The following is a 142315-nucleotide window of genomic DNA, read 5'->3' on the forward strand; positions in this document are numbered from 1 at the left end:
CTCACTTTTCCGACTAAGTAAATCCCACTGTTGGGCAGTGTGGAGTGAAAGGTGTCCTCACAAAGGAACAAGGGGAGTTTTTGCCAACAGAGGCATGTGAGGGCTCAAGAAATCATTAGAGAAATAAAGGGGCGATTGCATCTGTGCTGTACGCTGGTGCTGCAGGTACAGCCAGGGAATGAATGGATATAAAACAAGACTCAATACCATCACACGGCATTCCAAAGAAAAAAAAAGTTTTTTGTTTTTTTTTTGTTTTTTTTGTGAAGCGCAAAGGAAATATTGTGGTTATAATTGAAACTCAATTCCTGCAGGAGACATGTCTGCAGACTTAGCCCTTGAAAGAAGCTCATAATCCCCAAAATATACATCACACACTTTTCCAAGGAATAAGCTTCTGCCACGTTTAGATCACTTCTGAATCTGAGTTAGAGAAGTTTGTGAGGGTGTCTGGGTCTAGAGCTAGAGGGGGAGGCCTGGGGAAAGGCGGCCTGGGCCCCACGGGCCGTCAGGAGGCGGTGCTGACCGCCCCTCTCCTCGCGGCGTGGCCGACAGCTCCGGCACCCACGGCGACTTCAGCTGCAGCGAACATCCGCGCCGACCAGCAGGAAATTCTAGGGAGAGATGAGAACACGTCAACACTGGAAGCACACCCCTTGTTTGTGACTGTGGGGCTGCTGGGTTTCTGGAAGGAACTCTGGGAGCCTGCCTGTCGGGAAGGAGAGAGCAGAGGGGGCCTGTCTGCTGCCAGGAAGGCAGGAGTGACTGTGCGGCGCTCGGGGCCCCGCCTCTGGGCTCTGCACGGCTGCCAACCCCCAGAACCTGTCAGCAGCTTCCCTGGCAGCTGTTTCCTCCTCAGCCGTGGAGACCCCCGGCCGCCGTGGAGGCCTCCATTTGTCATCCCGGCCTCATGGCAGCTCCAGGGAGCCCTGCTCCAATCAAGGCTGCAAAACCACTCTCTTTGCTCCTTCGGGCCTTCCCTCAGAATTTTCAGAAATAAAGTTAAATTGTGCCATGGGGTCATGCTTTTTAAAAAGATGAACTTGGTAAAACGTGGGGGACACAGGGGATGTGTTTCCTCTGCTCTCTTGGCTATTTTTCTGCAGTCTCTTAGCCCCACCAGTTCCCTGGTCTGAAGAACTGGAGATTGATTGACGGGACATGGGGGTGAGGGAGAGCGAGGAATCTGGGGGGTGTGGGGTTCCCGTGGGGCCTCGAGGTTGTCGGGAAGGCCACTGTCCGAGGTAAGGAATGCAGCAGCAGGCAATGGCTTCATGGCAGAGATACCAGCTTTGTTGGGACGTACTGGGCTTGGGGGGCTCAGAGTGGGGGCACCGAGGAAGCCAGCAGATGCACAAGTCAGGAGTGTAGAAGAAACTAGAAGTGTGGCTGGGCCACTGGATGGCACAAGGGTGGCCATTAAGCCCTAGGGAGTTGATGAAAGTGACCAGGGAAAGCCAGTCGTGGGGGAAGGGCAGGGGCCTGGGCAGGAACCCCGGAGAACTCCCTCCGGGAAGGAAGGGGAAGGAGGAACCAGCAAAGGAGATGGCAACAGCCCAGTGAGAGGCGGCTGGAAAACCAGGAGAGGGGGTCTCCAAAGCCAGGAGAAGAATGCAATCCGAGGACGGGGTGATAATGTCAGATGCTGTTGGGGGTCAGGCTGGGAGAAAGGAAGGGGAGGCCGTGCATTCTGGTATCTAATCCGCCAGACACTGACCAGCATTAGACCCCACGGGCCAGAAGGATGCTGGATGCAAAGGAAGGCAGGCAACACATATTTGCCAAATACGTAAATGCATCCACTTTATAAAAGAGGCTCAGCGGCCACCAAGTGAGTCTGCTCTTACTGTGTGCAGTGTGGGGACAATGCAGTGGATGGTTAAAAGCAGGGTCTGGCTTTGACCCTGGACTTCATTGACTAGCTGGTGGCTTTCCTGAGTCTTGGTCTTTCTTCTCGGTTGTTACCAGCACCCACCCTCTGGGGTAGAAAGCGCTCAATACCGGGCTCGCCCAGAGGAAGCTTTTCGGTGCAGATTGCTAGTGTTGTGGGGGATTTGGTGAGGAGAGGCCTTCGAGACTCACCTGGTGAGACTGAAGCACCAGGTTGAAGACCTGGAGGTGCTTGAGCAGCGGGAGAGGGAAGCCTTCCTGCAGCCTCTCTGTAACGGAGGTTAAGGTAAGGACCAGGGAGCAGAAGGCGTGGCGGGCCCGAGAGAGCCAGGTGGGCGGCCTCCCTGAGCCGGCGTGCCCAGCTCTGGGCAGGGCCTGGCATGGGCACGCAGGCCTGAAATGAAGGCTGCCCTGAGTCTCCCGCCCTGTTCTCCACCACGCTCCAGGGACCCCGGACCCTCGCACTCCCACCCCGCCAGCCCCATGCCACGCCCAGGGCCTGTGCCGGCCTCTTGCCCACAGTACCGCCCGCGTCACAGGGCGGCCAGGGGCGGCTGCTTGCAGGAGTGTGGACAGCCCGTGGACATGCCAAAGGGGGTATCCAATCGCGAGCGCACGAAGCCCCTCAATGTTTAGGATGAAACCAGAGCGTGGCCAGGGGCTGGGTCCCCGACACCACCACATTCTGAACTGGAACTCTAGAGCTGAACTCTTGAACTCACTTCAAACCTGGTCTCCCAGGTCATTATGATGCAACATGTGTCAACATAGGAGGATGAATCATATTCTCTATAATAATTTGATATCTTAATTTATAATTTCTCACTATTCGAGTCACAGGTTACGTGGGCCCCTCTTTGTCTTCTTGCCCCCGCTCTGCAGAGGTGAGGGGTTTCACCAGGGTGGTGAGCGTAAGCCTTTGGCCGAGCTTGGCCCTTCTTCTCTGGCCCTTCTCTCAGAGTCGGAAAAAGAGGGCTCTGGCTTCAGAGCTGGGATCACACCCCAGCTCCATCTCTCACCTGCTCTGTGACCTGGAATAAGTCACTGAACTTCTCTGATCTTCTGTATCCTCCCATGAAAATTGGAGATATTAATAATCGCCCATCGCATGGGCTGTCATAAGGACTGGATGTAATAATGGATGGGCATGAAGTAGGAACTCAACCCACGTGAGTTCCCTTTTCTGGGTCAGATGCCATTTGAGGTTCGTGTGAGGTGACCAGCCCCCACACCTGGGGCCGGGCATTAGGTGGCTCTACAAATTAACCCTACCACTTCCCCGAGGACTAAAACTCAATTGTTTCTCCAAAGCTCCTTACCGTTGACCTTGGGAAGCACAACAGTGGGTATGGCATAGTTCATGATGTCCTGCAGTAACTCAACCTGAAAATCAGAGAAGGAGGGACCCCCATCAGGACACTGCAGCATCGGCAGTCCTCCGTCCCCCCCTCACACGCAGGGCAACCCCACAGCTGGGAAAACCGCTGAGAGATGGACGGACTCTGCAGCCCGATCAAGGTCACTGAAGTGATCTCTTTTGCTCTAAAGCCTGCAGGTGTAAGGCACATTCTAGACTGTAGGTGCAAGGCAGAGGTAAGGAAGGTCGTCAGAGCGGATTTAAACATGAAAACCTTTGTGTAAGAAAATGCATCTTCTCAGACACTGTGCTCGAGGGCAAATTGGTTCCATCTTTCTGAGGGCTATTCAGCAATGTTCATCAAAAGCCTTAAAAATGTGTGTGCCTGGTGGGCCAGCAAACACACCTGTGAGGCATTTATCCTAAGGAAATGACGTAGGGTGTGGCAGAAATTTAGATGCAAGGATGCTCACCAGAGTGATAAATTTAACCAAAACAATAAATTAAAAGCAACCTACATGTCCAACACTTGGGGAATCATGTGGGGGACATGGAGGCACTGTGATTCCAGGAAATACTATGCAACTGTTAAGAATGATATTGTAGAAATATTGTTATCAACACAGAGATATTCATCATATATTTTTGAATAAGGAAAAGTAGGCTATAGAAACGACGTAATTCCATTTCATTAATAAATATGCATAGCAAGAGGTCAGGAAGGATATACTCCAAATTATTAACTAAGTGGTGAAAATAGCAATGGTTTTTATTTTCTTTGCTCTGCATATCTATAGATTCTGATTCTTCTACAACGTATATGTTTTGCTTTTGGAATAAAAAAAATTTTTCAAAAATAATGTAACACCCTGGGTCGACCCCGTGGCTTAGCAGTTAGGTGCGCACGCTCCGCTGCTGGCGGCCCGGGTGCGGATCCCGGGCGCGCACCAATGCACTGCTTCTCCAGCCATGCCGAGGCCGTGTCCCACATACAGCAACTAGAAGGATGTGCAGCTATGACATACTACTATCTACTGGGGCTTTGGGGGGGAAAATAAATAAATAAATAAAATCTTAAAAAAAAAATTAATGTAACACCCTCAAGATGATTGCCTGTCGTGATGACATTTACAACTTGTAAATATGTACATTTTTGTTTCTGGAACAATTGAGTTTCTTTCCCCGGGCTGTAATTCCCTGAGCTCATCAAATGTAGTGCCCTTCTTCCCACAAATCTGGGAACTTTAAGTTTTTATTTTCTGCAGGAGCAGAAGCTGGTTACTGACTGGGTCGAGCCGCAGTGAGAGCCTTGTCACCCGTAAATCCGTGAAAATACAATGAGGCTGCTTAGCATCCTTCTGTTTGTTGTAATCTAATCAGATGGAAATGGCTGACTGGATTTGCACCAGATTTGGAGGGGACATTGGGACAGTCTGACTTTGGGGCTGGGTGGCTTCCAAGGCACCCACTTTGTGGGGATCTTGGGGGGCATTTCAGAGATCTAAGGAAATGTTCTCCAGGGGTTCCACAAGAGGCCTCCTGGGAGATTCAGGCCACATGTAGTAAGACACTGTAGATAGAATCAGCCCGCTGGGGCTTCTAATGGAAGTCACAGGGGTGATGCTAATTCAGAACGGCTACTGAAGAGCATTTTAGCTGCTACCTACATGGGCAACTCGCCACCAGAGCCCCGGTGGGGGAGGCAGGAGTGAGCGTCCTTAATGATGGGCAGTGATTCAGGGAGTGAAATCATCTACCCGGGCTGGCGAGATACCTGCTCCCCTCCCTCCCACCTGCCCTTCCCCATCTCAGTAAGGGACTCCGCCATCCACCCAGCTGCTCAAGCCAAAAATCTAGGGCATTCTTCATTGCCCTTTTCCTCACCACACACATCAATTCTCTCACCAAGTTCTGTTCAAGTCTACTTCCAAAAATGCCTCCAATCTACCATCTTTCTCCTCCCTGGCCTGGTCCCAGCCTCCATCATCTCTCACATAGACAAATGTTCCAGCCTCCTCACTACTCTATGTGGTCTGACTCTCGTCCCCTGATATCCATTCCCCCCGCCCCAGCCAGGGGCATCTTCGATAGAGGTATAAATCAGATCATGCCACTCCGTGCACAAAATAGTTCACTGGCTTCCCACTGCCCTTGGAACACAGTCTTGCTGGCACAGAAGGCCCTGGTGAGCCGGCCCCTTCTTGCCTCTCCAGCCACGTCTCCTCCTCTGCCCGCTACAGCCTCTGTTCCAGGCCACTGGCTTCCCTCCATTCCCCAAACACGCCAAGGTTCTTCCCACCACAGGGCCTTTGCCCCTGCTATTCCTTCTGCCTGCAACAGATCTTCCCTTGCTAGCTCCTTCAGCCCAAATATCACCTCCTCAAAGAGGCTGTCCCTGATCACACGGTCTGACCTCAACCCTCCCCAGCACTTTCTACCCCAGCTCCATGTTGTTTTTCATTGCACTGATCATGACTGAAAGGATCTTCATTTCTTACTGTCTGTTTCCCCACTATGACGTAAGACTGTAGAAGTGGTTGCTTCCCTGTCTTCTTCAGCATATCCCCACACCTGGAACAGTGCCTGCCACATAGTAGGTGCTCAATAAAGTCATTAACTTGTTCATTCAACAAACATTTGTTGAGCAGACTTTCCGTAGTAGACTGTGCACGTTGAATTCCATTTATATCTCACCGCACTCACTCAGGTAGAAGGATCATCCCTGACTTGAGGGGAAGGTCTGAAGCTCAGAGAGGGGAAGTGACTTGCCCAAAAGGCCCACAGTAGGTAAGCGCAGAGTGGCCATTCCAGCTCAGGTCTCTCCACCCACAAAGCCCTTCCCATAATTAATTCACATGCAAAGTATATGCAAATGAGCCAGTGGCCTCTGGACATGATGCCCTGAGCCCAAGTGGCCCTCAGGACAGTTATCTCAAGATCAGGGGAAGGAAGGAGCCACCAGGGGCCTCAGACTCACCGGGAAGGAGCCAATGCTGGAGTGCTTCAGTTCCAGGAGCAGCCTGTGAGAAACGGAGGGGAGGGCTGAGACCACCATTCACCTGACCCCGAGGAGAGCCCAGTTGCTGGGGAGAAGGGGCCCATTCTGATGGATGCCTCATGGTTCCCCCCCCAGTACCCCTATCCTACATTGTTAGTGCTGGGCTCTGGGGTGGGCTGGCCAAAGGGCAGAGTCCACCTCCTCTGCAACAGGGATTGCTTCAAGGATGGACCTATGGCCCATGCTGGCCCAGTGAGAGGTGGTCCCAGGACTTCTGCTAGAAATATCGGGAATGAGGTGTTCTCTTTTCTCCAGGAAAATTAGGGAGATGCTGGTGGCCCTTTTTGCCACCAGTTGGTGACAGCCTGCTGGGAAATGAAGCCAGCATTAGGGGATGGCAGAGCCAAGAGAAGGAGAAAGCCAGAGTCCTAAGGACATTATTTGAGCACCTGGATTCACCCTTGCCTGAAACCCTTGGACGTTTCGGTTACTTGAGCCAATAAACTATCCTCTCTTTACAGCCTTTATGGCATTTTAACAGTGATCTCACAGAAAGGGGGAAATAAATGGCTGTTTGTTGAACCCCTATCATTCACTGTGATGGGTGCTTTATCCCACTGGATTCCTGTAACATCCTAAGAGGCAAGAACCATCACACTCCCATTTACAGATGAGGAAACAGAGAGGTCAAGCAACCTGCCCAAAGTCACACAGCTAACAATTAGCAAAGCGGAATTTCAAACAGGTCTCCCTGGTGCCAAAGCTCTTGTTGTCTCCAGTGCCCTGCAAAGCTTGAAAACTCGCTCCTGTTCACCCAGAGTTGGGACCCCCAGCACTCTTGCCCCGTGGACTTGCACCACCTCCACCCCTGCATATTTCAGAAAGTCTGTGCTCAGCCACCACCCAGCTGTATCCTCTCTGGAGCCTCTACTTGAGAGGCCCGTGGGTATTTCAAGGAAAATTAAATCCACATGTTTCTGAAGCAGTAACACTTGTCAAAATGATGCCAGGAGAACTGAGCAGTATAGAAACCTTGGGAGCCGATCTCAAGGTGAAGAAGGACGGCTCTGTGCCAGAGAGAAGGGGGAAGTGAGCAGAAATGTGGGTCAGGACTCAGTTTAAACAGCGTGGGGGCCGGCCCGGTGGCGTAGTGGTTAAGTGCACACGTTCCACTTCGCGGCCTGGGGTTCGCAGGTTTGGATCCCACCGACGCACTGCTTGTCAGGCCATGCTGTGGTGGCGTCCCATATAAAGTAGAGGAAGATGGGCACGGATTGTTAGCTCAGGGCTAATCTTCCTCATAAAAAAATAAATAAACAGCGTGAATGTGATTAAGAAGTAGACGCCAGGTCTGAGTGTCGGGGTCACTGCGTCTACTCTCTCCAAGGGTCTCCTCCTCTCTCGCCCTCCTCTTCCCTCCTTTTGTGTCTCTGTCTCTCAGAGTCTCCCTCTTAATGTGTCTCTCCATCTGTCGGGCTGTCTGTCTCTCTTGCTGTCTCTTTTTTTTCTATGTCTCTCCTCTCCCTCCCTTTCTTTGTGTGTGTGTCTCTGTTTGTCTCTCCATCTGTCTCTGTTTCTGTCTCTCCTCTATTTCTGCATTTCTCTTCTTCTGCACATCTCTCTCTTTCCCTCTTGCTTATCAAGTGTCCCAAACTCTTCCACTCATATTAATACCTCATTTAATCCTCACAATGATGCTGTTGGCGAAAAACAATTGTTGGGCTTTTTTGACTGCAGGAAAACGAAGTTTGGAGAGTCTGGTGTTGCCAAGGCGAGCCGTGCTTCAGATGCAGGCAGGCTCCACGTCAGAGCCCACACGCCCAACCACCACTTCCATTGCCGGATTCAAACCCAGTCACGTGGGTTCCAGAGTCTCCCAGCAGAGAGCAGCTGATGGAGTCCCAAGGATGGGGTGTGAAGAGGCTGCAGTGGGTTTTCCAAGTGCCAAGGAAGGCCAGGGATGTGGGGTGGCTGGGGGCTGCCGTGGTTCAGTGTGGAGTGGAGTCATCAGCTGGCCCTGCCCAGCCATCAGTTGGCCCAGGACTAAGGGGTGTCCCGGGACCCAGGAGTTTCAGTGCTAAAACTGGGACACTCTGGGCAAACTGAGCTAGTTGGTCACCGTACAATGTGTGGCCTTGGGCAGGTCCCTTCGTCTCTGAGCATCGGTCTCACTGTCTGCAAAATGGGGACCCTGTGCCCCCGGTGCACTGTTTGAGGCTCAAACATGACGGAGGAACAGGAAAGCAACGAAACAGTGCTTGGCACATGGTAAGGTCATGGCTAGCCCGTGGGTACCAAAACGGACGGGCAGCCCTCTCCTCCCGTCCCCCACAGGCCCACTTACTTGTCCATCTTGATCTCTCCAACAAACCTGTTGGACTTGACGCTGACATTCACGGAAATTTTCGTGTTCTGCAAAGCAGCAACCCAGGAGGTGAAGTCCTGACCCAGGGCCAGGGGCTCTGCGAGGCCTCCAGCACTGGGAGGGCCAGCTTCACAGAGGGTCAGACCCACAGAACCCAAGGAAGAGGGGACTCTTCCTTTGCTTTGTGCTCGTTGATGAGTCCCAGACTGTCAACCAATGACCACTTTCTCCCCTCTGCTTCCGAGACCATTTCCGAGTTCCCAGGCCCCTGCCCTGGACTATGTGAGACACTGCGGGCTGGAGTCCCGGCCAGCCCTATTCTCACAGCCACTCATTCATTTATTCATTCAACAGATATTTACTGAGTTGGAAAACCGAGGTTCCCACCTCAGCCTTCCTGCCCACTGTCTGTGTGACCCGAGGTGACCCCCTCAGAACCCATGGAATCTGCAAAGTGGGGAAAATGGGTCTCCCTTTTCTGGAGACTGGAGACTGGGCAGAGCTGCCCGAGGCCTGTGAGTGCCTTCTGGCAGGGAGAGAGTCCAGCCGTCTCTCCTGGTGGCCGTAGTGGGTGCCACCAAGTGTTCGTGGAGTGACAGAGTGATCAAATGAATGAATGCACAAATCAACAAGGGAATAGCAACTTGAAGGAGGGAAGGATTAAACACCCAAATGAAAAAATAAACAAACATGCGTGGGTGAATAAACGAACAGATGAACAAATATACAAGTGAATGATCAACTAAACAAAGGTATAAGTAGACGAGTAAAGGAATGATGGGATAAGTGAATGCATGTATGAAGCAGAAAAGGTATATTTCAAGTCAGCAATCTAATGAATAAATGAATGAATGAATGAACAAATACACAAATGCGTAATCGAAGGCCCTTAGATAGGAATGAATGAATCAGAAGCAATACACATATTTCAAGCCAACGACGGGATTAATGATTGAATGAATGGATGAATTAGTGCAGTGGCTCCGCTCTCAGGCCCTGGAGCCACAGAGTCCAGGTTTAAATCTGGGTGGGACTCACACTGGGCCCCCTGACTCCAGGGACAGTGCTCTCGGCTCTGTCCAGGGCTCCCCTTCTGCCCACGCCTGGGAACAGCTTACCATCTCCAGCAGGAAGAGTGGGGCCAGAGAGGAGTTGGGGAAGACGGCGTAGGCCTGGGCGTCCACGGAAGGGGTGAGGACAAGGCCAGCAGGGCTCATGGTGAGGTGTGGCGGGGAGGCGGCCCCGATGACGAACTGCACCTTCATGTTGGGGAAACTTTTGGCAACCTGCAGCCCCAAGCAGGGACAACCAACAAAGGGAGCAATTTTATTAAAATGTTTCTAAATCCTATCTTGTCCCGGCCCTGCAGAAGCACCTCCAATGTCTTCCCACTGCTTTTCAAATAAATATTAAAGACTGCACGATCTGGCACCTGGAGCCCTGCCAACCTCACCCCACATCCCTCTACCCCTTACCCTCCAACCCTAGCCACATGGGACTCCTGTTCTTCAAATATGACCTGCTCTCTTCCTGTCTAAAACCCTTTGCACTCTCTGTTCCCTCTCCCTGAATGCCTGTCCCCCTACTCTACCATAGCTTGGCTCTCTCCCTTCCTTCAGGTCTCAGCTCAAATGTTGCCTCCTAAGAGAGCAGTGGTGGCTTCAAGGAGCAACTGAGGAGGGCTTTGGGGCGCCTCACCTCTTCTGTCCTCCAATAATCCCCCAAGTCAACGCATAGTCTGGGTAAAAATAGTGTGATTGTTATGCAAATTAAGCTTCAAGTAATTCCCCTGGCCCCACCACCATTCACACCTCTTCCACACCAGTACCTCTTGTATGGAAATTTCTGAAAGTGTCACCACTGGAGAGGCTGTTAAGGACTGAATGTTTGTACCCTCTCCAATTTCCTAATATGGCAGCCCTAACCCCCAGCGTGGCTGTATTTGGAGACGGGGCCCTAAGGAAGTAATTAAGATGAAATGATGTCATAAGGGTGGGGCCCTGATCCTATGGGATTAGTGTCCTTATAAGAAGAGACACTCATGCTCGCTCTCTCTCTCTGCAGGTGCTCAGAGGAAAGGCCACGTGAGGACACAGTGAGAAGGTGGCTGTACAAGACAGGAAGAAAGCCCTCACCAAGAACAGAATCTGCTGGCACTGTGATCTTGGACTTCCAGCTTCCAGGAGTGTGAGAAATAAATTTCTGTTGTGGCATTTTGTGATGGCGGCCTGAGCTGACCGAGACAGAGACTTTCCTGATGGCCTTGTCTAACGTGACCTCATCAACCTGGTGGCTTCACTTTTCACAGCCTGCATTTTCTTTTTTGGTGTTTTGGGCGCCTGAATAATCATTTTCTCTCTTCCCTGGATTGTAGCTCCGGGAAGGCAGAGATATGATCTGTTTTGCTGGATGCCCAGCACAGGCCCCCGGCATGGCAGGCACTCAATAAGTGTTTGTTGAAGGGGTGGGCCCCCAGAATCTACCTCACACCTGGGCACCCGGGCGCTTGGAGACTTACTCTGCCCTGGGGACAGGCTGCACAAAGCTACTGCCACTCTCTCAGGTTGGGGAGCCTCTAGATCTGGAGACGGGGCTCCCAGGAAGGCACTCAGCAGAACCCGGTCTTCCCCAGCACCTCCTGAGCTGACTAAAGTGGAGCAGGTGCCTTCTTACCTGGGGCAGGAAGCTTCCAAAGAATTTGGTTGTCAGTCGGAAACTGGATTCCTTTGGAATCTGTAGCAAGAGAAGAAGAGAAAAGGATTCTGGGGAGTTGTTACAGATCGGGGGGAGCGGAGCAAATTCCATACGAGGAGTGAGAGACTGAACGTACAAACAGACGATGGCCAGACAGGATACGACAACAGAACCTGACCCCCAACTTCTGCAGCAATTGGCCCAGAAGGGTCAGCACGTGCTCGACCAGTGACTGCCAGCTTCCCTACTTTTTTGCCCCTCAAAATCAAATATTTCAAGTCAAATATGCTCCCCAAACCAATAACATAGGATGCCCGGCTTCTACTAGCCCCCCTCCAGCTTCCCCACGCCAACAGCCTCCGCAAGAGGAAACCTGAGGGCTCCCTTTTCTCTCTGTAAAGCTCTCCCAGCCCCGCCTGCCTTTGAGTCTGCCGGACGCAAGTGATGGCGGCCGACCCTGGTCCTGACGAGTTCTCATGCGGAGGGTCTTTGTTTATTTCCACAGGGGACGTGTGGGGCTCTGCATTCATTTGGGACCACTACGGAGAGGGCAAATCTGGCACCTCTTCCAGGAGCAGCGGAGGAGGAACCCCATGATGTTGGTGACCAGGTTGAGACGAGCTTGACCTAGACTCTGGAGAGGATGGTCATTTCCTCATTTGATAGATGGGTAAACTGAGACCCAGAGAGGGACTTGGCCATGAACAGAGACAATGATGATGACGCTAACGGTGGTGTGATGCTAAGACTGGCTTACAGAGCCTGACACACAGCAGGCACTCAGCCAGTGTTGGCTGTTACTTCTACTCCTCATCCAGTGCTCCCTACACGCCAGGTCTGTGCTGAGAGCTTCTCGTGCAGTCATGTCTTGTTTAATCCTCATTACACCCTTCAGAGGAAGATGCTGGTATTGGTGTTTTATAGATGAGGAAACCGAGGTTCTGAGAGGTTGAATAACTGACAAAGGTCACCCAGCTGAAGAGAGGGGCACTGACATTGGAACTCAGGTCTGGCTGACTCTAGAGTGCAGACCTGGATCTCCCCCAGTGTGGACAAAGACCCAGATCCAAATCCATACACTCTGAGTCCAGTGCACTTCCCACATCCTCCCCAGCCCGGCTTTACCATGTCGTCCTTGAGGGTCATTCTCAGGATTCCTGCCTTGTGGTACACCAGCCCGGCTGTGTTGAAGAAGTAGTCGGAGAGGCCCAGGTACACCATGCGGTCGTGGTCAGCGGGAAAGGCCAGCAGAGGAGGAGCGAAGGGTGGGGGGTCGTGGTGGGCCAGATTGAAAAACTCCCCCTGCGGTGGAGGCGACAGAGTGAGCCCGGGCCTCCTTAGGAGTTATAACTCGACATGTCCGTTCCAGGAGAAAATGGGCTGACGACACCAATCCTACGTTCACAGAGGAGACGCCCGCGGCGGGAAACCGACAAGAGCATCAACGCCTCCTGGGCACTGGGTTCCAGGTGCTTTTCACGCCAACCCTGTGAGGTGGGTGTGGTCACACCCATTTTACACAACAGGACACTGAGGGACAGGGAGGTGACGTGACTTGCCCCAGGTCCCTCGGGGGTACGTGACAGAGCCAGGAACTGACCCCGGCTGTCCAGGGTCCAGCAGCACACCCCCAACCACTCCACCCGCTCCTCCTCAACCTTGCGGATAAGCACAGAAATTCTCCTAAAGGACCAATGAGATTCTGTTTGTTTTCATCTATCAAACTAGCAACATTTTTAGAGAGAGAGGTAAACTGTTTTGAGCGTGTATGTATTTTAAACCCATACTCCCCAGTTTTTGGTGAGAGCATTCATCCGCTGCTGGAGACTATAGGTTTATATGTTTCTGAAGAGCAATTTGGCAACATGCTGCAAAAGCAGATCATTTATTTAGCTAAAAAATAATAACGTTGAGTTATAAAAGAGCCAATTGTAGATGGATACATATGGTAGGATACCATTATGTAAAATTGAAAGGCCTATAAAACATGCTGTAGAAGAAATGTTGACACACACAGATATGTAGTAAAAGTGTGCAAACATCGCCAAGAAGGCCACACAGTGACGTCATCAGCCTGATTACCTCACGGGGTGGGACAGGCAGGTTTGGCGAGGGTGACCAAGGGGGCCTGGGCTATTTATTTTTACAACGTTTCCTTTCAAAAAACCAGAGGCACATGTGACAAAAGGGAACATTTCTTAAATCTGGGTGGTGGGTACGTGAGAGAGCGTAATATTCTCTGTACATTTGAATCGTTTCCTCATTTAAAATTAACAACCGGGCCAGCCCCGTGGCTTAGCGGTTAAGTGCGTGCGCTCTGCTACTGGCGGCCCGGGGTTCGGATCCCAGGCGCGCACCGACGCACTGCTTCTCCGGCCATGCTGAGGCCGCGTCCCACATACAGCAACTAGAAGGATGTGCAACTATGACATACAACTATCTACTGGCGCTTTGGGGGAAAAAAAAAGGAGGAGGATTGGCAATAGATGTTAGCTCAGAGCCGGTCTTCCTCAGCAAAAAGAGGAGGATTGGCATGGATGTTAGCTCAGGGCTGATCTTCCTCACAAATAAATAAATAAATAAATAAATAACACTGTTTAAAAAATAAAATAAAATAAACAACCATGCTACTCATATTATAGATGACCACGAGACTCTAAAAATAATAAGATGGACAAATGCACCAACCAGGACTCACCCCTAATGCATACTGTTAGGTGAGGAGAGCCAGTGGAAGAACCCTGTGTATCCTTGCAGGCAAACAGACTAGCAGGACAATCGCGATGGGCTTTCACATCCGTTATGTGAACGCTTAGAACCAGGGCTGTGGAGGGTTGACGTCCCCCAGGGCTGTCAGTCATTACTCTAGGCAGCAGCCCGGGGTGGGGGGGGGGCTGTAAACAGGACATTCTCATTCCTCATCCACTAGGGATAATTATGTATCATTTAAATCCTTTATTCTGTTGTATCACTTAGACTTTGAAAAAGTATGTTATGTGGACTAGCCATTCCACTGCTAGGAAACACTCAAGATGAGCAGAGATCCAGCTACAAAGATGTTCACGGCGGCTCTGGTTACGTTTGTGGAAAAAATGGAAAGAGCCCAAATGTTCCAGGAGGGGGCACCGTCCACCTACTTCATCACAAGCTGTCCCCTGAACGCCCCAACGCCAGAAAGGGCTACAGGAGGACATTTCACGGAGAGATGTCCATGTTACACTGTTCTGTTTTTTAAAAGTTGTAAAACAGTATGTTGAATACGATCCGTGTAAATATATGCATGTGTATTTATTTCTATGTCTATACATGTGTGTTTTGTATGAATTTGTTTTGGCATCTTTGTGTGTGTGTGTGTGTGTGTGATTTCCTGTGTCTCGGCACAGACAAGGATTGGAGGATTGGAGGCATCTAACTCGGGTGTCAGTAGTGCGTATCTCTGAGTTGTCGCATTTGGGTAATCTCTCTCTCTCTCTTTCTTCTCTTCCCTCCCTCCCCTCCTCCCCTCCCTCCTTCCCTCCATTTATTTACTCCTCTGCTCCTCTGTAGTTTCTAAATTTTCTTTTTTACATCAAATGTGTTTCAGAACAAACAAGCCCATCACCAACCGTGGAGGGACCGGATGAGGAACCTGCGGAGGGAATTCGGGGAGTGGGACCTGCTCCAGCTGAGCTGGTCAGGGAAGGCTGCTCCGGGGGAAGTCAGAGCACAGACCCCCTGGAGGGTAAGAAGAAGCCAGCGGGGTGGAGGGGGGCGTGGGGGGGAAGGGCGTTGAGGCAGAGGGAAGGGACAGGACAGAGGCGATGTATTGAAGAAGGGCGAGGCTAGTGTGTCTGCTGGAGGGGGGAGAGTTGGGGGAAAGTGGCATGAAATGAGATTCCCTCCAGCCAGTAAATGCTTACTGAGCACCTACCACAGGCCAAGCGTGGTTCTCAGTGCTGTGCATGCAGTAAAGAACAAAGCAGTCCCAGCCCTTTCTCCGGCATCACAGTGAGAGAGACAGACTTGCGACAGTGTGTGTGTGCGTGTGTGTGTGTTAGTAATAAGTGCTGCTGAGAAAAATAAAGCAGGCTGTGGAGGAAGAGGAGCGAGCTCTTTCAGTGATAGTGGTCTGGGAAGCATCTCCAGGGAGAGGATATTTGAGCAAAGACTTGAAGGAAGGAAGGGAGAGCTAAGGTGGATATCTAGGGGAGAGCCTCCTGGGCAGGAGGCACAGTAAGTGCAAAGGCCCTGGGGAAGGAGCCGGCACAATACATTTCAGGAATGGCAGGAGGCCGGTGTGGCTGGAGCAGAGAGAAGATGGGAGAGTGGACTGGGAGAGCGGTGAGGATAGAGAGGAAGGGGGTGGAGTCATTGTAAGATTTGTTTCCAAGGATGACGGGGAGCCCCGGGAGGGTCTGAGGCCAAGGTGTGAGGGTACATGATCCTCAGTGTAGGTCTCACCTTCAGCTGCCCATCCAGGCTCTCAGCCGTGGCTTTTGGAGGTGCCACCAGCGAGTAGTCGATCCCAGCCACTTTGTCTATTTTGGCTGTCACTAGAGGGAAAGAAGACGGCCCGTGAGCTGGCCCCCCCCGGCGGCATCTTTGGGGTATGGCACGCAGGGTTAGCATCCTCTAAAGTTGAATCAAGAACTGCAGTGCCGTTTCCATTCCCACCTCCTCCAGGAAGCCCTCCCTGAGTTCCCTTTAAAGGAAAATGAACCCCCACCCCACATTCACAGAGAGCATCTCCCTCTCTTCTTCCAGCAGCCCTGAGATGCAGCTAAAACACAGGGTCAGGGAGCAGAGAGACCTGGGCTTGAATCAAACTCTGTATGACCTTGGACAAGTCCTTTCACTTCTCAGAGCCACCTTCTGTCATTTGTAGGACAGGGCAGTACTAGTGACCTCACAGATGCCCTGTACATGGTAGGGGCTCAAAAACCAGAAGGAGTCCTTATTAGCAGTGATAATATCCTGGGCTGAGCCCAGACGGGCTCGGGTCTGAACGGCTTCTCTGTTCCCCAGCAGTAATCCATGAGGATTAAACAGATATTTACCCCTCCTCAGCCCTTACTTCCTATGTCAGAGGAGAAGAAACAGGCTCAGAATTGGTAACTTGTCCAAGACGGCACAGCCGGTGAGTGGCGGCGCTGGGTCTGAGTCCCAGGGGCAAACCTTGGACGCTGCGACTGCACTGAACATGCCCAGGATGGGCCCTGCCCGGGGTGGGGGGTGTGGGGGCTGGGCGGTGCCCGGAGGAAGGGAATACGTCTTAAATAGGCGTGTACCGTGTGCCGGTCAAGCCGGCCTCTGGGGGAGGCAGCCCAGGCTGCAGTTTGGGGCATGGGTTCTGGAGTAAGAAACCTAGATCTGAATCCTGCCTCTGCTTCTTACTGCCCTTGTGACCTTGGGCAAGTCACGGCTCCTTGCTGAGCCTCAGTGTCCTCGCGGTAACTTTGGGAGAACACAGTGACCTCGGTGAGGTGTCGGGGGTCGAGAGGAGACAGTTCTGCAGGGTGCGTGCTGCGTGGTGAGCACTCGGCCAGAGGGGTCCGCCCCCCCCCACCACAGCTCTTCAGTTTACCGAGCACTCGGGAATAGAGAGAATGGTCCCCATTTTAAAGATATGGAAACTGAGGCCCAGAGAGGAGAAACGACCAGCCTCAGATCTCAGGCCAGTTAGGTGTCTCTGGCTTCAGAGAGCTGGGGGTATTTGGTGGTTTGGCCCCTGCAGGGGAACGAGCAGGGGTGGGCTGCTTTTCCACCCACCTTCTGGACTTGCCACAAGGCCGTGGCCCAATAGTGATGCAATGCCAACCACCCATACCCACCCAAGCCCAGGCCTGCCCGGGAAACTCGCTGGCTCCATCACACTCTCTCTGTCTCCCTCCCCTCTCCCTCTTCTACTCCAGCCTCCTTGACCCAGCCCAGCCCTCACCTGGCAGTGTTTGCAAATAAGGCTGCAGCTTGGAGGACACAGTTCGGGTCACTACCTCACAGATCTGGGGAGAACAAAAGAAGCGATCAGTGAGGGCTTCCCATAGTGGAAAATGTCCTTTGGGAATAATGATCCCGACATGTTTTGCTTGCCTTGAATATTTCCTTGAAAACCATTTAACTAATCAAGTTTCCCTTTACTCTTTGGCCACCAGGAAGCTCAGAGTCCAACATGTAGCCTGGAAATAGTAACTGGATATCACTGCATGACCTGCATATCCACATTTTATTTCCTACTCTGGTGTGGAACTTTCCTGATGGGCATTTACGTTTTCTACTTTTTAACGTGGGACTTTTTTTTATTTGTCTATTTATCTGTTTTTGCTGTCTCAGATCCTTTGTGGAATGAGGTAGTGAAAGAACAAACAGGAGGTGGTCAGCTGTCAGCCTTCTGCTGTCTGTGCTTCTGGGAGCTCAAGTCTGGGTGGGCACCCTCACCTTTGCTGTGTGTGGCCGGAGAAGCCCTCCCTGACCTCCGCCTCCCCTACATGACTCACAGAGGAACAAGCACTGGTCTGAGAAGACCTGGGTCACACGCTGATTCTACCGCTGAGGAATTGCTCCATTTCTCTAGACCTCTGTTTTCTCATCTGTAAAATGGGACGTGGCAGGTTATATTTCCCATTCCACTTGCTCTTCTGGAATGTGGTCCTGCCACACGAGAGGTGGAATCTGCGACCTCTCCCCTAGAATCTGGGTGGATGTGGTGACTCACTTCCAACCAATAGAACATGGGGGAAGCAACGTTGTGTAACTTCAGAGGCCAGATCACAAAGGCTGTGCAGCGTTCACCGTGGTCTCTTGAGATGCTCCCTCTGGGACCCAGTGAGATGCTGTGAGCAGCCCCAGCCCCCTAGAGGGGCCTGAGGTTGTTGTTCCTGTCAACAGCCCCAGCTGAGCCAAGCTGAGCCAAGCTTCCAGTCTTCCCAGCCCAGGCACCACGGACGTGAGAGAAGACCCTTCCAGATGATTCTAGCCCTGAGCTTTGGAGTCTTCCCAGACGAGGCCCAGACATGGCAGGGCAGAGACAAGCTAAGCCGGCCCCGCCGTGCCTGTTGATTTCCTGACCCATGGAATCCACGAGCATCATAAAATGGTGGTTGCCTTGTGACGCGGTATTTGGGGCTGTTTGTTTCAAAGTGGTGAACAGCCGGAATACAGGATTACACGCACAGCCTCCCCTAACTGAAGGCATGGGGCTGGGGGCGGGGTGGTTAGACAAGCCCTACCCCACGATGTGGCTCACCCCAAGTCTCGGATGATCTTCGCCTCGTTAATCCACGGAGTCCCTGCAGTCCTTGCCCTTCTTGACTGCTGGCCGCCCCTGCCATGCGGGACCACTGTCTCCTAGAAGCGCTCCTTCTGGAATCCCGTGACCAGGGCCTGCCACTCTCCCCTGGCCTCCACTCCCTCTGCCCCGGCACCCGTGGGAGCAACTCTTCCCTCGTGCACATGCCGGAGCTCCCGGGGCTTCCTTCTCGGCTCCCTGCTCCCCCAGGGGGCCCTGCTCCCGGTGTGAACACTCCCCATTCGCCCCAGCAACTTGCTCTCCTCCCTGGGCCTTGCTCCGGGGTGCCGAGGAGTCACAGCCTCCAGAAACAGCACCAGCCAAAGAGGGGGGAGAGCTGGTGGATAAATACCCCGGCTTCCTCACCCCCTTGGGGCAGCTCTGAGGCGCGCGCCCCACGCTCCCTCTGAGAATCGCTCGCAGGACTGAGCCCAGGTGCCCACAGCAGCAGCCCCCTCAGTACTGCTCCTGCCCCTGGCTCCCGTCCCCCACCCCGCTGTGCCGCCTGGGGTCCCCCCAATAAACTACGTGCACCCAAATCTCTGTTTCAGCATCTGTCTGGAGGTGGGCGGGACCCAAGCTGTCACCTCTTCCATGCTCCCAACACGTGGCCAACACCCAGACCTGGGTTTGCAGCCCAGACCTCTCCCCTGGGCCTCCTGGACTACTGTCCCTGGGTGTCCCGCAGGCCCCCAGGGCCGGCACATCACAACACACCCCTCAGGTTCTTACTCCTCCTCCGGGCTGGCCCCACTGTCCACCCAGACGGCACCCTCCGCACCTCCCTCCCTCTTTCCCCACTGTCCGTCAGGTTGTGTCAGCTGGGGGAGGGAGGGAGGGGAGGAGAGAAGATCTGGTTTCCTGGAGCGCTTCTATCACATAAGACTCTGGACGTCCAAAGGGACTTAGAATATCCTCCTCTGAGGAGCCTGCACCTCTTCTCCGAGTGGCCCAGAGGCGGGAGGGGCAGCACAGCTGGCGGGGGAGTGGGGCCAGCTGGAGCCCGGGGCTGCCTGCCCCTCAGCCACTGCCCTCCAGTGCCGCTCACCCACCTCACCCATCTGAGGGCCACCAGATGGCTCCAAACCACAGCGAATCACGTCACACCCGGCGCCCGCCCCTGCCGCGGCCCCCTCCGCTCCCCCCACCTCCCCCCCACCACATCCACCCCTCAGACTCGGGCTCTTCCCTCCCTCAGACACCCACCCGTCACTCTGTGTTCCTGGGAGTCAGCCCCGCAGCTCACTCTTCCCCACTGCCGGCCCTTCCCAGCACCACGACAACCTGACACCTCACTCATTCGTCCGTCCGTCCATCCATCCATCCATCCATCCATCCCTCCCTCCCTCCATTCATTCAGGCCAGTCTCTCTTCTAAACAATATCTTGTTATGATTAAGAGCTTTGCCTCTGAGGTGGGGTGGCCTGAGTTTGAACCCCAGCACTAACACATCCTCTGTCTCAGTTTATTCATCTGTAAAAAGGGGAAAATCGTGACATCCTCCCCTCGTGAGGACTTTGTGTGGATTAGATGCTGAGTCTTTGTGAGGAGCTCTTAGCACAGCGCCACGCCCCCTGTGAGCACTCAGAGTATCCCATCCTCCCCATGAGCAGCAGAGACCAGGGAATAATCCGTTTTAGCAGCTCCAAATGTTGAATATCTGCTAACACTGCCCTCACACTATTATTCATTACTAATTACAGAGACAGCTGAGCCATGGGGGCGCCAGCTGGTGGGCCGCGCACGGCCTGTGCTATCTCGGTAACCCTCACCACAGCTGGGGGAAAAAGGTACCCATGTGCCCATTTTACAGATGGTGAAACTGAGGTCTGCAAAGGTCGAGTAATTTGCTCAAGATTACATAGCTGGTTATGTCCTTGAGCCAGAATTAAAACCCAGAGATTCTGACTCTAAAACCCATTCTATAATCCACCGTGTCATGCATTTAGACTACCATGCATTGATTTTTTTTTAACGTTTGACAGAGTGCCTTCAGATAGATGATCTCATTTGACTGACGTCTCCCTGCCCGCATGGTCAGTGCCTTTGACTGGGAAACCAACGTCTGCCATCTGGAAGACTGCACAGGCCTCCTCATGGTCCCTCCAGCCATTCTTATGGCCAGGGAAATTGTTCTAAAGCACAGATCCGGCCAGGTCACCCCCTTGCCTAACACTTTCAATGGCTCCCCATCGCCCTCTGGAGAAAGCCCCAGCTCGCGTGGCTGGTGAGACAGGCTCAGGGGATCCCTGGAGGCTGACGGCTTATTAATAGAGAGCCAGCCCAGCGAAAGGCCTCTCTTCTCAGCGGAAGGAGTTGGCTTGGGGGGGGCGGTGTTGGGGTGAAGGCAGGTTTGGGAAGCACTGGCTGGTGCCTGTCTTTCGTATCACCTCCAGCCTCAGGGAATAGCTCGGCCACACTCCAGTCTAGCAGCTGCGTCAGCTGCCTTTTCTGGGCAGGGAGCCCCACGAAGGGGGTTCGGGCGAGGCAGAGACGGGGAAGGAGGCCCGGGGGCTGTGAGAAGAGAGGGTGGGGGAGAGAGTGGCAGCTTCCCCGCAGGGAGGGATGTTGGGGGCAGAGCAGAGGTGGTCTGTGCGGGCCGGGGGCTCTGCTGTGCGCGTGTGACGGGACCGTCCTTAGCGCCTTGCCGGGCCCCTCAGGAAAATATACACGACAGACTCTCAGAGCTGGACGTGTGGTTTCAGAGGCCGGAAGGACAGCTGAGGAGGTCTGGGGCGACAGCAGAAGCGTCCAGAGAGGCATGAGGCGTGTGGACCCTGTGGGCCCCTCCTGCTCTGACCTACCTTGTTGGTCATGGAGTTGCGGAGCGAAGACTCGATATTTTTGTGGAAGAGTTTGATCAGCCACCTGGAGATTGACATGTGGGGACATGCGTGAGGCTTCCCAGGTGCCCTTGGGCTGCATTCAGGAGGCTGCCTCATCCGGGAAGCCTTCCTCTCTCCTCCAAAGAGGGCTAGGCACCCCCGACCCTAGACTCCAACTGCACATACCTCATTAGACACTTCGCCCTCTGTGTGCGGGGACCCGCCTATGAGGTTGTTCTCACAATAGGTGCACGGCTTGGCCCCTGCCCTGTCTCAACCTCATTCCCTACCACTCCCCTCCCTCTCTGCACTCCAGCCACACTGCTCTGCCATATCCTCTTGTGTCCTCCCACCACAGGGCCTTTGCACGTGCTTAAAACACTCCCTCTGCTTAAAACACTCCCTGTCCCTAACATCTACCTAGTTAACTCCTACTTACTCTTTTCATCTCAATTCAAACGTCATTTCGTCAAGGAAGAACCGGCCAGCCCCCAGACTGGCTCAGATCCTCCTGTTCTATGGGTTTGTAGCACTTTACGCCTCTTTTTCTTAGATCTGATATCCTTTTGTAATTCTTTGTGAGCCATTCATAAATGCAATGATTTGATTAATGTTTGTCTTCCCCACTGGGCTGGAAGCTTCCAGAAAACAGGGACTGTGTGGCTAAGAGTCTGGGGCCAGCTAGTCCTAGGCTGAATCGCTTCTCATTACGCGGTAGGTATGAACACTCAGGTTATTTCCCATCCTCTCTATGCCTTGGTGTTCTCCCTGAAAAGGGGGTAATAATAGATTAACCACGTGGAGTCGCTGTGTGGGTTGAATGAGATCATGCACAGGCTTATAACAGTGCTTGGCACACGGTAGGCCTCAGGCCTCCGACTGCTGTCAGTTATTGCTAAACTGCTGTCGGCCCCTACTGTTGCCTAAGCGTGTGGCACAAGCCCCGCGCACGGCAGATTCTGAGTGGATATTTGCGGATCGGAGGGCTGGATGAACGCCTACGGCTCTGGGGTGAGGACGGTGTAACAGCGCATCAAGGGTTTAGCCCCGAGCCTGCGGTGTAGCAAGCACTCAGGAGAGCCTGCTGCATGAATGCTGAATGCACGAGACTCCTCGAGGTGGGGACGGTGTCTGCCCCATCTGTGGAGCCCTGTCCCCTCCCCTCCGCCTCTGAACGAGGCCTGGCGTGGAGGCGGCACTCAGGCTGTGTTTCCTAGACACAGGGGTGGTTAGGGCAATCCTCCCCGAGGCCCGCCTCCCACCAGGGCCCCAGGAGCTCCTACCCCAGGCTGCTGCCCGACGTGCGCAGGTGGACGCGGTCGATGCGGTTGGTGCAGCTGGAGCTGGAGGCGGTCATGTGGCCCGAGGCGGGATCAAGGCCGAGCTTCAGCCCCACAGAGATGGAGACGCCCTCCACGCTCAGCTCAAAGTTGCCGCTGGTTTTGCTGACGGGAAACAAAGGGAAAGGACTTGGAGCGAGCACTTTCTTTCCCACAGCCTTTCCAACTCCACGCCAACGCCGGAAGGGAATTTTGCTGGTATCCCCCCTCCAAGTGAGGAGGTGGAGTTCAGAGAGGGAGGCAGCTTGCCCCGGGTCACACAGCGGCTGAGTGAAAGAGCCAGGATTCCAACCCGAAGTGTGAACTCACATCCGCCTGGCCGAACCCCACTCTTACCCACTGCCTCAGCCTCTGCCTTGCTGTGTGGCTTTGGGTGTGTTTCTTAACCTCTCTGAGCTTCAGTTTCCTCACCCAGACTCTGGACCAGCAGTGGGACACCAGCTTTACCACTAAAAATCTGGGTGTTTGGGGCCAGGGACATCATTAATTAATACCCTTGTTCATTTAATGGGGTAAATAGCTCCTCCCTCAGGGAGGCCATGTGTTTTCGATAAGACAGTGGACATGAATGTTGTTTGTCGATTCTTCTATGATGAATCATTGTTGGTGAAGCATTGTTATTTTCTTTGGTCATAAATAAGTGAAATGATAGATGCAAAAGAGTCCAGGTGAAGAGCTAAGCAGTTCTGGCTGTGGGAACAGACGGACACAGTGGGCCTTGTGGGGGAGGGCAGAGCCACGCCCCCTCCTCACCAATTTGATTTTCTCCCTGGGTTTCCCACAAAGGAGAAGTTTCTAGAGTGACGGGTCAGCCTGAGCCACTGTCACTATGTGCAGGGTCACTGTGGCGAGAGCCCAATAGTTAGAGTCAGAGCTGTCACTGGATGCCTTGCCCCAGATTGTCACCCCTCCCGGCTTCCGTACCCTCGCCACTGCCTGTCTCGGGGGAAGGCGTGTGGACTTCCACGCTCTTGTAGCTGGGCTCGGCCCGTGACTCGCTTTGGTCAATGGCACAAGAGTAGAAGTGACCGGGGGCCAGTTCTGAGTCTAGGCCTTCCTTCTGGGGACCTGCATGTTTCCAGATGCCCTTTCTGCACCTCTGCCAGCACGAAGAATAGGCTCCAGGCTGCCCACTGGTGCCAGGAGGAGGAGGAGACACGCGAGGAGCAGAGCTGCCACAGCGGAGCCCAGCCCAGATCAGGGAGCCCTGGCCGACAGTAGACAACAAGTGATAAGAAATGACTTGTTTCAAGCCACTGAGTTTAGGACGGTTTGTGACTCAGCAACAGCCAACTGATAAAGCAGTAAATTAAAGGTCCCACTTAGCCTTCCATCCTAAGCCACAGGCACCGACTCAGCCTTGCAGTGTCCTGCGCTGAGACGTGGACAATGCCCAGCTATTAACCCAGGGTTATGTTGAATCTTCTCTCGTGAAAAATCCCCCCAGGAACCCTGTGGGGACAAATGGTGATGGATGAGGCAAAAACCAGGCATTCCTGAGATCCTGGCTCTCATCCTTTCCAAGTCACCAAGAGCTCACCCATCCATCGACAAACCCCGAGCTTGGAAACGCACATGAAACTCTTTCGTGCCTTCCATTTTCCACTGATCTTGGCGTTGGCGTTTCTGATGGAAAGACTAAGGCCCTCATTGGGCAATAGTTTTATCTGGGAAGTGGGAATCTGGAATCCACGGACATCCATGCTACAAAGAAGAAATGTTCAGTTAGCCTCCTGGGAGCCCACACAAGGCCTCAGTTAATGCAGGCTCATCCCTGGACCCCGGGCCTTCACCCCACCCTTTCCAGGAAAACCCAGAAGCTACCAGAGCAGCCTTGGGAACACTGTGGGCATTGGGCAGGGTGCCTAGGCTTTGAAGTCAGACAAATCCGCACCTGAATCTTGCTCTTCAATTTACTACTGTGTGACCCGGTGCATGTAACTTAATCATCCCGAGCTTTAGTTGCCTCGTTTGTAAAATGGGCACAATAATCTCTATCTTACAGGGTGTGTGGCCATCAACGAAGATAACAAATGTTATCCCATTGACGACAAGTTCTGTAGGGGGGTGGAATGTGTCTGTCTTTTCTCACTATTGTAGCAAAGCCTGCTGTGTCAGGCACATAGTAGGTGCTCAAAAATATCTGTTGAATGAATAGGTGCATAAAATTCTGTAGAGGACATTTATGGGCCTTCTGCCCAGCACCCATGCCTCCTTCTGGGGGGGAACCCCTCCCCACATCTATTCATATTGCTCCAAAGAAAGTTGACTTCACCTCCATCTTCAGGAGGTGGAGCTCGTGACTTAGGCTTAAGCTACTTAGTGTAGTCTATCCCCTGACCACAGGGATTGGTTCACGAGTGTGTCCATCACCTAAGATGGACCAATCAGGGTGAGCCTTAGGGTTTTTGGCTGAGTTACAAGGAGAAGGTGCTCTCTCTCCTCAGGACTGGGAGTGCTGGGGAGATGCTGGTGGCCATCTCACCTCTTGGAGGGGACACCCTACCTGAGGATTAGACCTCCCCAAGGGAAGTGATGCTGAGAGGTGGCAAGAGAGAAACGGGGTCCCATGACATTTGAGCCTGCCTCAAGCCGAAACTGAAGCCAGCCTACTCCAGAGACTTTTCAGTCATGTGAGCCAATAAATTCTTGCTTAGGCCATTTTGGATTAGGTTTTCTATCCTTGAACCCTCATCCCCAAAATTCTAATTGATATGTGGGCCTGGCACAAAGTTTTGGGGTTCATGACACATCCCCCCAAGAGTCATGGTGCGTGCCTGAAAGACAGTTTCTGTGCTTCCTCCAGGCTCAGTTTGGGGGACTGTATCCCCTGGGATGGTGTAAACACTAGCTTTGGGATCCTGACCTCTCTGGGTTCAGGAGTTGGCGGCTCTGTGATTCTAGGTCTTGGTGCCCCAGACACTTGGGGACTGAACTCGATAGGCCTTACCTGTAGAAGCTGTAATGCCCTTTCCCCAAAATCTTGATCTTAAAGCTTCCTGATTGATCAGGAATCTGTATCTTCTCCAACTCCTTCTTCAGCACGGCCACGCCCTGCTGGGAGGCTGAGGGGAGAGAGCAGAGGTGATGGTCAGAGGCCCAGCCCTGAGCGGGGCCGGAGGGTCAGGGCGGGCTCCTGGCCCTCGCCCCTGTCCACAGAAGGGACGGTGGGTTTGGAAAGGTCTCAAGCAAGGTTTTCTGTAAGAGGCCGGATAGTAAATATTTTTGGCTCTGTGGGTCAGACTGTCTCTGTCAGCACGACTCAACTCTGCTGGTAGCGCCCAAGAGCAGCCATAGACAGCATGTAAGTGGACGAGCATGGCTGTATGCCAATAAAACTCTAGTTACGGACACTGACATTTGAATTTCATATAATTTTCACATGTTGTGAGATATTCTTCTTTTGATTTTTTTCAACCATTTAAAAATGTAAAAGGCGTTCTTAATTCACGGGCCATACAAAACATGTGGCAGGCTGGAGTTGGCCTGTGGACTATAGTTTGCCAACCCCTGATCTAAAATATCACCCCCAAACACCCAGGCATGCATCCTATGGGTATTTATTGACCACCGCCTCTGTGCCTTGCTCTGTGCTGTGGCCTCACAGATACACATCTCTCTGGCTTTTGGCCTCTGTCTCCACAGGACCTTTGCATGAGCCGTTCCTGCTGACTAGAAGACCCTTCACCTGGTCAACTTCTAGTTAATTCGCTCATCACTTCCTCCAGGAACCTTCTCTGACCCAGCAGACGAGAGCAATCCCCCTTGTAATCATTCCCACAATGTGGTGGCATCTCCTTTGGAGCTCCCACTACTGTTTGTAATTATGCATTTATTCATGTGACTTTTGATGAATCTCTCTCTCCTCTACCAGATGGAAGTCCCCAAGGTCAGTGGCAATATCTGTTTTATTTACTAATGTAAATAAATGTCCCCCACATTTACCACAATGCCTGGCGCTTAATGTTAGAATGCACTTAACATGTTGGATGAATACATGAATGAATGCCCCCATGTCAGGAATTCCACCATCAGTCATTATGTGGCTAACAGCATCAAAGAACCCATTAAAAGGCAGACACGTTACCTAAGAAGGAGTGAGTAGTAAGATAAAGGATCCCAGGATTTGTGTTTTCCAAGAGCCAGTTAGGAAATAATAATAATAATAAGCATTTATCAGGCTCTAACTCTGGCCCAGGCACTGTTCTGCACTCTGCACGTGTATTAAGGTTCTGGAACAATCCTAGGAAGTAGGATTGTTACCGTTACCACCCCTGACTCACAGATGAGGAAGCTGAGATTCAGAAAGGTGGATGCACGGCCAACAAGTGGTAGAGACAGGATTTGAACCCAGGCCTTCTGGTCCCAGAGCCTGTGCCCTGAAATTGGCCACCTGGGGGTTCAAATTAAGCAACACATACATGGTCACTGCCTGGAGGGGAAGGGAAGGCAACATGGCCCGGATCCGTGGGGGTGCAGGGGCCAGGTCTTGAAGGGCCTCAATACTGTGCTGAAGGTCAGGACATCTTCTGGGGCTCGGAACCACTGACTTGTGTAAGTCAGGGCAGCAACACGAGCAGATGGCTGCATTTCAGAAAACCCACTCTGGTTGCCCCATGGGGTGTGAGAAGAAGGGGAAACCGAGGCTACAGAACGGGAAGACTTCTGGGTTTAAGGCTGAGCTCAAGCCTCTGTTCCCAGGATGCGTTCAGGGCCACCCCGCTCTGGGCTTGGAGCAGGGCCATCCTCCTTTCTCCCAGCTCGTATGGAGCCTTCTGTCTGCACCCTTGGAATCAGAGGTGTCCTGCCTGGGCTGGGGTAGGAACTCATGGAGGGGGTACCAGGTCCCCTGAGCCCTGTTCCGATTCCCCCAGTGGTACACCAGCCGAGGAGTTTCTGCCCTCCCCTTGGTCTGATTTCTCCGGGGCTGGCTCTCCCCCACTGTCTTGTAGTTTATCTCTCCGCCACCAGGAGGCAGCATCGAGCAGCCCACGCTGGGGCATCAGGCAAGACCAGAGCCCAATTTCAGGCGGCCCACTTCCAGAGTCCCTTCTCCAAACCTCAGTTTGCTCATCTGTAAATGTTGCTGGTGACAGCATGTCCCACCCAGGGTTGAAATGAAGACGAAAGGAGGTGGAGTGTGCAAAGCTCCCAGCTCAGTGCCTGGCCCAGATCCGAGCAGGTCAGCCGGGGCTGCTTCAGGCCACTTTCTCCGTCTGGGCCTCGATTCGTGGCCCAGGGGACCCTCTCTGGTCACCCAGATGGGCGGTGTGCACAATATGGCTGCTAAGCCCCTGCCCTGGGGGAGACCATTAGGAAGGGCGCCCACCACACTCCCCCGGCCCTGCTCAGCCTCCTCGTGCGCCTGAGTTCTGCCCACGCTGGAGGCTGGAACAGGACCTCGAGGCAAATGGCAGGGCTGAGAACCAGCCTTGTAAGGAAGCAAAGGACCTAGAAGCCCGAGTTGGGAGTTCGGTAGAGGGAGGGAGGAGACTGTGAGGGCCTCAGAGGCCTGAGCACTGGACTTGGAGTCCTCCAGACCAGCTCTCCAGCCCCAGCGCTGCCACTTCCCGGCCCTGTGACCCTGGGCAACTCACCTTGCCCCAGTTTCTTCACATGTAAGGCAGGGTAAGACAGCCTACTTTGAGGAGCTGTGAGCATGCCATCACTGGATTTAAAGGGCTGCACACAGCAGGTGCTCCATAAGTGCCCCTCAGGGGTGGGAGAGGAGGGAAGGAAGGCATCTGATTACCATAGTCCAGGCCCTTCTGGGTGATCCTGGCCACGATGCCAGGGTTGGTGGCCGCTGTCACAGCTATGCCCAGGGCGGCCAGCACCAGCAGGGTTGCCCACTTCAGCGTGTTGTCAGGGCCCCTGGCCATGTCTTCGTCCTCTAGAGCCGCCAGCACCTCGAGGCCTTGGTGGGGAAACAGTGCCCTGTAAAGGAGGCGACTGGGGAAACACAAGTCAGCGGAGTGTGGAAAGGAGGAAGGAACCTGGGCGGGGTGGGAGCGGGGAGGACCATTGCCTGCTCTTCCCGCCATGGTTGGGGCCACAGCCCCAGAGGCAGCCGGAAGTGGAGCCCTGGAGCCGTGTGTGTGTACATGTGGGGTGTGTGTACACGTGTGTGAGTATGTGGTACATGTGTGTACCTGTTTATGGTGTGTATATGTATTGTATGTGCATACATGTGTGAGTGTGTGTACATGTGGTGTGTGTGGCATGTGTAGAGTGTGTGTATATGTGTGTGTGTGAGTGTGTGTACGTGGGGTGTGTGTATGTCAGTATATGTGTGTATGTGTGTGTGAGTGTGTGTGCATGGTGTGTGTATGTGTGTGAGTGTATGTGGTATGTGGTGTAAGTGTACGTGCGTGTGCATGGTGTGTGTGGAGTGTGCGTGTATATGTATGTGTACATGTGTATGTGTATATGTGTGTGGTGTGTGTGTATATGTGTATGTCTGTATGTATATGTGTGTATGGGTGTGTATGTATATGTGTGTATGGGTGTGTATGTCTGTATGTGTGGTGTGTGTATATGTGTGTGTCTGTGTATGTGTGTATGTCTTTATATGTGTGTATGGGTGTGTATGTCTGTATGTGTGTATATGTGTCTGAGTGTGTGTTTGTGTGTGCGTGTGTGTAGGTTGAGACTCCTGGCTCTGGGCATCGTTCCCTTCCCTAAGCACCCCATCCTCCTCTCTGAGCCCCCAGTCAAGTCCCTCCATCTAAGGATTTCCTTGAAGTTGGGTGGTGGGTACATCAGGGTACAATATATTTTTCTTTTCTCTTCTTTTTGTCTGCTCTATTGAGGTATAATTGACAAATAAAATTGCATACATTCAAAGTACACAACATGAAGATTTGATATATGTAAAAAATTGTGAAATGATTGCCACAACCAAGCTAGTTAACACATCCATCCCTTCATGTAGTTACCTTATTTTGTGTGTGAGGAGAACACTTAAAATCTGCTCTCTTAGCAAATTCCAGGTATACAATATCGTCTTCTTAACTATAGTCACCATGCTGTATATCAGATCCCCAGAACTTATTCATTTTATAACCAAAAGTTCTATTTTTCTTTCCACTTTTGATTTTGTTGATATTTTTCGTAGTAAAACATTTAAGAAAACAGAACCTTTAGCATTTTCTTGTCCTGAGAGGCAGTAGTGGCAATAATTAAATGGAGTCCAGGATCTTAGCTGTGGTTTTAAATCTTAGCTCCACTGCTCTCTGGAGGCTTGACCTCTGTGAACCTCAACTTTCTCTTCTGTAAAGTGGGAATAATCAGAGCACCCACCCTCCCTGGATTATTGTGAGGCAGAAAGGGCTTTAAACCAGCTAAAGCACTTAGCACAAAGCCCCTGCGTAATAAGCACACAAATGGTAGCTATCCACGTCACTCTGACTTGAAAAAGTAATCCATGTTCACTGGCCAAAATTCGAGAAAGAACCACGAGAATAAAAATTACCTGCAATCCCTGATTTCAGAGACAAGCAGAAGTGTATTTTAGCGTATTTCCCTCCCCCCTGCCTTTTTTTGGTAAGCGTAGGCAAACTGTGTGTTTTTTTAACAAAGAAAAATGGGATCGCACTGGTCAGTTTTGTCAAGCTCCCTTTTTTCAATAAACGGCACGGAGCGAACGTTCGGCCGGTATTAAATATCCTTCCACACGCCCCATATTTCAGTGCTTCCTCATCCCACAGTTTTCTTCGCCAAGCTTTTGTTTTTCCTCCTTTTTACCCCTCCCTTTGACAGATGTGGAACCTGGGGTTCGAGAGAGAAGCGTTCTTCCCACAGTCACGCGGCCAGCTGCTAGCAGAGCCGGGCTTCAAACGTGGACCGCCAGACGCACCGCACACCAGCCCCAGTCCTTCAGCGCCTTGCGGGCTGGGGACACGTAGACACTCCCCACCCCCACCCCAGCTTTCCAGACGGGGCTCTGTCTGCTCGGCCCCTGCCGCTCCCTTTGCAGCATCCTCAGGCCCTGGGTGGGCGGGACCCCCGCCGGGCAGCCGGCCTGGTCTCCATGGTAATGAGAGGAGGGGCGGGGCTGCGGGGGAGAAGGCCAGCTTCTCTCCCGCTGGGTCCCCATCAGCCCCCTGGCGCCCTGTCTCCCCCACTCTGATTTTATGAAAGTCTAATGACGCCCGCCGAGCCAGGAGGACGTGAGACCGCCCGAGTGTTTTTTTTTTCTTTCTTTCTTCTCTTTGCCTGGTTCTAAAAGGGTCTCCCTTCCTGCCCCATCCACACCATCAAGAATCCTGGCTTGCTTAAGAATGAAAGCCGTGGCCACGTACAGAGCCTCTACTGCATGCCAGACGCTTTACACATACTATCCAAAAACAACCCACCAGGGAGGGGCGGTTATTCTCCATTTTGGAGATGAGGAAACTGAGTCACGGAGCGGTTATGTCCCAGTCAGGGTCACACTGACTTTCATGGACACAAGACTTCTTCCCCCTACCTGGGACATTTGCCAGGAAGACTTGTCACCCTGGGTCCTCACCCCAGTGCTACCTTCCTGGCTCTCTGAGTCAGATGTCTATATCCGCGTAAGGACGGTACCTCTAAGTAGCAGCTGAAACACACAGATCGATGACTTGTTAGCAAATCAGATTTTTGAAAAATTATCTTATACCATTTTGAACACCTACAGCTCTAACTGCCCCAAATTCTTGAGTCCCCTGGACCCAGGCAGATGTTGCGTCTGCAAGGATGTCAGACAGGAAAGGAGCATTAAGATGAAACTCACATGACTATGACGTACATCGTGACAAAATTGGAATCTTAAAACCGAATGGCAAGTTTCTGAATAAACCATCCCTACTGGCTTCCCTTTGATGGCTCATGTCCAGCCAAATCCAGATGAGTCCATCAGTGAGGGTCGGCCTCGTTTTCAGTATTGCCACTGGCTGTAGAGGTGTCCCACTGCTTCAGATCTGACTCTCTACTCTGTATAAGTGGCAATGTCTTCAACCCAAGTAACAGAAATCCCCAATTCACAGTGGCTTTAACAATTAAGCACATCCATTATCTCAGAGAAGTCCAAAGAGACAGCAGGTCTGAGGTTCTGGTTGGTTCAGCAGCTAACAGATATTTACTCTCTCTCCATCTCTCTGCCATCCTAGGGTCTCAGATTTACCCTCACACTGCCTTCTTTCACAGTTGCAAGATGGCTGCAGCAGCTCCAGCCATCGCATCTAAACAGGCTTCTTCCAATGTCTCCTCCTCCTTCTCCTCCTCTTCCGCTGCTTCCTCCTCTTTTTTGGTCTCTTTATTATTATTGTAAAATATTTCAAACATGTAGATAAGAATAGACTACCCACGTTAATAAAATCTTAAGATTATGCCATATTTACCTTTTATAGTCTCTTTTAGTTCTATGAATTTTAATACATGTATAGCTATGTGTAACCAGGACCACAATAAGGATATAGAATAGTTTTTTCATCCCCTTAAATTCTCTTCTGCTACCCCAACTCAACATGGCTTAAATCATAAGGAAAATACATTATCTCAGCAGGAATTCAGAAGTAGGGTGGATGAAGAGTCAGTTAATTCAGAGGCTGATTCTGTCCCTCTGTCTAGGATGGTCCTTAGGATGTTGACTTTTTCCGGAGGAAAGTGTGTTGGGTTTGGAGCTGGCAGACCTGGGTTCACGACCTAGGCAGCCAGGCGACCTACTCTCTGTGTGACTCTGGTCACGTTTTCTGACCCTGAAATTCGGATTCCTTATTTAAAGATCAGGAAGCAATGCCTGTCATGGGGGTTGTTGTGAGGATTAAATGAGACAATAGATGTGAATCGATTTGCACGGAGAAAGTGCTGAGTCATAATTCAGCCTCCATCATTAGCGGGCTGGAGGGCTCTGGAACCCCCAGGAAAACACACTAGGGGCACCACAAACTGAGCCCTGGGTCCTCTGGTCTTTGGGTTTGGGCTGGATACGCGCAGAGAGAGAGGGATCCAAGGCTCCATCGCCTCTGTGAGCTGCCACCCAGCTAGGAGCTGTGAGGAGAGACGGTCACTCCCAGCGCAGCCGGGCAGAGCGCAAGTTGGGGACCTTGCAGACCTGGGCCCAATCCTAGCTTGCCACTTACTCGCTGTGTGAGATTGAGCTTGTGGCTTAACCTTGCTGACCCTCAGCTGCCTCGTTTGTCCCCACGCTCCATCCTCGGGTGCAGGCGCCTCCTCAGGGCCGGGTTTCACCGTGAGGCCCTCCCCGTGGTCAGCTGTGGGCCCATAACCTCTCCCTCCCCCTCAGCCTTGATTCTCCAGCTCTTTCCCTGCTTTATCCACCCATCCCACCTCCTCTGGTTCTAGATTGATCCTGGGATGCAGGAGCAGGAGGGGGCTCTGATGGGTCCTGGGGGTGGAGCGGAGGAGAGCAACAGGCTCTCCTGGAGATCTGGCCTCACGGCGAGCGTCTACAAGGCGGTCAGACACTCTGTACCGTGGAGGTAACCTCCAGAGGAGGCTCCCCTGCCTTGTTACCTGAAAAAGTGCCTTTCTCTTGCTGAGCCTCCAGTCTCAGAACAGGAACCCTTTGGGTTCACTGGTCCTGGAGAGGGGGCAGATCTTTCTCATGGTGTTATGATTATGACTATGATTATGAGCGCAGTCCCAGAGCAGATCACAAGATATATTCAATAGTGAAGAAACGAGAGAAGGATCAGAACCCAGAGCATAATTTCCAGAAAGTAAGTGTGTGGAGCCTGAGAAGGAGAAGCTCAGCCTGACCTGGCAATCCCCCAGGGCTTCCAGGAGGAGGCGAGATTTGGCCTTGGCCCTGGCGTGGCAGCCCACCTCGGTGTGGTGCTGATGGAGGGAGACTGGAGGCTTGGGCTTCGCGGGGCAGAGGAGAGATGTTCCTCTGGCTTCTCCTTTCTCTCGGGAAAGCTGAGGAGCCTCACCTGAGTTACAGGGTTGGCTCTGGTAGGCTGGGCCTCCTCCAGCCCGAGGGAGGGTCACAGGAAGTAAGGCAACAGGCAGTTGCTTTACTTGGCCAAGTGTCCAACGGCCAGACACCCAGAGCCACTTCCCTTAGGCCACGTTAGGAAATAAGTGTGTGCTCAGCCAGGCCCGGGGGCCCAGGACTGGTCCCAGAGGGACTGCGCTGGGAAAGAGCAAGCCTCTCCCTGCCTGGCCCTGCCCAGGGGCGGTAAGAGCACCAGGCAGGGGCCCCAGAGAGGCCCGGACTAGAGGGAGGTCCCTGTGGAACGGCTTGACTTTTGGTTTTGCTTCCACATGGCTGTGCAAACTTGGACGCATCTTTGCTCCTCTCTGGGCTGCAGGGTCCTTGTGCATAAAAGCAGCCCCGCCTTTGGAGGGCTTCAGCCACGCCAGAAACCAAGCCAAGCCATTGCCTAACATTCTCTTTCAGTCCTCACCCGTCCCTGAAAGTAGGTCTCATTGGCTCCATTTCACAGATGAGAATACTGAGGCTCAGAAATGTTAAGGAGCTTGCCCAAGGCCACACAGCTGAGAAGTGGCAAATGGATGGTGAGGGCTTCCAAAGGAGGGGAGGGAGCACTTCCTGTCAGGTTGTGTGATGGAGGTAACTGTGGAATGCCAGGACTCCTGGATAAACGTGTCCCGTGAGCCCGCATTTTCAGACGGGGTACGGGAAGGGCAGGCCAGGTGGAGGGAACAGCTTAAGCAAAGGCACTGAGGGTGAAAATCCCCAGGGGGCTGCGGTGTGGGATTGCAAGGGAGGAGCTGGGCCATGGGATCATGTTGTGGTCTTGTTCCTGGAGGCCAGTGTCCCCCAAGTTTTTCAAGTAGGAAGGTCTTCCCCGCATAATAGTTAGGTTTGCAACCAGTAGGTTGAGAGAAAGCCACTGCAAATTGAGAAACTCTTTGAAGTGAATTTCCATTTTTCTAGCTCCCTGTTTACAGATATTTGAAATGAGGAGCCAGGGGCATGTTTGATGATATTTGATAGTTTGGCTAAGGGACAGCTGAACAGACAAACTTGCCCTGCCGGTTCCCTGCCCCCTGGCCCTCAGGACACCTCGGGAGCTGAACTCAGAGACCATCAGCTCAGAAACAAAGTATTGATTCACGGTTAGCTGGGCTGGTGGCCAATGGCTGAGGGCGGGCAGGAGCACAGGGGCCAGGCCTCTTCCCACTGCTCGCCCTTCCCCTCCTAGCCTTTGGTTGGCCGTGTGGGGGAGAAATTTCAACCAGGACCAGCTTGGGTGGAGGGAGAGGGAGAGACGGGGAGAGATCTTGGGCTTAGCTTACTGGTCACAGCGCACAATCTGAAGAAGAGAGAAAGGACACTTGCGTGTGTGGCCCCTTAGCCACAGAGACTCCTGCCCACTGGGAGACAGGGCCAATCAGCATCCTGGAATCCAGCCAATCAGAGCAGCAATTCCAAATTCCTAGAGGAGGGGAAGGACGGGGAGAGTAGAGAAGCCGGTGGGGTGAGAGTGTTTCTTAGCCCCCTCGGGGATGTGTGCTGGCCTCCAGACAAAGGGTCTGCAGACGCTTTGAAAGGATTCAGGGCCTCCATCCCCACCCCCACCACGAGGACCCGCAACCCGAATCCAGGAGTTCCTCGTGATGGTTGGAGCTACTAAAGGATTTTGAGCAGAGGGGCCACGCGATGAGATTATTCTCATCTCAGATAGCATTCACAGAGCACTAACTCTGTGTAAGGCACGATGCTACCCATGCCTCTCAGTTTTAATGAAGTTCACTCTGCCTTCAGGGTAAAGACCTGAAGAATTTCCTGTGATTCCGTAAGTCAGATTTTTACCCTTTCCATAAACTTCTTTTCTGCTCAAATCAGCCATAGTTGCTTTCTGTGGCTTGCAATTAGGAACCCTGATTACCATACCCGCAAGTGCCTGTGTGTGTGTGTGGTGTACGTGAGCACGCACACGTGGATCTGAGGAACTGAGGTGACCACGGATAAGAACCACACAGGGCAATGTCCTGGGGTCTGTTTCCAGGTGTCTGATAGTCTGAAGGTGGAGGCTTCTTTTCTGAGAGGAAAGGGCAGACAATCATTTACAAAATGCTTCCGGGTACCACATCTCACTTAATCCTCTCCAGCAAGGAAGGGGTTAATCTTTGTATATTTTTATTATTATTTTTTTTTAACAGATAAAGACACTGAAGGTCAGGAAGGTTGCCAAGGCCTCAGAGCTACTAAGGAGTGGAGCTGAGGACAAGTTCAAACCCTGGCCTCCGCCCACTGCACCCACCGCCTGTCTCACGATGCTCATGGAGCTACCTTGAGGATGAAATGGGTGGGAGACTGGCCAGGTGGGGGCTTCAAAAGGAATGGAGCAATGTGACTTCTCTAAGCCCAGAGAAAACCCTGGCTGGGCTGGGGAGCCCCATCCTCTGCCCCAAATGCCTACCCAGCATCTCAGTGGGTTCTGACATGGCCCATCCATGGCCTCTGAAAGAGATCAGTCCATGGGGCGCCCTAGAGGGCTCGCTGGCCACCAAAAGTCTGCTGTGTGCCTTGCCCTGCACTGTACATTCCCCAAAGAGTGAACAACAGTGGGACTCTGTGCCTGGAAGTTGCTGCCAACGCAACTGGGGACGAGATGACCACTGTAAAATGAGGCCACCATTGCCAAGCTCCTGCTGTGTGCCAGGCCAGGGCTGGCACTCTCCATTTATAATGGGACCTGGTTGTTGATGACTGGAGGTGCCCAGTCTCTGCTCGGGCCCTACCTGCTAAAGAGAATCTGGCTTTGCTGACTCAGCCTCTTCCTCTCCCCTGCCCTCTGAGCAGGCGGCTGCAAGGTTTTCTTGGCTCTGGGTGGCAGAATGAGGAAGAAGGGGGGTGGGGAAACGACCAAGGGTCTAGGGCTAGCTCTGGGAGATGATAGGGATTCTTGTCTGTTTTGATCCCTGATCCATGCTAAGTACCTAAACCACTCCTGGCACACAGTAGGGACTCAATAAACACTTGTTGGCTGAATGAAGGGAGTTTGGAGAAAGAGGCGCCCCAAAGAGTTGATAGTGATGGTGGTGAGGGAAGTGGCCCGTTAAAGAGAGGGAAATACTAGGACGTATTTCTGTGCATATTCCCTTCAGGATGCTCTAAATCACAAGTGAAGAACTTGAGTCATTTTAAAATTATTTTGGGATGTCAGGACTGTGACCCTGTGACTGGTACATGCCCTGAGATGGGACCAGTAGGCTTACACATCCATCAGCTGGATTTTCACAAGAATGCTCCTAAACATTTACTGAGCATTTAAATGGTGCCAGGCATCATTAGAAGCTCTTTGTATGTGTGCACATGCACGTACACACACACACAGCATCCTGATGAGGTAGGCACTGTCTTCATCCCCATGTTACAGAGGAGGACTTGGAGGCACAGAGAGGTTGAGTAGCTGTCCCAGGGACACACAGTTGATAAGCGATTTATTGGGAGTTGATCCGAGGGGCACCAGAGCCCCCCCTCTTGACCCTACATCATCTACAAGAGTGCAGGCAGTGGGGAGGGGCGAGCAAGTGGGGGCCACTGCCTCTGAGACGGCCAGGCTACCTTGTGGCAACTGAAGGGGCTTCTGAGTCTGAATTTCTACCCCCTCTCCCAGTCTCCTGCCTTGTCTGCTCAGGGAGGAAAAATAAACATTGACAGGATGGGGCTCAGGGTTCATCTGGGGGCTGCTGTTTTCCCAGCTGTGGAGTGGCCGCCTCCTCCCAGCCTTGGACTCCAGCGGGTTCCAAGGAGCCAGGACAGAGTGTGGTCATCGTGGGAAAATTAGCAAACACAGGAGCAAAAGAAAATAGAGGTCAGCTGTAACCACTCTACTCAGAGAGACTTGTGGACAACAGTTTGGGTATTTATCTAGTGTCCTTCTACTAGCGGGTGTGTGTATGTGTGCATTTGTATACACACACAAGCAGAGGGAAGCCTATTACATAATTGTGTGACATGGGTATTCATTTGACAATATTGGGAATGTTTTTCCACGTCATTACATGTTCTTACACAACACCTTTTTCTCTAGCTTTCACATTGGTTTATTTTAACTTACAAAGGTATTATATGCAGCATCTTTTTATAGTTGGCATTTTTTTTTGTTGAGGTGTAATTTGCATGCAGTAAAAGTCACCCCTTCCATCGTTTATGTCTGAGTTTTGACAAATGCATAGTTGTGTAATCACCACCATGATCAACATGTAGAATAGTTCCTCACCCCAAAAAGTTCCTTTGTTCCCCTTTGTAGTCAACACCTAGCACCACCCCAGCCCCTGGCAACCACTGATGTTTTCTTTTCTTATAAATTAGCCTTTTCCAGAATGTCATATACACAACATCACAGAGTACGTAGCCTTTGAGTCTGGCTTCTTCCACAGCGTGGTGCATTGAGGTTTATCCATCTATTAATAGTGTTTCTTTTTGTTGCTGAGTAACATTTCATTACATGGATGTACCACAGTTTGTCTATCCATTCACCAGTTGAAGGAATCTGCATTGTTTCTAGTTTTTGGTGATTGTGAATGAGTCTGCTATAAACATTCATATACAGGCTTTTGTGTGAACATAAGTTTTTATTCCTCTTAGGTAAATACCTAGGAGTGGGGTTGCTGGATCCTATGGTATGATCCTAAGCGTATGCAACATAATTTATTTTTTAACATGGAAAAAGCTAATTGTGTTTTTTTATATTTGTCTGATATCATTATGAAAAACTCAAACCATACAGATAAACTGCTAGCAGTTTAATATAAATCCTTCCTTCTTTGAAATGCATCTATGAGTATACCTCTAGATTATAGAAAGAGGATTATACTATATATGTGGTTCTACAGTCTGCTTTTTTCAATATCTTTCCATATGTCACCACATTAAAATTTACTACATCTTTTTAGATTGCTACACAGTGTTCCATTGTGTGGACGTAGAAAAATTTATTTAAACAATCCTCTATTGTTGGATATACAAGTAGACTGTTTTTGGTTTTTTGGCTTTTATATACAACATACTTGAGCTAAGCGGATTTTTTTTTGCATTTATAGTTATTTCTTTAGGATAAATTCCTAGACTTGGACTTGTCATTTAAGGCCAATGTGTCCTTATTGATCTTCTGTTTACACCAATCTATCCATTGGTGTAAATGGAGTGTTAAAGTCCCCTACTATTATGGTTACTGTCTATTTCTCTTTTTATGTCTGTTAATAATTGCTTTATATATTTAGGTGCTCCTATGGGTGCATAGATATTTACAAGTGTTATATCCTCTTGTTGGATTGTTCCCTTGATCATTACGTAGTGCTCTTCTTTGTCTCTTGCTCCAGTTTTTGTTTTAAAGTCTATCTTGTCTGATATGATTACTGCTACCCCAGCTTTCTTTTCGTTGTCATTTGCGTGGAGTATCTTTTCCCATCCCTTCACTCTCAGTTTGTGAGTGTCTTTAGGTCTGAAATGCGTCTCTTGTATGCAGCATATATACATGGCTTTTGTTTTCTTAGCCAATCAGCCACCGTATGCCTTTTAATTGGAGCATTTAGTCCATTGACGTTTAAAATAGCTATTGATAAGTATGTACTTAGACGGCCATTTTTTAACTTTTTTTTCTTGGTGTTTTAGTAGTTCTTCTCTGTTCCTTTCTTCTTCTCTTGCTCTCTTCCCTTGTGGTTTAATGGCTTTCTTTAGTATTATGTTTGGGTTCCTTTCTCTTAGTTTTTTGTGTATTTATTATAGCTTCCTGGTTTGTGATTACCATGGGGTCCATATACAGTAACCTACGTATATAGCAATCTGTATTAAGTTGATGGTCTCTTTAGTTTGACCTCTGTCTGAAAGCTCTACTCTTTAACTCCCCTCCTCCCTCATTTTATGTTTTTGATATCATATCTAACCTCTTTTTCTTGCATTTGTATCCGTTACCCTCTTATCATGGAAATAGATAATTTTTCCTATTTGTGGTCTTCTCTTTTCCTGTTAAATCAAGTCCCTTTAGCATGTCTCGTAGTATTGATTTCTTGGTGACAAACTCCTTTAATTTTTGCTTGTCTAAGAAACTTGTTATCTCTCCTTCCATTTTGAATGATAACCTTGCCAGGTAGAGTATTCTTGGCTGTATGTTTTTTCCTTTTAGCACTTTAAATATATCATGCCACTCTCTTCTAGCCTGTAAGGTTTCTGCTGAGAAGTCAGCTGACAGGCTTATGGGGTTTCCTTTGTATGTAACTTGTCTTTCTCTTGCGGCTTTTAGGATTCTCTCTTTATCTTTAATTCTGGACATTTTGATTATGATGTGTCTTGGTGTGGGCCTCTTTTGGTTTATCTTGTTTGGGGCTCTCTGTGCTTCCTGTATCTGGATGTCTGTTTCCTTCCTTAGGTTAGGGAAGTTTTCATCTATTATTTTATCAAATAGATTCTCTGCACCTTTGTCTCGCTCTTCTCCTTCTGGGACACCTTTAACACGGATGTTAGTGGGCTTGATGTTGTCCCAGAGGTCCCTTAGACTGTCCTCACTCTTTTTAATTCTTTTCTCTTTTACCTGTTTGGCTTGGGTAATTTCTTCTAGTCTTTCATCCAGCTCACAGATCCGTTCTTCTGTGTCTTCTACTCTGCTTTTGAGTCCCTCTAGTGAGTTTTTCATTTCCAGTATTGTATTCTTCATTTCTGATTGGTTCTTTTTTATATCTTCCATTTCTTTGTTGACGTTCTCACTGAGTTCATCCATTCTTCTCCCCAGATCAGTGAGCATCCTTAACACTCTTTGTTTGAACTCTCTGTCAGGTAGGTTGCTCATTTCTGTTTCACTTAGTTCCTTTTCTGGGGTTTTGTCCTGTTCCCTTACTTGGAACGTATTCCTTTGCCTCCTCATTCTGTCTCTTTCCCTGTGCTTGTGTCTATGTATTAGGTAGGTCAGCTACGTCTCCTGCTCTTGGATAGGTGACCTTATATAAGTGATGCCCTAGGAGGCCTGCAGTGTGCTTCCCTCAGTTCCGAATGTTCCAGGAGTGACCCCTATGTGGGCTACGTGTGTCCTTCTGTTGTGGCCTGTTTGCTCTCCCTGTAGGTGCCCAGGTAGGCTGAGTTATGCTCCTGGCCAGCTGTTATAATGCTCAGCTGCTTGTAGTTATTGTGGGCCCTTCAGTCTCTTTATTGGGTGTGGGGAGCCCCTGCACAGTTGCTGTAAGTTCTAATAGCACATTCCTGTTGCAATATTTCTATTAAGTGAGTAGGCCCCCAGCGTGGCAGGTTGTTAGGCTCAGGGGCTTACAATTGCTATAAGCCTCCAGCCTTTAGGTCTCTTGTCAGCTCTCTGAGGATTGCAGCTGAGTGGGGCTGGCCTCAGGCACAGGAGCACCCAACTCTTTCAGGCTTTGGAAGGTGGGGCAAACCCCCTATGTGGCTCTTTGAGAACCACAAGTCGTCTGCAGCTGACAAGCCCCACTGCCCACAGGTCCACACACACAGTCAACACAGTCCTGCCCCTTGTGCGTTGCCTGACCTCCTGAAGTGGACCCGGTCTCTCCATGGTGGGAGCCCCACACACTCCACCACCGCCTGACACTCTCCACCCGCTCCTTGTGCACGCCCACTGGAGGTGGACCCGGTCACCAGACTGCAGAGAATCCAGTTACCAATCTATGCAGGCCCACAAGTTGCCTGAGGGCTTGTTGTTGGGTGGGGCCAGTCCCTAGGGTGGGCTGCCCGCCCTGGCTGAGCTGGATTAAATCTGTGCTCTAGTGGGTGGGGCAGACCCTGGGCTAGCAGGCTGCAGGGAGAACTCCAATGGCATCTGCCAGTGTCTGTGTCAGCATGCTCACACCAGGCCACAACAATGGCTGCTGCCAATGTCCCAGTCCCTGGAGAGGTGTCACCTCTCACCGAGATGCACTCAGGGCCTATCAGGTGAGTCTCTTTTCACCAAAGGACTGTGCACCTTTCTTTGTGGTGATTTTATGTTGCTTTCTGAAGTGGGTGAGTTTCTGCATGGGCCCTTTAAAGACCCGGCTTTAATTTCTTTGTGAACCAGCTTTTCTGGGGGTACTCCCCAATGTTTTAGTAGAAGGCAAAGTCAGATATTGTGCCACTCGTCTTGATTGTGCTGGGTCCACAAAATGCCCACAGCGGGAGTGCTCTGGCTCAAGGCCCCACTTCTCACGGGAGGTCTGCGGACCTGTGGGCTGCTCCCGGGTGGCCGTGAAGCTGGCGGCTGGTGACGGTGGTGTTTTTTCTCTCCAGAAGGGAGTTTCTGCCTCTTCCACCTCAATTAGGATTGCCATTTGTTGCAGGAGTTCCTCTTATCCAGTTTTCAGTTCTCTCTCAGGGGTAATTTTTCCAAGAGTATTTGTAAATTGGCTGTGTCCGAGGGACGAAGTGAGTCCAGAGTCCGCCTATGCCACCATCTTGACTTATCTCTCCCTAGACGTGGTCTTGCTGGGACAAAGATCTGCACGTCACTGTATTTCATTTTACTTTTTCCTTAACATTTTTTTTCCTCATGCATACATGAAAAGCTAGTATACAACACAACCTGCATTGCAAATCCAGAAGGAAAGGATAGTCTTTCCAATAAACAGTGCCAGACTAATTGGCTATTCATATGGAAGAAAATGAAAACAATTCCCTACCTCACACCATACATTAAACATCCATTCCAGGGCCAGCCCCGTGGCTTAGCGGTTAAGTGCACGCTCTCCACTGCTGGTGGACCGGGTTCAGATCCCGGGCACACACTGACGCACCGCTTGTCCGGCCAGGCTGACGCCGCGTCCCATGTACAGCAGCTAGAAGGATGTGCAACTATGACATACAACTATCTAGTGGGGCTTTGGGGGAAATAAATAAATAAATAAACAAAATTAAAAAAAAAAAACATCCATTCCAACTGGAACTAAGGATTTAAATGTAAGTGGTAAAACTTACAACTTAAGGATAAAATATAAGAGAGCATCTTTATGGAAATATCTTTTAACCAAATTTAAAGTAAGATACAAAAGGTTTAAACCGTAAAGGAAATATTTGATAAGCTTGACTACATTAAAATTGAGAACTTCCATTCATCAAAAGACCCCATTAAGAGAATGAAAAGACAAGTCACAATCTGCAATATTTGTAACACACATAACTAACCAAAGAGTGGCATCCATAATATATAAAAGTGTCTGTGAATCAATAAGAAAGAGACCAATAAGTAACACAATAGAAAATGAGCAAAAACAGGAACAGAAATTTCATCAAAGAAGCAGAAATGATCCATAAACATAAGAAAAGACACTCCACCTCATGATCAATCCAAGAAGTAGAGATTAAGACCCGATGAGCTATCATTACATACCCACTGGATTGGCAAAATTTTGAAAGTCAGACAGCATCAAAGGATGATGAGGGTCTGGAGGGAGCTGGTGGGCACGTAAACTTTGAAAACCAGCTTTCCATGACCTTCAGAAAAGCTGGAGATGCTGTGCTCTGATGTGAACATATGTGAATATGCATTTCCAGTCCTAGGTTTACCCCAAAGAAGCTCCTGTGTACATCACCAACATATGCAGGAATGCTCATAGAAACATTGTTCACAATAGCACAAAACCTGGAGAGAACTCAAATGCCCATTAACAATAGAAACCAGATACATTGTAATATGCAGTTATACAATATACACTGTAATATGCAGACACTGAAATACTGTCTAGCCAAGAAAGCAAATGAACTTAGGCTGCTCGTGTCCACATGGATGAATCTCAAAAGCAGAATGTCCGGAGGGAAAAGCAAGTCACAGAAGAATATATTCAGTAGGACTCCATTTATTTAAAGTTTAAAAACAGACAAAGCAAAGGAATATTTTGTTTAGGGATTTATATATAAGGAATAAACCTAGAGAGAAGTTACCTCCAGCAGGAGCAGGAGCATGGAGGGAGGGGGTATATTAATCATATTTTTTATTTTCTGTATCTTATGGTGTTTTGACATCTTAAAAATCTTGCTAGCTGAGGAGATGTCCCTCCAGGGCTAGCCAATTCTTAGAGATAGCAAAGGGTTTGGCCAAGAGCAGGCCTTTTATATGCAAACCAACCTACCCAGAGTCTATGCCCACTACTACCCACTTTATCTAACTCTCACACACCAAGCCAATATTTCCCCTGCCCTAAATCGTCCCAGGGCCAGCTACCAGGCCACTAGAGACCACTCCTACAACCCAAAGCCCACTGGAATCATTCAAACTAGCCAATCCTAGACTGTTTCCTCTGCCCTGCCCTGCCTTTCCCGTGGAAACCCCAATAAGGCCGTGGCCTGAGGTCGCCAAGCTCCCGCTTCTGTGTCCTCACCACCCTGATGCCTTTCCCATGTGGACCTGAGTGGCGCGGTGTGCCCCCTTCCCTTGGGAAATGTAAGTCATAAATTCTTCCTTCAATGGTATTAGCCACTCCTAGTCATCACTCAGTCACCTCCATAAATTAAAATCTGTGGGTACAATCATTGAGGCAGGGGGATTTGATCAGGGAGGGGCACACAGAGATCTCCAGGGTAGGGGTAATGTCCTATTTCTTGAATGGACTGGTAGTGAGTTCAAGGGCATATATCATTATTCTTCAAACTGCGCATATATACCTTCGTATCTGTGGTATATTTTGCAATAAAAGTGAAAATCCATAATCATATTTATTTACTATAAAAGTAACGCATCATTGTACCAATGTTAATTTCTTAGTTTTGATAAATGTACCCTGGCTATGTAAGAGGTTAACATTAGGGGAGCCTAGGTGAAGGGTATATTGGAATTCTTTACGCCGTCTTTGCAACTCTTCTGCAAACCTAAAATTATATCAAAATAAAAAATATTTAAAAAGTACTGTGGAAGCCAAATCCTGCAGGACCTCAGAGGCTACTCTAAAATGTTTGGACTCTGTTCTCTGAGCAATGGGGCGTCACTGGACGGTTTTCAAAAGGTGGGGCAGGGTCCAATGGATGTGAAAAGACAAAACACAGCTTCTTAAGAATTTCAAATATTATCATAGATGTGGAGGCAGAACTTCCCTGTGGCCAGATGGAGATCGCCTTGACCGTGGGCCATGTGGTCCCCGTGATGGGAGACACATGGAGGGGGCGCCGGAAAGAACACAGCATCCATTGACCAGAGCGGACAGCAGCGGGGAGGGAGAGCCCCACAGACGCGTCATCAGGGGTCCCGGGGGAGATGGAAAGGAAACAGGAAGGACAGAGGCTGCAGGCAGTGCTGGGGGGTTGGGGGGAGGCCAGTGAACAGAGAGGGCTGGGGAGCCCCCACCCTCAAGCTTCCTGTGTCCCTCAGCCAAGCCCTCAGCCTTCTGCCGCCTCACGCCCTTCCCCCTCCTGCACCTCGACTGTCTGCAGGTCCCCTTCACCTCCTTCCCTCCCCTCCCCTCCCCGGCGGCTCGTGCATAGCCACCACCTCTTCCCTCCGCCCCTTTCAGCTCCCAGAAGAGGCCCAGCCCTCCCCCTGCGGTCTTGCTCTCCTTTTCTGATTTTTTTTTTTTTTTGAGTCTTCTCAGCTCACAAAATTGTCCATCATAAAATCAGATAAAACTTGCCTTTGATCCCAGGCCTCCCTCCAGCCACCACCCTCCATCCCCTCCTCAGCTAAACCTCCTCAAAGCCCCGTTTGTCTCCCTGGTCCAGACTCCCACTTCCTGTCCTCGGGGCGCCCTCCCCGCTGAGCCTCTGGAACCTTCCACCCCGTAGACAAGAGCAACACTTTCCCCTTGTCCTGCTGTCTCCCTCTTCACAATCCTGAGGTATCACATACTTGTTTTGTTATTGTCTGCCTCCCTCACTAGCTTGTAAGGCAGTTCTTATGAGTTGAATTGTGTTCCCCCCAAATTCATAGGTTGAAGTCCCAGCTCCCAGTCCTACAGGGTGTGGCCTTATTTGGAGACCTGGTCTTTACAGAGGTAATCAAGTTAAAATGAGTTCATTAGAGTGGGCCCTCATCCAATATGACCGGTGTCCTTATAAAAAGGGGAAATTTGGACACGCATACACACAGGGAGAACACCTTGTGAACATGTGAAGATGGCCATTCGCAAGCTGAGGAGAGAGGCCTGGAACAGATCCTTCCTCACAGCCCTGGGGAGGAACCAGCCCTGCTGACACCTTGATTTCGGACTTCCAGCCTCCAGAGCTGTGGGAAGATACGTGTCTGTTGTTTGCGTCCCGGGTCTGTGGTACTTTTTGTTACAGCGGCTGAGCGAAAGAGTCCAGAGGATGACACAGGAACTTCTCTGCTCACTTCACTGTTTCCAGGCCAAGAACAATGCCTGGCACAGTAGACACTCGGTGCAAATATCTGTTGTTTGAAGGAACGGAAAAGCTTCTTTCCAAATTCAATGGACGCTCCTTTTGATCACCTGATAATTATTTTTTAAATATGTATGTATTAGAATAAGGAAATGTGTCAAAGATACCAAGAGATAAGCAGTGAAAAGCATATCCTCCCAGAGACCGTCTATGAAACAGGCATCCTGTGGTTATGTAGCTGGCGGCCTTTTAGAGACTTCCACAAATCATGGTGCCCCAAACGTACCGCTGGGCACTTTATGTCCCTCCTTTCTTCACCTTGTGGAAGCCAGCCTCCAAGATGACCCCCAGTGACCCTGCCTCCATGTATAGTCCCCTCCCACACTGAAGAGTTGACTGTGAAAAGATATTGTGAAAATAACTGTGTGACCTCTGAGGTCAGGTCACGAGACACTGTAGCTTCCACGCTCTTTCTTGGATGACTGGCTCTGGGGGAAGTCAGCCGCCATGCGGTGAGGCCACTCAGGCAGCCCTGGGGAGAGGCCCACAGGACAAGGAACTGAGGCCTCCTGCCAACAGCCAGCACCAACTCATCAGCCACATAAGCCAGCCATCGTGGAAGGGGATCTGTCAGCCCCAGCCAAGCCTTCAGATGACTTCAGCCAAGCCTGCCAACATCTTGACTGTAGCCTCACGGGGGGCTCTGAGCCGGAACAGTCCAGCGAAACCATTCCTGAATTCCTGAGTCACAGAAACTGCAAGAAACTGTCGTTTGTTACCCAGCAATAGATAACAAATACAGCCTTGAAGACAGCTCCGCATCAGTCCACGGAGAGAGCATCATCTGTTTAACGCCTGACAAAGACCCCATGGGCATATTTCAGTCCTTGATCGAATGCGTCTCTGAGCAGCATTAACACTGCCTGTCTCTCTCCCTTTGAAGCATCCCTTGGCTTTACCCAAAAGACTCTCCTCACTCTCCGGGGCCGGGACAACTCTTTCTCTGGTTCCCTTGTGGGCTTCTATTCCACCGCTTAAACCCTGGGGCTTCCTGGGGTTCCGTCCTGAACCCCCTTCCCTTCCCTCTCAACAATCATGAGCCATCTCAGATGATCAGTGGGTCAAGCCTCTCCCCAGCCCCCGTTATGTTGCCAACTCCTCAACCCACCTTTCCAGCTCAGATCTCTCTAGAGCCCCAGATCATCATCCCACTGGACAGGGACACCCCACAGGCGCCTCAGGCTCAGGAGGCCAAACTAAATGCCAAACTAAATGTATCTTTTCCCCAGTCCTGCTCGTCCTCGTAGTCCTCCATCTGAGAGACAGCGCTGCCTCCCACCAGGCACCAGGTGTCACCCTGGTCACACCTCCTTCTCCCCCAACAATAGCGACCAATCCAGCCCTGTGCATTTTGCCTGCTGGATAGTTAGTTTAGCATCTCTTCTCTCCTTCTCATCCCCCCATGCCCTCCCACTGCAGTCCAGGCCACCATCTCCTCCCACCTGGACCAGCATAGCAGCCTCCTCACTGGTCTTCCTGCTGCTGTCTGCTCCATTCTCCACAAGGCAGTCAGAAGGAACTTTAAAATGTAAATTTGACCATGCTCCCTACTCTGCTTAAACCTTTGGTTGGCTTCTTATACTTTACAATAGGAAGAAAAAAGAAAATTCCTAGCATGTCACATAAGTGCCCCCTTGAATTGGCTCACCTTTCCAGTCCTGCCTCAGGACCTTTGCACTTGCTGCTCCCTCTTCTGAGAACACACTCCACTCAGGCTCTTTATGACCCACTTCCTTGCTTCCTTTAAGTCTCCACTAATGGCCACTTTCTCTGGGAGGCCTTCCCTGGCTGCCCTTCAGGAAACAGGAACCCCCAGCCCCTTACCCTGCTTTACACTCCTCCTCAGCACTTATCACCTCTTGCTTGTTATGCATTTGTTTGCTTATCAGTTTGTGTCTTTCTCTCCTTCCCACTAGAATGCACGGTTCATGAGGACAAAGCTTTGTCTGCTTTCTTCACTGTTTCCAAACCCAGCGCCTGAGCAGGGTCTGGCGTAAAGTAAGCACTCAACAGATGCAATCAGTGAGTGAACTTCTTGCCTCACATTTTGGGCTCCAGCAACACTACACTGCTTTTGGCTGCCCACACACGCCCTGCTGCTCCCCTCCAAGCCTCCGCTCATGCTGATCCACCTGCCTGGAGGGCCCTTCCTCCTTTGCATACATATTTCCTAAGACTCTTTTAAGATTCTGCTTGGGTTATCACCTCCTCCAGGCAGCCTTCCCTGATCACTGCCCCTTTTCCTGGGTTAAGTACCCTTTCCTGGGCTCCTGCAGTATCTTGGACATCTCAACTGCAGTACTAATCATTGTGCTTTTGAAGGACCTGTTTGTTTGCTTGTTATTGCGAGCATCTTGGGAGCAAACCCCTTCTCTGGTAAATTTTTAGCAGATAGCCTGGTATAGTCAGTGCTGAGTGAATGTTTTTATGAATGAATGAATGAATGAATGGATGAATGAGTCAGCTTGGGTCCAGCCATAAAACTTGCTCTGTGACCCTGAGCAGCAAATCTGTGTCCCTCTCTGGACCCCAGTTTTTCTCAATCCGTGCAACCAGGTGTCTCACCAACCAGCTGTGTTTATTAAAAATACGATTTCTGGTCCTAGCCCTGGGGGTTCTGATCCTGGAGAAGAGGGGGCGCCTGCATTAATGCACCCCTACAGGTCACTCTGATGTGGCAACAGCTGGACATCATGGCCTCCGAGGCCCCTTCTTGCTCTGCAGACCTGAGATTCTGCTTTGACAAGAAACCAGGAGGGAAAAGTGGCGCTTGATGGCCCCTGGAGCACAGTCCTGGAGGACTCCCTGGGGGAGGGGGACACGGGCAGGAAGAAAGCGGCTTCCCTCCCTCCCCCATCAGGGCTGCAGATTGACAGGGGGAGAAAAACAAGCACAGCTGCACGAGACAACTTAGCCTTTCATCAGGAGCTCGGGGCTTGGCCGGCTGGCGGGGAGAGGCCACAGGGTGACCCTGGCCCCCTCCCCGTTGCTGCCGCCACAGCACCATCTGCCCGGTTTTGTCACACTGCCCAGGCCCTTTCACCCCAGGAAGAGGCCCGGGGTGTCCTTGGGTGGCCCCGGAGCCCCAAAGTGGGGCCACAGGAGGGAAGGGGCCGTGCCCGTGAGAAAGGAGGGAGAGGAAGCTGGGGCTCCGGGGAAGGAGACCTCTCGGTGCTGCGCACCCCAGGGGTGGGGTAACCCAGGCTAAGCTACAGCTATCGGGGTGTCTGCCTTGGAGAGCCCCGCTTCCTAGTTTTTTGCAGCTCCGTCACTCCAAGGTGACGCGGGGGAAGTTCCACCAGCCCTCCGAGCCCCTCTTACCTTCTCTGTGAAATGGGTGTCTCCACAGAATCAGCTCTGACGACGCTGTAAAGAGGTCTGTTTGGTGCCAACCATTCCCATCACTCTGTGATTACGGGGTAGATCCTCGGCTAGGGGTCAGGATGGTGGGTTCAAATCCTGACTCGCCATGGACATGCTGTGTGGCCTTAGAGAAGACTGTTGCCCTCTCTGGGCATCTTTGCAAGGCAGGGGGCAGAATGGAGGGTGTCTAAGGCAGCCTGTAACTCAATTACCCTATCCTTGCACAGCATATCGAGAGTATCTACTATTGACAGGACTTATCACTGTTGAGGTTGACCTCGGGCCCCTGGCTGAGATGGCGTTTGTCAGGTTTCTCCACGTAAAGCTACTCTTTTTCCCCCTTGTCATACTGTGCTCTTTAGCAGGAAGTCACTATGCACAGCTCACACTTCAGGAGCAGGGAGTTATGCTCCATCTCCTTAAGGGCAAAGTATCTACACACATTATTTGGAATTCCTCTGCATGGGAAATTTGTCTACTCTCTCCTACTTATTTATTTATATCTGTATAATACTTTACTTTCTTGCTCAAATGTTCCAACTTTGGTCATCAGAAACTCGTACAGTTGGTGCCCGTGTCCCTTTCCATCATTGTGGGTTTTGTTTCTTTGTTTGTTTTTAGCACTTCCTTACTTTCGGGCACTAGAAGAAGCTCTGGGCTCATCTTGTCTATTTCCTGCCCCAGTCCTAGAATCAGCCATTTCTCCAAGGAGCCCTGCTCTCTTCTACTGAAGAATGGTATTAGACACCAAGATGTGGGTGCTAGATGTGCTCATCGCTTCTAAGCCCTCCCAGCTGATGGAACAAGAAAATATACGTGTATAGACTCACTTCTGTATACACACAGATCCATAAATATTTCTACATGCATCTATCAATCTACTTATCTATCTATATCTGTATCTATAGTAAGCTAAGCATGAGCTCACACTATCTCCAGCTCTAATCCATGACCACATGGAACATTCTAGACCCTTGCTTGTCTGTTATCTCTTACTTCAACAGTGAGATACAGGCACCATTCTTTTGATGATCAAAGCCTCTGAACTTTGGCTACCCGAAGCCCCTTTAAATTGGCTCCTTTTGACTTGGCCTCACCCTTCTTTGAGGGCTTCCTTGCTTTCTGACACAAGATATTTTGGGTTCACCTTGCATTTTCCATCCCCAATCCTGGAATCAGCCATTTCTCTAAGGATGGGGGTTCCGTTCACTGAGGAATGGCATTTAGGAACCAAGATCTAGGCACTAGGTGTGCTAATTGCTACGGGGGTGTTGCTGTTCCCTGGCACTTTCAGTGGGCAGAGCTAGGGAATGTGTGTGTGTGTGTGTGTGTGTGTGTGTGTGTTCTAAAGCATGAGCTCATACTGACATCTCCAATTAAAACTCGTAGCCACAGAGCCTTCCATATCCTTAAGTTCCTTTTCCCAAAGTGAGAACGCAGGTTCTCAAATCATCAATATATTTAGTCATTTCTTCCATTGTACAACACACAGATAGTAGTTCCAGAATTATAACACCAGTCCCTCTGCTAATTACTACCAATGAAAGTTCAAGATTTCTTTGTAGTCTCTTTGTCCTTCGACTATACCCCAATAAGAGTCAGGAGTCAGAGCCTGCAGTCAAAGTTACTTGAATTATTTTCTTCGTGTCTTATGTTATTAACTTCACATACAGTTAAGCTCATTTTTTCTCTTTGTTTTCAAGTTTAGGGTTTAGATTTTCGTCTTTTTAATTTTATTTTTGAAAATGTAAAATGTGTACACAGTTCAAAAGTCAAAACTGTATAAAAACGTATTCGGAGAAGTCTCACGCCCATTTCTTTCTTCTCCATTGCATTGCCGCCAACTCCTTATGAGGAACCATTTTCAATAAGTTTCTGATTTACACTTCCTGGGTTTCTTTTGCATAATTAAATAAATAAATAAACGGTTTTTTAAAAAAAATTCTTACACAAAAGGTAGCATACTATATATAGTCCTTTACATTTTGCTTTTCTTTTCTTTTCTTTTTTTGCTAAACAATATATGCTGTAAATCACTCCATCTAGGGTCATACACATTTTCCTCCTCCCTTTTATGGCTGCATAGCTTTCCCTTGTGTGGCACCATAGTTCATTCATCCAGTTACTTACAGATGGACACTTGGGTGTTCCAAATTTTGCTATTACAAATAATGCCTCAGTGAATAACCTTGTGCATAGGTTTTTTCATATTTGTGGAATTATAACTTTAGGATAAATCCTAGGAGTAAAAATCCTGGGTATAGCATATGTCATTCTGTTAGATATTACCGAATTCCCTTCTGTAAGGCTTGTTACTGATTGGCATTCCCACTCACCATGTATGAGAGTGCCTACTTGCTCGAAGCCTCACCAACACGTGCTGTCAAGCTTGTGAGCTTTTGCCAACTTGTTGGATGAGAAATGGCATTTCAGTGCAGTTTGATTTGCATGAAAACTTCCCATATGTGTCGGGCCCATTTGTATACACATTTCCCCAGGACTCGTGGTGGGCCATTTCAAATAACCCCAGTGGCCTGGATCGGGTTGACCTAACCCCCTGGGTGGCTGGTAGCTGAGGCTTCCCATCATGCCTAGGGGCCAGCGGGGTCTCCACAGAGGGTCACAGTTCCTCACTCCCCCTCTTGGGTTTCTGAAGGCCCTGACCCTATGCTGAGCCCCCCACCAGCTGGGGGAACAACCGCTTCCTCCACACAAAGAAGACTCTGAGTGAGGAGGATGACTTGGCCTCTGAGAAATGCCCAAGTCTTGACCTCCTCCACAGCTCAGAGGGCCAGCTGGGGCCGAGGAATGATGGAGCCAGGACCATGGGGTACTGGGTGGGACTGCTGCTTGAGGAAGCTGGATTTGGAGACACAGGGAACCCCATCTCCCCAGGATGATTGACCCAGCCTCTTGTTAACCTCTCAGCCTTCAGGCTCATCACCTCCATCCTCCCCTACCTGACTGTCTGAGTGACCTGCCTACAACTTAGAGATGACCATGACACTCCAGATTACAAACTTCTTCTGGCTCTCCAGGATCACAAACTTAGTTGGGACCTGATTCTCACTCACTTTCCCAGTGGAATCTCCCTCCATACCTAACACACCCTATATCCGTCCATTCATCCGTCTATCCATCTATCCATCCATCCACCCATCCATCCCTCCACCCACCCACCCATCCATCCATCCATCCATCCATCCATCCATATTAGTTATCGATTGATGCATAATAAATTACCTCCACCTCAACAACTAAAACAACAATAAGCATTTCTTGTTTCACATGGTTTCTGTGGGTCAGGTTTTTGGAAGCAGCTTAGCTGGGTGGTTCTCTCTCAGGGTCTTTCATGAGTTTACAGTCAAACTGTCAGCTGGGGCTGCAACCATCCAAAGGCTCGACTGGGCTGGAGGGTCCACTTCCAGGGTGGCTCACTCACGTGCCTGGAAGTTGGTGCTGGCTGTTGGCAGGAAGCCCCAGTTCCTCCCCACGTGGGCATTTCCATAAAACTGCTTGAGTGTCCTAACTACATGGCGGCTGGCTTCTCCCATGGCAAGCAATCCAGGAAACAGCACGGCGGAAGCCACATCTTTCATGATGTGCTCTCAGAAGTCACACACCATCACCTCCTCCACATTTGGTTCTTTACAGGTGAGTTCTTAAAATGCAGCCCACACTGAAGGGGGCTCCACCTTGGAAAGGGAGGAGTGTTAAGAAATCTGTGGACATGTTTTAAAATCATCACACTATCCATTCACCTAGCTGACAAACATTTATTGAGCACCTGCTGTGTGCCTGGCCTGTAAGTAGCTCATAGTCCAGAACCTTGAGGGACATATCATCTAGATCATGGTGCCAACTCAAATGCCTGCAGGAAGTGAACTAGGTGGGGACTCCCATGAGCTGGATGTCACATGCCTGGATGAAGGGAGAGGTTGCTGTCCAGCTCCAAAAGTTTATGTGAAGCTTCTCTATTTTTAGATGTGGACAACTAATTCAGTTTTTGTTTTTGTTTTAAAACCACTCTTTGCCTGGTTTGGCCCATATGCCACCAGTTTGCAAACTCCGATGCAGCCACGCTGAATTTCTCAGTGTTCTCCCCAAACATTTGTTCATTCAAGAAGCATCTATATGCACTGAGCCCCTCTCACACATTACAGAAATGACTTGCAATCACCCCCTGCACATACAGTTTCCTTGGCCTGGAATGCCTTCTCATCCTTCTTCCCACAGTGGATTTCTATGCCTCCTTTACAACCCAAGTGCCAGTGTCCCTTCCTCTGGGAAACCTCCTCTGACCCTGCCTCTGGGGCTGTTACTGGTTCCCTCCTCTAGGCTCCTACTGTATTTGCATCCACAGCTCCATCCATGCACTCCACTGCCTCCCTCACCAGAGGGTGAGCTCCTGAGGGATGAATGAAAAGACAGGCGCTGCTGAGCAGAGGGGAAATGGTCACCTTGGGGACCGGGCAGGGCTTCCCGGAGGAGGTGGTCCTGGGAGGATAAACAGGACTTGCAGAAAGGGGATCCCTGTCTGGCAAGGGGAAGAGGATGAGCAAAATCACAGAGGCAGGAAAGTGTGGGAGGCGTCTGAGGCTGCCAGAGTCCCAGCTCCTTCCTCCTTAGACTTCCCCCCTGCTGGCGGGGCTCCTGGCTGCCTCCCCAGATGGTGAGGGGTGCGATCTGCAGGTCCTGAGGAGCTCGAAGTAGCTGGAGAGGGGGAGACGGCTGGAACAAGAAACCAAGTTCTGGATGAGTCATTGATGGAGTCCATCCCACAATAACAAGGAAGGGCTGGACTGGGAGGAAAAGAGAAACACCAGGGATGCAGGGCTCAGAGGGGCGGGGGCTAAGGGATGGGCTGGGGGGAGCAGGATGGCCCTCAGCACCCTCTGCCTTGGGGCCTCCAGCCCTAAGTCCCCCTGGGGCCTCGGCTCTTGGTTTCTACTGCCCCTGGAGCTAGACCCTTCTCCAGCCTTCCATGGCAGCCCCCTTGCTTGTGGGTCTCCCTGCAGCCCCGGGCACCCTCTCCTGTCTCCTCCATCCAGCGGCTAGAGGAATCTTTTGGAAAAAACCAATCTGATCACATGACTCCTTCCTTAATTCCCTCCCATGGCTTTTCATGGCTCTAAAGAGAAAATTCAAATTCTGTGATGTGCAGAGCCTTGCCCACCTCTCCCACCTCCTCCCACATCCGTGTCCCCCTCACTCTGCCTCTTTTGTGCCTCCCTCAGGGCTTTGCATGCTGTTTGCTCTGACTGGAATGCTCCTCCCTGACTTTCATTAGTTAATTCTTCCTCTCTCTCACATCTCAGCTTCAGCCTCCAGGGCAGCCTGGAGATTCAACTGGGTTCCTTTGTGTTTCTTTTCCCCTTTTAACAACTGTACCACATTTGTAGGAGGCATTTATTATTAAGATCTGATCCCCTACTACACTGTGAGCTCCAGGAGGGCAGGGGGTCTGTTGTGTTCACCCCGATACCCCCAGCACCCAGCACGCTGTCCCTGGCATAGAGTGGGCGATCAGTAGATATAGCTCATGGCTCTATCCCTTGCGGGACGTGACAAATGCTCACGTCTCTTGCCTCACAGCAGGCCGGGGAAGGAGGCAAAGCAGAGGTTAATGGTTCCACTGCACAGCTGAGAAAACCGAGGTTGGGAGAATTTAGGCCAACCCCTGTGATCCCTCGGGGAGTCAGTGGGCAGGCCGGGACTTGAACTCAGGGCCCCTACATATCGATCATGGGCTCCTCTACCATGAGCAATTTTAAGAGCAGACTGAGTAGGACAGGCAGTTGTCCTGGATGGGCAGTGTGACACTGCATGAGTCACCTCTCTCTGGGGGGATCTCCCTGCTGTAGATGGGGACAGTTGAACAAAGTAAGTTTTAAGTCTCAGGGGCTCTGAGAGGTTTTGTTCTCATGGGTTGTTTTCATCTCTGTCCTTGCCGCCAGACTGCGGGCATCCTAGGGGGGTGGGGGAGAGTGTGTGAGGTACCTGTGTGTCCACAGGTCTCCTCCACTCCTCTCCCAAGACCTGGTGTCAGGAAACTCATTTAAACACCTTATTTTCCCCTGCAACAAGAGAAGGTCGTTGAGGGATAAAACCGTGTCTTTTTTCTTCCTAGTGTTTATGAAGTGGGCGAGGATCACCAAAGCTTTTGGTGGCTTACCTGTGTTTCCATCTCCCTCCTTCTGGTTTCTTTGAAGAACTTCTCCTCACTCCATGCAGTCCTGGTAGAGCTACCATCGTGCGCTTCCACCCAGGGGTGGGCACAGAATCTATTCTGGCCAATCAGAATATCCTCCTTACCCTGACCACAGTGATTGGTTCAGGAATAGACATGTGACCCAAGCGAGGCCAACCAGGGTCTTCCCTAGGATTAGTACAGAGATGTGGGAAAAAAATGTTGTTGTTGTCCTAGGATTGCTGAGCTGAGACCACATGGGCCTGGAGCTTCTGGAAGCCATCTCCTCTGGCTGTAGGAAAGAAACCACCAGAAGAATGATGACAGCGCTCTGGCCCCAGTTCTCACTTTTGTGACCCTACAGTTCCTGTTTTACTTAAGCGAGGTTGAGTTGAACTTCTGTCACTTACAATCAAGAGTCCTTGATGGATAAAGCCAATTTCACACAGGGGAGGCTGTGGGTTATGTTACTCTTTGTCCCCAGCCCACTCAGTAATGTCTGTGCCACCCCTTACTCTCACCATCAGAGAAGAGGAGCACACTCCTTTCCAGCCCAGACTTACGTGGCTCAGTGCTGTTAGTTGCATCCTCTGAGAAACAGATGCCAAAGACAGAGTTAGGTGCAAGAGATTCATTGGCGTAATCCCTGTGAGGATAAAGGGGAGAGGGAGCAGGAAACGCAAAGGAGAGCCTTCAGACCATGCTGCAGGTCTGATATCTGATATCAGGAAGAAAGAAGGATTGGGTAAAGAGAACTTCAGACTGTGGTGCAGCACTGAGGAAGTCTAGCCAGCCCATTGGGGAGCTCTGGCACAAAGACTGTTCAGAGAAGAGTCCCACGTCGCGCAGAAATGGTAAACCTCGTGCACACTGTGCTCAGCTGGGGGCTGCCCAGGAAGCATGTGGCCTCAGCTCAAAAGCTGTATCCTGGAGGCATCCGCAGCTCACTGAATTTCCTGCAGCAAGCTCTTTCTTGAAGAGAAATCTGAGCAGCACACTCCATAGCTGACACAGTGCCTCAGCACCTACTCATTATAATAAGGGTCTCCATGGGGTTTTAAGACAAGATCCAAACCCAAGCCTTCTGCCTCCAGAGTCTGTGTCTTCTGCAATGCCAATCTTCCTTATACATTAGGGCCCACAGATGACAACCACTGTCTCCAACGCCAACTCATATTGACTGGCAGCAGCTGCCTGGGTTCTGTGTTGTGGAGGATTCTGAGGCTGCTTCTAAGTTCAGCAAGAAGTTCCACAATTGATTAATGATGTCTGCCATGGGTAGGATAGGGGTGACTGTACATGTGTGTACCAAGTATCTGCTATCCTTATAGTAGGAACAAATCAGTATTTACTGAATGAATGAATTCTGAATCCCATGACCTTCTGTTTAAACTTGGTTACTCTCTTCCCCCAAGCGAGACTGTCCCCTGGTGAGACGTCCTGGCACGTGGCCCTGGGAATCTCAGAACCATAGGTAGAGCCGCCATTCGCTGGGCACCTATTATATGCCAGGCACTGTGTTAAGCCCTGTCAATGCATTATCTCACTGGATTCTCACAAAAGTCTCACTAGGAGAGGATTGTCACCTCCATTTTACGCTGAGGAAGCTGTGGTCTCAAGAGGGGAGGGATCTACACAAGGCTGCCCAGCAAATCAGTAGCAGAGCGCATTTCCACATCGCTTCCCTGTTTTCCACTCCACTGTGTGTAAGACCAGTGATGGGTTTTGTTATTTCCCCAAATCTAGCATAGGCATTGGAGCATGAGTCAGTTATTCATTTACCAAAGAGAGAGGAAATGAATACTTCAACAGTCCTTGGAAAAATCCTCGGAAAGCCCCTGAGAGATGAACCGTGTCCAACCCAGCAGTGAAGCCTGTGCATTTGGAGGCTGATTTCACAACCACTGGCTCCTAACATAAACAACACCGTTTCGTGTGTTGTATACTAATTCTGCTGTGTACCAGCCACAGCGCAAAGCACCTCGCATTGATTAACTTATTTATAACCACAGTCATATGAGGAAGTAAATATTTCTCTCTCTGTCTTACAAAGGATGACTCTGGGGCTCAGAAAGTGAACCTCCTTGAGGTCACACACACTGTGGGGCCAAACCATACAAGGGTGTATGGACGTGTGTGTTCACACCTTTGCTTGCACGTGGAGTTGTACCATGCCGGTAGAGAGTCTTTTTGGAAGAACGTGCCTGAGAATAAAGGAACAAAGGATTTCAAGAGCCCCAAGGGGTGGACTTAATGAGCGCCTATTGTTTACAAGCCATTGCAGATCCATTCCCACCCTTCTTTTGCAATCTGATTTCCTTTTGGGTGACCAATTATTCCTGGTATGTTCAGTGTTAGTAGGACCTCGGGCACATGACCCCATTAGAATCTCTCTTTTAAGTCTTTGAATCTAGCAAGGAGTGACACGAGGTCTTGGGATTCATTCAGTTAGCACAGGAAGATGGTTAATAACATAATTTCTGCAAATGGAGAGCCTTGGCCAATTCTGGACTCCACAGTTTACTAGCTGTCCAACATTGGGCAAGCTGCATGACCTCTCTGTGCCTCAGTTGCTTCATCTGCAAAATAGGGATAATAATAGAATCTACCTCACAACTGTTACACACTTAGAGAAGTACCTAACACGTGGAAAGCTCTACTTTGCTGTGTTTGTCTGTCTTGACGTAATTCCATCAGTCTTCAAGGGTTTACAATTCGTTCCTGCCAATGAGACCTCTGGAGCATCTCCCTTGTCCCTGCACTTTCCAGAGGACGGGCCCCCAGCCTTCTCATTGATTCTGTGAGCACCTGCTAACCTGCTGATCCATTATTTCTCTGCTTAGCTAACTCCGGGTCAGTCTCTGTCCCCTGCAACCCCAGAACACCAGATGTCAATTCTGACTCTCTGCAAAGCTGGAAGTTTAGAATCTCCAAGCTACAATCCCCCCAACTCCCAGGGGAATTCTGCACCTGACATCAACAGGTCTGTTCTCTCCCAAATTCATGTCAGAAGTAGTGATACCAAAACCATCTAGACTGGCTCCCAAAGGTGGGAGAGGGTTTATTTGACTGCTGAATACATAGCACGGAGGATCCTCTGGGCTGTGTGACACGGTGGAATTATTAGTCCCAAAAATCAATGAGCAAACGGAGGTCCAGGGACGTGAAGAGACTTGTTAAAAGTTACGCAGCAAGATGGGATGGCTCCTAGCTCAGGTTCTCTCTGCTAAAAGACTGATTAAGCTGTGTAGGGTGGGAGATGGGCTGTGAATGAGGCTTGGGCTTTGAACTTAAACCCTTACTACCGCACTCTGCTGTTTTCAGTTCTTTGCTTACTCCCAATTTCTTTAAGCTTAATACTACCTCAGGGCCTTTGCACATGCTGTTCCTTCTGCCTGGAACTCTGTTTCTCCCCCCACCCCCTACTCCCATCCTCTACTCTCCACCGAATTCCTTCTCTTCTTTCAGCTCTAGGCTTCTCTGCCCCCTTCCTAGACTACCAGCTTTAAGTTGACCCCCCTACAGTTCCCAATGTCAACAATTGTCTGTTTCCTTTGCAGTTACCACATTTTTTTCTGTTTATCTGTTTCTTGCTTATCCTCTCCACTAGATTGTACATTACCTGAGGGCAGAGACTCAGACTTGTTCTAGCTTGGTGCTTGGCACAATGTTTGATAAATATACGGACGAATTCCAGAGTCATCTAACCAGAGAACATCTAGTTTCTAGTCTCCCTCCAAAGCTGAGGAACAATGGCTTGGCCAAGGTCACAGAGCTAGTCATTATCTGGGAGAAACAGACCAGAACATGCAGACAGCCACCATCATCTCTACGCCTTGAACTGGGCCGTCATGATGGTGGGTGGGGTGGGCTTCCTGGGGGAAGGGCGTGCAACAGACGCTCACTCCTTCCAACAAATCTAGAAGCAGGTATTACCAGTATTATCATCATCAACATCATCATCCCCATTTTACAGACGAGGAAACTGAGGCTTAGGACAGTTCATGACTTGCTGGAGTCCCCCGACTGGAAAGCGGACGAGGAGGAGCCCCCACCCCAGGTCTGAGTCCGCAGTCGGGTCCGCTGAGCCGGCGGCGCGGCCTCGCTCCGCGGGTGTCTAGGCGGGGGGCCGGGGCCGGGGCCGGGGCGGGGCGGGGCGGGGCCGCCTGGTGCTCGTCACGCGCGGCGGGGGCGGGGGCGGGGGCGCCGGCACAAAGGGGCCCCGGGGCAGCCTCCGCCCGCCCCCTGCGGCCGCGGCTGTCGCCGGCTCCGGTGGCCGTGCCGCCCGTGCCCCCGGCACCCCTGTCTCTGCCTCCCCGGCCCCCGGCCTCCCCTCGGAGACGGCGCTGGCCCGGCGCCCCGGGCCCGCCCGCTCCGCTCGCTCCAGCGCCAGGCGGGGCCGGGGCTGCACCCGACAGACCGCCCCGCGGACAGACGGACAGACGGACAGACGCCCCGGACAGGAGCCGCCGCCGCCGCCGCCTGTAGCCCGTCACCATGGTAACGCCTGCCCAGGCCTGGACCACCTCGCTCGGTCCCCTTTCGGCGGGGCACAGCCCTCGAGGGGGTGTCCAGGGCAGACCCCTACCCGTCGCGCTGCGTCAACCTCGGTCCCTCGCCGGGGGTCTGCGCTCAACCGCCCCCACCAGCGGGGGCGGGGCGGGGGTGCAGGAGCCCGTCCCCGGCCGTGTCCCCGCTCCCCTCGGGGCCCGTCTGCCGTGTGTGAAGAGGATGGAGCGGGATGAGAGGACCTGTAAACCGGGATATTGCCCCGTCCGGTAGCGGAGATCAGAGCTGGAATCCCAGCTCTCGGGCCGGGGACAAAACTTGGTGTTACATGTTAGACTTGGGGCTGAGGGTCACACATGCCCACTGTCCCCACAGGGCTTTGGATGGGGATGGGGATTCAAGTTTCCTGCCAGCAGGGGCGGGCAGGGCAGGGCGAGGAGGCTTAAGGGTGCCAGTGGAGAGGATGGAGTCACACCAAACCTTGGGGCGGGTTTCCTACTTGAGCCTCAGAGCAGGAAAGTCAGGTGTGCGCACAGTGCTGCTGAGAGGCCTCCCGTGGAAACCGGGTGAGAGGTGGGCCTGGGGAGGGGCAGAGGGAGGGCAGCTCTCTCATATCGTGGCGTTCTGGGCTGGCGCCTGGGGGAGGTTGAGGTGCTCTGGGAGAAGTGTGCGTGTGTGCGTGTGTGTGTGTGTTTGCACCAGTATCTGGGAACAGAGAATGAATGAAAAGTCTGTTTTCAGAGAATCCCAGCCCAGCTCCAGACAGGCCCAGGAGCCCGGGGCGGATTCACAGGAGTGGGGGGGTGGTCGCGGGGTGGGGGGGGGCGGGGGGGTGCGGTTTGGAGAAGAGCAGGGAAGACAGGCCACGGCTGTAACCCCTTGACTGTGACCGACCGTGTTGGATTTGTGTGGGTTTTCACTATGCGCACGTTTATACGCAGAGTTCTATATAGAGACGTGTTCATACAAACACATGCACAGAGCACGCCAGAGCATGCTCCCCCTGACTCACACAGCTGAACACACGTGCCCTCTCACACACACAAGCGTTGTCCGCCTGCCCTCCCATACTGCAAACTGTGGGCGTACACCTGCGTACACACCACACACGTGTCGCAAAGCCAGGCTCCTAGAGCCGTTCTCCAGCAGGGCAGGCATACACACACGTGCTCTTGGAGCCGTTTCACAGTAACCATCGTAAGCTAACAGTTATTCACTTCTCACGCCAGGCAGGCTCTGTGCTAGGTGATTGACGTGCGGGAGCTCGTGTGACTCACACCAGCTCTGAGAGTAGACCTGCTGGTGTCTCCACCCCACAGATGGAGACATGGGGCTCTGGGAGCTTAAGTAGCTGCCCAAGGTCACCCTACCGGGAAGTAAGAGTTAGGACAGCCTGAGTTCTGAACCTACACTCAGCTGTCATGCACACCCCAGAGCCACAACCTGCACCAAGTGGTGTTTGCCAAATTTTGCCTGGTTTTGGACCTAACCCAGTTATTAGTTTTAGAATCCAGAAACTCCTTGCTGAACCCCAGACTCTCACATCAAGGGTCAGGCATTGGGCACCTCCTCTCAGAGGATAAGCAAGTCTCTTCTGAATAGCAATGATGGGTGGATTTTCCTCCCACCTCTGTCTTTAAATAGTAAAGGTTGTCACCTGCCCATCTCTCTGGCCTCACCTCTGTACTCCAGCTACTCTAACCTGGGTTCAGAGCCTCTTATGTTTCGTGGTCCCTCCTGCCACAGGGCCTTTGCATATGCTGTTCCTGTTGGATGGAACACCTTCCCCTAAGGAATTCCTATTCATCCTGTAAATCTCCACCCAAACGTCACCTCCTCAGGAAAGCTTTTCGTGATTTCCCCAACTCTCACTCTAGCATGCCATATATCACTCCTTCATGGCACCCATCACAATTGTATTTTTCATGGGGTGATTTGATTAATGGCTATCTAGTGTTCTGGGGCAGCCCAGTGTCAGAGCACTTATGACAAAGGGGATTAGGGTTTATCCAGTCCCACATTCCCCAAATTTTAGTATCATCAAAACAATGTTTGCATATCATGGGTAAGTTATTTTAAGGAAATAAGAAAATCTACTACTTATTATTTGCTTAGTATTTTTCTTTAAATCAACTTTCATTTTTTTGTGTGTGGGGAAGATCAGCCCTGTGCTAACATCTGCCAATCCTCCTCTTTTTTTGCTGAGGAAGACTGGTCCTGGGCTAACATCGGTGCCCATCTTCCTCTACTTTATATGGGACGACGCCACAGCATGGCTTGACAAGCGGTGTGTCGATGCGTGCCCGGGATCCGAACCGGCGAACCCCAGGCCGGACGCAGTGGAGCGTGCGCACCTAACCACTTGTGCCACCGGACCGGCCCCTAAGTCAACTTTCTTTATAAACTTAAGAATTTATTTAAATAGGAAATTTCATATCATGACCATGAAGAATCAGTGTCCCTTGTCATAAACAGAAAGTAACTGTGAAAATATATACAACAAAGGCAAATTCGTGTTAGTAAATTCTGGCTGGATGAGATTAGCTGTGGACGATTCCAAACCCTAGAACTGCTTTCTTTTTGTTAAAAGGAGTAGTGACGAGGTGTCGGAGAGGTGTTTAAGATCCACGGGCACTGAACTGAGACTTTCTCTTTGGTGTCATCAGAAGGACTGGAAGAGAGTTGGAGTAACTTCCTTACTGTGGTTTCACGGCCCCATGTCTCCGCAAGTCGTCTTGCGGGTCCCCTGTCATCCCATCCCAGGCTTTGAGAAAAGCTGGTTGTGTCCAGTTCAGTTCATTCAACATCTCCAAAGTACCTACTTCCTGGCGGTCCCCCAAAGCACCTACTGCGTGCCAGGCCCTGTGTAGGGACCTGAGGTAGGGGTGAGTCAGCCCTGGTTCCTGCCTTGGGGGCCTGCAGTGCGTGGGGAAGGCCGTTGCAGTGGGCAGAGGGGAGCCTGGTCTGGTGGTAGGGAGCCCCGGGAAGGGGCTGGTAGTTATGTGTGCGGTTCATATCCCAGCTCTACCATTTACTGGTGGCAGAGCCTTGGGCTCAGTTTTTTAATCTGTAAAATGGGAATAAAAATACCCATCCCATAGAATTGTTGGGAAGATGAAATAAAATAGTGTATGGAAAGTGCTTAGGATAAGGCCTGATACAGAGGGCTTGCTTAGTAAGAAGCAGCTCTGGTTATAATTATCATCATTATGTGGTTTGGGTGGGAGATGGTGAACCCCAAGGCAGAGGCAAAGGGGACAGGGAGAGAAAAGGACAAACACAAATCTAAGGCCCAGAGAGGTGAAGTCACTTGCTCAGGGTCACACAGATGATACATGACAGAGCTGGACTTGAACGTGGGTCTTCTAACACCCACTTGCTTCGCAGTTCACTGCCTCTAAGCTGTTTTTCCCGTTTCTGAAAGGTTTTTTTTATAAGGAGCCAATTCTCACTCATACCTCCACCCACACAAGAATCAAAAGGATTTAAAGCAAAAGAAGTTTTGGTTGGATGTGAGCAACAACTTCTTGGCAGCCAGAGCAACAAAATGCTGCTTTTAGAATCTTCAGCCTGGAGGAGTTCAAGAGGAGTGACCCAGGCAGTTGAGCCTGAGGATCACGACCTGACAGCCACAGGGCTGTGTCTGGCTCACAGAGGTGTTTGGTTTGGCCAGCCTTTAAAAGATTGGGAGGTTCTACTAAAATATCAGTAGATCAGGCAGCGCTGGGCGAAGGCAGCACTCGGCTGGAGCTGATGAGATGGGGCGTGTGCCTCAGGCCCCACTACTCCCTATCGCTTCCCTGACACTGAGGCTGACTGTCGGGGGCCACTCACCAAGGGGCTGGAGGGGTTATTTTCTCACACTCGGCCCACTTCAGGCTTCCATATCACCTGCCAGGCCCCTGCGGTAGGCATTTGCATCTGTGGCTGCGGGTTTAGATTCTCCTTGGGCCTGAGTAGGGAGATGGGTGAAACAGATCTTTTAAAACGTTCTCACCAACTGAGGATTAATGGATCCCATTTGGGAACCACATCCCAGCTCCAAACCTTCCTGAACCTGATTATACCGTGAATGCTAGAATGGCCCCACTGCAAGGGCCCTTGGAGATAGATCAGCCCAGTGCCCCCATTTTACAGATGGAGAAACTGAGGCCAAGATCACCCAGTGAGTCAAGGGCAGAATCTCACCTTCCCTGGGCATTTTTGCCATGGAGGAGAGCAGGGGTTGAAGCTGGCCCCAGGACACTGCCTACCTCAGCTGTTTTCAGTCCTCTCTCTTCCCAAGCCAGGAGGTGCCGATGCTAAGTGACACTAAAATCTTTGCCTGTTGGAGTAAATGGATAAATCTGGACCTTTAAGAAGAGTTTACCCACGTCTCAGAAGGTCCAACTAACAACATCTGGTGAGACCATTTAAAAAGGGAGCCAGCCTTAAAATACACACAATCCCACTTTTATTCCTCCCCCCACCCCCATTATGAAAGCTATACAAGCTGGTTACAGAACGTTTGGAAAATCCAGCAAACTATGAGGAGAATTAAAACTGTGCCTTACAAGGCCTGCCCCTCTCAGCCCTCGGGGGGCACTGCAGTTAGCACTGCATTTCATGGCCTCGTGGCTTACACTCGTTTTTACACAGTGGGGATCACATTGCACAGGAATTTTTCTTTAAAAGACTTCCTATAGTCGAAAGACTATTGTCTGGGAGGGGGCCTCTTTCTGGGCTGGTGGGAATCTTGTGTATTGATCTGGGTAGTGGTTACAGGGGTACGTACACAGGGGAAAATGCATCAACCTGCGCACTTTAAATTGATTTTACTTTATAAAGATAATACTTAAGATCACAATAATAATAGAGGCTCATTGCAAAGACGTAGAAATAGAAGTATTTGTTTCTCCCCCTCCTCCTGGGTCCAGATGGGACCCCCGGGAACAGACACTTTTCTCTGTCCTTTGGCACCATACAGGGTTCCCCGTGTCAGTCCAGAAGGTCCGTGAGCATCGTTTAGATGCAGCCCTGCGGGCCGGGTTCTGCCGGTCCCCTTGGTGGGCTCCTTCTCTGGCCTGGGCTGCAGGGGAGGGGCCGGGGGCTGCAGACTCGCTCGGGCTTGTCTCGCCTTCTTCCTTTCCAGCTCCACGCTGTCTCCCGCCTCGGCTCTTGCCGAGGAACGGTTACAGGCCCCGCCGGGCTGCGCTCACTGGGAAGGAATGGAAACACGTCGATTAGGTTTCACGGAAATCATTTGGAGGGGCCCACGTCTGGCCGACGGTGTTTGGGTTGCTGTGGTCCCGGGCTGGGCTGCCCGGCTGACTGTGAGTGAAGAGTGGCCAGCCTCCCTCCCTGCAGCCGCCTGGGCCCCTTCCCCGTGTGCTTCCCCCAATACTTGGACAGCTTATGAGCCCCTGGGGTTCAGGCCTGTGGCAGGTAACGCGCTGGCCAAGAGCTCGGAGTCCCGTTCACTTGGAACATTCTTCCTTTTTACTGGCTGCTCCTTAAATGGTTACAGTACGCGGCCAGCTGAGCCAATTTGTGAAAGCCGGAGGCGTCCAGTCTGCGAGCCTGAGTCTGTGAGAGGTAAACAGCTTCTTTAGGCCCCAGTTGAAATATCACAGGACAGGCAGCTGGGAGGTCACCCCCAAGGCTGGTGGCGCCTGGTGGCCCCAAGGCAGACGAGGCACCAGGAGACAGGGGCAGAGGGCGGATGCGACCAGCCCAGACCTGGGTTGGATCCCGGCTCTGTCTTTCTCCTCCTCTCTGTGATCTTGGGCAAGGTCAGCCTCAGTTTCCTTACCTGCAAAATGGGGTGTTCCTGCTGTGCCCTTAGGATCGGTGTGTGGCTAAGCAGGAGAATGTGAGTAGAGGGCCTGGTGCCCAGCAGGTGCCTGGAAACTGCTGTTATTCTTGGGCTGAAGGTGGTGGATTCAGGAAGGGACCGGGACGGGGAAGATGTCTTCATGCAGAGGCTGGGCCTTGAGCTTTGTCTGCCAGGATGAGTAAAAATAAATAACAATAATAACAATAACCACAGCAGCAACGCCTTTTACTTCTCCCTACATCCGTTATCTCCTTCTATCTCCAGAACAGTCATCTGAGCGAGACAGGATGGGAACTAGAATCCCTGTTTACAGATGGGGAAACTGAGGCACGTCAAGGACGAGATGGTTTAGCTCCTTGTTTCCCAGAGGTGGGGATGCAGACACAGTTGGGACACAGGCTGTCACAGCCTGGAACTAAATAACATGGAATCATATGGTGAGGGGTTGGGCCCTTTTGAATTCTCCTCTCATCTTCTGAGGACCCAGAGAGAAAGCCTCTGTCTGGTGATGAGGTGTCTTTAATATCTTCCTCGTGCATGGAAGAGAGAAGGCCTCCTGAACCGGTGGGAGGTGACCAGATGTCCCTAGAATGTAGTGGCAATATTTGTTTTCATTGTTTACTTTTTCATTTAGAAAATAGCTTATTGTTGGGGCCGGCCCAGTGGCCTAGTGGTTAAGTTCAGTGTGCTCTGCGTCAGCGGCCCAGGTGTGGTTCCCAGGTGTGGACCCACACCACTTGGCAGGGGCCATGCTGTGGCAGCAACCCACATACAAGATAGAGGAAGACTGGCACGGATGTTAGCTCAGGGCTAATCTTCCTCAGCGGAGAAATGAAAAGCTTATTATTATAGAAATAGAACAGTACAAATAAAGTATATTTTTATAATAAGTGTGTATTATATAGTTATATATTATATTATTTATATAAATATATACTTAGATGTATACTATAGCTATTATAATAATAAATATATATAATAAATATAAATATATTTATATAAATGAAATAATATAAAAACCACCCAATGCATCATTGATTTATTTTTGGAGTTACATTCTGCTTATGCCAGTTGGTACTGATTTTTCCACTTACAGTGGTGATGTAATAATAACTATAATATGACCACAAAAATAGCATCGATGGCTGTTGCTCAATGAGTGTCTGCTACGTGCTCGTCCTGTGCAGAGAGCCTACGTGAATTATGTCGCTTGCTCTCGCTCAGCTCTGTGGGGCAGGTGCGGTTACAGCCTCCAGTTTTACAGACGAGGGCATTGAGGCAGAGAGGGTTGGGTAACTGGCCAGGTCACGTGACCAGTATGTGGCAGAGGCAGAATTGGAACTCAGGTGGTCCGCTGCATTCTCATAACCAATATGGTGACATAGAGTCTCCATTTAAAAGGCAATTATGTAAATTTTTAAAAAGTGAGTGGATTTAAAGAAAAACAGTGCTAATAGTACAGATGGTACTAGGATATGTTAAAATTCATGAAGGTGACAGGGAATGACTAAATTTCCAAAAACAAAACAAAATGAAGCTCCCCCAACTCCGTATGTGCACGAGGAAACAGGCCCAGAGAGGGAAGGCACCTACTCCAGGCAGCACAGGGAAGCAGAATCCAGGGGAGCAAAGGCCCAGGAGAGGCTGGGTGGAGCGGGGAGGGTACGTGGCAGGGGAGGGGTGCTGGCTTAATGGACTTAGTGTGTCTGCGTGTTCACGGATGTCGGATGGGGTCCTCTAACTCTCTGTCCCCGTTCCCACTGCTGTCCTCAGAAGTGCATGGCTGGGGGCGGGGGGGCAGGCAGTAACTATTGCGGTTGGGCCTTGCTTGGAGGGGAGGCGCTGGAAGAGGTTACTAGGCCAGATGAGCCTTTCCCTGTTCTGCCAGTTGAGGACCCCTCCCCCCTCAGTGTGAAAACAGCCCCTCCTGGGCACGTGCACTTTCGACATCAAGTACCTGTGGGACATTGTCCCCTCTGAGCTTACCACCACGACAGTGCCAGGACGCTCTTTCCTTCAGAATGGGGGCTGTAGACATCCATTCATTCATTCTACAAATGGTGATGGCGGGCCTACCCTGTGCCCAGCACCGTGTGGGTGCTGGGGACTCAGCGGTGACACTGGCGTTTGTCTACATGCCCTGGGCTAGCGTCCCCTGCTTTACAGCCTCCTGGCGTTGGAGTCTTGCTGAATCAAGAAGTGCCATCTCCCACCTCCTTGAAGTCTCTATTTTATTTCCCTGTCTCTAGAGTCTTGTTTATAAAAATGATTCTTCTGTCCTAAATAAGCTCCCTTTATGTTGGATTCTTATTTATTCTCATCTTCCTTTACATCTCTAGTGACGCATGGACTCAGAGCTTGCGCCCAGCCTGGGGCACCCAGAATGGCTTCCGTTAGGCTTTTTAAGAGTTGAAGATCGTAACCCATGGATTCTATTACTGTACCTGGCTGCGAACCTTTGGCTTTGTCCGACTTGCTTATTTTACAGATGGAAAAACTGTGGTTCAGAGAGGGACATATTATTCATCCTGACGCAGCAGTCACTGGGTACCTACTTCGTGCCAGGTGCTGAGGACCGTAGGGGACTAGGAGCCAGTGCCTGCTGTTTTTGTTTCTATTGCTGCTGAAACAAATGATCACACATTTAGTAGTTCAAAGCAACATAAATTTATTATCTTGCAGTTCTGTAGATCACAAGTCCAACAGGGTCTCACTGGGCTCAAATCAAGGTGTTGGCAGGCTGGAGACCCTCAGGGAGAATCCGTTTGCTTGCCTTTTCCAGCTTCTAGGAGGCGCCCACATTCCTTGGCTCTTCCTCCATTTTCAAAGCCCGCAGTATCGCATCCCTCTGTCCTTCCTCCATAGTCACATTGCCCTCTGGCTCTCGCCTCTTCTGTGTCCTCTTCCACTTTTGAGGACTCTTGTGATTGGACTGGGTCCAGCTGGATAATCCAGGATAATCTCCCTATTTTGAAGCCAGCCGATTAGCAACCTTCATTCCATCCACAACCTTAATTCCTCTTTGCCATGTAAGGTAACATATTCAGAGGTTCTAGAGCTGAGGACGTGGGCATCTTTGGGGGCCATTATTATGCTTAGCACTCCTGTCCTCAGGGAGCCCGGAGTCCATTGAGGGAGACAGCAATCAGTGCGGATACCGCTATGATGGGCACACCGTAGAAGCCCAGAGAAGGGGACACCTGGTCCAGTTGGGGTGGGGGAGGGAGGTCAGAGAAAATCTCCTGGGAGAGACGAGTGCTGACCTGAATCTTGAAGAATGAGAAGGAGTTAGCCAGATGGAGAGGGAGTGGAAGGGGAAGGAACAGCATGTGCCAAGGCCTAGAGGTGAAAAAGAGAATGCAGGTGTCATCTTGGCGGAAGCATGGAGAGAGGCAGTGAGGCTGGAGGTGAGGCTGGCGAGGTCCCAGGGATCTGAATGCCTGGAGGCCGGATGCTTTAAGGCAATGGGGAGCCTTTGAGGGCTTGAGCTGGAGACTGATGAGGTCAGGTTTGCATTTGAGAAAGGGCACTCTAGGGTCGTGTGGAGAATGGCTGGAGGTAAGGCAGACTAGAGGTTGGAAACCAATGAGGAGGTGATTCACTAGAAGAGATGATGGTGGCCTGCATCCTGGCGGGAACAGAGCAGAGCGAGTAGGTTGGGGAGCTGTTGGAGGGGAGGAGACTATATAGGGCATGGCTGAGGGTGGTTTGTGGGCAGGGAAGGCAGGAAGAGGGGGCAAGATGATGAGCAGATTTCTGACCTAGGAATCTGATGGGATGGTGGGGCCATCACTGAGGTAGGGACGTGGCAGGAGGAGCAGGTTGAAGAGGGTATTCAGTTGGGTTTGATGTGTTGATGGTCTTTGCCTGAGAGACATCTAGGGGAGGCATCCAAGAGGCAGCTGGATATATGAGTCTGAAGCTCACGTGGCAATTATATATCATATAATTATATATCATACATCAGTCAACTTGTATCAATTAGTTATTGCTGTGTCACAAACCACCCCAAAACTCAGTGGTAGAAAACAGTAATCACTTACCACTCATGAACCTGCATGTTGACTGGGGCTTGTCTGATCTAGGCTGGGTTTCACTGAAGGCTCAGCTTCAAACTGCAGGTCTGCAGGTCAGCCAGGTGGTGGGATCTGGGGAGGCCACCCTCCCCTTTCCCTCTCGCCCTGACCTGGATGCCTTCCCGCGTTCCCCCACTCCACCTTGGACCCATGGATGACATTTGAGCAAAGATCTACAGAGGTGAAGGAATGAGGATGTCTTAAGGAAGAGTATTCTAGGCTGAGAGAACAGCCAGCGCAAAGGCCCTGAGGTGGGATTGTGGCTAGTGTGTTTGAAGAACAGGAAAGAAGGCCAATGTGGCTGGAGGGGATATGTGAGGGGGAGGGGGAGGGGAGGAGGTGAGAGAGTTAGCAGGGGCCTTAGTCATATGAGGCCAGGGAGGTCATGGGGAGTGGCCGCTGCCCTTCTTATTACTGCTACTATCACTTTTCATCCTCTCCTCTTGTCCCCACAGGACCCCCCTTCCCTGGACACAGCCATCCAGCACGCCCTGGCGGGCCTCTATCCCCCTTTTGAGGCCACGGCACCAACCGTCCTAGGTCAAGTGTTCCGTCTTCTGGAGTCTGACTTCCAAGGAGATGGACTGAGTTTCCTCCTGGATTTCCTGATCCCTGCCAAGCGCCTGTGTGAGCAAGTGCGCGAAGCAGCCTGTGTAAGTCAGAAGGGACGCAGGGCCAGGGGACAAGCTCTCCCAGAAGGCCATGGGGCTGGAGGTGAGCAGAGAAGGACGTGGGCTGGTGTGTGTCTTGTCTCAGAGCAGGAGCTGAGGGCGTGGGCTGGTTTTCCAGGTATCACTGCTTGCCTAAAGGGAGACTTCAGCCCCTCAAACGGAGCAGGAAGGTCATTTGGCCCTTTCCCCTCTGACATCTAGGAGTCAATCACTTTTGCACTGTCACTAGCAGGGAGGAAGCCCTGGATAAAAGGCATCCTGGTGGGCTCCCTGACCCCTGGGAGTCTGCCCCGGGGCTGGCATTGTGGGCATTGTCAGGCTGCCTTGGCTGAAGTCGGGCAGCTTCAGTGGAAATAGCAGAGAATGTTCCAGACCTTCCCTGGAGCCCTTGAGACCTCAGGACTCTCGCTTTCTTCCCGGGAGACCCCTTCAAACCAGATCTCAGGGAGGACCCTCCTGAGGCAAAGTGGAAAGAAGTGTTTTCGGCAGACTCACTGGCTGCAAATGGCAGATCCTTCCTCAGACCAGGACAGGGTGATCCGGCCTCAGGCCCTAGTTGATCCACCGATCAAACCCCTTGAGGACTCTTTCTGTCTCTTGTCTCTGCTTCTGCTGCTTGCCAGCATCACTCTTACAGGCTAGGTGTTCCCACATGGCTGAAGCCCAGGGCAACCCTGGGATCAAATCCTGCCCTGGAGAGGAAAATGAACTCTTCCCCATCAGCTACAGATGGAAAAATCACAAGGAAGGATCCTGATTGGCCAGGCTTGGGTCCTGTGTCCATCCCTGGACCAACCACTGTGGCCAGAGGAATGGAGTATCAGGATTGGCCAGGCTCGGATCCTGTGTTCCTTCCTAGACCAATCGCTGCAGCCAGAGGAGTGTGGTCCAGGATTGGCCAGGCTTGAGTCATATGACTACCTCTATGGCCAGAGGATAGAGTCTGTTTTAAGAAAAGACAGGAGAGAGGCATGAGGAGACCAACCCTCAGCTGCCCACTGCTGGAACTTTCCCGCATCCTTCACAGGGTTGCCACCTGTGCCCTGCTCTGCTGTTATTTAACGCCCACCCCCTGCCACCCCAGCCTCGAGAATCACGAAGAGGGTCTTAGGCCCCACCGGCCTTTCTTGAGTTGCTCACACCTGTCAGGGACATGTACCTCAAGAGCAAAAAGCAAGGGTGGGGACTATGTGCGTCACTTCCATGGTAGAAAGAAACCGAATGTGGCAGCTCAGAGTTCAGGCTTAGGAGCCGGCATTAGAGATGGTTGGAACTGGAAGGAAACAGACTATTCATTTAACATGCTTAGCACAATGCCTGATGCGTGGAAGTAGCCCTGTACACCTTGGTTGTTATTACAGGAGAAGGAAGACTCTCATGGAAACCTTTGTGGCGGACTTCCACATATCTGCATTGACCTTATTTCATGCACATCCTTCCCCGTCCGTATTTCTCCTCCCTGACAAGCTATACAATTGCCCACTCCCTTTGTTTGGCAACTAAAACTGCATTTGCACTGTCCTCTTCCCCATTTCTCCCAGGGACAAGGGTCACAGCCTTTCTACTTCTTTATTTTTAATTATAGACAACTTTAATTCAGTTGTACTTAGAGGTGAATTCATGTCACCTCAGAGCGGAGGGTGCTAGCGTGGGATTAACAGTGTGGCCTCAGGGCCATGTGAACCCCAGGTTCAAATCCAGGCTCCATCACTGTGAACTCGGGGGGTCCACGTCATGTCTCTGAGCTTTGGCTTCCTTGTGTGGAAAGTAGGAATGTTCACACACAGCACCCACCTCGCAGAGCTGGTGCACACAGCCTAGCACAGGCCTGGCAGGCAGTGAGTGCTCGGTAGAATGTGCCAGCCTCAAAGTCTGCTTATGCAACCTCCGGCACCCAGAGGCAGCGACCCTCAGATGAAGTCTACTGGATATTAAAGACAGTCGCAGCTGACTCCTAATATGAAGGTCTAGACACAAGTCCTGCTTTTGCCGCTTATCAGCTGTGTGACTATAAGCCAATTCTTTGACCTCTCTGAGCCTATTTCTTCCTCTGTAAAGTGAGAATAATAATGCCTGAACTGCCTGCCCCACTGAGTTACTGTGAGTATCAAATAAGATGATCGTAACTGTCATCTCTGTCGTGCTTTGCTGTTTGCAGAATACTACTGGGCTGTTCTGTCTCCTTCAATGAGAAAGTGAGGGAAAGCATGCTGTAAACAGCAGAGGGTTCAGTGAAAGGGGTGGAATAACTCACAGACTCATGGGGTTATGGATACGAAGCTTCTCTGAGGCAGCCAGATCTACAGCGTAAATGATATGCACTAGTTTATCAGCTTGGGGTACAAGTATGGTCATTATTTCCCCAATTAATAATTCCAGGAAACACATGCTTAATTAGCAGGAAGTTAAGTGTCTCCCACATACACATCCAAATTATGTAAGATTATCTGGGGCTTACTCAGTCTACAGGAATCAGACTCTTCCAAAAGCCAGCTAGAGAAAGACCTGTTGTTAGCCCAGTGGAGCTGTTGTTCCTGTGGTTGCCACATGGTGTCACTGTTGAACACTGGTCCCACACAGCCCAGTGGAGAGGCTCAAATAAGAGGGATGGTCGACCTCATGATGACTTGCTGTGTCTGCCTGTATGGAGAATTGCTAGCACTTTCTGTTTAAAAAAAATTTTTTTTAAGTTTTGCCTCACCTGCCATGTTGTTACCATCAATGGGAAATAAATAAATAAATAATAAAGAAACAAACAAGTAAATAATAAACATACAGGCCCAGAATAGTGGAATGACTTTTTCAAGGTCATCCAGCAAGTTAGTGGCAGGGTCAGATTTCCTGACTTCCCACTGAGTGTTGTTTCTACTTTACTCTGTAATCTCTCTACTTAAAAATTAGAGAATGGTATAAAAGCGGTAAATGACCTTTTTATTTTTTAATTGAAAATCCCCACAATTTTTCAAAGAGTAATTGTTGTCAAAGGGAGAGGAAATGAGTATTTATTTTACATCTACCTATTATACACCAGGCATTGTGGTGTTTTTTCTTTTTTCTTCATGTTTATATATATATAGACTCACTTAATCCTCATAGCAACCCAGTAATACCAATATGTGTCATTATTCCTATTTGCAGATAGGGAAATTGAGGCTCAAAGAAATTAAGTAATTTGCACATATTAGTGATTCAGATCTGGGAACCCATGTCTCCCTGGCTTTAAAGTAGAGGACTCAGGCGTGAGCTGGGTTGCGAGAAGTTTTGGATGGACGGGGAGAAGAGAGCAGGAGCAAGCAGGATGAACCTCATGGGGAAGGTGCTCGCTCAGCTAACTCGTGCTCAGAGCCTTTCTCCTGGGCCAGTAGGCTAGCAAATATTTTCAAGGTCAGGGCGGGACTGGGGTGAGACAAGAGGCACTGAAGGCACAGCCTTTAAGGAGGCGCTCGCTCTTGGGGCCATGCGACTCGCAGGACGCTGTGAGTGGGGCCTCCTTAAATGCTGCGTCCTCTCTTGCCTCACCCCAGCCCCCTGTGCAAGGTTCCATCTGGGAGAGGGATGGAGGGGGCACTTTTAGGGAAGAGTCTCTGACGCCCCTCTGTCCGCAGGCCCCCTACTCACACCGCCTCTTCCTGCACGAGGGCTGGCCGCTGTGCCTGCGGGATGCGGTCGTGGTCCACCTGGCACCCCTCAGTCCCCTCTTACTGCGCCAGGGCGACTTCTACCTCCGAGCCGAGCCCCGGGAGGAGCAGTCCGCCTGCATCACCGTCAAGTGCCTCTCCTCGGACCTCCGCACAGTGGACACAAAGCCTGTTCCCGTGTCGTCCTACCCTCTTCTCTTCACCCAGGCGTGGCTGGAGGCCATCAACAGTGACTTCGAGGGCAGTCCCCTACGCAACTGTCTGGTGGCTTCAGAGGATGGGATTGTCCCTGTGCCCTGGACCAAGATAGCCAGTCCAAAGTTTGTGGATGACAGACCCCAAGCAGTGACTGTCCTCTCCCAGGCCTGGGGGTCCCTCCAATTAGAGGCATTGGATTTGAGCAGCTCTCAAGGGCCACACCAGGCCAGGTCCCCAGGCAGCCAGGCGCTGCTTGCCCGGAGCTTGGCCAAGGGTAAGGACGGGACATATGAGAACAAGTACCCGGGACTCATCAAGGTGGAGCAAGCCAGGCCTGGGGAGGTGGCCTTCAGGATGGACGATGCGGCCAGCCAGGACGTGGAGGGAGACTATGTGGCCCTCCTGGACTTTTCCCCAGAGAGCAGAGCAGGGTCTCCCAGTAGGGAGGTGGAGGCATCCCCTGGGTGTCCTTTCGGGGCCCTGGAGGAAGCGTCTGGAAGTAAGGAAATCCCTGTCTCTCAAAGACTGCTGCTGCTCTCAGGGGCCAGTGGGGGACCTTCTTTGGAAAGATGGGCTCGCGCGAAGCCAGCAAGCTCGGAGGAGGAGCCGCGCGTTTTGGGCTTGAGGAGAAAGGTCAACCATAAAGCCCTCACCCACCACTCAGAACGCCAGTCCCAAGAGCCCTATCTCAACGTCCTTTGGGACCCACTGCACTCTGGCCTCGGGACAGATGTCTCAGAAGAGCCAGCTGTCTCCAAGATGCAGGGACCTCTAGGAAACCCAGAGAATGTGGTCCAGCTCAGGCCTGGACCAAAACAAGCATCCTCTCCCCGGCTGAGCCCCGCTTCTCCTCCTGCTGCTTCAGCCCCTGAAACCAAGATGGAACAGGGGGCCAAACAGGGAAACGGGAGACTTCTCAAGCCCGTGACCAGCCCCAGTCGAAACACCTCCTCTTCCCGATCCCCCAGTCCTGGGCTCAAATTCTCATTCTTGAAGGGGCAGAGGCAAGCCCCCGTGCTCCCGGAGAAAGCCTCGCCCCAGCATGATGGGGCTTGGAAGGTCTTGTGTTCGCTCTACTCACCCAAACCCAACAGAGCCAAGGGCTCGGGGAAAGGTAAGGTGCCCCCTCACACAGCTGGACAGGGGCACTGTCGTCTGGATGTGATCAGGTGACAAGGCGACACAGGTTGTCGGGGACAGAGACCCACCTGGGCTGGCTCAGTCTCGGGTGTAGTGCACGGGTTGACATGTCAAGAGGCTTCAAGTCTCCTGGTTCTGGAACTGAGCAAGGGCTGTGACTCTCTTAAGACAGACTAAGTCCATGCCCCAGCTCGCCGTGCACTGGCTGAGTGACCTTGGTCAAGGACTTGACCTCTCTAAGTCCAGGCCTCTCTCTCTATGCAGTGGGGCCCGTACCTGCCTCATAGAGTTATTTTGAGGTTCAAAGAGACACCAGAAGTAAGGAGCTTAGCACAATGCCTGGCACACCATAGGAGATCAATAGGTGTAAGCTGTTATTATTAGTCAGAAGGTGAGAGAGAAGACATTTCCCCTGGGAAAAGCCATCTTCTGCTGCCACACCCTTTTCCTGTTGCTTTTCCCCAGCTGGAACAACTCAGACCGAAGCATCTGGCTCAGCTGCTGACTCGGCCTCACTGACCAGGGAGAAGTCTGCCTTCTCAGAAGCTTCTGCAGGCCCTCCAGAAAGAGGCCCCCCACTGGATGCAGAGCCTGAGCCCGGGATTGGGGCTCTGAATGTGGAGATCTTCCGTTCCGGGATAGTGTGCCTGCCAGGTCCTCGGGGGTTCTGGGGCAGGTGGAGGTGGAGGGGAAGGGGCTGGGGGCAGGGGGCCCCTGAGCATCCTCAGATGCTGGGGGATGTGGGAGAGGCAGGGAAGGTCCTAGAGGCCTGTGTTCTGGACCAAGCTTCCCTGGGACTCAGGTTCCTCGTCTTCCCAATGAAGGAGCTCGAGTATATGAAAAGCAGTTTCTAGGTATCCATTCATCCATCAGTCCATCTGTCCATCCATCCTACTTTTGGTGAGGCAGCCAAGGTGGGTGTCTTAGGTCAGGGTCCCTAGAAAAGAGCCAGAGACAGGGATCCTTGGGAAAGGGATTTATTTTATTGAAGGTTGCTCTCAGGAGAAGGGGAGTGAGGGAAGCCGGGCAGGGGAGGAACTAGGCAAGGATGAGGCTGACCCACGGGGGGCTCTGGAGCATGAATGACACCACAGAGCCATTCCCCTTACATGCAGGGGGCTGGCCTTTTGTACACCCGGGTCTGTCAGTCAACTGCAGGCTGGTCCTGGAAGGGGATGGGGGTGAGCCCGGGATCCAGTGCAGCCCAGGGCGATTCTTCTGAGAAGGGCCGTCTGTGGGCCAATTACAGCCAAGACTTACAGCCCCTGGGGGACGGGTGCCCTGGCCTGATGACGGGGTCTGGGTGGGGCGTTAACAGCATCCAAAACTGAGGGCGTTATCACCCCTGTTTGATATTTATTCATCTTTGCAATGAGTATTTATTGAGCACCTGCTGTGTGCCAGGCCCTGGGCTCAGCCCTGAGGATTCAGGAGGGAACAAGTCTGATGTGTTCTCTGCTCTCAGGAAGTCTATTCTAGTGGTGAAGAAAATCCAACGGGTTATTACAACAGGTTATTACAATCCAGTGTAAAAAAGATGTAACCATGGGGCAGTACAGGTCGCTGTGGGAGGACAGATGAAGTCCCTGGCTCAGGCTTGGGGTAGGGGAGAGGTCAGGGAAGACTTTCTGGAGGAAGTAATATAAAGCTCAGTCCTATAGCAGGAGTAGGCATTATCCATGTGAAGGGGTGGGAACAGTGTTCCAGACAGGGAACAGCATGTGCAAAGGTCTGGGGGCAAGAGAAACCTCTGTGCTTTCTGGGACCTCACTGTCCTCAGATGCTGTTTTGCTTCAGAGACTTCTACATCTCTGCAGGACCGTGGACACTGCTCTGTCTTTTTGCAACTCCTAGAGGCATCGTCCATTGTCTTCCTGGTCATCTTTGCTGAAGCTCGTGCTGTTCGTTCCCATCTTAATTGTACACAAAAGGTCTCACGATCCTTTTAGGGCTGTCATGTTCCAAGAGCTCAGATTTTATCCATAAAAGGGCCCTGTCCTGGGAGGCAGGAGACCTTCATTCTAGTTTCAGTTCTACCCCCAGCTCCCTGTGTGACCTGGGAGGAGTCACGTGCCCTCTCTGGGCCTCAGGCTCCTACCTGTGTAAGAGGAGGAGGATAGGAAGCAGACCGGGCTTGGCTCACCATCACTCTTTACACAATTACTCTCTTGTAATTGTTTTGGCTTGCCACATGACTGATGGGCCCCAAGAGACCTGGAGCAGTGTCTGGCACATGACAGGTGCTCAGAAAGTGTTTGTCGAGTGAATGAACGTTCTCCACGTGGATGCTCCTTCCGTTCCCTTCCTTGACCTCCTCTTCTTCAGTGATCTTGTCCTCGTTCCCCAGCTGTTCCTCCCACGGCCATCGCCCATCACTACCTGCTCCTCCCTCGTTACACTGCCTCGCTTCCCAGCTCGCCCACCACCACAATGGTAGTAACGTTTTTGTCCCCCAGAACCCTCAACCTATTGATCCCACCACCTTTTCACTGTCCCTCCCCACGCTCCCTCATGTTCCCACTTCCTCCTTCCCGGCTTAGATTCCGTGGCTCATCATCATAATCACTTCCTTTCAAACACTCTCAGCTCCCTGCCTTTCTCTTCCACCGCCATCCTCTCCTGGAGAAATCCCAACCTCGGTTCAATCCAGTCACCACCTCCTCCCCACTTGTACCCTCACCGCTGAGCAAAGCCGGAAGGTCTGCCCAACCACGTTGACTGGTCGCACGTTAGACACCAGACCACTGACCTCCAGTGGGTCCCAATGGTGCCTGTGGATTCTGTCGCTTCCAGGGTCCTAAAGGGTCCCCCACTGTCCTGAATGATGATTTCACACCTTCTCTCCCCTGACCTTCAACACCACCTCCCTCAGCCTTACTCTCAGCTGACGACCTTCCTTCTTGTCTCACTGAGCAAATAGGAGCAATCAGAAGGAAAACCTACAAACTCCTGCCACCACATTTACCTGTCTACCTGCATATGTACCCGCACACACAGCATTCTGTTACAGAGGAACCATCCATGACAGTGGAACCGACCCCTCCGCTGGTACACAGCTCCTCCTCACCTGCTCAAAGACATCCCCATGGAGAGATTCTCCTCTCTTCCCTACATGATCCCCTCCCCTCTGTGGAGCCATTCCACCAGCATAAGAGCATGCTGTAATATGGCCCAGCCTGAAATGACTGTTCTAGGCTCACACACCCCCGTTCTTATCTTTCTTTTACTTCAAAACCCCACATAGGAGTTGTCTGTGCTCGCATCTCGGCACCTCCTCTCCTCTCCCTCGCTCTTCAACTCACTCTAATCAGAACTCCTTCCCCACCTTGACACGGGGACCGGTCTTTTCAAGGTGACCCATGACTCCCATGTTTCCAGACCCAGTGGTCAGCTCCCAGTCCTCGTTGTCCTGGAGCCCTCAGCAGCCTTTGACACCAATGACTGCTCCCTGCTGGCTGACGTGCCTTCTTCACTTGCCTGGTTTTCCTGGCAACTCCCACCTGGTTTTCCTCCCCGCTCACCAGCCGCACCTTCTCAGCCTCCTTTCCTGCCTTCTCCTCACCTCTCAACCTGTAGACCTTGGAGGGCCCCCAGAGCTCAGTCCTTGGACCCTTTCTCCTCTCCGTCTACACTTGCTTCCTTAGTGACCTCATCCAGGCTCACGGTTGAATACTTGTTTTATTTTATTATTATTATTTTTTTTTTGGTGAAAAAGATTGGCCCTAAGCTAACATCTGTTGCCAATCTTCCTCTTTTTTGCCGAGGAAGATTAGCCCTGAGCTAGTATCTGTGCCCATCTTCCTCTATTTTGTATATGGGATGCCGCCACAGCACGGCTTGATGAGTGGTGTGTTGGTCCGCACCTGGGATCTGAACCAGCGAACCCTGGGGCCGCCGAAGCAGAGCGCTCGAACTTAACCGCTACGCCACCAGGCCGGCCCCTGAGTACTTGTTTTAAATGCTGTCTCTACACTGACAACCCCCACACTCACTTTTCCAGCCTGGACCCTGCCCATCAACTCCTTAATCATTCATCCAACTGTCTACTTGATGTCTCTATGTGTATGTCTAACTTAATGTCCAAAAGTGGGCTCCTGATTTCACACCCCCCTCCACCCTTCCCAACCTTCTAGTCTTTCTTCATGACAGTAAAAGGTGGCAGCTCTGTCCTTGATTGCTCTCTTCCCTTACAGCCCACATCCAGTTAGATAGCAAATCCTGTCAACTCTTCATCAGATTGCATGCAGAATCTGACGACTTCACACCACCCGCGTCCAAACCAGCATAGTCTCTCGCCTGTTGCAGTCTCCTCGCTGGTCTCTCTGCCTCCCCTGGAGTTCCCTTGTAGCCCAAACAGTCCCCGAAGTCTGTGTTCCAAGCTCGGGCTCTGCTCCCGGCCAGCCCTTGTCTCCCCTGTCAGGATCTCCTCGTCACCTCCTTTCTTCTCCTCAGGTCGTTGAGCTCCAGACTTTCCATAGAGATCTGTTCTCAGGGAAGAGACTCACCAGCGCTAAGCAGTGAATGGCTGCTCCCGAGCTGGGGGCGGGGTTGTGTTTTAATCGGCACTGTGTGAGTTTCCTACTGTGGGCAGAGCAAATACCACAAACTCAGTGGCTTAAAACGACACAAATTTCCTATCTTACAGTTCCGTAGGTTAGAGGTCTGACACAGACCAGACTAAAATCAGGGTGTCGGCAGGCCTGCATTCTTTTCTGGACACTCTAGGGGAGAATCTGTATCTTGTCTTTCCAGCTTCTAGAAGCTGCCTGCATTCCTTGGCTTGTGGCCCCTTCCTCCATCTTCAAAGCCGGCAACATCACGTCTCTCTGACCCTTCTTCTGTCTTGACACCTTTCTCTGATTGACTGAACCCAGGAAAGGTTTTTCTGCTTTTAAGGATCATGTGCTTAGATTGGCCCCACCCAGAAAATCCAGGCTAATCCCCCATTCCCAGGTCCTACCTTAATCACATCTGCAAAGTCCCTTTGCTGGGTCAGCTGACACATCCACAGGCTTGGGATTAGGACGTGGACATCTTTGGAGCCATAACTCTGCCTTCACAGGCACAAGGCCTTAGGAGAGGGTTTCTCAGACTTTACCCTGAAAACCCCAGTGCAGACAAGAGTGAACCAGGTCCCAGGGGAGAGCTCGCCCTGAGCTCTCAGCTGCTTTGTACATATCTTTGAAATCTTTTTTGTCTTTAAATTTCTATAGATTTTGTATCCTACTTAAGCATACATTCATATTTGTTTCAATACAAAAAACGCTCTAAATTGTTTGCCAGTTAAATCACTTACCATTTCCCCCCAAACTGGGAGTGAATAGTGCTGCAGGAAGGAGCGACAGTTTTTTGACGGCTTTGGGTGACTCTTACCCACTCCCCCGGCACCTCCCAACCTGCCATCTCCATGTCCACCTGAGACTCATAGCCCAGTGTGAACAGCCCAGCTTCAGGCCAGGGCTCTGAGGTGCTGATGACGGCATTTCTGGCACCAGTTGTCAGATGAGGGTGGCATCTGGGGCAAAGGGGCCTCCCAGCTGAAGGCAGTCAGGGGGACAGCGGTCCCTTGCTCCGGTGGCCTCAGCCAGCGTCTGCGCGCTCAGCCGGCTCTGGCCGTTTGCAGAGCCCCGTTCCAGGCAGAGCGGAGTGGGGGACCAGACACATGAACCCATCACGGTGTCCCAGTATGGAATGTCCTGAGTGCTGAACTCCTGTGCTACTCAGAGTGTGGTCTGGGGACCAACTACACGGGCCTCACCATGGAGCTAGGGAGAGAGCAGAATCTCAGGCCTGCGGAAGCAGAATCTGCCTTCTAGCAAGATCCCCAGGCACATCGAAGTTTGTCATCCGCTCATTCGTCCGTTAATCACGGACATTGATTATCTGCTGCGGGCCTGTGCTCAGCGCCAGGGTACAGTGAATCTGAGCCAGCAAGCACCGTGAGGAGCCCTCAGCCTGGAGGAATAAGAGGCCTCCGTTTGCTGTGGGAGCCTGGGGTGGGAGCAGGGCTTCTGTAGAGGGCAGGAGGATGTCTTCCTGGAGGAGGTGGCATCTCAGCTGGGCTTTGAAAGATGAGGAGGGTTTCACAGATGGAGATAGGAGGGAAGCGAATCCCTGGCAGAAGGAACAGTGTGAACGGGGGAGGCAGGAAATGGTCAGGCTCATTTAGGCAATGACAGATGGGACCCACTGTGGCTGGGCCATGGTGACAAGGGGAGACACCGGGCATTAGTGTGTTAGGGCCACCATAACAAAGTACCACAGACTGGGGGGCTGAAACGACAGACATTTATTTCTCACGGTTCTGGAGGCTGGGAGGCTGGGTGTCGGCAGTGTTGGTTCTTCTGAGGCCTCTCTCCTTGGCTTGTAGGTGGCCGTCTTCTCCTTATGTCTCCCTCTGTACTGTGTCCAAATTTCCTCTTCTTATAAGGACACCAGTCACATTGGATTAGGACCCACTCTTATCACCTCATTTTATCCAGATCACCTCTTTAAAGACCCTGTCTCTGATACAGTCACATTCTGAGGCCCTAGGGGTTAGGACTTCAACATCTGAATTTGGGCGGGGAGGGAACACAATTCAGCACATAACACAAAGTGTATACAATGAGGCTGGAAGAGTGTGCAGATCCTGGGGAGACTTAAGTGCCAGGTCGAGGAGCTTGCACTTTCTCCTCGAGGCCATGAGGAGCCTTGGAAAGTTTTAGAGCAGGGAGTAGCACCCCTAGAGCTGTCACAGAGCTCCAGCCATCAGGTTTACAGCAGACAAAACTCATCTCTCAGTGTGGCCCAGGGTCAAGGGCTGAATCAGGCATGATCCCCACCCTTGCTGGCAAGTTGGGGACCTGGGTCTGTGGGAGCCTGGGAAGCTGCTTCCCCTCTCCAGGCCTCAGTTTCCTCATCCGTAAAATGGGCCCAAGGACATGATGTAGCATTTCCTGACCTGAGGGACCCATGGCTGTGAGAGGATTTCAGAGGGACATGGACAAACATCTCCAACTTTGCAAGTTATGCAATTTTTCATGGTTTAATTATTTCACTTTTTTTGGACTTTCTATTATGAGCAATTTCACACATACAGAAAAATAGAGATTATAGTATAATGAACACCCTTATACTCATTACTTAGATTTAATGAATCTTAACAATTTGGCATGTTTCACCTTTTTTTTTTTCCTAAAATATTTTAAAGTAAATTACAGAGCTTCATATTTTACACCTAAGTACTTCAGCCTGCGTCTCTTAACTGTAAGGACATTTTCCCCAGTAATCATAATGTCATCAGCACACCTAATAATATTAAAAATAATTCCTAATGCTATTCAATACGCAGCTCGTATTCAAATTTCCCATATTGTCCTCAACAAAATGTTTTTCCTTTTGAGATTTAAAATAAATATTAGGAAAAATCAAACCCATGATATCAAGAGGATACAAAGTTTATATATATGCAAATACAAATATTACTGTGTATATTTGTGTATAAAAATATATATCAATGTAGATTTTTTTAATTTTTAAATTATGTCAGGGCTGGCCCCGTGGATTAGTGGTTAAGTGCGCAGGCTCCGCTGCTGGCGGCCCGGGTTCGGATCCCGGGCGTGCACTGACGCACCGCTTCTCCGGCCACGCTGAGGCCGCGTCCCACATACAGCAACTAGAAGGATGTGCAGCTATGACATACAACTATCTACTGGGGCTTTGGAGGAAAAAATAAATAAATAAAATTATTAAAAAAAAAAATTATGTCAAATTTTCAAACATATGTGAAAGAAAGAATGTTCCAGATGGTTGCCCCCTGTGTGAGGCAGCAATTGTGAAGGCGGTTAAGGTTGTCTGAGGCTTCATGAGCTATAAAGGGTCTTACAAACTTACACACTGTGGAGGGCTGTGCCCACATGGTTAGGTGGGGGTCACTGCAGAGTGGCCCTGAGTGAGGTGACCCTGGAGGGCAGGGCTCTGAGCCCCGGGCGCAGGACAGGACGGGTTTGCAGAGGCCTGGGCCTCTTCCCCCTGCTGTACTCCCCCATCCCCCCAGTGTAGACGGGCTGTGCTGACCCCCTGGGCCTCGGACTCTGAGCCCTGTGGGGAGAGTGGGGCACACAGGCCTGTTTCCTGGATCAGGAAATAGTCTGGGGAACCCATAGCTGACCATCTGCACGGTAGGTAGTGAGCTGGCGGCCAGGCTGCACGCTCACCATGCGGGGGGCTGGAGACAGGGACAGAGATGATGACTGTTGTAACAACTGCTGTTCGTTAAGCTCTTGCCGTGCGGTCAGTGCTTCTCAGGAACTGGTTCATTTAGTCCTCGAAATAACCTAATAAGCTCCATATTTTAGTCTCCCCATTTAACAGATAGGAAACTGAGGTTCAGAGACGCACGGACTTGCCCAAGGACACATAGTGAGTCAGTGCAGAGCTGGGACTTGAACCCCCCTCTCTGTGTCCCCAAGGCTCATTCCATGAGCTTCACTTCCCAGGGAGCACAGAGGAGGGTGAGGCCACCTCTGCATGGAAGAGGGTTTCAGGGACGGTTTTTCTGAGGAAGTGGCTTTTGAGCCGTGTCTTAAAGGATGAATAGGAGTTCGGAGTTCACAGGGGAGCAAAGAAAGGGCATTCTGGGCAGAGAGACCATTATGGGCAAAGGCCTGGAGGCCCCAGGGCGTGCTCCCCCTGTAGAGAGGGCTCCACCAACTTTCTCACTCCTCACGTGCGTCCTCTCTCCTCCAGGCGGTCGGGACAGGGCGGGGCGGCCCTTGCTTCTGATGTCAACCACTGAGGGGACCTGGGAGGCACCATGGTGCACAGCCTCAGAGGTCACCAAACTGCTCTCCTATCTGTGCACTGTCCCCAGGTAAGGGGCTGGGCCAGCTGGCCACTCCATCCCCCTCGACCTCTCGACGCAGAGCCCCGGACCAGGAGAGACACCATAGCCTTCCACCCAGGTGTCTGTTCCCAGAGCCAGTGCCGAGCCAGACGCCGGGGGGGCAAGCGGGACACTCAGTTCCCACCGTCGAGGGGTTCCCAGGCTGTGGGGGAGATGGCCGGTGTGCAAGAAACAGCCCACGGACAAGCAACCCTCAGGAGAGCTAGTGTGGAGAAGGAAACAGAGGGATGCTGTAGATCAGTGGTTCTCAAACTCCAGCGTGCATCAGAATCACCCGGAGGGCTGTCAAAACAGATCACTGAGCCCACCCCCAGAGTTTTGGATTCAGTAGGTCTGGGGTGGGGCCTGAGAATTTGCATTTCTAACAAGTTTCCTGGTGGTACTGATGCTGCTGGGCCAGAGACACATTTTGAGAGCCACTGTTGTACTGAGAAGGGTGGGGGGACTCATTTCAATTGGAAAATCAGGGAAGGCTTCCCTGAGGAGGTGATAACTGAGCTGGCTTCTGAATTATAAGTATTTATTGAACAAATGAAGAAAAGGGTGAACTAGTGAATGAATGAATGAGTGAGAGAGTGAAAGCAAGAATGAGTGAGGGAGTGAGTGAATGATGAGGCTCATTTCTAACACCCTCCTCCCCCCCATTCAGAATTCATGTTGGACTGATGGGGAAGAGGCACCATCCTCTCCTCTGAGCCCCAGCCCCCAGCCAGGGCATGGAGGTGGTTTGGACTGTAGCTTTAGATCCCAATCCAATCTAGAGGTTCTGCCCCCAGGGGAGGGGTGGGAGGGACTGATGGAACCCTTTGGAACCTTCTCCATTTGCTCCACCCCACGGGAGCCATCACTGCCACCTGCTGGCCACTGAGAGTTTTCTCCCTGTTGTCCAAGGGGGAGTGGCTTTTCCGGCCTGAGGGGGAGATGGAAGCCCCTTTTCTGTGCTGGGCAGTGGCCAGCGTGGGGGACAGAACCCTGCAGTCCCACCAACCTGCTGTCTGACCTTGGGCTGGTAACCTGCCCTCTCTGAGGCTCACCTGAGCAAAGGGGGTGACCACGTGGGCTCTGAGGACCACGTGTGGTCACGAGAGGCGGGGCACGGTGTAGTGTAAACTGTGGAGTGTGATGCACAGGGGGTCTTGTCTGATGGGCTTTTGCTTTTCCACTCCTGCGTGAACCAACGTTGCCGGGCACTTGCTCCAGGCCTGGCTTTATGCCGGGCCACGCTAGGGACCCGGACGCTCCTCACGTGGGGCCCTGACCCCTAGGGGCCTCCAGGCTGGTGGCGGAGCAGGTGTGGAAGCAAACCTCTCTCCCAGCCTGGGCACGGCCAGAGGCTGGTGAGGAGCGGGACGTGAAGCCAGAGACCCGGCATCACCTCCGAGAGCCTCCTCTCACTGTCTGCCAGGTCACCGCTCCGTGCCTCAGTTTCCCCGTCTAGGACTGTCATAACAGCAGGCATTCGTATCCCTCCTGCTCTGTGCAGCCACTGAGCGCTTCACGTGGTGAATTCGTCAGTGCTCACCACAGCCCCATCTACAGATGGGAAAGTGACTTCCAGCGGGATGAAGCCACGTCCCCAGGTGACAGATACCGTGGCAGAGCCGCAGCTCCACCCCCACGCCGGCCGCCGCGGGTTTTGTCTATGAACTGGTGGTTGTAAGGATTGAAGGTAGTTGGGGTCATTTTCCCCACCTGCCTGATCATCAGGATCGCTTGGAACTGCACAGATGCTCCGGCCCCACCCCGGCCCTTCTGGCCAGATGTCTGGGGGGATGGGGTGGGGAAGGGGTGAGGAATCGTATTTTAACAAGTCCTGACGATCTGGCCAGTTTGGGAAATCCTAGGGTAATCACTGAAAAGTGCACCGTGAACCAGTGAGGGTGTTTTGGCTGCAAGTAACCAATTCCAATTCAACATGTCTTGTGTGACAAGGAAATTTATCATTCTATGTCTCGGCCTTGAATCTCTCTGTAAGAACTTTTTAAAGGAGAGACTGTCTTTCCCAGAAGTCCCCCAGCAAATTTCCCCTCACATCTTATTGGCCAGAAATGTGTCACATGACCCCTATCTAAATCAATCATTAGCCAGGGGAATTGGGTCCTTGCTGTTGGCCTCAACCAATCATAAACCAGTTCCGGGTCTGGCACCGGGGAGGGGGGCACATAGTTATATGGGGGGAGTTGGATTCTTGAGTAAAATGAGCCTTCTGCCAGCACAAAAGGGGTGAGTGAATGCTGGGTGACTAGCCCACTGCAACTGGGATAGTGGCATATAGTTTATGGTTATCAGGGTGTAAGAGAGGGCCATGTGAGGTACTGTGGGAGCACCGAAGAGGGAGCAATGGACTCTGCCTGGAGGAGAATCAAGGAGGGCTTCCTGGAAGAGGGAGGGCACTGGAACTTTGTCTTACAGGATGAAGAGTTCACCAGTAAATCAAGGCTTCTAGCAGCCAGTTTCCCTCACCTTCCACTAGGTTCTTCCCCAGGGAGAGCCCCGGTTCACCCAGCAAGACTGCCAATTCTGTTTACCACCCACAGGCCTGAAGAGAAAGCCAAGGGGCTGGTGGTCGTGATTGACGCCAGGAAACAGCCCCCGCATCCTGGTCTGGTCAGTGCCCTGCAGGCCACCCAGGTGAGTGGGAGGTGGACAGCCTCAGCCTGGCAAGTCTTGGGAACACCAGGGACCTTGTGACATCCACGGAGCCCAGGACTCTCGGAGCTGGGAGCAGGACCCCAGGCAGGGTCTCTTAGTTGCAGATAACAGAAACCCAGCCGAAGAGGCCTAAAGACAAAGGTCGTTCGTTGGTTCACACGACTCGACAGTCCAGGGGTTAAATCCACCTTCAAGTATGGCTTGATTCAGGGGCTCAAATATTGTCACCAAGATCTGGTTCCTCTCTCTCCGTCCCTGGCCCTTTTCTCCGAGGAGAGTGCCATTCTCAGCCAGGCTCTCTCTCAGTGGCAGTCTGGCTCCCAGGAGCTCTAACTTCAGATGGTCTTTCATTTAAGTCCAGTAGGAAATAGCAAGAGATTCTTTTTCCAGAAGTCCCAGCAAAACTTTCTTTGTGTCTCCTTAGCCCCGATTGTCTCAGGTGTCCATCCATCAACCAATCTCTGTGGCCAGAGGAATTGGACACACGGATTGGCTTAGACTTAGCTCACACGAGCCTCCTGGACTGAGACTGGGGGAGGGAGAGATTCCTAATGAGCCGGCTGGGCAGCAGAGTAAATGCAAGTCTGGCATCTGCTCACCTCGTGGTCTGACCTCCCCCGTCCCTTCTTCCTCCTCCTTCCTTTATAAATGGGGAAACCGAGTCCCAGAGGGGGGAGGGTATCTAGGAAGTTTGCAACACAGCTTGGACTTGCTGCTCTCTTGACTTCCAGTGACTCACCCTCTAAACATACCACATAAGGGTCCCAGCCACGGGGACCCCCACACCCCCATGCCTGGTCCCCGTGGCCCCTTTGCCTGCATCTTAGTGGGGAGGCTCAGTGAAGGCAGAGCAGCCCTGAAATAGTTCTCTCCGACAGGGTCTGGTCCCAGCCTCCATCCGGGCCCTGCTCTTCCTCGGGGAGAAGGAGGCGGCTCTCCAGCTGGAGACGTTACCTGACATCCAGGTGAGGGGGAGGCAGCGTCCCCCAAGGCGGAGAGGACTTGCTGGGCTGGAGCTGAGCTGGGGTGAGGAATTGCAGAGTTCACGAGCTAGGGGAGGGCCTGAAATAATCTAGTGTAGGTCCATCGATACAAGGCCCGGATGCTACATCCCTCCAGCCCTGCCCCAGGGCAGGCGTTGCCAAATCAGCCGCAGAACTATTTCTCTCTGGCAGTCCTGGCAACTGCTGGTGGGCACTGCCACGTGGTTGAGAGCTGCACATGGTATGAAACCTATTTGAAAAGCTTCATCTAGCCAGCCCCCTCCCTCCTCTCTTTTCACATGGGGAAACTGAGGCCCAAGGCCACACAGCAAGCTGGAGGCAGAGGTGCCTTTTCCACACCCTGATCTTCCTGTATTTCTCTCCCTAGTTTCTCTCAGCATCTCCAACTCAGATGCTGAGTTGATTCGGGCCCTCGCAGGAAAGAACCCTGCGGCTCCCTTTAATTAGAGCCGTATACCACAGTCATGAGCGTGGCCTCCCCCACACAGTTCAGGAGATGATTTGAAAGGTCTCCTTCTTCCTCCTGGATAGTAAAGAGGCACATTGTGAGCTAGAGATGTGCTGTTCAGGCTTTTATGTGCTATGAGTCACTTGGGGATCTCGTCCAAGAGCGGGTTCTGATTAAGTAGTTTTGATTCTGCGTTCCTAACATGCTCCTGGGTGATGCTGACGCTGCTGGCCCGGGGACCAGCTGTGAGTACCAGGCGTAACAGATGGGTCCAAAAACCCACAAAATCCACCCAATCCCAAGCCTAGGGATCTGGAGCTGTTCCTGGCTTAAGCCTCAAAGTTCCCTGCGTGGGTGAAGCGGACGCCTAGTCTCTCCTCCATGTCTTGGGAGACACTGTTAGGATATGGTGACCTTTCTCAATAGCCTCAAGGAGGAGACAGCACCTTGGTGGGTCACCAGAGAACAGTACAAGGATTACAAAGAACGTACATGACAGGGGCCAGCTTCAATCAGTTTGTTTGATTTCCTGGAAGGCTGTGCTGGGAAGGAGTCCAGCTCGGAGGGAACAAGTACTGTGATTGATTAGTGATGTCTGCCTGTGGCACGGGCTTGGAGAGTGGCAGGCCGAGCGCTATTTGCCATTCCTTACCCAGGTTCTGGTTCTGAATTTTGATTTGTCAGAGTTTCCAGAGAAGACCTATTGCCCAGAAGAAAGCATCTCTTAAAGCCAGGTCCAGCCTTACCTATGGGAGGCAGAGGGGGCGGGGGCGGGATCTGGGCAGGACCTTCTCAAACACCTCTCCCCAGACTGAGTCCCTGGTGCTCCTAACTCTTCTTTTGTCTGCAGGTGGAGGTGCTGACCTCCCTGAAGGCCCTCAGCCACCACGTGGACCCCAGCCAGCTGCCCACAGCCCTGGAAGGCCCCCTCCCCTACTGCCACAGCGAGTGGGTGCAGTTCTTCCAGGTGCCCCCATCACAGCCTTTACCCTCCAACTCTTATCCTTCTCTTCCTCCCTTCACTGTCCTGTCCCATGGATCCACTGACCCTGTCAGTTTCAAAAATAGTCGTTCAACAAACGTGTATAATGAGGGTGCAGAGTGGAATATGAAGAGCTCAGGCTCTGGGGCTAAACTGCCTGGGTTCCAATCCCAGCTCTGCTGTGTGACCTTGGGGAAGTTAGGTGCCTCCTCTGAGCCCTTTTCCTCATCTGCTTCCTGATAGTACCTCCCTGTGGGGCTGTGGGAGGATTAAGTGAGTTAGTGTGGGTGAAGAGCTTGGGAGAGTGTCTGGCACGTGCTAAGAGCCATGACTGTGTTCACTGAAAATACATGTACAGACGTCTGCTCCGTGGAGCTGCACAACTCGGGGAGCCGGGGCCTGGCGGGAAGGCAGATGCGCTCCCTCCCCTGAGAGGCAGGAAGTAGGGAAAGCGCGGGCGCGGGGCTCCTTTCCCGGGTAACCTCAGCCCCTCCTCGCCACAAGCCTGCGAGGGGCATTTCACACCCGGGCTACCCCGTGAGGACACGCAGGACGGGGGACTTGCACAACAGCGCAGAAGATTACAGCTCAGCTGCACTGAAACCCGTGCCCGCAAACACCACCCGGGGCTGTGCCCAGACAGGGCTGCCAGACCTCAGCGACGCTCAGGTTTGGGGCCGGATGATTCTTGCCTGGGGAGCTGTCTTGTAGCGTGATTAGCACCATCCTTGGCCTCTGCCTGCTCTGACAGTAGCACCCCACAAATTATGTCAACCAAGAATGTCTCCAGACGTTGCCAGTGGCCCCCCTGGGGTGTGGGGGAGTCACACTCTGCTGAGAACCACCCGTCTACACCCGCAGGCTGACATGGGGTTTGCTTATCTGCTTTTGGCCCAGTGCTCTCCTTTTTAAAATCGTGTCTGTTTTTGAATAGGCGGTATGTTCAAAATTCAAAGGGTATAAAGGGTATACACTGAGAAATCTTTCCTCCTGGGCCCCCGGGGCCCCAGTTCTCCTCTCTAGAGGCCTCTGATTAACCCAGTGGCTTTTAAACTACATTTTCACTTTAAAACTTTCCCTTTAAGTGAAATCTTACCTATAAACCTGGAAAATAAAACTGATAATGACGGTGACTAACACTGTGCACTGGGTGCTATTCTAAGTCCTTGCACACATGAACCGCCACACAGCCTGGAAGGCAGGAACTCCTGTGATCCCATTATACAGGGAGGAAGAGGAGGTGCAGAGAGGTTAAGTGACTTGCCCAAGGTCTCACAGCTACTAAGTGGTGAGGCTGGGCTGACATGAGACCCAGCAGAGGGTGTCCCCCTACCTCTACCCTCTCCCCCCCCCGTTTCCCCCAAGGTGTCCCCACTGGCCCGGGGGTAGCTCAGGCCTATCTTCTTTCTTCTCAGTCCCAGCACCAGTGGTTCTCAAACTGTGGTCCCCGGACCAGCAGCATCAGCATCACCAGGGAACTTGTTAGAAATGCAGATTCTCAGGCCCCACCCCAGGGGAACAAGCCAGAAACTCAGGAGTGGGGCTCAGCAGTCTGATTTTCAACTGGCTCTCCATGTCATTCTGATGCAGCTAAAGTTTGAGAAGCATCACCTCCTGCCCCCAACTTTGTCCTCCTGGGTGGGGGAGGTGCCCCCCTCACCGGCACAGACTGACACCCCTGCTCTGGCCTTCCATCCTGCAGAAGTTGGACCCTTTCCTGACTGGCCTCCGCCAGGCCTCCTCCCTGCTGCAGGCCTCCATCAAGGAGTTTGAGAAGGGCGACCCCCCTGGAGGGGTGCAGGTGAGCCAGGAGCACGTGGTGGGGAAGCCACACTACACCCCAGATTCCAGGGACCAAGGGCTCCATGAAGGGGACAGCTAGGGTGGGTGCCGTCATCCCTGCTTTTCATTCATTCGACTAATATCTATTGGGCATCCACTATGTGTCACGCCCTGGAGAGCAAGCCTGGCGCAAACCGACTTGTCCTTGGTCTCACAGGGTTTACGGTGCAGTGGTAGAGGGAGTCATTAGAAAAGTAAACAAAGAAATGGATGTGTAGTTCCAGATTGTGCCAAATGCCACGAAAGTAACAGTGAGAATAATGGGGAAGGAGGGAAGCCTCCTTGAAGAGCTGATATTTAAGTTGAGGCCTGAAGGATGAGAAGGAGGTTGCCATGGGGATAGGAGGGAGACTGAGCTCCAGGCAGAGGGCAGACACGTGCCAAGGCCCTGAGGTGGGATTATGCTTGGTATGTTCAGGAAGCATGGAGGCCAATGTAGAACAGAGTAGGAGGTGGGGAGGAGAAGGAGAGAAGAACTTGAGGAACTTCCACATCCATTGGGGGCTGTATCAGGAGGAGTTGGGTTGGGATTTGGTTCTTTTTTTGTTTTGTTTTGTGAGGAAGATCAGCCCTGAGCTAACATCCGATGCTGATCCTCCTCTTTTTGCTGAGGAAGACTGGCCCTGGGCTAACATCTGTGCCCATCTTCCTCCACTTTATATGGGATACTGCCACAGCATGGCCTGACAAGCGGTGCATCGGTGCACGCCCAGGATCCGAACCCGCGAACCTCGGGCTGCCACAGCCAAACGCACGCACTTAACTGCTTGCGCCACCAGGCCAGCCCTGGGATTTGGTTCTAAGCTGGCAGGGAAGGCACTGGAGAGTTTTAAGCAGGGAGATGATCAGATTGGCGCTTTGAGATCCTTCCAGCTGCTGTGTGGAGAACAGACTGCAGGGGGAGCCAGAGTGCAGCAGGGAGACCAGTGAAGAGGCTGGGATGGGTGTCCCAGCAGGAGATGATGGCGCTGGGACCAGCGAGGTTGCCATGGTGATGAGAGGAAGAGTGGCTTGAGGAGATGTTTTAGAGAGAGAAAGGATAGACTTTCTATAGGACCTTGAATGGCAAACTGGGGGAGTCGAGTGTGATCTGGGTGTGGGGAACCCTGGACGGTTACAGAGGGAGAGTGGGGCTTGGGCCTCAGGCCACCTCCCTACACTGGCAGGAGGCCTCCAGGTGTCTGAGCAAGTCCAAGGAGCTGATGGAGGCTGTGCTGAGGGATCCAGGCCTGCTGGGCCTCCAGCGGGAAGGCGGAGCCACCCTGGCCAGACTGCAGCAGGAGGCCAGCAGGCTGGACTTCAACCCTGACGTCAGGTACAGACACCTCGGCTTTTTCTTCCCCACCCACCCCGTTCCCCGCTGGGGAGCTTGGAGCTGGGGCCACCCCACCCCACTACGTGTGAGGGGACACATAGGGCCCATATCCTGGACTGAGGCCTTGGCAAGTTCCTGGTCTCTTCTCTGCTGCCCCTTTTTCAGCCCCGGCCATCTTCAGCCTGGGGTGGGCATCGGAGGACAGCCTCTGCCTGTTTTGGGTCACCCCCATGGACCGAGCACTTTCTCTGACCCAGACACAGGGCTGAGCCTGGCCGGGAGAACCTCATAGAGTGTCGGGGTCTTGGAGCCACAGAACTAATAATATACATTCTTGGAAAGTACCAATTTTCTTAAATTTAGGGGTGGGGGAGAAATTTTCTTTCCATTAGAACAAACACAATTACAAAATTGCATAAGCTTCTAAGAACAATTTGTTTATTTAACCAACACTTAAGTAGCACTGAGTATGTACACAGCATTGCTCTAAGGGCTTTACAAATATTAACTCACTCAATTGCCACCCATGAGGGAGATCCTAGTGTTATCCTCGTTTTACAGTGGAGGAGCCTGAGGCTCAGAGAGGTTAAGTGACTTGCCCAGGGTCACACAGCTGGGGTGTGGTGGAGCCAGGACTTGAACCCAGGCAGCCTGGCCCAGAATCTTGAACACACCACCCTGAGCTGCACCCACAGACCGATCCACGCTGATGTGAGCGCTGGGCAGCAGTGGGCCCTGGAGCCGGGTGTGGAGTTATCTCCTTGCCCCCCTCTCATGGCCTGGTGGGGCTGGCACTGTCTTTCCCAGCATGTCCCCGCCTCGCTGGCTGGGCCCCCAGCCCGTCTTGTCCAATGTAGGTCCCTCCAGACCATTGGCCACTGGCAGCTCCACCAGGGGGCGCTGTGGTCCCTCGTGAGTCACTACGTGTGCTCTTTCTGCGTGTCGGTCCCTGCCCAGCCATGCCTGCCTGCCTCCCTCCACCAGGGAGGCTGGTATTTTCTATCCTGTGAACACGCCCTGGGCCCTCACTCCTTCTCTGGAAGGGCAGGCACCCGTCGGGAGTGGCGGTCAGATTTCCAGAGCAAGGCTCTCCCCAGGAAGGCAGATTTCCTCCCATCTCCTCTTTCTCCTTTTCCGTCTGAAGTAAGACCCCCAGGGCAGAGGAGGGGGGGATGGGATTTGAGGGGTGATGGAAAGCCTGAGAGTCCTCCCTTCACCCAAGTGTCGCCACGCCTGGAGTCCCATCCACACCCCTTCATTTATGTCTTGTCGGCTTTGACCATTTTTTTAAATTATGCACAGAAAAAGCCGTGGACTAGGTTCCGGTCCAGACTGCCATGCTCGAGTCAGTTTCTCTCTCTGGACCTCCGTTTTCCCGACTGTGAAATGGGGCAGAGTGGGAGGCGTGTTACAGACGCTCACCACCACTGCAGTAGAAATAACAGGCGCTAACAGACACTGTGCCTGGTGCTGTGTTCAGGGTTGTGAATGCGTGGGGGCCGGTTCTCAGCCCTGGCCGCCCCCAGAAACCTGAGGAGCTCTGGGAAGCACTCATGTCCAGGCCACACTAAGAGCCCGACTCAGTCGGCCTGGGGTGGGCCTGGGCATCAAGATTTTTAAAGCTCCCAGGCAGGTTCTCACATGCAGCCAGGGCTGAGAGCCAAGGCATTAGATCATTTAATCCTCAAGATCATTAGATCAGGGCCGGCCCCGTGGCTTAGCGGTTAAGTGCGTGCGCTCCGCTGCCGGCGGCCCGGGTTCGGATCCCGGGTGCGCACCGAGGCACCACTCCTCCAGCCATGCTGAGGCCGCGTCCCACATACAGCAACTAGAAGGATGTGCAGCTATGACAGACAACTATGTACTGGGGCTTTGGGGGAAAAATAAATAAATAAAATCTTTAAAAAAAAAAAGATCATTTAATCATTTAAACCCACTCTGTGAAGTGGGTTCTGTTATCCCACTTTTTACAGATGAAAAAAATGGAGACACAGAAACGTTGAGAAATTTGCACGAGGCCTCATCATTAGAAGATAGCAGGGCTGAGATTTGAACGCAGATCTGTCCAGCTCAGTTAATACACTCCTAGGGAAAGAAGGGTCATTTGGTTTCCTGCTGTGTCCTCTGGTCCTCCAAAAGCCATGGAAGGCCAAGGCTGAGGCCCAGAGAGGTGTAGGGACCTATCCAAAGTCACACAGCAAGTCATCAGCTGGAATACCCAGGCCGGGGCCACAGAGTTGGTGGGAGTTGGGGGGCAGGCCTCTGCTGGGCAGGAGTACTGGGAGGGACACATCTTAGGCCTCCTCTCTCCCTCCTCCACCTCCCAGGAACCATCTGGCTGAAGCCGCCGCTCTGTACAGCCTCATGGACGAGCAGCTGCATGTCCTGGTCACTGCGTCCAACCACCTCCTGGGGAGGCTGGAGCTCCGCGTCCGCCTGGGCCACCTGGAAGCTGCCATCCGCCAGGTGAGAGGAGAGGCCTGCCTGGGGGAGGCGGGGCTTCTGCCTGGCCACCCTCCACAGGAAAGGCCCTGCTCCAGGCCGTGCCCCAGCCAGGCACTTTGCTCTGGTGTCAGGACACGAGGTTGGCAGTTCTCCAAGGGCCAGGCAGGCATCCTTGGGACATGGCACATGACGTGACTCTCAATAAGTGCTTCATGGGTAAAGACCTAACCCCAGGGCCGGCCCCGTGGCGTAGTGGTTAAGTGCGCACACTCCGCTGCTGGCGGCCTGGGTTCGGATCCCGGGTGCACACTGAGGCACCGCTTGTCAAGCCATGCTGTGGCCGCATCCCATATGAAGTGGAGGAAGATAGGCACAGATGTTAGCCCAGGGCCAGTCTTCCTCAGCAAAAAAAGAGAGGAGGATTAGCATGGATGTTAGCTCAGGGCTGATCTTCCTCACAAAAAAAAAAAAAGACCTCACGCAAAGCTGCACTTATTGAATACCAACTGTGTACCGAGGCTGGGCCAGCGCCTTTGCTGAACAGATCTGGGTTCAAATCTCAGATGATGCGTACATCATCGCTTTCCAGCCCTCCCTTACCAGCAATGTGGGGAAGGTGCCAGGATTTCCCCTACTCCCAGATGAGAAAACCAGGGCCGGAGACCTTCATGACGTCACCTGCCAGGGCCGCACACCTGGGGGCCTGATCTTGGAGCCACACCTGGCACCACTTGTCTGATGCCTAGAACAGCGCATCCCTTCCTGTTGGGCCTGTGGAGCACGGTGCGCTCTGGAGCCAAGTGGCCCGGTTCTGGTCTTGGCTCCGGCACTTGCTGGTAGTGTGACCGTAGACAAGTAATTTGACTATTCGGTGCCTCGGTTTCCTCACCTGTTAAATGGGGGATAATATTAGTGCCCGCCACACTGGGCTTTGTGAGGATGAAGTGAGTGAATACACGCTCTGTAAGAGAGAGCCCAGAACAAGAAGGGACTTCTGCTCGTGGGTCAAGAGCTGTTTTGCACCGTCTGTCCCTCACTGAACCCTCACGTCTACCCCATTTTGCCACTGAATGAACTGAGGCCCAGAAAGGGGAAGTGGCTTGCCCAGTTCACGGTGAGTTCATGGCAGGCCCATGCACCTTCCTCTATAGCGGGCAGCTTTTCTCCAACCCTGTTTGCACGCCCCCAGGGACGAAGAGCTCATCACTCCTGAGGCTGCCCCTTTTATGATTGGTGGCACTGAGTGGGTAGAGTGAGCTGAAATTTGCCTCCTGTGACTCATTCAGGCAAGCGTGCACTGAAGGCCTACTGTGTGCGGGGCGCTTGCTGGCCAGGCCAGGTGCCCCCGGGGGTCCACTCGGGGAGCCCTCTCCCGTTTGGATATTTGAAGAACGTGACAGAGCCCTCCCCAGGTTGTCTCTTCTCCCCCAGACCTGGGAGGGTTTCCGTCCAGGCCAATGGCGCAGGCCCAGCCACGGAGTGACTGAGACAAGAAGACCCCAGCCTCCCCGGAAGGCAGGGAGCTGGCCAGGGACGTCTCCCAGCAGCCCCCTCATGTCCAAACCCCTCTCCCCCACCCCAGGTCAGCCACTGGATGGAGCAGGAAGGAGGCCGGTGCCTGCGTGCGCTGACCCCCCAGGACGGAAGCTTGGAGATGGTGGAGAAAGCCCACGCCGAGTTTGAGGACTTCTTCCTGCAGGCTGCAGTGTGTTCCTGAGACTGAGGAGCAGGACTGGAGCAGATGGAGGGGGTGTAGAGGGGGCAGTGGAGAGGGCGGCTGGCTAGGACGGCACTGCAGAGGTGGGAAAGTGCGAGGAAGCTTCCAGAGACAGCGAGGAGACCAGCTTGGATCACAGAGGGTTCAGCTTACATGTGACCTCCTCCAGGAAGCCTTCCTGGACCACCATGTCCAAAGATGACCAATCTCAGAGTCTCTGGAGGGCTTCTTAAAATGCAGATTCCAGGGTCCCACCCTGGACCTGTTAAGTCAGCCTCATGGACCAGGGGCAGGGAATCTGCATCCTTGACATGTTGGGCCCTGGGACACGGTGGTTCAGCTTCCATTTCAGCCCTCAGGGGACTCCCAGGCCAGTGGGGGATGGGGGCGGGGGACAAACAGGGAAACAAGGGGAGAGCTGTGGGGACAGGAAGACTTTGGGGTCAGGGGAGTTTTCAGAAAGAAGTGAAACTAAGCAGAGTCCCAGCTAGAGAAAGTGAACAGCCTGGGCAAAGGCCTGGGTCCCCATTGTAAATGGGGAAACTGAGGCTCAGAAGTCTCATAACTCAGCAGCGGGGCAGCGGGCGGTTCCTGACCTCTGGGGGAGGCCTCGGCTGAGGTGGGAGCTGAGTGGACACCCCCCTCCCCACTCAGGCCCAGTACCGCCGCGGCCTGGAGCTGTCCAAGCAGGCGGCCCAGCTGGGAGCTGCCGCTGGAGGGGCGGGAGAGGCAGCGGGACCAGAGTTCCCGGAGCTGACAGCCTTCGCCGCCACCCAGCGGGCCTTCCAGGCCAAGCTGACCCACTTCTACATGGCGGCCGAGCGGCAGCGCACAGACCTGGAGACGCTGCTGCACCTGCGCCGCTTCTGCAGGAAGGTGAGCCTCGTGGCGCACCTGCACAGACACCCCACCCCCACGGGCTCCGCGGGGCGGGGTGGGGGCAGGGAGCGGCCTGGACACGGCCCTCTGCTCGTTGCATGGTTCATTCCCACAGTCCCGTGAGGGGGAGAAGGCATTACCCGCATTTTCCAGAAGGGAAACAAGGTTTGAGAGGTTAAGTCAGCCTCCTAACCAGGTCCGGCTGACCCCTGACCCCAGCTTGACCAGGCAGCCTCCCAGTGACCCAGATTTCAGCCCTCAATGGACCCTCAGGAATCACCTGCGTCTTAAACTTTGGAGTTAGGGGAAGGAGCCTGGGGATTTCTTAGGATCTGATGAAAGCCGTGGACTTGCTTTCCACACACAGATCTCTGTGGCAACTTCAGGGGTCAAGACCAGGCTAAGAACCTTGATCTCGTCCCGCCCAGCTGTTGCGGGGTTGGGGAAAAAGGATCAGAGAAGGGCTGTCACTTTGACAAGGTCACACAGCAAGCCCATGGCACCATGCGAGTGCTCTTTCCCGTCCTCACCTTGCCCTGCACAGGGTGGGGGAGCTGGGGAAGGAGGGCACAGTGGGCTGAGGGTGGGCCCAGAGGCTGCTCTGAGCACCCTCAGAACAGAGGCCTCACTCTTCGTGGGAACCCAGAGTTTGGCCAGGAGGCAGGAGGAGGGGGTAGCACTACTGTGTGTGTATGTGAGGGGTGAGCGCAGAGTTGGAGGGAGAGGCAGGAGGAACTGCATTACTTTGCATCCTCTGTCTCCCGGCAACCCAGCGTGGCGAGGTTGATCAGCCCTATTCTACAGATGCGGAAACTGAGGCCCAGAGATGGGAAGGACATTGCCCAAGGCCACACAGAGAGCTGGGAGTTGAACACAGATGTGTCCATGCCCCATAACATGCCCTATATTTTTCTCCAGAGGTTAGGGGGGATGGCAGCCAATTCCCATGTCCGAGCAGCATGGGGATGGTGAAGGTTACGTGACTTTTGTGAGGGCAGCCCATGTATCGACTGTGTCCTCCATGGCAGGCCCTCCTATAAGCGCTTCACAAACCTTGCCTGACTTAATTCTCACCATATCTTTGTGAGGGAGGGGTGCCAACATGGTTTCCATTTTACAGATGAGGAAACTGAGGCCCCAAGAGGAAAGTGGTTCGCAGGAGGTTCCCCAGAGAGTCTGTGGTCCTGCAAGATTTCACTGAAGAGCCCCCACCCTTCCTAAACCCATGTGGCTCAAACTCCTCATTTTTCCGATGGGGAAACTGAGGCCTAGAGGGACCAGGGAGCGGCCTATGAGAGCTGTAACCCAGCCGGGGCAAGAACCCACGTCTCTGGCCCTGGCCCAGTGCCCTCAGCTGCCCCTCACACTCGCCACTGAGGAAAGAGCATGGGAAGAGCCTGACCCAGCACACAGGGGACAGAGAACACAGGAGGCTTCAGAGGGCAGCGGGAGGGACCCCGGTCAGCTCACGCCTGGGGCGGTGGAAGGACAAGCCACTTTCTATCTCTCTGGGGTGGCGGGCAAAGGGGACAGATGTGGGCAGTGACAGTGGAGGATCCCCCACTCCCAGTGGTACAGCGGAGAGCGAGGCAGTGGCCAGATGTGAGACTTAGAGTCAAGGGTGACTTGTGCCTGCAGGGGCTGTGTGACCTCAACCACAGTCCTCACTGCTCTGGGCCTCGGCTCCTCATCAATAACAACGATAATGATAATAATAAGAACCAGTGCTTACAGAGCTCTTATTATGCACCGGGCCCTGTTCCAGTCATTTCACATATCATTTTGTCACGTCAACCCTATGAGGCAGGGTTTATTATGCCCATTTTACACACGAGGAAACACAGAGAGGTCAAATAACTCACCCAGGGTCACACAGCCAGGAAGTGGCAGAGCTGAGATTCAAACCCAGATCATCTGGCTCTGTGCAGCCTTGCCAGGTAGGGAGAGAATTAATTTACATGTAAGTAACCCCTGGCTTTGCTCAAATTTGGAATTATTATTATTGACATCCATATCATTATTATCAGTAGTAGTAGTGGGAGTGCTGGTAATGCCTCATGGGCTAAGGGTGACCGGAAGCTTCTCTACCTTGCTTACTAATTGCAGCCCCATTGGGGGCTTTGCACTTGCTGTTCCCTCAACCGGGAACGCTCTTCCCTGCTAGCGGCTGGCTTCTTGTCTGTCTTCAGTGCTCGGCTCGCAGGTCCCCTCCTCCCGGAGCTGACAGCAGTGCCTGCCCCCACTCTCTCTTATCGCCCTGTGTTTATCACTTCCTGGTGCCCTTTGTGATCTGAAACTGTGCTGCTGCTTCATCACTTGCTTGTCCCTTCTCTGTCACCTGTGGGGTGAGCTCCCCGAGGCAGCAGCAGGGGCTGACGGGTCCTGGTCCTGTCCACAGTGCCCGGCACGGGGCCGGCGCCCAGGGAGGCTCAGTAAAGCTGCGGATGACTGGCCCAGTGAAGGGAGGAAGAGGAGGCGTTAGGAGAGGAAGGCAGGCTGGGGTGCGTGTGAGAAGGTGGAGTCTGACCCACACCTAGAAATGGCGCAGGAGGTGGCAGGCCGACCCTGAGGCCCACCGTGGCCATCTCCCGCTGTTTGCCCCAGGCAGGCCCCTTCTCCTCTCCAGCCCGGAATTTTAATCCGCACAGCAGGGGGTTGGGCAAGATGATTTCTGAGGTGCTGTCCATCTCTGTCTAGCTTGGCTTGGAAGATCGAGTCCCAGACACACACACAGACAGGACAGCCCAGCGCTGGGCTCAGCCCCTGGCGGAGGGCACGTGGGCAGCAGCTTTGGCACTAAATAATAATAACACGATTGTGCCGCTCACGGAGATTTATGGAGCCCTTTCCCAGCCATGAGCTCCATGTGCTTCCTCAAATATGAAGCCATTTATCTCAAGACAATTCCCTTAATCCGCGGAAAGATGGTTTCCTCAGAGAAAATGATTCTCCAATCCCACAGCCTAACAGCTCGCTGTCGGCTCCTAAATTAATGGAGAGAAAGATTATGTTTTTTACAAGCTGCTGGGAACGTGTTGACTCCTTTGTAGCCTGCAGACGTTTTGTGGGTGACCTGGGGACAGGCAGAATCCCAAAATGGGGCACAGGGGCTGGAGTGAGGGGCCTCAGGGCCTGGGTGGCTGACTGTCGCTGGTGACTGCAGGAGCACGACCCTGCCTGGGCCAGTTTCTCCTGTGCGAGGAGTTGCTTGAAAGATCCTCTCTCAAAAGTCAGACAGATCTGAGTTCAAGTCCCAGCTCCTCATGGCTCTGAGCCTCAGTTTCCTCCTCTGTAGCCTGGGCTGCAGGTACAGTTTCACGTGATTGTGCATGAGACACACAGAGCCTGGCAAATAAACGTTAGCTGGACCCCTCCCTCGGCACCACCCATAAGGGGTTCGTACAATCCAGAATCCACACTTTCACTGCTCAAAAGGCTTTCCGTGATCATCTAGTGCAACCTCCCGTTTCACAGAAGAAACTGAGCGCCAGAGAGGGGTAAGTCCTTGCTGGCCCCTAGGTCTGTTAGATGGTGCCAGAAGATCCCAGCACCCCAAGGGTGCTGGGGACGGTTTCCTGCTGGCAGATGTGTGCCCCGGGAAGAGAGGGAACCCAATGTCACTGTCAGCGGAGGAAATCACGGCCACGCTGAGGGGCCCCTGACATTGCTTGGGCACTTGTTATTAACTCCATCCAGCAATACTCATTCTCTGAGTCCTCTCTCTGCTCCGAGGCACATCCCTGTCCTCACGGAGCCCCACAGCCCACCCCTGACCTGAGCCCCCACCTCCCTCTCTTCTCGTCTCCCAGATGACCTGGTTCCACATGGACTGTCAGGACCTGATGACCCAGCTCAGGCTGGGCAAGGCTCAGAGGGCCAGCCCTGGGGACCAGCGCCGCCTCCGCCGCTACCTGCAGCGACTGGCGTCCGAGTTCCCTGCTGAGAAGCTCACGGCCATGGGGCTGCAGGTGGCCTCCCTGAGCCAGGAAGGCCTGGGCCGGGACCTGTGGGAGGAGGCCTGGGCGAGACTCGAGATCCAGACCCTCCTGAAGAAGGCATTGGCCCACTGTCCGTGCCCAGCAGGTCCCACTGCCCACTTGGAACTGAGAGGGACAGCTGCCCAGGGCCAGGGTCTGAATGCAGAAGTCACTTCCAAGGGAAGGTGGGACCTGCCCCTCCAGGACTCACTGGGCCTGGACGGTTCACCAAAATCCCATTGGCGTCCTTGGGCCCCCAGAGGGGGGCGGAACAGAAATTTCCAGGTGGGCCCTCTGCCCAGGGAAGCCGGCCAGGCTGTAGAGGCTGATGAAGGCGAAGGCCCCCACGAGCCCCTGGATCCTGCCCCTGAGGGATCTCTTGCCGCCCTCTTGTCCTGGCAGCAGCTCCCCAGGCAGAATCAGACCCCCCGCCCCACTGGGGGCAGCTTCTCCTCAGAGGGGACAGACTCGCAGACGTCTCTGGAGGACTCACCACAGACAAGTCCCCCTGCCTCCCTCTAGCTGGGAGCCCCACCACTGCACCAGGCTCAGGGGATGCTGGGGTGGGGCCCAGCTGCAGAGGGAGCTGGGAGCCCTGGCCCATCCCATCGCAATGTGGCTCCTGAGCACTCAGTGTGTGTTCAGCCTGTGCTGGGGGAACAAGACCCTGGACCTGCTCCTGGCTCCAGGAGACTCGAGGAAGACCCGACTCGCACACACGGAGAGTAGTCAGAGTGAGGTCAGGGCAGGATGCAGTGGAGCACGGGCCGGCTCCACAGGCCCCGGTCTCACTGTGGAAAGAGCTGTTGTTGCAGACCCTCCCAGGGGTCTCAGTCGTAGGCAGGCCAGGTGGCCAGCTGGAGTGCAGGGATACACAGCTTCCCCTTGGTGCACAAGAGGCGTGGTTGCCCTCATCCAGAACCACAGGTGGGGAGGTTCGGCAGTGGCTCCTTGTCTTAGGTCCCATGGAAACAGACCCCGAGACAAGGGTTCAAGGGCATGTTTATTTGGCCGTGATCCCAGGAACCACTGGTGGAGGTGTAGGGAGTGAGTCTGGGGAGGGAATAAAGGGTGTTGATGTCAAGTAAATTACCGCATGCTATTTATTCACTGGCGCCATTGGCCTTGGGTGAAGAGAATCATCTGCTGGAAGCCAGTTGGTGCCCCCGGAAGGGTAGGGGGGACAGCATGTCTGCTGCCCTCTCTACTCTCTCACTGGGCTCCTCCAACCAGCACGGGCCATCAGTCTCAAATTCAAGGAACCCCACAGTCTTGTCCTTGCACTCCAGAGAGAAGCCTCTCGCCCTCCGGTGTTCTCTGTCTTCCTCCCCTCCCTACCACATCTCCTCGGACTCTGCTGTCCGCTCCTCCCACAGGTCCCCACCTCTCTTTAGGCACAGCCTCTGGTGCCCAGCATCAAAGGCTTCTGCTGGTGGTTGGGGTCAAGACGAGGGTAGGGAGCCACGGCCCCATTCAGCAGGTGGTGCGGGGGGACGAGAGGAAGAGGCCTTTACACGTCTGATCTCAGTGTCTAGAAGACCGCCAGCCTCTCACACCACCCTGCTAGTGCCTCCCCTGAATGACATCATGCTGGAAAGTGCGTGCCCCCGTCTCTGCTGTAGGATGCATTACCGAGACGGCCACCTGGCAGCCCAGCCCTGGAATTTTCCCGGCTCTGGGAAGAGGGTGAGGCACACATCCTCCCACAAATGAAGCTGTGGAAGAGAGGGAGGCAGGACTGGAACAGGCTTATAATGACAAACAGGGTTTCTCAGGAGTCAGCAGACAGCCACACAAACCTCAACACCCACAACGGCTTCGAGAACCTTCCAAGACTCAAGATTTCATCAAGTGTGGTCTGGGGCCTGTCTGCCTCAGAACCACGAGCAAAGCTGATCAAAGGCAGCTTTCTAGGGGATCCCACCCCAGATAATTAAAATCAGACTGTTGGGGCCAGGAGTGGCTGGAATCTGCATTTGTACCGAACTGCTCAGGTACTTCCCATTGACTCCGCGAGGTGGGGGTGCTGTTGGGAAACATTTGGGGCTGGGGTCTGAGCTGGCCCCCACCCAAGCCAGCTCTGGTTCTTGCGTTCCACTCCCCCACCTTCCGTCCAGACAGGCCTGAGGATGCAGGCAGTGTTTGATCAGCCCATCTCCATCCATGCCTGTTGCCTCGGAGGGGAGCCGAAGGCTCTTAAAATGCTGTTGCCACAGCAACAGCATCCAGCCAGTGGGGACCACAGACAGGGAGCCAGGGTACCTGGAGTGCAAGGGTGGAAACAGACTTCTGAGAGACTACAGCTACTGCTAGGGATGAGGGGGGCTGACAAGGGGGAGTGGATGATCCAAGAATCCTTGGGAGGAAGGGGTCCCCAAAGCCACCTTGTGCATCCCTCTGTCTCCAGAAAGAATGGAACCCCAATAACTTGTCTACTCACAGCGGCTGCTGGGTAAGAAAGGGATGCAAAAATGAAATATAAATATATAAATATAATGAATAACAATAATATTAATTGCTAACATTTATTCTGCATTTTTGTTGTCCTGGCTTGGTGTTAAGCCCTTTACAAGCTTCCCAGGGCTCATTAAATTTTTCACAGCAATCCTGTGAAGCCAATACTGATTTCCTCTCTTTTTCCTAGGGAGACTCAGGAGGTTTGGTGGTGTCTTGCCCAGTGCCACGCAGTGAGTGGCAGAGCTGGGACTTCATACAACACTGATAGTTCAGACCCACCCTCGGACAAGCCTGGGCTAGTTGCTGGTTCTGCAGTGGCCACGGGCTTGGTCCCCTCAGTGGTCCTGCTGTGCCTGGCCACTGCCGTGTACCCATGGGCCTTGGCTGGGCTGGGCTCGGGCCTTCGGGCAGCACGTACGTCCCATTTCCTATAGCATGCGAAGCAGTGTTGCACAGTGGTCAGTCACGCGGCTCTGGAGTCGGATGGACCAGGTTCCTGCCCAGGCCCCACACCTCACAGGCTGTGAGTCCTTGCCCAAGTTCTGCTACCTCTCTGTGCCTCGGGTTCCTCACCCGTGACATGAGAATAATCAGACTTCAGAGGCTTGCTGTAAGTATTAAGTGATTTAATATATGCAAAGCCCTTGGAAAGCTGCCTGGAACCTAGTAAATACGTTGGCGCCAGCCCGGCCAGCCCCTGCTTTCATTCCTGACAAGTCACGGAAGACATTTCTCCAGAGGCCACCAATAAATTCCCAAAGAGTTTTTGCTCTTTGAATCGTGTGAATTCCCTAATTCGTTTTCTGGATCCCACGTTGTCTCTCGAAGGCCAAAGAGACCTGATTTATTGACTTTTGCCCTAACTTGCCCATGGTGGGGGCGTGCTGTGGCCTCCCTGGAGGTTCCCCACTAGTGACAACAAAGCTTTGCATCAGCAAAGCCTCAGCCCCTAAGAGGCTGCTCTGAGGAGGCAGAAGTACAGTGTCTCTCTGTGGGATTTTATGGGAAGTATGCAGCCTGTTCTGGTGGGAAGAAGATGGGGCTGACAGGGAACCCCAAGTCTGGCACTGACACATCTATGAATGTCCCACTGAGATGGGAGCCCTTTTTTCAAGCTCAAGGGGTTGGTGGGCTAGAGGTGGTAGGAGGAGCATGGCCTGGGGGTCAGGGACCTCATGTGCCACATCTGCCCTGTTGCTGACTGCCTGTGTGACCCCAGGCAGGTTGCTTCCCCTCTCTAGCCCTCAGTTTACCCTCTCTGTCCAATGGGGACCATGGATGGATAAGGATCTTTCTCATTTGGAATCAGAGAGCCCTGCCTTTGCATCCAGGCTTAACAGCCTGGTGACTTTGAGCAGATGGCTGCCTCTCACGTTTCCCCAACTGTCCAGTGGGTTTGTCAAGCCTGCTGAGCCAGGATGATAAGATCTCGGGATCCCTGAGCTCCACACCAGACCTTTTTCCTCTCCAAAGGGGTGGCTGTCTGGTGAAGGAGCAAAGCCCGAGAAATCCCCTGGCTAGAGGCATGAGGCAGAGGTAGGACTGAGCCCAAATAGGAGTTGAGCACGTCACAGTTTACAAAGTGCTCTTCTGTCCCTCCATTTCCTCATCCGATATTCACTACAACCCTGACGGCGCCAAAGTCACACCCTAGGATGTCCCCATTTTATAGATGGGGAGACTGAAGACTGGAGAGGGGAGGGGACTCACCTAAGGTCACACCGCAAGAAAAGGGATGGAGAAGGGGAAACCTCAGAATCTGCACCCGGTTCTGATCAGTGCCAACTCCAGGAGAGCAGATGAGCCTCTATCTTGTCAGCCCTCTGAAGCGGGCGCCCCGCCCCCTCATGCCCTCAAGTTACCGGCACCAGACCCAGATAGGACAGCTGGCCGGGTCAGGGCACAGGCCGCCCTCATAAAACAGAGAGATTTGTCCTCTGGGGGCTGTGAACTGGCGTCCAGCCCAGGACAAAGCCGTCTGGCTCCAAACTCCACCCTCTCCCAGCTGAAAAATAGCTCTTTGAGGTCAGAGTCAGTGGGTCCCCTGGAGACTAAGTGCTCTGGCTGGGCGCCAGGACTCCTGGGGTCTCATTCTCCTCCATCTGGGGCATGATGGGGGGCCCTGGGTGAACCACTGCGCTTCCTCAGGCCTCACTTTCCTTGTTTGTGAAATGGGGGGATTGGACCAGACCAGGCGTGGCACACTGGTGTCATCTTGTGTGTGGAACTCCTGTCTGCCCTCCCAACCCTGCCCCTCTCTGTGCACTGGCCATCCATCAGGCGCCCAGGCTGGAGACCCGCAAGGTGTCCTTGAACTTCCCTGTAGGCCCTAAATCCACCCCCTAATCTCTCTCTAATCTTCCACTTGTCTCTCCCTCCACCTTCCCCACCTCATCGCAGCCCACATCCTCTCCCCTGGACAGCTGAAACAGTATCCTGGATAGTCTTCCTGTAGCCACGTGGGCCCCCTTTCATCTGTCCTCCGCAGAGAAACTAGAGGGACCTTTGCAAAATGTAAATAATGTCAGTTCCCACTTAACACTGCCCAATGGCATCCTGTGGCTCTCCAGGTACCCCACCCCCACCCCCTCGCTGGGATCTACAGAGTCCTGTGTGATCAGGCCTCCACCCACCACTCTAGCCTCACCTTATTCCCCAATCTCCATGTTCCCTGAGTCCTGGCAACGCTGACTTCCTCTTAGTTCCTCAGCCATTCCAGGCTCTTTCTGAGGTCAAGTTCTCCCAGAAGCAGACTTGGAGATGAGGATTCAGGTGCAAGTGATTTGTGGAGGAGGCGATCACGAGAGATGCCAGCAAGGGAAGAGGGAAGCAGGACAGAGAAGGGGAGGAAGCCCAGGTGCAATTTAGACCAAGTCCCAGCCTCTCCCTGGTCATGTGGGGAACTCTGCAGGGTATCTTCCGCCTCCGAGGCCCTTCAGGCTCTCTGCGAAAGCCTGCACAGAGCAGGGTCCACTAGCCTGAGGTGGTCCTTGGAACAGAGCTGCAGGTGTGGGCCCATGGAAGACAACGTTCTGTATTAAGAATATAGAGAAAGCGCTCAACTAAATAATAATTTTTAAAAATTCCAATTTAAAAATAGGCAAAGGATCTGAATAGGCATTTCTCCAAAGAAGACGCAAAAAAATGCCAATAAGCATCAACATCATTAGCCATCGAGGAAATGCAAATTAAAACCACAATGAGATACCACTTCATATTCACCAAGATGGCTAGAATCAAAAAGTCAAATAATAACAAGTGTTGGCAAGGATGTGGAGAAATTAAAACCCTCATACACTGCTGGTGGGAATGTAAAGTGGTGTAGCTTTTTAGGAAAATACTTTGGTAGTTCCTCAAATGGCTAAACATCAAGTTACCATATGACTCAGAAATTCCACTTCTAGGTATATACCCAAGAGAAATGAAAACATATGTCTACACAAAAATTTGTACATGAAGCCTTATAGCAGAATCATACATAATAGCTGAAAGGTAGAAGCAACCCAAATATCGATCAACTAATGAATGAACAAAATCTAGTACATCCATACGATGAGATATTATTCAGCCATAAGAAGGAATGAAGTCACTTCTAACTTATTCTATGAAACAAACATTATCCTGGTACCAAAGCCAGATAAAGGCATCACAATAAAGGAAAATTACAGGCCAATATACCTTATAAACATAGGTGCAAAAAACCTCAACAAAATACTAGCAAACCAAACACAACAGCATATTAAAAGAATTATACAGCGTGACCAAGTGGGATTTACCACAAGGATGCAAGGGTAGTTAAACATAAGAAAAGCAATCAATGTAATATACCACCTTAATAGAATGAAGGGGAAGAATCATGAGCCTCTCAATTAATGCAGAAAAGACATCTGACAAAATCTAACACTCTTTCGTGATTAAAAAAAACACTCAGAAAACTAGAAATAGAAGGGAACTCACACAACATGATGAACAACATTGATGAAAAACCCAGAACAAACATCAAACTCAATGGTGAAAGACTGAAAGATTTCCTACTAAGATCAGGACCAACACAAGGATGCCTGTTTTCATCACTGCTATTCAACATCGTACTGGGAGTTCTAGACAAGAAAATTAGACAAGAAAAAGAAATAAACAACATCCAACTAGACAAAAAAAAGGAGCAATTAGCCAAGAAAAAAAAAGAAAGAAAAGGCATCCAAACTGGAAAGGAAGGAATAAAATTATCTCTATTCACAGATGACATGATCCTATATACCAAAAATACCAGATAACCCACAAGAAAGCTGCGAGAGCTAATAAACAAATTCAGCAAAGTTGCAGGTTACGAGATCAACATACAAAAATCAGTTGTGTTATCACACACCAGCAAAGAACAATTTGAAAAGGAAATTAAGAAAGTAATTCCATTTACACAAGTGTCTAAGGAATAAGATACTTAGGAATAAATTTAACCAAGGTGGTGAAAGACTTATAAACGGAAAACTACAAAAAATTGCTGAGAGAAATTAAGAAAGACCTAAATTAATGGAAAGACATCCGCATTCATGGATAGGAAGACTTAACATTGTTAAAATGTCAATACTACCCAAAGCGATCTACAGATTCAAATATCAAAATTCTAACAGCCTTTTTTGCAGAAATAGAAAGTCCCATCCTCAGATTCACATAGAATTGCAAGAGGTCCCAAATAGCCAAAACAGCTTGAAAAAGAACAAACCTGGAGGACTCAGTTTCCACTTTCAAAACTTACTGCAAACCTACAGTAATCAAAACAGTGTGGTACTGCCATAAGGCTGGTTACACATCTGGACAGATGGAATTGAATTGAGAGTCCAGAAATAAACCCACACATCTTCAGTTTTCCACAAGGGTGCCAAGTCTGTTCAATAGAGAAAGAATAGGCTCTAAAGCAAATGGTGTTGGAACAAGTGGATTTCCACATGTAGAAGAATGAAGTTGGACCTCTATGTCACACCATATACAAAAATTAACTCAAATGGATAAAAAACCAAGATGTAAGAGCTAAAATTTAAAAACTCAGAAGAAAACATTAGGGGTAAATCTTCATTTGGCAATGGAGTCTTGGATATGACACCAAAAGCATGAGCAACAAAAGTAAAAAATTGGTAAATTGGACTTCATCAAAATTAAAAATTTTTTGTACATCAAAGGACATTATCAAGAAACTGAAAAGACAACCTACAGACTGGGAGAAAAATATTCATAAATCATATATATGAAAATGATTTAATATCCAAAATATATAAAGAACTCCTACAACTCAGCAACAGAAAGACAAGCAACCCAATTTAAAAATAGATAAAAGAACTTGAATAGACATTGCTCCAAAGAAGATATACAAATGGCCAACAAGCACATGAAAAGATGCTCAACATAATTAGTCATTAGGGCAATGCAAATTAAAACCACAGTGAGATACCACCTCACACCTACCAGGATGGCTATAATCGAAGCAGCAGAAAATAACAAAAGTTGGTGAGGATGTAGAGAAATTGGAACCCTCCTGCATTGCTAGTGGGAATGTAAAACGGTACAGCCCTTGTAGAAAACATTTTGGTGGTTCCTTAAAAAGGAAAGCATAAAATGACCCAGAAATTCCACTCATAGGTATATACCCAAAAGAATTGAAACAGAGACTGCAACAGATACTTGTATGCCAATGCTCATTGTGGCATTATTCACAGTAGCTAAAAGGGGGAAATCACTCAAGTGTCCATCAAGGGTGGTATACACATACAATGGAGTATCATCCAGCTATAAAAAATAATGAAGCTCTAATACATGTTATAATATGAATGACCTTTGAAAATATTATTCTAAATGAAATAAACCAGACAAAAAGGACAAATATTATATGATTCCATTATGTGAAATATCTAGAATAGACAAATTGATAGTGACATAAAGTAGGTTAGAGGTTAGTAGAAGAAGGGGGAATGGAGAATCGTTGTTTAATCGGTACAGAGTTTCTGTTTGGGGTGATGAAAAGTTTTGGAAATAGGGGCCAGCCCGGTGGCATAGTGGTTAAGTGCACGCGCTCCGCTGTCGGCGGCCCGGGCGCAGATCCGGGCGCACACCGGCGCACCGCTTGTCAGGCTGTGCTGTGGCGGTGTCCCATATAAAGTGAATATAAAGTGGAGGAAGATGGGCACAGATGTTAGCCTAGGGCCAGTCTTCCTCAACAAAAAGAGGAGGATTGGCATGGATGTTAGCTCAGGGCTGATCTTACTCACACAAAAAAAAAATTTTTGGAAATAGTGATGATGGGTGCACATTATGAATGTAATTAATGTCACTGAGTTATACATTTCAAAATAGTTAAAATGGCAAATTTTATGTTATATATGTTTTGCCACAATAAAATTTTTTTTTAATTTTTTGTTTATTGCAGTAACATTGGTTTATAACATTGTATAAATTTCAGGTGTACATCATTATACTTCTATTTCTGCATAGATTACATCATGTTCACCACCCAAATACTAATTACAACCCATCACCACACACATGTGCCGAATTATCCCTTTTGCCCTCCTCCCTCCCCCCTTCCCCTCTGGTAACCACCAATCCAATCTCTGTCTCTATGTGTTTGTTTGTTGTTGTTATTATCTACTACTTAATGAAGGAAATCATATGGTATTTGACCTTCTCCCTCTGATGTATTTCACGTTGCATAATACCCTCAATGTCCATCCATGTTGTCACAAATGGCTGGATTTCATCGTTTCTTATGGCTGAGTAGTATTCCATTGTGTATATATACCACAGCTTCTTTATCCATTCGTCCCTTGATGGGCACTTAGGTTGCTTCCAAGTCTTGGCTATTGGGAATAACGCTGCAATGAACAGGGGTGCATGTATCTTTATGCATTGGTGTTTTCAAGTTCTTTGGATAAATACCCAGCAGTGGAATAGCTGGATCATATGGTAGTTCTATCCTTGATTTTTTGAGGAATCTCCATACTGTTTTCCATAGTGGCTGCACCAGTTTGCACTCCCACCAGCAGTGTATGAGAGTTCCCTTCTCTCCACATCCTCTCCCACACATGTTGTTTCCTGTCTTGTTAATTATAGCCATTCTGACGGGCGTGAGGTGATATCTCATTGTAGTTTTGATTTGCATTTCCCTGATAGTTAATGATTTTGAACATCTTTTCATGGGTCTGTTGGCCATCTGTATATCTTCTTTGGAGAAATGTCTGTTCAGGTCTTTTGCCCATTTTTTAATTGGGTTGGTAGTTATTTTGTAGCTGAGATGCATGAGTTCTTTATATATTTTGGAGATTAAGCCCTTATCAGATGTATGGTTTGCAAATATCTTCTCCCAATTGTTAGGTTGTCTTTTCGTTTTGTTGATGGTTTCCCTTGCTGTGCAGAAGCTTTTCAGTTTGATGTAGTCCCATTTGTTTATTTTTTCTATTGTTTCTCCTGCCCGGTCAGACATGGTGCTTGAAAATATGTTGCTAAAATCGATGTCGAAGAGCGTACTGCCTATGTTTTCTTCTAGAAGTTTCATAGTTTCAGGTCTTACATTCAAGTCTTTAATCCATTTGGAGTTAATTTTTGTGTATGGTGTAAGGTAAGAGTCTACTTTCATTTTTTTGCATGTGGCTATCCAGTTTTCCCAACACCATTTGTTGAAGAGACTTTCTTTTCTCCATTGTATGTTCTTGGCTCCTTTGTCAAAGATTAGCTGTCCATAGATGTGTGGATTTATTTCTGGGCTTTCGATTCTATTCCATTGATCTGTGTGTCTGTTTTTGTGCCAGTACCATGGTGTTTTGGTTACTGTAGCTTTGTAGTATATTTTGAAATCAGGGAGTGTGATACCTCCAGCTTTGTTCTTTTTTCTCAGGATTCCTTTAGCTATTCGGGGTCTTTTCTTGCTCCATATAAATTTTAGGATTCTTTGTTCTATTTCTGTGAAAAATGTTTTTAGAACTTTGATAGGGATTGCATTGAATCTATAGATGGCTTTAGGAAGTATGGACATCTTAACTGTGTTAATTCTTCCAATCCAAGAGCACGGAATATCTTTCCATTTCTTTGTGTCTGCTTCAATTTCTTTCAGCAATGTTTTATAGTTTTCCATGTACAGATATTTCACCTCTTTGGTTAAGTTTATTCCTAGGTATTTTATGCTTTTTGTTGCAATTGTAAATGGGATGGTATTCTTAATTTCTCTTTCTGCTACTTCGTTGTTAGTGTATAGAAATGCAACTGATTTTTGTATGTTGATTTTGTATCCTGCAACTTTACCATATTCGTTTATCACTTCTAAAAGTTTTCTGGTGGATTCTTTAGGGTTTTCTATATATAAAATCATGTCATCTGCAAATAGTGACAGTTTCGCTTCTTCCTTTCCAATTTGGATCCCTTTTATTTCTTTCTCTTGCCTGATTGCTCTGGCTAGGACTTCCAATACTATGTTAAATAGGAGTGGTGACAGTGGGCATCCTTGTGTGGTTCCTGTTCTTAGAGGGATAGCTTTCAGTTTTTCACCATTGAGGATGATATTAGCTGTGGGTTTCTCATATATGGTCTTTATTATGTTGAGGTACTTTCCTTCTATCCCCATTTTATTCAGAGTTTTTATCATAAATGGATGCTGTATCTTGTCAAATGCTTTCTCTGCATCTATTGAGATGATCATGTGATTTTTATTCTTCATTTTATTAATGTGGTGTATCACGTTGATTGATTTGCAAATGTTAAACCATCCCTGCATACCTGGAATAAATCCCACTTGATCATGGTGGATAATATTTTTAACGTATGTTGTATGCGATTTCCTAGTATTTTGTTGAGGATTTTTGCATTGACGTTCATCAGTGATATTGGCCTGTAATTTTCTTTTCTTGTGTTGTCCTTGTCTGGTTTTGGTATCAGGGTAATGTCCGCTTCGTAGAATGAGTTGGGGAGCTTCCCCCCCTCCTCAATTTTTTGGAAGAGTTTGAGAAGGATAGGTATTAAGTCTTCTTTGAATGTTTGGTAGAATTCACCAGGGAAGCCGTCTGGTCCTGGACTTTTATTTTTGGGGAGGTTTTTGATTACTGTTTCGATCTCCATACTGGTGATTGGTCTATTCAAATTCTCTACTTCTTCTTGATCCAGTTTTGGAAGGTTGTATGATTCTAAGAATTTATCCATTTCTTCCAGATTGTCGAATTGGTTGGCATATAGCTTTTCATAGTATTCTCTTATAATCTTTTGTATTTCTGAGGTGTCTGTTGTAATTTCTCCTCTTTCATTTCTGATTTTACTTATTTGTGCCTTCTCTCTTTTTTTCTTGGTGAGTCTAGCTAAAGGTTTGTCAATTTTGTTGATCTTCTCAAAGAACCAGCTCTTGGTTTTATTAATTTTTCTATTGTTTTTGGTCTCTATTTCATTTATTTCTGCTCTGATTTTTATTATTTCCCTTCTACTGATTTGGGGCTTTGTTTGTTCTTCTTTTTCCAGTTCCTTTAGGTGCATTGTTAGATTGTTTATTTGAGATTTTTCTTGCTTGTTGAGATAGGCCTGTATTGCTATAAACTTCCCTCTTAGAACCACTTTTGCTGTATCCCATAAATTCTGGCATGTCGTATTTTCATTTTCATTTGTCTCCAGGTATTTTTTGATTTCTTCTTTGATTTCTTTGTTGACCCAGTCGTTGTTCAGTAGCATTTTGTTTAATCTCCACATATTTGTGGCTTTTCTGATTTTCTTCCTATAGCTGATTTCTAGTTTCATACCGCTGTGGTCAGAAAAGATGCTTGGTATTATTTCAATCTTCTTAAATTTATGGAGACTTGTTTTGTAGCCTAATATGTGATCAATCCTGGAGAATGTTCCATGTGCATTTGAAAAGAACGTGTATTCTTCGGTTTTTGGATGGAATGCTCTGTATATATCTACTAGGTCCATCTGTTCTAGTGTATCATTTAAGGCCAATGTTTCCTTATTGATCTTCTGTTTGGATGATCTATCCGTTGGTGTAAGTGGAGTGTTAAAGTCCCCTACTATTATTGTGTTACTGTCTATTTCTGTTTTTATGTCTGTTAATAGTTGCTTTATATATTTAGGTACACATACATTGGGTGCGTAGATATTTACAAGTGTTATATCCTTTTGTTGGATTGTTCCCTTCATCATTATGTAATGCCCATCTTTGTCTCTTTTTACAGTTTTTGTTTTAAAGTCTATTTTGTCTGATATGATTACTGCTACCCCAGCTTTCTTTTCATTGCCATTTGCGTGGAGTATCTTTTTCCATCCCTTCACTTTCAGTTTGTGAGTGTCTTTAGGTCTGAAGTGTGTCTCTTGTATGCAGCATATATATGGGTCTTGTTTTTTTATCCAGTCAGCCACCCTATGCCTTTTAATTGGGGCATTTAGTCCATTGACATTTAAAGTAGCTATTGATAAGTATGTACTTACTGCCATTTTTTAACTTTTTTTTTCTGAGTGTTTTAGTAGTCCTTCTCTGTTCCTTTCTTCTTCTATACAGAATTGATGGTCTCTTTAGTTTGACCTCTGTCTGAAAGCTCCACTCTTTAACTCCCCTCCTCCCTCCTTTTATGTTTTTGATATCCTATCTAACCTCTTTTTTGTGCATTTGTATGCATTACCCTCTTATCATGGAAATAGATAATTTTTCCTATTTGTGGTCTTCTCTTTTCCCCTTAAATCAGTCCCTTTAACATTTCTTGTAGCACTGGTTTCTTGGTGACAAACTCCTTTAATTTTTGCTTGTCTGGGAAATTTTTGATCTCTCCTTCCATTTGAATGATAACCTTGCTGGGTAGAGTATTCTTGGCTGTAAGTTTTTTCCTTTTAGCACTTTAAATATATCATGCCATTCTCTTCTAGCCTGTAAGGTTTCTGCTGAGAAGTCAGCTGATAGCCTTATGGGGTTTCCTTTGTATGTAACTTGACTTTCTCTTGCGGCTTTTAGGATTCTCTCTTTATCTTTAATTCTGGACATTTTGATTATGATGTGTCTTGGTGTGGGCCCCTTTGGGTTTATCTTGTTTGGGGTTCTCTGTGCTTCCTGTACCTGGATGTCTGTTTCCTTCCTTAGGTTAGGGAAGTTTTCATCTATTATTTCTTGAAATAGATTCTCTGCCCCTTTGTCTTGCTCTTCTCCTTCCGGGACACCTATAACACGGATGTTAGTGCGCTTGATGTTGTCCCAGAGGTCCCTTAGACTCTCCTTACTCTTTTTAATTCTTTTCTCTTTTACCTGTTCAGCTTGGGTAATTTCTTCTAGTCTTTCGTCCAGCTCACAGATCCGTTCTTCTGTATCCTCTACTCTGCTTTTGAGTCCCTCTAGCGAATTTTTCATTTCCAGTATCGTATTCTTCATTTCTGATTGGTTCTTTTTTATATCTTCCATTTCTTTGTTGACATTCTCACTGAGTTCATCTATTCTTCTCCCCAGATCGGTAAGCATCCTTAACACTCTTTGTTTGAACTCTCTGTCAGGTAGGTTACTCATTTCTGTTTCACTTAGTTCCTTTTCTGGGGTTTTGTCCTGCTCCCTTACTTGGAATGTTTTCCTTTGCCTCCTCATTTTGCCTCTTTCCCTGTGCTTGTGTCTATGTATTAGGTAGGTCAGCTACGTTTCCTGCTCTTGGATAGGTGACCTTATGTAAGCGATGGCTTAGGAGGCCTGCAGTGTGCTTCCCTCAGTTCTCAATGTTCCAGGGGTGACCCCTATGTGGGCTACGTGTGTCCTTCTGTTGTGGGCTGTTTGCTCTCCCTGTAGGCACCCAGGGAGGCCAAGTTATGCTCCTGGCCAGCTGTTGTAATGCTCAGCTGCTTGCAGTTGTTGTGGGCCCTTCAGTCTCTTTATCAGGTGTGGGGAGCCCCAGCACAATTGGCTGCAAGTTCTAATACCACATTTGTGTTGCAGTATTTCTTTTAAGTGAGTGCCCCCAGCGTGGCAGGTTGTTAGGCTCAGGGCCTTACAATTGCTATAAGCCTCCAGCCTTTAGGTCTCTTGTCAGCTCTCTGAGGATTGCAGCTGGGTGGGACTGGCCTCAGGCACGGGAGCACCCAGTTGTTTCAGGCTTTGGAAGGTGGGGCAAACCCCCTATGTGGGTCTTTGAGAAGCACAAGTCTTCTGCAGCTGACAAGCCCTGCTGCCCACAGGTCCACACACACAGTCAACACAGTCCTGCCCCGTGTGCAGGCCCCGACCTCCCGAAGCAGACCCAGTCTTTCCACGGCGGGAGCCCCACACAATCCACCACTGCCCCACACTCTCCACCCGCTCCTTATGCATGCCCTGCCCCACTGAAGTTGGCTCAGTTGCCAGGCTGCAGCGAATCCAGTCACCAATCTGTGCAGGCCCACAAGTTGCCTGAGGGCTTATTGTTGGGTGGGGCCAGCCTCTAGGGTGGGCTGCCTGCCCTGGCTGAGCTGGATTAAATCGGTGCTCTAGTGGGTGGGGCAGACCCTGGGCTAGCAGGCCTCAGGGAGAACTCCAATGGCATCTGTGTCAGCACGCTCACACCAGGCCACAACAATGGCCGCCGCCAATGTCCCAGTCCCTGGAGAGGTCTCACCTCTCACCAAGATGCACTCAGTGCCTATCAGGTGAGTCTCTTTTCACCAAAGCACTGTGCACTTTTCTTTCTGGTGATTTTAGGATGCTTTCTGAAATGGGTGAGTTTGCGTGTGGGCCCTTTAAGAGCCGGTTTTAATTTCTTTGTGAACCAGGTTTTCTGGGGGTACTCCCCAATGTTTTAGTAGCAGGCAAAGTTAGATATTATGCCACTCCTCTCAATTGTGCTGGGTCCACAAAATGCCCACAGTGGGGGCGCTCCTGGCTCAGGGCCCCGCGCCTCCAGGGAGGCTGCGAACCTTTGGGCTGCTCCGGGGTGGCCGTGAGGTGCTGTGGCTTGTGAAGCCGGCGTTTTTGCTCTCCAGAAGGGAGTTTCTGCCTCTTCCACCTCAATTAGGATTGTCGTTGTTGCGGGAGTTCCTCTTATCCAGTTTTCAGTTCTGTCTCAGGGGTAATTTTTCCACGAGTAGTTGTAGGTTGGCTGTGTCCGTGGGAGGAGGTGAGTTCAGAGTCTGCCTACGCCACCATCTTGACTTCCTCCCCCTGTCGCCACAATAAAATTTTTTTAAGGAAAGAAGTACTGATATGCTACAATGTGGATGAACCTTGTAAACTTTATGCTAAGTGAAAGAAGCCAGTTATAAGAGACCACATATTGTATGATTCCATTTATATGAAATGTCCAGAACAGGCAAATCTGTAGAGACAGAAAGATTAGTGGTTGCCTAGGGCTGGGGGGCTGGGCGGGGGGAGGGAGGGTATAGATCCCTAAAGACTAAAGAGTTTCTTTTTGAAGTCATGAAAATGCTCCAAAGTTGACTGTGGTGATGGTTGCATGTATCTGTGACTATACGAAAAACTATTGATTTGTATACTTTAAATGGGTGAATTGTACAGTATGTGAACTATATCTCAATAAATCTTTAAAAAAAAAGAAGCCAGAGGAGAGATGCATAGAAACACAAAATGATCATGGGGAATCTGGATGCAGCATTTACAATGTCTGCTTACAAACTCTTTTTAATCTCAAGGCCTGGAATGTTCTTCCCTTCCTTTTAAAATAGTTAAGCCCTCCTTATCCTTCAGATCTCAGCAATAGGGTCAGTATTTCCCAGCCAGCCTGAAGGAGTCAAAATCCCCTTTTATAGAAACCACGTACTTCTCCTTTATAGCACATACCTCCGTTGCCATTTTGCAATATTTTATTAATGCTCATATCCCCTACTAAATTGTGAGTTTCACGAGAACAGGAACTGACTCTGCCTGTTCAGTGTGTCCTTGGCACAGGGAAGAAACTCAAAATTTGCTAGATGAATGGATGAATGAATGAATGAATGCCAACTTTGATCAATTAGTAGGGACTGCCTAGAGCACCTGGTTGGCTCAGTAAGAAGGAATTCTATGATTGATTAATGATGTCTGCCATGGATGCTGGCAGGGTTAGAGATAATAGATGTGTCCCAAATTTGCCATCCCTGAGCTAGCTAGGGCCATGCTTCAGGGTCCTCTATCAGAGGGCACTCTAGAAACAGTCTCATCTCTCCCCCTGCTCCTGGGAGGGGCGTGCAGTTGTCATCCCAGCTGGCCTTGATAATCAATCACGCAGCCATGCCATGCCCGTTAGGATTTGTCGCTGAGCCACATCCAGGTGCACCAGGCAGGAGCAAGCAGGCTCATTTGCATCTCATCTGCATGGAAATTTGCATACGCCTCCACAGCCCTGTCTCCTTGCAATTTTCAAGTTAAAATGTCATTATCGCTCCTGTGAAGCCTGTTATTTCTTGATTTCATTCTCCCTGCTCCTCTACCCTGCTCCCTCCCACGCCTCGGACACGCAGGCCTCGGCTGGGAGAAGGAAATGGGTTTGAGCTCCTGATTCTCTTGTAACTTCCCTCTCTGGGCCACGTCTGTGCCACTGGGCATGGGGGCAGGGGTGTGGCCGCGGGAGCTGCCCTTCAAGCAGCCACAGGAGGGCTGACATAAACCTAGCCACTCAGTGTCCTCCACACAGAGCCTCCAATTCCCTACCTCTAAGCCTTTGCCCATCTGTGCCCTCCTCCTGGAAAAGCCGCCTCCCTTTCCTGCAGAGAGAATGCCCAAGTCCCCACCCGTTAGTTCTCTGCTTATCCTGTGCTACGGGCCTCTTGGTCATAAGCCAGTTGGATGAGGAGATAGACATGTGACCCCAGTTTCCCAGGATTTGGATTTGGGAATCAGAGGTGCTCGGCAGTTTCTGAACTGAGCATGTGTAAACTCAAGAGCCGAGGGCCGCTGTGTCAGCCATGTCCATAGAAAGTAGAAAAGTAGCCCTCTGTGGGGGAGGACCGGAGCTGACAGGCCCAGAGCCAAACTCGAGAGACCAGGAGGCAGCGATGGCCCCGGCTCCGGGCAGCCCCGTCCCCCACCCGAGGTCAGGCTGCCCTGCTCCCACTGGTTCCACCACTCACCACCTCACCCCACCCCTCCCCTTGTCCTGCTTAAGCAAGCTGTAGGGACTTGTGTTCTTGCAACTGGGATGAAACAATAGTGAGATGAAATGTGAGCTCAAGGAGCCCAAAAGAACTTTTGCGGGAAAAGAATTTTATATTTCACATTTCAAAGAGATCATGGAAGTTGTCAGGAAGATAAAAAGCAGAATTTCAGTGAACTTTCTTTTTTGGTACTTACACTGAGAAAAGAGGGCCATATAAGCTCTTTAGAAACAGGAGCTATGATCTTAATCTTCCAAAGAGCTTGGACTATGGCCCTGCCCAGAGGCCACCTCCTCCGGGAAGCCCACCCTGATGCTCCCCCACCCTGAGTCAGAAAGGCCCTCCTACATCTCTGAACCCCGTAGCCCTCGGTCTGTCCTTCATGCCCAGTGCTCACTCCCTTAACCGGGCCTTCATTCCCATGGGTCTGTGTACAACCCGAGGGCAGGGCCCTATCTGAGGCCTCGAGATCTGCCACTCTCAGTACCTGGCATCGTTAATTAATAACAATAAAACTAAAACAAACTAACAACGGCCTCTTATTTACCAAGTATTTAATCTCTGCCGGCATGGTTGTGGATGATTTACCTGCATTGCCTCGTTTCATCCTCACACCAGTCCTGTGGGAGGAGGTTGGTTTTATGAACGATAGACTGAGGGTCAGAGAGGTTAGGTAACAGGCCTGAGCTCACACAGCCCATAAGTGGTGAAAGCAGGATGCAAACCCAGGGAGCCTCATTTCCAAGTGCTCTGAAGTTCTACACATAGATTTGAATCCCCCAAGGGGTGCCCCTGACTTGAGGAGCTCTCAAAAATATGCCTGCCCCAGGACCTTTTGCCCTCACTGTGGCTGGTGCCCCAGTGTCTGACATTCGCACTTTCAATATTTTGAGTTAAGCAACGACCCATCAGGAGGGTGAGCACACGTCCCTGTTTGCCTTGGACAGTCTCCGTTAGTGCCCACTGTCCCCACATAACTATCAATACCTGCCCAGAGTGTTCCGGTTTGGACAATAAATTACATGGTCACCCCACCCATCTGGTGTATTTCATTGGAAAACAATCCTCCCTGGGAATGGGGGTGGGGTGGGCAGGGCTGGTGCCCTCCTTGCTGCTGAGGAACAAGGTTGGGGCGGGGAGGCCGGGGCCAGGGCAGCCACCAGGATGTGGGGATGAGTCACAGGGACTGTGATCAGCTGAAGTCTGCAGGGAGGGACCTGCTGGCTCCTCCCTGTCCCTCCATCTCACCCTGGGGAAGGAGCCCTGGACAGGATGTCAGCCAGGGTCCAGCTGCAGCTTCTGCTCTCCACCCTCAACTCCCCCAGAAAGGGGGTGACCTGGTTTCCTCCCTGGGCCTCAGTTTGCCCATCTGTTCAAATGGGTACAACAATCCTGGCTCTAACTGCCAGGATGCTGGGATAGGATGGCTGAGGGTAGGATGCTGTAGGGCCCACCCGCTTCCACCCGCCCCAGGAACCGCTGTGGACATTGCCGCATCTGGCCGGGGCTCCTGGAAGTTCTAGCTGCCGGTGACATGAGACAGGAACCTCCAGTGTGCCTGAGCAAGGGTTGGGGACGGCCCAGCACGCCCAGCGCTCTCAGGGTGGGCCGCTTCCCTCCCCCTAAATGTGCACCTGCGCGTGAGCACCAGGCTCGGGGTCTCATCCCGGCTCGACCATTGATCCCTGTGTAAGTCACATTTCCTCCTCTGAAGCGGAGGCAGCGGGAAGAGTCCCTACCCTCAGGGCTGCTGGGGGGTTGGGTGAGGAGATGCATGTAACACTCAGCACATGAAATGCTGAGAGTGGGAGGTGGCAACATTGCTAAGAGTTAAACCAGGGATTCTGAGCCCTAAGAGGCCTCTGCCGACCTCGTCAGTGGAAGGAGGCAGGGCCCCGGCTCCAGTCCCAGCCCAGCCTCTGGTTTACTGGGAGACCCCAGGCAAGCCCCTCCCCTTCTCTGAGCCCCTGGCTCTGCTCCCACCGCTGGGGAGAGCATCAAATGGCGGAGGAGGTGGAAGTCTGGAATCAGCTGGGTCAGGGAGCTGTTATTAATCTAACGGGGGCCTGGCCCGGCTCTCACACCTCCTCCAGAATCTCAGCAACCCTGATCTCCGTGATTCTTTCCACTCTGAAATCTGCTCACGACCACGGGACCCTGGTGTGCCCCCGGCCTCTTCCGGGGGCCCTATGTCGACCATCTGCTCTCTGAGGGTCTCCGCTCTGCGGGTCCAGCCCAGGACCCCAGCTCCACCCTCCAGCCCTCAACGCTTAATTGGGTCCTGTGGCTTGACGAGGCTCTTCCCAGTTGGTTTGGTCTCCACATCTCCCTATCTGCTTGGCCAACCCTCCTGCAAAGCCGGGGTCACCAGGGCCGATGCGTGGGTAGGGGGTGTTTGCTTTAGTTTCCTCCATTGTTTATAAGAAAAAAGCTTAACGACTCTGACGGCTAATATGTCCCCGCAGTAGGAAGGCCCCGGATTAGCTCTGGAAGGAGATCCAGGCCTGAGCAGGGGCTGGGTTTGACCAAAAAAGGCATGAGTGGGTCTGAGGGAGGGATGGAGCAGTATGGGCCCCCCGGGAACAGCGCTGATGCTGCCTTGAACCAGGAGATCCTGGGCCCAGACCCCCCGGGGGCCCTCACACCGTGCGTGTGTGTGTGCGTGTGTGTGTGTGGCTGATTGTATTTCCCAGAGATGCCACGAGAGCATCCTCCATCTCGCATGCTTTTCTTACGATGTGACCCTCACTATCCTTCCACGGAGCAGGGGGGGTCTATGTTCCCTCCCCTTTGTGACTGTTTTGACCCACAGAGCATGGCCGAGGTGACACCATGTGGCTTCTAAAGCCAGCTCATAAAAAGGCACCGCCACTTTCCTCTCTTGGAACCCAGCCACCATGCTGTAAGTCACCCTGAAATAGTCCACAGGGAGGGGCCCTGTGGAGGCGTTCTGGCGACAGCCCCACTGAGCTCCTAGCTGACCATCAGCGTCAATCTCCAGACCTGCAAATGAGAATGCTTCTGGATGATTCCAGCCTCCAGCCACTGAGTCACCCTTCAAATGTTCCCAGCTGACATCATAGATCAGGACAAACTGTCCCTAATTGTGTCATGTCCAAATTCCTGACCCACAGAATCTGGGAGCATCATAAGATGGTTGCCTTATACCACGAAGTCTTGGGTGGGTTGTGACACAGAGATGGTACTGGCACAGTGTGCCTTGCTGGGGGTCCCCCACCATTGCCGGTCTTGCCTCCCCCTCCTCACTGAACCTCACCCAGACACATGCCCAGAACATCCCCTCATGAGTTAGGTGAAGAAACAGGTTCAGAGGGACCAGGGACTTGCCCAGAGTCCCACAGCCTTCAGTGGCCGGAGGCCTTGCTGCAAGGGAGCTCTGATTAAACCAGGTCCCTCACAGCAATCAGCCAAGGACAGCCTTCAGCTTGGCCCGCTTCCTGTTTTTGTAAATAAAGTTTTATTGTAACACAGCCACGCCCATTCATTTACATACCGCCTGTGGCTGCTTTGACCCCACAGGGGCACGGTCTAGGATGGCCACAAAGCCTAAAACATTTACTCCTTGGCCCTTTACAGAAAGTTTGCCTTCCTTTGAAGGCCTGAGGAGGCTGCAGCCCCTCCTGAAAGCTCAAACCTCCCCAAGGGACGAGTTGGAAAATTTTCAGCAAAGAGCTCCAAGTTTGACCCCAGGAGACCTGGGTTCTAATCTTGTAATCTTGTTCTCTCCAGGCCTCACTTTTCTCTTCTGCAAAATAGGGCAATAGCTGTTCCTGCTTCAGACAGGTGCAGGGCGGACTGAGGAAGCGACGAGGACACAGCCCCTCAGCGCAGAGGAGGCCCTCCCTCCACTGAGCGCCAACCCATTCCCTTCCCTTCCACCAGAGAAGTTTCTGGCACGCAGGGAGGCAAAGGATGGAGCTGGAGCCCCCAGAGAAATTAGTTCCTTGGCCCCTGTGGCTTCCCCTCATTTGTGATGTTAATTGCATAGATTTGCATAATGTGCTCACTGTGGTGTTATTTTACTTGCACATTTAAATCATTTAATCGTCTGTGTTTTTCCCCTCTTAATCTTGATGATGCTGAGATGGGGAGGAGGAGGTGAAAGAAAGAAAGGAGACTATGAATCTCCATGTTTTTCTCTCTCTCTCTCTCTCTCTCACACACACACACACACACACACACACACACATCCAAATGCACTGACAAAATACACTTCTGAATGCAACTCCGATGTCCACACACTCTCCATCTCCATCACTGGACTCCAGCCACATTGCCTCTTGCCATTCCTCACACATCAAGCAATCCCTGCCTCAGGACCTTTGCACATGTTTTTCCTCTGCTTGGTATACCCTTTCTCCCGATATCCATGTAGTTCCCTCTCTCACTTCCTTCAGGTCTTCACTCCAACGTCACCTCTTCAGGGAATACTTCCTTGACCTCCCTGTCTTTTTAGTAGCTTCTATCCTGCATTTTTCCGCAAAGCACTTGTCACAACCCAACCTTGCAGTCCATGTTCGTCTATTTGTCTGTTGTCAACTCCTTTCGCAGAATGTGAGCTCCACAAGGGCAGAGTTTATGTTTTTGATTTTTTTGCTTGTTTTTTCTTTACTGCTGTCTCTCCTAGTGCCCAGAGCAGTGCCTGACACATAGTAGGCACTCAGTAAATGTTTGTGGAATTCGTGAACTCACTCATACTGAAGGCTCAAAGGCCCCTAAAGGAGAAGATGTGACTGTCCAGCCACAGGCTGCCCAGAATCACCCGGAAGGGTTGTCGGCTCTGAGTCCAGGACCCAGGTTTGCTCCCAGGGAGACCACGCTTTCTCCAGAAATAGAGCTGTTGTTGGAAGGGCCCTCGAAGCACTGACTGGTCAGCTTCCCCTGCAGGCTGACATTTCCTGGGCAGACGAGAGCAGCCTTCTGGGCCAGGGGAGCCCAGAGAGGCAGACTTCTGAAGAACTGTTGTTTTGCAATCCAGGCGTCACATGTGGTTGCACTCGGGGTTCAGGCTAGTAAGCCCAGACGTTGCATCTGACCATGGAGGGCACAGGAGGAAGGCTCTGGGTCACAGGGACAGAGGTCACCGAGAGTCCTGAGACAGTCACTGTTCCCACTGCTCAGTGGGTGTTTTGAGGCAACGGTCAGAGCCAGAAGTGGAAGCCTCCTCTGCACCATTGCACAGATGAGGAAACGGCTTGTCCCAGTGTCCTGAACAGGACTCGCCTCCCCCAGGAGCTCCCGGGCTGAGAGGCCCTGGTCAGGGAAGCGTCGGGCAGCTGTTCCCACTGCCTGTGTGATGCCTCTTCCTCCTCCAGATCCCAGCTCAGACATCACTTCCTCAGGGAAGCCCTCCCTGATACCCTTGGTTTAGGTCAAGTTCTGCTGTTCTCAGAGAATCACGCTCTTTCCCTTCAGATCCCATGTCTCTTCGCACTGACAACCTGCCATCTGTATCCCCAGCCAGGCTCTAAGCTCCACGGGGGCAAGGCCATGCCAGGCTGTTCCAGTCACTTCCCTGTCCCCAGACCTTAGCACATGGTGGGCGTGTGGCCAGATCCTGATGACTATTCGTTGAATGAACGCGCACAGCATGTGCAAACGTGTGGAGGTGGGACAGTGCCAAAGCATTTGGCAGAGGATGAAGCAGCCACGGGGACTGACCCGGGGACTGGGACGGTGCTCAGCTCCCCTCCCAGGTAGCAGAAGCTCTCGGGCTGTGCTCTGCCGTTGCCTGCACACCAGCTTCTGTGCACTTGTTTCCAGCAGCCTGCGCCTGTGTCTCTGTCTGGGCTGCCTCAGGCTGCCAGAAGCCCCTCTGCCTGTGCCCAAGGGAAGCTGGAAGTGCCTGGCAACTGATGCCCCAGCCCACTCCCGAGGGTGCAGCCCCCCATTCCTCCACCAAGCCCTGCCAGGTGCAGTGTGATAGAGACCCATCTTTCTGCACCATCTGCCCGGCAGGGACTTACCTGGCTGGCGCACATTTGCTTGGCCTCCTTCCCTGCCCTGTCCCACTTCCCTATTCGGCTTCTGGGGTTTCCCGGAGACACCCCATAATAAACCACTTTACCCAAATCCTGTCTCAGGGTCTGCTTCGGAGGCCCACCTAAAACAGTCCTTCTCACCCAGGACCCCTTTCACACCCGGCTGAAGCTAAGTCACACACGCCTGGGTCCAACCCCAACTCTGCTTCTAACCAACTGCATAGGCCTGGGCAACTTCATCAACCTCTGCCATACGGTATGGCAAAAATTAGAAATGGTATTTGTGAGGTGTCTGGCCCAGCCCAGGCCCATCCTGGGTCTCAGTGAGAAGTAAGTGTCCATCATGGTCCCTAGCATATTCTAACTCTAAACATCCTGGATCCCACCCCCTGTTGAAGCCTCAAATACGGAATACAAGTTCAAAAGAACAACCACCCTGGCCCTGAGCTGTGCATGTGCCAGGAGCTCAGGGGTCTGTTCTAGAAAGTTCCAAAGAAACTACCTGGCCTTCAGTTTCCCCATCTCTACTGAGCGTCCTTGGCCCAGTCCCCAGCACCCCTGCAGCATCCTTCTGACCCTTGTCAGGGTCAGAGCAGGGGCTGGGGAGCTCAGAGACATGAGCGTCAGGGCTTGAGTGGCCAGCAGAAGATCTAAGTGGGTTGGCCCATGCTTCATCTTCCCCCAAACCTTGCTTTGGGATGCCTGGCCTCCTGGCAGTTCCTTAAAGAAGCTGCACTTTCCTGTTCCTTCAGGCCTTTGCACCTGCTGTTCTCATTTGCCTGCCTGGCTAACTCCTATACATCCTTCAAAGCACAGCTCCAGCATCACCTCCTCCTGGAAGCCTTCCCTGACCATGCTCGTCCCCAGGTTGGGTTTAGTACCTTCTTTGGACACCCACATTTCCTGTTCTTTACCCAACACAGAGCTGGCCACATTTATGTGTTTTTGTAATTACCTCTTGACTTGTCTGTCTTCGGGAGAATTGGGACTGGTTTGCTCATAACTGAATCCCAAACACCCAGCACAAGGCCTGGAATACAGCAGGTGGTCAAACAAATGTTTGGTGAGTGAATGAATGAGTGAATGAAGACACCAAGCCACCCCCAGATTTCCCATCTAAATTTGTAACTCAAATGCTAGGCAAGGAGATGGGTACAACTGCTCATTGTGGGTTTGTCTGGTTTGGTTTCACTTCATTTTTGTTTTTTCCTTTTCTAAGGAAATGATTTCACTCCCGAGGGGCCCTGTCCTAACTCTCATTATCAGGAAAGTGTGGGCCCTGGCGTCACAGGAGCATCTGGCAGGGGCTGGGGAATCTGCTGACACCTTCTCCTTTGAGCGGGTCCCCAGCACACATTGAACCCTCCCAGCCTCTTCCCACCTTCTCAGTGAGGTCCTGTGGTGTTGTAGAGAGCTGGACTTGAGAGTCCGACAGATCCGGGTTTGAGTCTCAGGCCTGTCGCTTTACTTAGCTAACTGACCTGAGTAAGTCACATTCCTGCTTACTGCCTCAGTTTCCCTAGTTGTTAAATGGACAGCTTAAACGTCCCTACAGCACCCTGGGGCTCCTCGTCCTGTCTCTTGTCCCCGGGGAAAATAAAGGCCCAAAGCACGTGTTTAGGGAGAGAACACCGGTATCTTTTCAGGAGGGAAGGCTGGCGCCCAGGGCAGGGCTGGGGGCCTCGTGCTCTTGGGGCTGAACATCCTGACAGGCCCAGCCTCGGCCCTGGGGAGGGTGGCTTTACTGAGGCCCCAGCAGGGCCAGGCAGGCTGAGCCAGCAGAGGGAGGAGGATTATTTTTCAGGGCCTGGCCTTCCCTGGGGGCGGCCCCTCCTTGGCCTGCAGGGCTTGGCCCAGTTCCTGGCATAGCCAGGCCTCGGTAAGTGTGGAAGATAATAGTGGGCGTGGGCGACCCAGGCCTGGTCCCGTCTCCCACCCTCACTCTGACCTCGCCCCACTTTGGCTTTCTCTGCTTTTTAGCCTGGATATGTCTTCCCTGGAGGCCACCCCCAGAGGCCTGGCTCTCCTGGACCAGGGACAAGCAGCGATTAGGGCCAAGAGGGCTGCCTGTAGCAGTGACCATAGGAATGGACCAGGGTGAGATGTCTGGACAGCACGGCATGGTGGTTAAGGGCCTGATGACCGCTTTTTGGAAACCCAGCTCTGTCTTTTAACTTTTCTGGGCCTCAGTTTGCTCATCTGTAAAATGGAGCTAATATCTGTTTACCTCTTGGGGTTGCTGAGAGGATTGGATAAGTGAATATTTGCTTGTAACAGCTTTCGGCACACAGTCAATGCTCTATAATAAGTTTGTACTCAGGTCCATGGACCTGTGGAAGACCAGAAGTCCAGACTCTTCTCTGAAAGTCTAGTTCATGGGGGCCTGAGTAATGCCAAACAGATGGGCAGCAGGACAGACATGGAGACTGTCCAGGGAAGGAGGAAGGAGAAGAGAGGGAGGATCCTGGGCGGGGTAGAACACCGGGTGAGTGGAGGGGATTTTTCATTGACTGGGAGGATGGACTGCTTTACGTTCAGTGCCCCTGAGAGTGTGTGCATGTGGTGGGGGTAGGACAGAGGGTGAGGGCGGTGTCCTGGACTGGGGTCAAGAGAGCCTGGGTACCAGCCCCAGCTCTGCCCTGCATTGCTGTGTGACACAGGAAAGCCACCGCCCATTTCTACTCCTGTGATTTCTTGAAGGCCAGGAGCCAGAACCATCTGGTCTCGAGGGGTTGCTTCTAGCACAATCAGCGGTTAAGGCTGGACCCCAGAAGACCCACTCAAGAGCCTGTCAGACTCTGAGCCAGTGGCGGGAAGACACGGCTCTGAACCTTACTCTAAGGATCTCTTCTCTTCAGCACAGGCAGAGACCTTATGCCCATTTTACAGATGAGGAAACAGGCTCGGACACCAAGCAGCTCATGTAATTCCTCACCTTTCAGCGGCAGAGATAGATCCCAGAGCCCTTCTGCACGCATAATAATCCACTTAAATAAAATAAACTCTCTGTCTGTTACCACATCATACCAAAACAGCTGCGTGGATTTTTACATGCTAGGGAGGGTAAGTCTGGATGATCTGATTTTAAATACAGGCCACCACGAGGATTCAGAGCTCACTTTGGGGTTTCCAAGCGTGTCCAGAGCATCTCAGGGAGAAAGCAGCTACCGTCCAGACCAGCTGAAACTGAGGTGCGAGGAGAGGCAGGTGGGCACTGGAGCAAGTGAATTACGGAGCCGAGCAGAGAGAGAAAACAGCGGTGGAGGGGTGGGTGCTGTGGATGCAGACGCTGGTTTCTGCCCAAGCTACCATCAGCAAGTCAAGTGCATGCTGTTGAAGTGATGTGCTCCTTGGCAAGAGGTTGCAGGCTTCTTTATTTAATGATGATCAACTTGACATTCCCAATTGGATGCCTGAGGCAACTCAGATCTCATGTGTCCCAACTGAACTTCTGTTCTCGCCCATAGAACCATCTCCTCCCACAGCTGTCCCGCCCCAGACAATCACAACCCCCTCCTTCCTTAGGTCAAAACCCTTGGAATCATCTTTGATGCCTCTTTCTCACACTCACACTCAACCTGTGAGCAAATCCTAGTGGCTCTACCTTCAAGATATGTCCAGAATCTGAGCCTTTCTCGCCACCGCCCCCACTACCACCATCATCTCTTGCCTGGATTACTGCAGTAGCCCCCTCACTCGTCCATCGGCTTCAAACATCCCCCCAGTGTGGTCTATTTCTCACACAGCATCCAGAACCTCCTGTTAAAACCTAAGCCAGATTGCTTCTCTCCTCTGCTCAAACTTCTCCAATGGCTCCCAACTCACAGAATAAAAGAATAAAATGTCTTTGGAATGTTCTAGAGGCCTAAACAGTCTAGTCCTCCTTGTTGGCTCCTTACAATACCTCTGGGAGGTAAGCAAGGGAAGAGGCATTGCTCTCACATTAAAGATAAGGAAACAGAGGCCTGGAGAATGGCGATTGTATGCCTGAGTCTGGAGCGCAGGTCACCCATTCGGGGGCTGTGTCCACCACTCTGTCCCAGATGCCTGAGCAAGCAGCTGCTGGTGTCTCTAATCTGATGGAGCCACTCACCCCACCCTCTCCACAGAGTGCTGGCGCCCTGCCCATTCTCCAGCGTCAAGCCAGATGCCAAAATAGGCTTGTGGACACTTGCGCTTGGCTGGGTCAGATTCCTGGATTCCACCCCTTTTTAGGCCAGACCAGAGCAGTGCATGGTCCACGCTGGGCTGTTGAGTAGCCCTCAGAGGAATTCAAATCCCCGGGGGGCTGGAGGGGGTCAGCCCCAGGGCAGCCTGCTGTACCCTGGCTCTTACTCTCATTTGCAGAGTGACCTTGGGCAAGTCACTTCTCCACTCCTATGGGGTTCTGACATTTAAGCGTTCTGAGAAGAAGCTGATAAAACATGAGCTGCATCCTATGAGATCGACAGGTAACCAGAAGCCAGAGGATGCCAAATATCACCTCACTACTGGCCCAAGGAAAGGTCTAGGGTGGAAAGTCGCAGGGATCTCTCCCCAGCCCCATCCTGTTTAACGTATCTATCCATCACTTTAAGGTGGAAAGATGGCCCATTACAGTGCGGCTGGGACGGGCAACAAGACACTGGATATCAGAACCAGGGTCTCCAAAGACCTTGACCAGTGGGACCAACAGGCTGAATACAAGAAGATGAAATACAATAAGAGTGAATGTCAACCCAGCACTTAGACCCACATGCCAACAACAGAGAACGAGATGAGGAGCACAGGGCTGAGACCGGATGAAAACCCACACCAAATATAAACAGGTTGGGCTTTAGTGCATCACACTACTGAAAAGTTTTTATGAGAAGTTACATGAAAAACTCAATAGCTTAGGAAAATGTCGTTATTGACAAGGAAGCATAAATGGAATGAGGACAGTAACTCAATTATTGAATAATTTTCTCTTTCTGCACAGTCTATCTAATCAATGTATTAGGCCATCCTCAACTACAGAGGAAAAGGGTTGCCGGGCATGAATGCAGTTACTGCCAACACAGTGAAACCAGCTGGGAATGCTTAATAGAGAAGATGTGTTACTCCTTTTTCACAGGTTTAGAGCCAAATACTAGTAGGTCAGAGACACAACAAATCTCATGGAATTTCTTTAAGATGGTCGTTTTGACTCTATGTTGTGGAAATCACATGTTGAGGTGATTTATTTTGGGGTTACCTGTTGTTTTTCAGTCTAACTCAGAAATTGTCCCCATAGATGCACTGCATGCTTCCTCCATAGTGTTGGATGGAAAGCTTCCTTTTGTGATCCAGCTTCTCATTGCCTTCACCTAATGAGGGATGTGGTCACAAAGGGCTTTTTTTTTTAAGTTCTGAAGGCAGAATGCACCGCTCTGTTGAGGAGTGGGGTTCTAAGGAAGATGTGTTTGCTGTCCGACCACACTGCTAGCCTGTTCTGTGTCATAAAAGGGGAATTACTTATCACTGCACTCTGAGAGCCATCTTTCTTATTCTGTCCACTTGACAGGCTGCACGTGTCTTGGCACATTCTCCCAATTCAATTAAGGCTATTTCTCTCTTTCTCTTATCATCCACAAATAAGTCAGGTCTGTTGTGTCTTGCCCTAACAACAGTTTTTATTTTAATTTCCACCTGCACCTCATGCCCTGTCATTTTCCTGCACTTCTTGTGTATAATAGTGTCTGATCTGCTTATGTCTCCAGAATGCAAATATTCATTATCGGTTGATACGAGTTATTATGTCTTCTTGGATAGTTGTGCCCAAGAACATATTGAAATACATATGATTTTATTACACATTTCTTCCCTTTTATACCTCCTTTATCCTATAGACTGGGCATCATATTGACATATATGTGTGCCAGTAGATTATCATCCATGAATTTCACTTCAGAAAATTAAAATGAAAGGAAGCTATAAAGAAAGGGCTCTGGCCATTACACTTTTGGGTTTATAGCCAACTAGAAGTTATATACGTTCACCAAAAGACACCCGCAAGAATGCTGGCAGCAGCACCGTGGTAACAGTCTCAAACTGGAAACAGCGGAATAGCCATCAAAGCTGAATAGATACATCAACGGGGCTGAGCCACACAATGGAATACTCCACAGCAAGAAGGACGAGCTATTTACAACTACACACGACAACGCAGATGACCCTTACCTGAACTTGCAGTGGAGTGAAAGAAGCCAGGCACAAAAGAGTGTGTATGCAACGATGCCATTTATATAAAGTTCTAAAAGCGGCTCGACTAATCTACGCTATTAGAAAGGATAGCAGTTATATCTGGGGGATTAGTGATCGGATGGAAGCACAGGGGGCTTCTGGGGCGACGGTCATGTCCTGTTTCTTGATCTGTCGTGTTCAGTTTGTGAAAATTCATCAAGAGGTACATTTAGGTGCACTTTCTGTATATATGGTGAATTAGTCAGGGTTCTCCAAAGAAACAAAACCAATAGGATATACACATATTCATAGATATATATGTATATTCACAGAGAGAGAGATACCTATATATCTATCTACATATATATAGTGGGGGTTATTTTAAGGAATTGGCTCACGCAGTTGTGGATGCTGGGAAGTCCAAAATCTGCAGGGTAGGCCGGGAGGCTGGAGACCCAGGGAAGAGCGGATGTGGCAGCTCGTGTCCGAAGGCAGTCTGCGGGTAGAATTCTCCTTGCCTTGAGGGGAGGTAAGTCATTTTCTATTAAGGCCTTCAACTGATTAAAAGAGACCCACCCACATTATGGAGGGTAATCTGCTTTACTCAAAGTCTACTGATTTAGGGGGCTGGCCCAGTGGCGTAGCGGTTAAGTTCACGTGTTCTGCTTCAGTGGCCCGGGGTTCGCTGGTACGGATCCTGGGTGCAAACCTACTCACTGCTCATCAAGCCATGCTGAGGTGGCGTCCCACATAGAAGAGCTACAACTCTACAACTATGATACACAACTATGCACTGGGGCTTTGGGGAGAAAAAAGGAAGAGGAAGATTGGCAACAGACATTAGTGCAGGGCCAATCTTCCTCAAAAAAAAGAAACTATAAAAAAAAGTCTACTGATTTAAATGTTAATCGCATCCAAAAAATATCCTCACAGAAACATCTAGAATAATGTTTGACTGAATATCTGGGTACTGTGGCCCAGCTAAGTTGACATACAACAAAGCTATACCTCAATAGAAATTTATTAAAGGGGGGAATGTCTTTGGACTGACAGGGTTGAGAACCACTAATTTAGTTGAAGCTGGTAAAGGAATCTACATTATGATTACTCACCATAGAGCCAGTTCTACATTAAGTTGCATGAGTAGGAGTATTTTAACTAGATCAAAGGAGGTGATTCTTTCTCTTTCTCTATCTCTCTCTTTCTCTTTATCTCTTTCTGCTGATTGGTCATCACCTGGAGAGTTTTGGTCATTCCTGGAGGCTACACCTCAGAGTGACCTAGGATGTCACTGGAAGGACGTGGCCAAGGGAGTGGACAAAGAAGAATGAGTGGCATGTCAAAGAGGCATGAGTCACACAACAAAACACAAGCCTTAAGAATGGCGAATCCTCAGCCTGATAAAGCACATCTATACAAAACCCACAGCTAACATCACACTTACCGGCAAAAAACCAGACATTTTCCCCCTAAGATCAGGAACAAGACAATGATGTTCACTTTTGCCACTTCTATTCAACATTGTGCTGGAGGTTCAAGCCAGAGCAATCAGTTAAGACAATAAAATAGGGGGCTGGCTCAGTGGCATAGTGGTTAAGTTCATGTGCTCTGCTTCTGGTGGCCCCGGGGTTCGCAGTTCGGATCCCAGGCGTGGACCTACACACAGCTTATCAAGCCATGCTTTGGCAGGCATACCACATATAAAGTAGAGGAAGATGGGCACGGATGTTAGCCCAGGGCCAATGTTCCTCAGCAACAAGAGGAGGATCGGCAACAGATGTTAGCTCAGGGCTAATCTTCCTCACGAAAAAAAAAAAAGAAAAAAAGAAAAGGAAAAGCATCCAGATTGGAAAGAAATAAAACTATCTCTATTTGTAGATGTCATTGTCTAACATGTAGAAAATCCTAAGGAACCAACTAGAAAATGATTGGAACTAATAAATGAGTTCAGCAAGGTTGCAGGATAGAAGATCAATATACAAAAATCAACTGTTGTTTTAGACACTAGTGTCAACTCAAAATAACCAATAACCATACTATAAATAAGAGAAATAAGGTGAGTTTACTTGAGCCAGAGTGAGGATTACAACCCAGGAAAGCCTTACAAAGCATTCCAGAGAAGCACGGTTTTCAGTATAGCCTTATATCTTTTTAGAACAAAGAACATACATTAAACACACCCAGGATACATTTTCATCAAAATTTCAAAGAGGTATTCAGTTGCAAATTAACAGGTCAACATGACCATGGTGTCAGAAAAGGGACTAATCCTGGCATTACCAGTAGGGTGTTACCAATAGGGTGTTATCAATAGGACGTAGGAGGGGAAGTATGCATTCTTAACTTTCTTTTTTTCTTTATTATGAAATTTTTGTTGTACATTGTTGGCATTCTTATCTTAAGAGATTGCATTCTTTACCTCAACCGTTAAGCAAATGTACAACGTATGTTTGATAGGCCATAAGTCAGGCTTTTTAGTTCAGGCCGAATCAGTTTTGAACCCAAATGGTTACCCCATATACCTTAATATGTGAGAATCTCTTGTCATTAGCAATGAACAATCTTGAAAAAGAAAACTAAGTTGAAGGATTCACACTTTCCAATTTCAAAATTAATTAGAAAGCTATAGTAATCAAGACAATATGTGTTGGCATTGAGGATAGACACATAGATCAAGGGAATAGAATTGAGAATTCAGAAATAAACCCTTACATTTATGGTTAATTGATTTTCAACAAGGATGTCAAGACCATTCAATAGAGGAAAGAAGTCTTTCAACAAATGCTGCTAGGACAACTGGATATCCATGTGCACACCATACACAAAAATCAACTCTAAATGGACCATAGACCTAAATGTAAGAGTTAAAACTGTTACCGCACAAAATTGGGGTTCACTTGCCCTCTGTGCATAAATGGCCAATTAATTATGGCATCAGCCTTTTGGAAAAGAGATCGGCTATATTCTGCGAGATGAACCTGCAGGGAGACAGGGGGCATGTGCCCTGTGGGGGATCAGAATTGGCCACCCCAAAATGTGTCTCTTTGCCTTGATTATTAAGAACAAAAGACTCTGAAAGAAACTTTGGCCTTTTCCCTAACTGCCTAAAAGAATTTAAGATAGAAGGCTTTTTCCAAGAAGGAGCTAATACCACGAGATAACTATAGTATAATGTAAAATAGGTGTGATAAGAAAGGCAGCAGCAAGCCTGTCTTATCAAAATTCTGTCTCTCAGGCCACATTCTCAAACATTTGCCTTTCCATTTCCGTGTGAATTGCCTTCCTCCCTTCTGAAATCTCAAACCCCCACCTCAACATCCTCCTTTGTCTTTAGCTGAAGATAGTATTTAAGATAAGAACCTCTGCCATTTTGTTGAATTACTTACTTTCTCTGGGTCTCTCCTACGTATACATGTTATTAAATTTTGTTTTATTTTCTCCTGCTAACCTGCCTTTTTAATTATTTGGCCAGCCATAAGAACCTTAAGGGAAAGGGCGGGTTGGGGGGGGATTCTCCCTCTTCCCCTACAGCCCTCAGATCTTTCCCCACGATTCAGGATTTGGGGTGAAATTTAAGAAGTTAGAGAGAATGGGCTGGCATGTGGAAACACTGGTGGGACGGGTTTTGATTGGCAGGCGTCAAACGTTTATGATAAGCTTTTAAACATTTATGACAGGGCTCTAAACATTTATGACGAGGTTCTAAACTTTTATAATAGGGTTCTAAACATTTTTGGTAAGATGGGGAAGGAATTTTAACACCAGATCTTCCTGAATGTGGGGTCCCTCTCTTCCGATAAGAGTCCGACTTTCAAGTTCTAGTCATGTCCCAGTCCTTGGGTTCCATGGAAAGGAGGATCGTTGGTTCCAAGGTCATTTCAGGTCAAGATTTCTTCTTCTGCACATGCTCTGGCTATGTGACTGTGCAGGTTTTCTGGAAGGCAATTCTTAACCACTCTGTTGATAAGAGATGGGGTCAGTTGAACTGGTCCTGGGGGGCCTGTGGTTACAAAACTGCAAAACTCTTAGAAGAAAACATAGGAGCATAGGAGTAAACCCTTGTGGCCTTGGGTTAGGCAAAGCCTTCTTAGATATAACACCAAAAACACAAACAGGAAAAGAAAAAAATAGATAAATTGGACTTCATCACAATTTGTGTGTGTGTTTGTGCTGCAAACAAAGTCATCAAGAAAGTGAAACGGCAACCCACAGAATGGGAGAAAATATTTGCAAATCACATATCTTATAGGGGATTTGTATCCAGACTATATAAGTAACTCATATAAATAGTAAAAAGACAACTCAATTTAAATTGGGCTAAGGATCTGAATAGACATTTCTCCAAAGAAAATATACGAGTGGCCAAATAACCACATGCAAAGATGTTTAGCATCAGTCGTCATAGGAGAAATGCAAATCAAAACCATAATAAGATACTACTTCACACCCACTGGAATGATTATAATCAAAAAGAGAGATAATAGTAAGTGTTGGAGAGGATGTGGAGAAAATGGAAATTCACACATTGCTAATGGGAGTGTAAAATAGTGCAACAGCTTTGGAAAACAGTTTGGCAGTGTCTCAAAAAAGCTAAACATAGGATTACCATTTTTGTTACTGCTGTGGAGTCGATTCCAACTCCTAGCAACCCTGTGAACAGCAGAGTGAAACACTGCCCAGTCTTTTTTAAGTCATCCTCTCACCTTCCGGCACTATATCAGACAATGCTCTGCTGCTATTCATAGGGTTTTCATGGCCAATTTTTTCAGAAGTGAATGGCCAGGTCCTTCTTCCTAGTCTGTCTTACTCTGGAAGCTCTGCTGAAACCTGGGTGACCCTGCTGGTATGTGAAATACTGGTGGCATAGCTTTCAGCATCACAGCAACACGCAGCCTCCACAGTGTGACAACTGACAGACGAGTGGTGTGGTTTCCTGAGGAGGAAATGACCCGGGCCACAGCGGTGAGAATGTGAAACCACTAGGCCACTGGGGCTAGTGTTACCATATAATCCAGTAATTCCACTTTTAGTTATATACCCCAGAGAAATTAAAACGTACATCCACACAAAAACACGTACACAAATGTCTATAATAGCTTTAAAGTAGAAGCAACCCAAATGTCCATCAACTGATGAATGGACAAATAAAATCCATACAATTTTATCTGGCAATAAAAAGGAATAAAATTATTATTATCTGACAATAAAAAGGAATAAAATTCTGATAAATGCTACAACATGGTTGAACCTTGAAAACATTATGCCAAGTGAAAGAAGTCAGTCACAAAAGACCACATATTGTATGCTTCTATTTGTATGAAATGTCAAGAATAAACAAATCCATAGAGACAGAAAGTACATTAGTGGTTGCCTAACATGGGGGAGCAGAACGGAGGAGAGTGACTGGTCATGTGTATGGAACTTCTTTTTGGGGTGAAGAAAATGTTCTAAAATTAGATTGTGGTGATGGATCCACAACTCTGAATATATTAAAAGGCATTAAATCGTGCATTTTAAATGGATGAATTTTATGGTACATTAATTGTCTCGATAAAACTATTTCAACAAATAAACAAAGAATGAATCCTCGATTCCATGGTTAGAAATGTATCCTGAGGCAATAATTGTCAATAGGCTCAAAGATGCAGTTTACATCACTCGGGGTTCAGTTGCAGGAAGCAGAAACCACATTTAATGCTTTAAACAGAAAGAAACTTACTACGGGAAGTTGGATTCTTGCGAAATTATTGAAAAATCTGGAGAGTGGGCTGGGCCTCCAGGAATGACTCTCAGAGCACCATCACTGTGCTGCCTACTCATGGGAGCTGCTGCCTCTGCCACAACCCAGAAGCTTGGGAACTGTTGTCTTCAGGAATTTGTCACTTAGCTTTAATCTAGGGGTCAGATGTTGCTGGTGCCCCCATCACCATCTCTGGACACCCATGAGCTGGTAACTGGACACTGAGACCACGGCTGCAGAAAATCTTAGTGCCTTCCCAATCAGCAGGAAACGCCAAAGCAGGAAGAAGATGACCTCCACCTTACTTTTGCCTTCAAAATCTCACACATGTGCATTTAATGGGCATGACCTTACTGGTCTCCAAACCCTGACTGCAAGGAAGTCTGGGAAATCCAGTCTCCACCCTTCCAGCCCCTGCAGTACAGGAAGGCACACAGAAAGGGGTTGAAATGGATGTTGAATGATCCAACTGACCATAACCAATGGCCGCAGGGATGATCACCATTTGCAATAGCAAAAAAATGGGAAACAACCTGAATGTGCAACAAAAGGGATTTGATAAATTAGGCTTCATCTATTTGATGAAATTCTAGACAACCAATAAATGTGTGGTAGAAATAGACACATTGTGACTTGAAAAATGTTAGACACACACTGAACAACGGCAAGTGACAAAATGGTACTTATGGGCAACTTCCACAAGAGCAGGAACCACATCTGTCTTGTCCACCTGAGTATCCCATCCTTCTGCCTGGCACATGATTGGCACAGAATAGGTGCTCAATACACACTTGTTGGATGATTGAAAGTGATTCCTTTTCTAGAAATGAAATACATATTTATATACTTAAATATGATATAGAAACCTTGAAAGAAATACAACAAAATGTGAACATTTGTTCTCTCTGGTGGTGGTATTTAGAGTGACTTTTACTTTCCTCTTTTGGCTCTTCTGTATTTTACAAGTGTTGAACGGTGATCATGAGGTAATATCCATTAGGAAAAAACGACAGATGTTCTGTTAAAGCCACAGAAAGAAACGCCTGCCTCATTTCTCTGTCTCCTACTGGGCCTGGCACAGGGACAGGCCCCAATCCATGCTTGGTGACCAAGTGACTGTGTCTCCACTCACTGCCTGAGGGATTATTTCTGGGCCTTTTTCAAGGAGCCGGAGGGTAGAGTTGAACTTCTAAGATAATCCTGATTCTCACACAGTCATGCTTCTTCCAACTAAAACTGGCCAAGCACCAAAGCCATGTGACCCTTCCAGGTGCCAGTCCCGATGCGTGTGGAGGCCCTACCAGGGTGAGGTCATGCTCAAAGGTCTTTGGGAGCTAGATCAGTGACTCAGTCCTGGCCCTCCCGTGCATCTGTCAGGCCCTGGAGCCATTGCTGCTTGGCCTGCCCAGCCAGGAAGCAGGCCTGACGTCACTACCACCAGCTGGGCTCTTCCAGGCAAAGACTCTGGGACTGGAGGGGTGGTGTCTGTCCTTCTCCAGGGCTGCCACTCGGTGTCGTGTGGAGTCCCTCAGCGGGTGGTTTTTACCAGTTTCACCTATACAGCTGTTGAGGTATTAGGTCACGTTAAGAGGAGCAAAGGGACCAGAATGAGAAAAGTGAGAGTCTCAATTGGCTCTGTGCCACCCAGAGCCACACTTGTGCTAATGGGGGAGATTATTGGCCTTGGTTTCCCCATCTCACCAAGAGCTACCTTCTGCCTCAGGCTGTCTGCCAGGAAGCCTGGTAATGGCTGGCCTTCCTCCTTGGGGCCTCAGTGAGGGTTGGGGGAGGCCCCAGAATGTTTGATGGCCAGCACCAGCCATCCCTTCATTTATCACACCCATTAGCCAGATGGGAAAACTGAAGCTCCGGAGGGTAAGGGACATGGGCAGGGTCACACAACCAGAAAAGGACCATGTAAGAAGAGGGCTCCCACATCGACCATGGTCTTCGGAGACTCCAGAGCAGGACCGAAGGGGAGAAACAGAGAAAGGGATGTCACAGAAGGATGAGAACTCGTCCTGCTGGGAACAGCTCACCTCACAGGACCTGCAAACATATCCCAGCCTCAGGCTCAGCCCACCCAGAGAGACCAGGTGGGAGAAAATGCTTCCACCTCAACCAGCTGTGAGCGCCATTTCCCTTTTTGTCCTCAATTTGCTCATCTTTAAAATGGGGCCCAGGGATCATGGTCATCACTAAATTCAAGCTCTAAAATTCCATGTTTAATGGTTACGTCATTATCTTCCCCAAAGTCAGCTCTAACCACACCATTCCCCCATTCAGAAGCTTTCCCATGGCTCCCTGTGGCCTAACCAGAGCCTGGCATACAAGGCCCTTTGTGGTCTGGACCCCTCTAAGCTTTCCAGCCTTAACAGTCCTTCCAAGTACCCCTAGACTCCAGCTGCAGTTTGACACTCCTTGTCATGAATTCTCCATGCTCTTCTTCACGTCTATGACTTTGCCCTTGTATGCACAGATAGATCTTTGCATGAAATGCTCCTCTTTGCCTTATCTGCCTGACAAACTCATATTCATACTATAAAACCCAGATTAAGTGTCACCTCCTCCATGAAGCCTGCCCTGATCTGCCATACAGAAAGAGTCCTTCTCCCATCCAAGTGCCCTCGGGCCCCAGCTTTCCTCCACCACAACCCTGAACTCAGTTTACGGGAATTAACGTTTACATAGTGAGGGCCTTGTAACCTGTTTCCTCCACTGACCTGAGAGTTCCTTGACAGCAAGAACTGTCTTATTTACGACTCACCCCACAGTAGGTGCTCAATAAGTATTCAATAAATAAATTATCCAAATTTATTTATTGTAAAGTAACCTCTAAAAAAAACCCCTACAGCTCTGTCTCTACCTCTTTATGGGTCTCTAGACCATGAGTCCTCTCTGGGCCTCATGTCCCTAGCTATAAAATGGCAAGGCTGAGCTGGTTGGCTTCTGAGGGCACAACCTCTCTCTCCCCACAAGCTGTGTTGAGTCAGAGACCCCAGTGACACTGTCAGCTCACTTAAAACCTAGTTCAGCTAAAGAGGAAATTGAGACACGGAGAAGTTAAGCAATCTCCAAGGTCACACAGCATCTAATGTGTGGGGGCCATTTCTTCACCCCTTCATCAGTGAAGAACAGAAGAAGGTGGGTCCTGAGGCAGGACTTGTCCTGACTTCCCTCTTCCCACCTCTCCATCCCCCAACAAGCCAACAGCCCGGCGGCCGCTCAGGAAAGGACAGGGTTAATCTAATTGGAGCCTGCAGAACGTGCACAGGATAATTTATTTTCTTTAAAAAAGCTTAAAAAAAAGGACCCGACCTGCCAGGTCTTGTTTAGAAACCTGAACATTCTGAAAATACTGACGAAGAGAGAGGGCTGCGTCCGCGAGAAGATTCTCAGCAAAAGCTAATCCAATGTGACAGAGGTATTTTTTTCTTAGGCCAGAAAGGCAGAGAGCGCAAATTGCTCTGCGGGGGGTCAACCAGCCTGGGTGTAGGCTCAGGAGGCCGTCCGTCTGCGGGAGCTGATGTGGGGTGAGAGCCGGGCTCCCCTCCCCCACCAGCTGCATTTCCCTGGAGTTGTTTATCGGAAGATAAGGCCTTGATGACTCCACTTTCACAGTCACAGAATGTCGAAATCAGATTCCAGGGGCATCAGCAATCATCCTTTAGTTCAGCCTTGTCTTTTCTCAAATGGGCAAACTGAGGCCCGGAGAAATGGAGTGAAGCAATTATTTGATCAACTGTTAGTCGATAAACATTGGTGAGAACTTTCATTGCGAAGCTCTTCCCCTCCCACCAAGGTGACCAGGGATTTAGAAAGGCAGCTGTGGCTCCCTTCATGACTTTGATTTGGATTCAAGTCCTTGCTGTGTGGTCTAGGGCAGGTTATTTAGGCTCTCTGAGCCTTGGTTTCCTCCATAACATGAAGACAATAATCCCTAAACCCCGTAGAGTCATTGGGAGAATTAAATGAGGGAAACGTAGGTATATCTGTTCAGCAATTTGGTTGTATGAACAGGCACAGGCTCAGGGCAGCTTAACAACAAATTCCAAAAAAATCAATTGGAAGGACATGGGGATGGCTTACAGATATTTACCCCAAAAGAAATGAAAACAAATGTCCACACAAACAGCTGTCCCTGTATGTTTGTAGCAGCTCTATTCATAACCACCCAGAACAACCCAAACGTCCTTCAACTGGCTAATGTATAAATAAACTGTGGTCTATTCGTTCAACGGAATACTACACAGCCGTAAAAAGGAAGGAACTGTTGATCCCTGCAACAACATGGATGAATCTCAAACGTATTATGCTAGGTGAAGGAAGCTAGACTCAAAAGGCTATCTATTGTACGATTCCATTTATATGACATTCTAGAAAAGACAAAACAATAGGAACAGTAACCAGGTCAGTGGTTGTCAGAGACAGAGTGGGGAGAGAATTGCCTGCAAAAGAGCATGAGGGAAATTTTGGAGGTGATGGAAATGGTCTGCATCATGATCGTGATGTAGTAATGTGACTGTATATGTTTGTCAACTCCTTGAACTGTACACCTAAAATGGGTGAACTGTATTGCACATAAATTGTAACTCACTAAATCTAACTTTAAAAAAAATCGGATAACAAGCTAAAAAGCCTAGCTTCAGAAAAGACAAGAAGTGAAGTAGCTCTAGGAGTGAACCAGTGAACCGTAACCATTGTTCAGAACTTGTGCTGAAGCGGGAAGATTCAAAGTCCCAGGAGAGTGTCTGATTGGCTGAGTTTGGGTCCCAGGCCCGCCCTTACCTAAGGTTGGGCAGGGCCACTTGATTGACAGCCCCTAGCGCCTGTAGAAAAGGGCAGCTACCTGGAACAGGGTCTCTGCGAGGAGGGCTCCATCAACCACCAGGGCTTGTTATCCCGGACGCTGAGCGCTGCCCTTCCAGAAATGAGACCAAAGCTTCCATCTCCTGTGACCTTAGGACATGGGGACGGCAGGCCCCCCTCACTGTGAAAGTCGGGTTTCAGACTAGCTGGGTCGCGCTGAGTGTTGCTTCCGCCCTACAAGCATTTGGTTGAGGCAGACGGTCACTCGAGTGTTCCCGTCAAACAGGCGGGAGAAAGGAGCGGTCAGTTCAACC

General features: G+C 50.6%; 2 protein-coding genes across 2 annotated transcripts; one reads left to right on the forward strand and one right to left on the reverse strand.

Annotated features, from left to right (window-relative positions):
• Positions 1-293: 293 nt before the first annotated feature.
• LOC101397258 (bactericidal permeability-increasing protein) lies at positions 294-28662 on the reverse strand. Its single transcript, XM_004430566.3, has 15 exons — positions 28486-28662; positions 25684-25798; positions 24309-24437; positions 22677-22838; positions 21373-21436; positions 17222-17285; positions 15745-15836; positions 12430-12606; positions 11284-11343; positions 9729-9896; positions 8590-8657; positions 6225-6267; positions 3210-3273; positions 2083-2159; positions 294-614 (listed from the first exon to the last, which is right to left on the reverse strand). The coding sequence occupies exons 1-15, from the start codon at positions 28613-28615 to the stop codon at positions 576-578; spliced, it is 1452 nt and encodes a 483-aa protein (XP_004430623.1). The 5' UTR covers positions 28616-28662; the 3' UTR covers positions 294-575.
• Positions 28663-59421: 30759 nt separating this feature from the next.
• Positions 59422-102872, forward strand: KIAA1755 (KIAA1755 ortholog). The gene is made up of 17 exons (XM_087444910.1): positions 59422-59427; positions 59692-60070; positions 65046-65124; positions 65211-65391; positions 70426-70623; positions 74247-75591; positions 76083-76271; positions 84348-84471; positions 87042-87135; positions 88035-88121; positions 89459-89575; positions 91293-91391; positions 92599-92747; positions 95075-95213; positions 96775-96897; positions 97564-97785; positions 101598-102872. Exons 1-17 carry the CDS (start codon positions 59422-59424, stop codon positions 102285-102287), a joined length of 4221 nt encoding a protein of 1406 aa, XP_087301036.1. The 3' UTR covers positions 102288-102872.
• Positions 102873-142315: the final 39443 nt, after the last annotated feature.

Source organism: Ceratotherium simum, chromosome 21 (assembly GCF_057802395.1).
Source record: "Ceratotherium simum simum isolate JZ-2026a chromosome 21, ASM5780239v1, whole genome shotgun sequence".
NCBI classification, from domain to species: Eukaryota; Metazoa; Chordata; class Mammalia; order Perissodactyla; family Rhinocerotidae; genus Ceratotherium; species Ceratotherium simum.

What these genes read in the sequence shown, in the direction of transcription:
- LOC101397258 (XM_004430566.3), bottom strand. Translation starts at nt 28,615, where the DNA reads ATGGCCAGGGGCCCTGACAACACGCTGAAGTGGGCAACCCTGCTGGTG. An exon ending in GGGCATTACAGCTTCTACAG is followed by an intron (nt 24,438 to 25,683) that starts GTAAGGCCTATC and finishes TCTTCTTTGTAG; the next exon opens with CATGGATGTCCGTGGATTCC. An exon ending in AAGGCACGAAAGAGTTTCAT is followed by an intron (nt 22,839 to 24,308) that starts GTGCGTTTCCAA and finishes GTTTCCCGTCAG; the next exon opens with CAAAACCAGCGGCAACTTTG.
- KIAA1755 (XM_087444910.1), top strand. An exon ending in GGGTTCTGCCGGTCCCCTTG is followed by an intron (nt 65,125 to 65,210) that starts GTGGGCTCCTTC and finishes CTTCCTTTCCAG; the next exon opens with CTCCACGCTGTCTCCCGCCT. An exon ending in GTGCCCTGCAGGCCACCCAG is followed by an intron (nt 87,136 to 88,034) that starts GTGAGTGGGAGG and finishes TCTCTCCGACAG; the next exon opens with GGTCTGGTCCCAGCCTCCAT.